This window comes from Diuraphis noxia, unplaced genomic scaffold (assembly GCF_037042655.1).
Source record: "Diuraphis noxia isolate RWA-SAM2 unplaced genomic scaffold, SU_Dnox_SAM2 contig0004, whole genome shotgun sequence".
In the NCBI taxonomy this organism is placed as follows: domain Eukaryota; kingdom Metazoa; phylum Arthropoda; class Insecta; order Hemiptera; family Aphididae; genus Diuraphis; species Diuraphis noxia.
The window spans coordinates 39817779-39961957 of NW_028301714.1; the positions used below are offsets into that span (position 1 = coordinate 39817779).

Genomic DNA, 144179 nt, shown 5'->3' on the forward strand with positions numbered 1-144179 from the left:
TTGTACCTAGAGCTAGAGTTTTATAATTACTAATCAGCGTATCAACTACGATAAATTAATATTAATAAAAAAGAGTGTGACAATTTCGGATTCAACATAGGTATATAAGAAGCTATATCACAAAATATATCTGTAATACGCCTCTAATTCTTGATTTTAAATGTTGTAATAATGAAATCAAAATGTCCAGACTCTATAGACAAGAATAAGAAATTAAAATCAACTTGTTATTCATTGCAGTTTTAAAAGCACCAACAACGTCGATTATTTAAACCAATAACAGTATTATTTGAACGAATCATTTAAATTTTTATTAAAAAACTACCTACGTGTCAATGGCGTATGTAGAAATTAATCTCGGGGAGGGGGGGTATTCAAAAACAAATTAATATTTCAAGCCTCCCTCTTTAATTCTAAAAAGTTCTACAATCATCGTCCGTGCCAACCATACATTTCCGGAGGGGGGTTGAACCCCAAACCACCCCCTCCCACGCTAAAAACGAAACTGCAATGGGTATACCACCTACGACCTAACTTTCGTGGACGGAAAAAAATTACCTTGTTACCTTGTTATGTGAAAACAATTACAATAATCACAAATCTAAAAACACTATACCTACGTAAATATAGGTATTAATTTATTCGTGAGCAAACCTATGATTAGGGTACATGTTCTGAAAAGATACTTAGATTATATCTTAGTTCCAAGTCCGTGATCAGAATATTGCATGTTACATAGATAGATTAGTAACTAATTACTGATAGTAATTAATACTAGGAATTACTAAGGAATACTAATATTATACTATAATTCCACACTGCTTTTACAATCCGTATCATCAGACATTTTTTTTCTTCTTAAGAATTTATCGATAATATTGTTCTTATCGTTCTATTACTTTGTAATCGATTGAATAAAAATAAAGTAAATCCTAATTGGTATTTTACCTATTTTGGTTATTTTTTAGACAAACTATACTTTTATTTGACTTTATAATTTTAAGCCATTTTCATACAGTATACCTACATAATATACATTATACTAAAATAGGATAAAGTAAATTCATATTTTCAATGTACCTAATGTTCAACCTCTGCAGTAACGATGTAGTAATTTCATTATATTTTATTTAAATTAACGTAATTGTAGCAAAATTTTTTTTTTAAGTTATTTTTATGGAGTAGATTACACAATATTTCTTACGTCATATAAACTAGAATATTCAAGAAAAATTAAAAATCAATAAAACGTACTTACGATTTCGAAAATTATGGATAATAAATAATAATTAACAAAATTATTAAAGATCCCATTGTTCGTGTATAACATAGTCATTAACAATGAAACTTTTACTTATTAGTTACTAGTCATTATGGACTAATTTTGTAATTCCTTTATAAAAGGAATGCTATTTGAAACAGTCTATTTTTGAATGAAAACGTAAAGTAACGTGATAAAAATAATGTTGGGTAATGCCAATATAATTTAAATAAAAATATTTAATGTAATGCTTAACGTAATTTTATTACTTTTTAAAAGTAATATACTCAACACTGTGAAAGTTTCACTAATCAGTAACATCTTTTTTCAAGTCTTCATATAACGTTTAAATTCTAACAAAAAATATGCTAAAAGTACAAAAAAATTATGCATATATTATTCTATGATATAACTATTTAAAATAATATAATATAACATAAAACTACTATTGTCTATTTATAATACATATTTAATGAGCTTTTAATAATTAATATATATATATATATATATATTTTTTGTGAACTATTTATTTTTCAAATTTAAACACACTTCAATGAAAATAAATTCTACATATTATGTTATAATATAATATAGTAACATAATATTATGTTACTACACATTTTAGGCTTTTATACTTTTTTATTTTACTAAGTATACAGAAATAATAAATTAATGGTATAATACTATCTACATGAATACAATTATTGCAACACACAATATACAATATATTATATACACAGTACACACATATATTAAAACATATTTTTCATTAGCAAATGATAGATTTATAAGTCAGATACAGGACCAACTTTTAAAATAATTGGTAGACAATGACGTCTTTTTTTAATAAAGGGGCCTAGCATTTCACCAGGTAAAGAAAATATATCTTTTTTTTTTAGACCATTGTTGGTTAACATTTCATAGACAGTTGAATATGGAAGAGTCGATCTCTCATACATTAACTTTTGTGGCATATCACAGTGATCTTTATTCTGAGTTAACAAAACAGAAAATTTAAATTGTTTTGCTTTAACAGCTGGTCCAACAAAATTTACTTGGCTGAAAACAATAATAAACATTATATTAAAAATTTAAATACAATAAATTTGTATTCACATATTTTTTCTTGTTTTACATTATTTTGATACACTTTTTTTTAGAAAAACTATTTTAATTATTTACTGAATAAACAAAATCCTTACAGTTTTACTCGTTTAGGTGATTTAGATGAATGAACGATCACAGCAAAACATTCATTGTGAGATAATAAAAACCACTGGTATGTTTGATTATTATTGGGCAACATAATATCAAGAGACTAAAAAATAAAATTGAAATTAGTAAAATATAAAATTTCAAAAAAATACATTTAAAATATAATAATAATAATTTTTTTCTCTAATAATTGTTTAATAAACTGTACCTGTTCTGATCCAGTTAGAACATAGTTACTGTGATAATTAATCGCATGGGTGCGCAATTCAGGATAATATCCTCTCCAAGAACAATTAGAGAAAAAACAATGGTAATGTCTATAACAACATTCTTTCTCATGAACTTCTTTTTGACCAACAAACATTTGCAGCTTACACCCAGTTGAAGCATTTATACAAGGAAACTTTACCAAATAACAAACCTAAAAACAAAGGAATTCTTAACATAAAGAATATTTTCTTTACAGTTAAAATATATAAAGTAATTCACTTTTTCCATATATAGGTTACGTTTTGAGTTGAAAGGATTTCTACATGTTGGGCAATTTTCACACATAAGTACACATTTATTACAAATTAAATGTCCAAGTAGGCATTGAAAAATAGGAGGGATAATATGTTCAAAACATACTGGACACTCAAATAAAAGTAGTAACTGAACGTTAAGATCCACATATGTTTCTGGATGTTCTTCAACATGTATTGGTGATGTTTCTTCTGTTGCTCTATATCAACATAATTTTAAATACAATTGATGTTTACAAATATTTTTAAAATACTAAATATTATATACTTAAAATTTATAAATTACCTACAATTAAAATGTTTAGTTTTTATAAATTTAAATAAATATTATAGTAAGTTATTCAATTATTAAATAGGTTATTCATAAATGTGTTAATGTGTTGTACAGTGGAATGCCCTAATATTGAACATCCACAACATTACTTTATTTTCTGTTTATTCACAGTAGAAAGAAATTTCTTAGAGTTGATATTATTATTTATTATTTTTTTATAGTTATTAAACATACAATTTAAATAAAAAACTTACTGGTCATTACTATGCATTGCACATGTTAATGTAGAATGAGGATTTGTCAAGATTGTTTCATTATTATCTTCATTAGCAGAATCGACTATTTCATCAATTCTTACTGAATTATTAACTGGCTCATTCTCTGTATTATTTAATTCTACATCAATTGTTCTACTAACTGAACCATTATCATTATTAAGTATGCCGGAACTTACAACACATCTGAACTGAGATGGACCAGGAATAGTGTAATCAGGAAGTGGTAATGCAAGGCCACTGGAAAAAAATAATAAAATAAAATAACTTATGTAACCAAGAAAATATTAAAATCCACAATAATTATTAATAATTATTATAATTTACTGAAAATTATGTTAGGAGTATTATATTTTAGCATTATATGAATAAAACACAAAAACTACAGTAATAAAGCATTTCAATTTTTTGAGTTTTGGGAAAAAATGAAAATATATTTAATGATCCAACTAAACAAGAAAGTATAATATACTCAAAAGAGTTAAGGCGTCTAAAAAATTATTAATGATCAGTTATAAGTTATAACTTACAACTTATAACAGACTAATCAGAGAGACTAAAAAAGAATTGGCTAAGATCATTAAAGGATAAAGAACATTCAATGACAAAAAATTCTTACTTGAAAAACTAAAATAATGTTATGAACAATGTTAAAAGTTATTGTTAGTTGAAAAAAATAAAAAGTTGAGCGTAAATCAACAGTATTTGTTGATGGGCAGCATTTGAAATTCAAATTTTTTCAACATCAAATATTTACACAGAGATAGCCGAGTTTTTATCAAATGATTTTCTTATTTAATTGTAATTCAAAAACGAATAATTGTAAATACATCAAATCTTTATTTTATCATTTTCTATACATGATTTTATATTTTCAAAATATTTTAACTTATTTCGAGCTATTTATAGCCATGACATTTTTTTATTAAATTTAGTTATTTATTCAGGTTTGCTAAAGTCTCTACTCAGAAACTATTTTTGTATACTTAGTTCATATACAATGGATAGAGCTACTGACTAAATATTTGAAGCCAAAATAACAAGGTGAATTGTGGTAAATTGAAATGTGCATGTGTGCAATGTATATCTCGCACAGTTACACACGGTGCACGGTTCACCCCTTAGATATATATATATATTTTTATTTAGTATTATAATGATTACGCATGCACAATAAATATCAGTCACCTTAATAGGACGTTATACCTGCATAGTGCATATGTTGTCAACATCTTACAAATGCACAACATACCAAATTTTACGCACAGCAAATCAAGTTTAGCTCCATGAGCTTAAAGTTTAGAGTGAACTGACCTCTTATAAAAATTAAAAGTAACATTATTATTGAGAGCTTCTTAAAGGCTTTTTATTATATTTTTATAATAGGTCAATTCACTCTAAGTTTTAAAGTCACAGAATTAAACGTGTTCTGCTGAGCATACAAAAAGCTACGTAATGCACTTGTAAGACGAATACAACACATGCATGTATAACATCCTCTTAATGTTGTCTTCAACACTTAGTACACGTTCATAATGCAGTTGCTCTATCCATAGTGTATGATCTTAGTTTATATACAATGATTTATCATTAAATACAAATTCATCACATCCACTAGTCATTACAATGACATACTCATCAACTTCAGTATATCAGTGATAACCACTTACCAATCTTTTTTGGATTTCATTTGTTCTTAAAAATTATTATAAGGTATATATAAGTTACTTACTGATTAAAAATCTCATCATTTTCTACTTCATCATTCATTATCAATGGTAATCTCCTTCTAGTACTCCTAGTCACATTCAGTAAGTCGTTATTTATTCTTGTCACCGGTATTTCTGGAGTATCAGGAGGAGATTCATGTGGCGGACTAAAAGGTGTTGGTGACATAATAAATGGTACAACTCTTGTTCTTGGAGTTTCATTAGATACATCTAAAGTACCATCTCTATTTTCTTCATCTGCATTTGTGTTATGGTTTTCAGAAACTGAAAAATGTGGAGATCCTCTATCATCACCAAAATCTGCATCATTATGAGATGAAACACTTGTCATACTATCTGGACTCTGACTATATTGTATAAAAATAAATTAGCATAATGTATTTCATGAATCATTATTACGATGAAGAATAAGAGAATAATATTTTTAACTAACTAGACTTCATCATATTGGTTATCAGGTTCCATTACATGTTCTAGTACTTCAGGAAGTTCTTGTTCTGGAGTTTGTGATCTATCAGGAAACTAAAAATAAAATTAATAGAAATATTAATATTTGAAGAAAAATATATACTTTATAGTTATATTATAGTGGTTCATAAAATGTCAGCTATTAAGAATACCATGCAATACTTTGTACACTTTAAATACATCTAAATACGGACACATCTTTAATTTTATGAATATAGCTTTTTTTTTCTGAAAATTTTTATACTTTAATCTTCAATTTTGGTTAATATTATTATTATTATTAATTATTCAGACTTAGCATTCAAAAGCGTTATAATAAATCTATGGTTCAAATTTCAAGAGCATACCACCAACAGAAGAACACCAAAAAACATATAATTTTTTTGTTACACATATATTTTATTTTACACACAAACATAAGGCATATTAATGACAATAATTGAGTACCATTCTCGGTACCATTATAATCTTATTCACATGATAAAGAATTCAAATGTATGCTAATTTAAGAAAAGTAACCGTAATTATTGATATAATTTTACAGATCTAGGTTTTTATATTTATTAGATATATGTAATTGAGCTATTGTAATCATAAACAGATCAAATATCTATTGGAATTTAAAAATGAAAAAACTTCTATATCAAAATTTAGGTTTTGGTTTTAATACATGAAAAAACTATTTAGGGTCCCAGTCCCAAGATTTTCAAAAAGTTTTGGTACCTGTCATTTTAGGTTTTAATCCTGGATTTAAAATTCAAACTACGTGTAAGTTACATAGCATAAAAGATAGGCTCAAATGTATTTCAATGATATCTAGTAATTCAATTATACTGTCAGTTTAAAGCAAATAAGATTATAAAACTAAAATTTTACATGATCATTATATCCTCGGTTTGTAGATGAAAAACGAACACGTCGATGGATTGTTCTGTTATTAGAGGGATTATTATCTAAATTATTTCTCATAAAATAAGGATGGTCTGTAAATCTCCTTGAGCGTCTTCCAGATCTAGAGTTCCTTAATTGGCGTATAGCATGTGACATTGAATTATTATAGCTAGATATTTGATCAATATTATTTCTCCAATAATAAAGGTTTAGAGCTTCATCATCACTTTCATCATGGATTGATCCATCACTTATATCATTAACTAAAAAAAAAAAAAAAAAAATGAACTTTAAAAAACTAAATTTATATATAATTATAACACATGCATTAATTATTTTTTTTTTTTTATTAAAAAATGAATAATATTAAGTAGTTATTTACACATTTAATTTATAATTTTTATAATGTGCGAGTTATATTAAAACTAGACACCTAATAATAATGTTATAAGTTACACTAAAATATGCATACCTATAAAAGGTCAGAATAAAAAATATATTTACCAGATGCTACAGAACTTGTTTGAGTATTAGGTGGTGTATTATTCAATGGAATTTGCCCAGCTACTGTTATTTGCTGAGTTTCTGGATCAGTTATGGTAAATCTTACAAAAGGTGATCGGTTTCTTGCAGCATCTCCATTTGCTATACCTAAGTGACAGTTGGAAAATACAATGTTTTTTAATGATAACTCTTTGTCTTGAGTTTATAATTATTATTTTTTTTGTTAATTCGGCGGTTTAATTAAAATTCTGTAATTCAAGAAAAGCACTTCAGTAGTTATATGTTTACAGATTACAGACTGAAATTAATAATTTTGAATTTCTGAATACAAGAAGATATGTATTACTTACAACACTAAAATTCATTTTAATTTGATGTGTTTATCTTAATGTTGAGTTACCTAATTTGAGTTTTACTTATCATGACCAAGCATATTGCACTACCGTATTAATATTGTGATTGGAATTGAATTCCATGGTAAAGATTATTAATATCATTACATATTTTTATAAGAGTAAACAATTTGGAAAATTTGTTCAACATAAAATTCAGACAAAGTTTTTTTCTTCTAATATTAGAGAATATTTAGTTTCATCAGCTTAGCACATTATAATGGAATATATTATGAAAACTATTTAATAAATATTTATCAAATTTAGTTAAAGAAATTTAAAAAAAAAAAATATTTAAATTTTTTTATATTGCAATGAATAGCACAAGGACCTGATTTTTCCTTTCTACTGGTTGCTTGACATGAGTGTGTAATGACAACGATCATTTATGGATTTGTACGGCTTAGACTTTGGACGATTTGTTAGTGGAGCATGTGCCCCTCCAGAGGAAAAATGGTCACTGTCTGATATAAACTCTTTTGGAACAAAGTATGTATATGATTTATACTCAAGACTATTGCAATTATAAGGAACTGTTTATATTTTATACATAATTATCCCTGATACAATTACATGATATTCAATAGGAAGAATTATTTTACATATTTACAAAAATCAAAAAAAAAAAAAAAAAATGATATGGGACAATAGATTTTAGCTATTGATTAAATGTCTAATATAAAATATATTTTTTGCGATTCTTCTAGTAAAACATTGTTTTTAAAGATTAATTTATTGATTTCAAGCACAAAAACAAAATAATTCAGGCAATTTTCTTTTTTGTTTTAGAAATATTGTATACCTATTTTATAATTTCGCTACTTCAAAATAACAATTTCTTTAAAAATTTCAATCTAAAATATGATTTGATGTTCATTGATAATTTTTTCATGAAAAACATATTTTTCACATATTGTGACTTATTTAGAACCAAAAAATTGCGATTCTAATGATTGGTTTCTATTAATTATTATAGTGATAGATATTGATCATAACTATATTTATATCGTTAGTTTAAAATTTAAAAGAAATATTTGGTAGAAATTAATAATTTAATGTTTAAATCTTTATTTACCTTGATTAAATATTAAACTAGTCTAAAATATATGAGAAAAAATTTAAAATAACTTACTTCCTCCAATTCGTGTTGAACTACTTGAATTTTCGAAATAGTTAGAATTAGAATGATCTCTTGATCTACGAAATTGCTCATTTTGTTCCATATTATTTGTTTCTAAAATAATTCAAGTATAACAGCAAATTACAGTTTAACTAAAAATGGTTAATTTAAATTAAATTAAAAATAAATAAATAAAACAAACCTGTTAACGCTGGAGGTATCGATAAATGGTGACGACTACTGAAAACTCGACTAGGTCTTTCCATACGATTAAGTTCTTCCAAATCAATCTATAATAACTAATATGTTATTATTCATATGAACTATATAACTTAATATAACCATTAGGCGTTTATTAAAAAATAAAATTTTTATTGCTTAAATGATTTTGAGTATTTCATAATATTGTTATACCGACCTATAAAATGTCCTATTTTTCTTTTATCAATATCCAGACCCACCTATTTTTAAGTAGTTGCGTGAGCAACACTTGAACCTTATGTTACAAGAACTGATGACTATAATATTATTCTAGAAACAAAGAATTAAGATAATTTTTTGACAAAATATTTTTCTACTTATCTACAATAATTAGACTTAGACATAATATTATAAAATTTAAATTATATACATTAGATACACAAAACATTCTTAAATAATTCAATATATATTTATTTGATCAGGTGTAGTTATTAGGGTTTGATAAACCAGAAAGTTAAAAACAAAACAACTACTTAGTAATTATAGAAATTGGAAATAGAAATAAACAATAGTATATATAAAATGTAGAATACAGTAGGGTCTTGATAATCCGAACGAGATTGGGAAAAGGGGTTCAGATTAGAGATTTGTTTGAATTACCTAGGGTTTAAAAAAAAAACATCAATTTTATTGTAATTTAAAATATGAAATTTTATTTTTATTTTTATTAATTGTGTAAAAACTAGTTATTTCAAAAGACAATGAATATATAAAAATATTGATTTTTTTTTTTTTTGTACATTGGTTCCCATATTATGGATTAGTATGCCTTGTCCCACATAATTGAAAAATTGTATAACTGGAAAATATTATTTATAAATACATACATATGTACATATTATGGCGATAAGATAATTCTCAAGCCCGTTCAAATTAGCTTGTGTTCGATTATCGAGACCCTACTGTATTAACAAAATTATATAAGTACACCTAAATATTTGTTCCAATAAGAATACATTTATTCAGACGATATTTTGAAATTATTTCTGACTTTAAAATAACACAAATTGAGCAAGTATGTTGCTGTGTGATTTCTTAACAAAAAAAACATATCAATGAAATTCTCATATAACGTAAAAAAATATAATCATCTTTAATTGTCTTATACAGAAAAAAATAATACATCAATAACAATATGGGATGATATTGAAATATTTAGAAGAATACGCATCAATATAAATTAAATAAAGATATAGATTCAACCAGGTAGTTTAAAATATATTTACAATAAAAATTCATCCAAAACTAATACATTAGGCGTCAGTACAGTACTGTTAGCACTCTTTATACCAGTTCAATATATACATAAAAAAGTATACAACTACATTGAAAAACAATCACTAAACAACTAATAAAATAGGCAATAAGTACCTACTATAAAAATATATAATTTTTACCAAATTAGATCGTCGATTCGCATTAAGTCGTATGTCCACAGATTCGTTTTCGTTGGCAGACATTTTCATACAACAGGACTCAAGAGTCAAAACTACATCACACCGATGTTGAGTAAATGTTATAGCTATGAGCTAGGTACTTTGTTGAAAAAACGGAAAATAGAACAAATGAATCTAGCAGATACGTACTCTATTTTCAAATTGCATTAGTTCATAGTGAAACAAAATTTAAAAAACATAGAATAATTATTATTCATAATATTCTTAAAACATTTACATTCACTGTACACAATATTTAGAAGTTAGAATAGGTACCTCTTTAACTAAAAACTTCAAAATATAAAATAGCTGAACCTATCACGCTATCATTATTTAATCATGTTCATCATACACTTGTCACTTTGTCCAACTTTATAAGTCATAGGAAATTAAGGAGATAGGGACGTAATCGTTAACGCAATAGATCTAATTTTCTAAAATGTAACGCGCAGTATGTACAATGGTGAAAAAGAAAAAAGGTATGTCAACAACAATACGAATTTGAATCTTGATTGCGCATCCCCACTTTTTCTGCTGCATTATAATTTATAAGCATGTACTACGTCGTGTTGAAGACATTAAGGTGACTGATATCTATTGCGCACGCGTAATCATTATATTTATAATACTAAATAAAAATATATAATATACAGAGTGTCCCGCGGGCCGCGAAGATTTACCCATTGCGATATCTCTTGAGATAATAAATATATCATAAATCTGTTTTTTTTATTAGACTTACCACTTTTTTTTTTTAATTAAAATTAAAATTTTGGTAAAAAAGTTAAAAAATTAAGATACCTATTTTATAGTTTATTTAGCTAAAAATATTTACCTTTCGACGTTTTATTTTCATTAATCACATGGCCCACTATATAAAAATTAAAAATGTTTCTATGAAAGATTCCACAACCACCTAAGTACTCATTCGAATCCACTTATCAAAAATTAGCCTGCACTACAGTTCCTGGTAATCTTCCAAGACGCCTAAAGCGCCAGTAATGTCGTGATTTTATACAAAAATTAATAAATAACAAAATATTAAAATAATGATAGTTAAATATAATAATCAATTAACCATAGGAAGTATCATCATTGGGTGGCTTCTTCCATCACAATAATGTTCTTATCAATTGCATACTCTTAGCATATATTCTTATTGTATAATGATACAGATTGTATAATATTACTTGTAAAAAATAAAAATTAAATTAAATCAGTTTAATCACATGATTTTTAATTATTTTTTTAGTTTATTCTGTTTATAGATGACACAGCAAAAAACTGGTTTTTATCCGGGCGGCGAGTCCTCCTCTACGGCTAATGTGGGTATCATCATGCGCGCCCTGTATACATCTAAGGCACTATCTGTTTAATGATTTAAGGGGTGAACCATGCGCCGTATGCGACTGCGCGAGATATACATTGCACGCAAGCGCATTTGCCACAATTCACTTACCTCTTGTTATGCTGGCTTCAAATATTTATTCAGTTTCCAGTATTCCAGTAGGTCCAGTGGCGTAGCCAGGATTTTTTTTAGGGGGGGGTTTTAATAACAGAATACATTTTACCACGACCAAATGATTGTATTCCTATATTATAAACATTATATTTTTGATATAAATACGGCTGAGGGGGAGGGTTATAACACCCAAAACCCCCCCCCCCTGGCTACGCCACTGAGTAGGTCTATCCAATATCCATTGAATATGATCTAAGGATTCGGCGCAGGCAACCATATTGCTTTTCTCCGTCATTGACATACAATTATATTATAATACATTTATGGTATAATATATTAAAAGAATATTATTATCAGTAGCGGCTGCCCCATGAAAAATTAGGGATGGGTGTCTCAATGACTTGCAGTCTTCAAGCCGGGTAAACGGACAATTGTTCCCGCATAAAAATGTCGTACGCGGACAATCGATCCACGTCATAATTTTATACACGGACAATTGGTCCCCGGTCAATATTTTACAATATTAGGTAGGTATACGAATAGCTGCTGGTATATTATAGCATAAAACATATGTATATTATATTATTATTATTTTAGATTCTGAACGAAGTGATGAATATATTGATTTTACAATGATGTGTTTTTTTGTTTTTTTTTTTTTTTGTGTGTCTGTGTACACTGTACAGCATAACTAGTCGAAATAATGCTTCGATTTCAAACTTTGGGGGTGGTTTCCAATGTAAAAGTGAATATCCTTGATCAGTAGCGTATATAGAAATAATTTTTGGGGTGGGCTATAATATATATAGCGACTAACAATAATTATCTAGCACCTAGAGACTACAATATAGTTAACAGTTAAGACTGTAATTTCGGGAGGGGCTGCAGCCCACTAGGCCCCCCCCTTATATACGCCACTGTCCTTGATGCATTATAGAGGTCAAAAGTAAACATTTTCCAACAGTTTTCAAAAAAATCGATATTTTTATATGGTTGTAATTCAAAAACTAATCACTGTAAATACTTGAAATTTTCACTAAATGTTAATGTTAGTTAAATCTATATACACTTTAATTTTCAAAAATTTTCGAACTTTTTTTGAATTATTTATAGACCACAGAAATTTTCAATTTTTTTGAGAATTTTTTTTTGAAGTGTCGGTAAAAAAATATTGGACAACCAAAAAAACATGAAAATTGAATACAAGGTTCCTTATGAGTTGTTCTAACTGTAGCTAAAAAAAATTAAAAATCGTTACTCACAATTTTTTTTTATAAGCGTTTATAGTTGAAAATTTTACGAAATCTGTCGAAAACGCGAATATTTGCAAGTAATTTTGAAGTTGAAAAATCATAAAAATGTTTGTGTTTATAACTAAGAATTAAAAATACAGCACTAAGTTTTCTATTAGTTTTTCTTCAAATAGCTATAGATAAAACTCGAAGCTTCATTATAGGAAAAATTTTAAGTACGTTTGAATTTTAAATTTTTTCGAAATAGCATAACCATAACGATTTATCCTCAAATGAATTTAAATATTTGTTATTATTCAAAAAGTATAAAGTCGTAGATACTTGAAAATTTTACCAGTTATTTAGATTGGCATTTTGTTTATATGGTTTACTTTTCAAAATATTTTGACTTTTTTTGAGATATTTGTAGACAATTGAAATTTTCAATTTTTCAGAAATTCTTTTTTTGAAGTGTCGATAAACATTTTTTGGCCCTATCAAAATACTTGAAAATTTAATACAGAGTTTGTTATAAGTTAGTCTTAAAGTGATTAAAAAATTATAAAAATACATAGGCACAATTTTTTTTTATAAGCATTTATATAAATCGATTTTGATTATTGATGTAACTTTAAAACAAATGACCATTGATACATGAAATTTTCACCGAATGTTTTTATAAGTATATTCTATCCGCCATGAAATTTCAAAAAATTTTGACTTATGTTGTACTATTCATAGGTATATGCAATTTTTGGTCATTATTAGTTTTTTTTAAAATTAATATCGATAAAAATTTATTTTTTGGGTAGAAAATATTGAAGATTTAATACAAGACTATTAATATATTGTTACAATAGCAGTTGAAAAATAAAATAAATTCATAGTCACAATTATTTTTATAAGCATTCAAATTTTGAATTTTGACATAGTACGTAATAATCACAAAAATTCGCAAATTGTTTTAAGCTAGAAATTCATAAAAAATTTTCTTTTTAAATCTAAGATTTGAAAATTTAATACAAGATTCCTTAAAAATTTGTCAATCTTTATCACAAAAAAAATGTCCAGCGGAAATTCAAATTAAATTTTTATTAGCATTTGAAATATTGACAAAAATTTGTCAAAACCATGAATATTTGCAAATTATTTTGTAGTTCAAAATTCAAAATATTGTTTTTATTTATATCTAAGGAAATTTAACACTAAGTTTTCCATAAGTTTTGCTTCAAATAGCTATAGAGAAAATTTGAAGCGTCATTATAGGTAAAATGTTTTGAGCGTTTGAGTTTTAAATTTTTATGAAACCGCGTAATGATAACGATTTATCCTCAAACCAGGTATATGTAAATCTATGATAATATAAGGTATTATGAATTATGATAACTACATGTAATGTTTTTGGAAAAATTGATTAACCATGCCTTATGCAAAATGAGTCTTAATTGAAAAATAAAATATTTGTTTCAAAATAGAATATATGACAATATTTAAATATAATATATCCTAGACTGACAAATCATCTCCGTTCAGAATCGTTTTTCGTATACAATGATACCTATCATTGCATTCAAATTTAACCCCGTCCATTACAGTAACCTACTGTACAGCAGAGCGACATCCACGACTTACCCGCTTTTTTTTTTTATTTCCTTTAACAAGAACTGTGTATTAATATTTCAAATTTTTTGATCGAGCGATACATGTTCATAGACAATAATTATATATAAATATAACTGAAATCTAATAAAACAGAAATGTATTATTGATCTAAAATGAAAAAAAAATACAAAATAATTTGATTGAGAGTAAATAATTAAGTTTTAAAAAAAAAAAATCAAATTTTCTTAAAAACAAATATTTTAATATATATAATTTAATAGCTATAACCTTAAAATCTAAATTTTTAGAATAATCAAAATCATAGACAATGAACCAATGTGTAGTTACTTCATACAAACGAATGCTAACCCACGTAGATTTGGGTGATCGCGGGGGAATCACAATTCACAATACTTACATTTAGCTAAATTTATGTTGTAATAACTATAGTATAAAAAAATAGCTATTGAACATTTCAGGAATGTACCTATTTTGCCTATACATTACGCCGGCGAAACATTATATTTCCAGCTTTAATTAATTTTTTTGCTTTTTAAAATGAGTTTACCTGTGGGTGCAGTGGCGTATTTTTTTTTTTTTTTTTTTTTTTGGGGGGGGGGGGGTGTCCTCCGTGTCTAGACACCCCCCGACATTTAAAAAAAAGTCCTAATATATTGGACATTAATGTTGTCATTTATTTTATAGTACCTATACTATTTTTATCAAATGTAAAACTTCTTTTCAATTCCTAACATATTAATTTGTTAAAAAATTAATTCAATGTCTTTTTAAATTAGTAAATAATACTAAAAATTTTGTTTGTGAGGTTCAATAAATGTTGACACCCCCCGATAAATCACCCAAAATACGCCACTGTGTGGGTGTAATTTAAAAAAAAGTTAATTATTTGCTTTAACTTCTCGATGTTTGGAAAATTAAAACTGCGGACAGTTTGTAGTATTTCAGGTAAAGAAAAATAAATCATGCATATGACAGGTTAGGTATGACAGACTTAAATAAAAATAATAATACTTATTATAATAAATTTGTGCTTTGTGAATTTTCTTCAAATTCGATTCAAGAGCTTTTCTAGTTACAGACAGAAGAATTTGATTTTTTGTTTTTCTACGATTAATAGCTCGGCTTTTCAAATTGGGTAGTGCTAAGGTTTTCAGTTTTTTTTACAAAATTAAACCATGTACCTACTAAAGAACTAGTCGTGAAGCACAACCGGGTCTTGTTATCTTAGAAAAAAATAGATTTTTGATACACAAGAAGATATATGTGTCCAGTCGTTATAGCTTATCAAGCATTAACGTATAATATATGCGCAATATAGGCTGACATACCATCTTCGATCAGAATCATTTTTTGTATAAATTATTTTATATCATTGAATTCAAATTTGAAACATCCAACAGTAACCCCCTTAGACACCTCATAATGTACAGCAGAGCAGTACATATATCTTGTCATATGTTTTACCATGTGTCCATGTAATCATGTATTATTAATTATTTTTTATTTTAAAAATTGTAATATTGAAATAATGATATAATATAATAATAATATTTTTTTTTTTTTATGTTTAAAATTGTATCACTTTATTATTATTATTATATCCGCGGCACCGAAATATCCGATTCCCCTTTAAAATATTTTATTTATACTTTTACAACTATCATTATTTTTCAAACACTATATATTTAAAAGAACTAGGAAGGCAATGTTACCCTTAGAGCATAAGTTCTTAACCGGGGGTCCATAGATGGTAATTCGGAGGTCTACGGAGTAGCTGTGAATTTTTTTTAATTAACCCAAAAATAAATTTGTTTTGATAACGTTTTTTTGGATAACAATAATAATGTCTTGCCCACATTCGGCCATTTGGAGGGGGGGGGGTCCGTAATTATATTTTATACTTCAAAGGTGTCCGTGGACCAGAAAAGATTAAGAATTTATGCTTTAGAGAATTAGTTTCAATGATTTGCCTAATAAATAACCCCGGAAAAAATATCCCCGAAAAAAAAACCCCCGAAAAAATAACCACGCGAAAAAATAACCACGGGAAAAATAACCCTATAATAAAAATGATTTGTAAGTAATAAAGTATAAATTTGTAAAACAATGTCAATAATATATAAATAAAAAATTCTCATTATAAACGTGGAATACAATACAATTTGTCAATTTGTCAATTTATATAATATAATAATTTGGTAGTAAAGTATAAATTTGTAAAACAATGTCAATAATATATAAATAAAAAATTCTCATTATAAACTTATATTATGGGGTTATTTTTTCCGTGGTTATTTTTTCGCGGTACCGTTTCAATAAATATTTTTAAAAAAAACTTGCGAAATGTAAAGTTAATGGAAAATATGCAATATTCAAAATATCTATAACCTTATTTCCTTAATATAGAATGATACTCTTTCACAGTAAAATAAAAACAAAATATTATATAAAATAGTTTTTAATATATTCTGGTTGCTATATATTGTGGTGTATAAAAATTCTAATTAACAACCATATTTTATTTCAATAATTGATATTGTATAAAAATTGTATAAAATATATTTTTAACTGTCTTAAATAAATTTTAATTTCACTAGAAAATGGATTCCAGTAAGAAAGTGAATGATTTTCAAAATTTAAGTGATATTTTATCGATTCAAAATACCAAAGGAAAAACATTGGTAACATTTGATATTTAACACAATATTTATGTCACAGAAATGTATTAATATAATTAATATATATCTGTGATAATAATACAAATTTGAATTATCTATGTAAAATATTTGAATTTTGTTCTTTTATTCTTCTGTTGAAGAATTATGACTGAGACAATAAAACACTCGGTAATAAGGTACTTACTGTTACTATAATTATAATATACTGCATTCTCTAACAATAGTTTTTCGTATGCAATGATTAATCATTGAATACAAATACATTTGACATACGTTGTGTCAATGAATTAGTTTCTCCCAAGTAAGGATACATTTTACCTTTATGTGTTTTTAATTTTTATTGATACCTACTTAATTCAATTATTTTACATACCAAGTATGTGTAGATTTGAATACTTTCTACATATTTTGAAGATAATATAATTTATAAACCAACAAATTGTAAACAATTATTATTATTATATAAGTATTAGGTATAATATTGTTTTTTTAATTAACTTTATTCATACATATTGCTATAATTTATGAATATCGATGAACTATTATATTATTTATAGGATGTGCAGAATGATCAAAAAGATACCGAAAATTGTTTGAAAAGTATGTACCTACTTAAATTATGTTATCGTATATTCGTTATAGTTATTAGCTAACAATTATTACTTAGAATTTATATAAGTATCAGTAAAGTTAACTTTGTTGTATTTAGTATTATTATAAGTATATACGTACCTTCTACCTGCTATTTTTCTTTATTTTTTTCTTTAATGAATACTACAAAATTAAATTAAGGGTAATGGGTATTAGCAGGTACCTCAACATTGTACCTATGTTTTTTAAAAAACAACACAGGGCTTTACAAAATATTATTTGAGGTACCCAAGCACTATTAGGCATATCATTATTTATTTTTGAGAGACTTTATTTCTAAATTATACTTATATAAAAGTATAAAATCTTAATTTTTAACTATTTTTTTATAATTCTTATACATACTAATTTAAATTATAAATATTTAAGAGACAATGCACACAAATTACTTGTCTACCTATTACTTATTTTTGTTGATTATAGGATTTAAACAAGAATATAATGAATTGATGAAACAAAAAAATGAAAATATTCAGTCCATTAAAAGTACAATAAAAAATAATAGTATAACATCAATATCATCAAAGATTTATAGCAAAATTATTGAATCAAGTAATATTAATTTAAATTCTTCGGATGAATTTTCGATGTCAAATTTAACTGAAATGAGTTCTAATAATACAATAGAACTAGCCGTAGAAATTGATAGTGACACATACACGATAAATGATTCAAACATTGATATCTGTAAGTATATATAGAAAAATAGGATACATTGCTTTTGTATACATCAACATGTAGACAATTTTCTTAACTGCCCATAATAATTACATAAGTAGGTAAGTATCGATATTTAATCGAGATATTAAAATTTTTTTCTAAAATAAATTGGTTGTACTATTCATAATGACTCTATTAACATAGTATGATATCTATTGCCTACCTATTTTTGATAAAAATTATTTTAATTTTATTTAAAGAAAAATGATGGAAAAAGTAAATCTTAAAAACAAAGTAGGTATAATAGCTTCTCACCTCATCTATAAAGTATAAATGTACTATTATTAGTATTATAAATTATTATCATAATGATTTATATTTTTTCAATATATTCTTATTGCTGTAAGATTGTAAGATCAAACAAAATTCAAAAATTTTAAGCGTTATTAAATATGTATTAAATAAATTCAAAATATTTTTTGAATTAGATTTACTATACCTACACAATGTTAATGAAAATGGTGATAATTGATAACAATATCGCGTACCTAGAGTTATACATTTTCTATCTACAATAAAACAAAATCGATATGGTTTTACATAATTATTACTATATATTTTTCCATAACTTTTGTTTGTTTTCCCCAATTGTTTTGAAAATTATATTATGTTTAATCGTAATCTGCTAGAGTACCAATTACATCCAATTTTCATCCAGAAACCTCCCAAAAGTGATAAAGCTCTAAATCGTGACTATAAAAAATAAAACCCATATTATTGTAAAACATAAAGATACTATTAACGCGTATTGCTAAGCTCTAAATTAAAAAGTTACGGTATATTTTATTAATAAAATATAAATTAATTTTCTACTTGTAGATCAAGATCTCAAAAAAAAGGAAAATTCATTTAGTACAAATTTATTGAAAAAAAAAAATAATAAAAAAATTTCAAGTAATTATAATAACTATAATGATCAATACTTCGATAAGCATGGACAGTGTAACAAAGAAAACCTAGGATGTCTTCATGCTGAAAGCATAATAAAAAATTCTCAGGAGAATCAAAAAAATGAAAATATCCAAAAGCACGAAGAAGGTAATGAATTAAAAATTGTATTAGAACATGTAATAGGTTTATGTAACTTATGAAATAAGTACTTCAGTAATAGCCAATAGGTACATAACTAAGTCATGTAGATTTTGAGTTGATTGACCAAACATATCGAAAAGCTGGTGCCAACATCACGTGATACTGGCACCCGTAGGTAATGTTAGGATTTGAGAACAAATTGAAAAAATCTCCAATTTTCTTCAGAATTCCTAAATTAAAAAAAAATTCTGAAAAGACGGGTTGGAAAATGTCTCAGTTTCCCCCGCTCTGCGATTCTATGGATATATTCCATAGTCTATTGTTACGTATTTCTCTTTATTCAATCATATCTATTATTATTTAATTAAACATTTAGTATCTTGGTAATATCAAAGTTATTTTAATATAATATAGATTTTCATAAAATGTGTAGGTACCATGTGTTATTATATAGTATAGTCAAGGTGGATCGATTAATCCATCTTGTGTATAGTAGTACCTACACTGTATAATATCCACAATGTTTAAATAGATAACATTTATTTTTACTTTATCAATCATAATATTTCATAATTATTTAAAGCTATATCTATAAATCTATTTCACTTATATAATTATATTGGTTTTGAGTTTTTGACCAAGCCTCAAAAATGTCCTATTAAAGTATCCATGCAATATTATTTTTACTGCAGGTATTTTAGATTGAGCAAAACAATATCATTCTTTAAGGTTATAAATATTAAATCATTTTAAGAATTAAAATTTTTATGCCTACTTACATATGGCTCAATTATTAATTATTATTAAAATACAAAATAAAAATACTGATACCTACTTAATACATATTTAAAGCTCTAGGTCCTACCTATTTTCTGTTTATATAGATTGCATCAAATTTTATGGAATGTTGGTTGAACTTAATAATGAAATCATAAAATTAAAAGAACTGTTTTCAAACAATACAGATTCTAATTCATTTTTAAATACTATTAACTTTAATAATTATAACACTAATCAGTCTACTGACATTATTGAAATGTCTGCTGGTGAAGATTTTATTGATCATAAAGAATATCGTTCATATCAACAAAATACATTTGTCGAGAAAATGGTGCACACAAATTTCACTGATCATGACTTGTATTCTGAAAGTGAATTTGATTCAAATCCAATTATATTTAATGGAGTTAATTACAATAATAAGGATTGTACAAATGCAAATTGTTCTATGTATTCTTACAATTCTTATTAGTATAATGCATGTAAAAATCCATATTATGGTTGTCAATGTGGAATGACTTATAATAAAAATTATTATATGTTTTTATGTTAGTGTACATTTCAATTAATTGTATTTTATAAGATAATTTTTTTCACTGCCTAAAAAATAATTGTGATTCAGAAAGGCTGCATACTAATTATTATGGATAAATTTTATTGTTCAAGTCAATATAAAAATTGCGAACACGGGTTTCATCATCATTATACTAATTGTGGACATACAATTTGAAATTAGGCCAACCTAATAATGCAAGTTGTGGACACAAATATTTCCTTTCGCCACTTTTCAGGTATTAGAACAAGCCACAAAAAAAAAAAAAAAGAGAAATCTAAATTACCTATTCTTAGATCAAACATGTTTTTTATAAAACATATATTGTCTTCATGGTGGAATATTGTGAATGTTTTTTTATGAATTTAACATCATCATTCAGTATTTGTGGCAAACAATTTTTTTTAAACAGCCCGTATAAAATAAAAATGTTAATCTATTAATTTCACCACTTGCTTGAATATTGTATCACTTGGTTGCAGTAGATGGATGCCTCATTTTTGGTTTTATTTTTTTGAATATTATGCATATATTTTATCATAGTAAAATTAGAAACGAAAATGTTTCGTAAGATTTAAAGACATAATATTCTGCTGAATTCAAATATTTTCCCGGGATCAAAATCAGACAACGTCAACTAATTTTTCTCGAGCTAAAATTAATGGCAGTAAGTTTAAAAATTTGTAAAGTGAATTTTATATTGCCATCGAGTTAAGGTGGTTTCACATGAAGCGATTGTTCACGGGATGAACGCGATTTTAAGTCACCACGAACATTCGTTCAAAATTAAACAAGACCGATTTTTCGCAACTTGTATAGTTGTATCCAAACGATTATTTCTATGTGAACACTGTAACTTAAATATAGGTGTTTAATTTTGAGCGAATGATCGCGGCAACTTAAAATCACGTTTGCCTCGTGACATTCGTTTCGTGTGAAACCACCTTTAAAAATATATTGTGCATGTGCATTGTGCATACTAAAGAAGTATTCGCATTAAATTTTGGTCACACTAATAAATAATAATTATTTACAATTAACACGTCATACATTCCGGACGGCTAAGACGAGATTAGAAAAATTGTCTAAATGCTGCCCCTTAAATAATAGCCGTAGCGAGGCCTCTTGTTAGCTTTTCTGTAATTAATTTTTAATAGATACATAATATACATAATAAATACTTATTAATTAATTTTATAACTTCTAATACTACTGGTATAGTGGTATACCTAATTTAAATTTAATGGTCTTATCTCAGTATGATTTATGATTTATCCATCTTGAATATTTGAATCTTAAATTACCACTGAAAAATAAATACGTTTATAAAACCCCTTATGCATAGGCAAAAGTATATGCAGTTATTGCGGTTATATATTCCTCATCAGAACTGATAAGTGATAAGTGGTAAAGCACGAGAGCTGCTGCTATCTTCTTAGCTTGTTCACTGTTCAGCTTGTTGTAGTTTGTTCTACATCTAAATTAAATTTATCAAATCATTCTAATAAATAATTTTAAATACATTTTTAGTTAAATGTAAGTGTGTTAACTGTTAAGTACTTATTTTGATGTTATTTTAGATAGTTTCATACTTATAAGTTGTAATGCAGTATAATACAACGTTTTCAAATATGCATCAAGAGAATTTTTCTACTCGAAACCAAGTAAATGAAAACAATTTTTCTCTTTTTGACAGAAACTTGAAAAGAATTAATAAAAATCTTATAGAAGTTAATGAGTATTACTCCTCTAAAAATGATTATTCAGATTCAGTTATAAATCATTCTCTTGTCACAAGTAGCAAACAATTTAATGAACCACTGGATGTAAATATTGATGAATCTTTACATTTTTATGACGAATTTAAGAAGATTAAAACAAATGAATTTGAAATAAGTAGAAAAATAGATTTACGGAATATATTAAACAAAAAATTTGATACTTTGGAACAGACAAAAAGAGAATCTTCTAAAATACCAAAAAATGTTGATGAAGATTCTAAGTGTACCATTCGTAAGAGACTCACTATTGACAGAAGTTATAATATTAAACAGCTTAATTGCAATAATGATCAATTTCAAACTAGATTACATGAAGAACAAAATACATTAGATAAAAAAAATATAAGTATGAAGTTTTACTCCTCTCTCAATAGTGCATTCAGTTTATTATCAGGCATAAAAAAATTATTAAATGAAACTCATATTATGACGCCACAATTACTTAGTAGTTATGGACACAACTGTATGCTTCTTGAAACAGCTTTAAATGAATTAAAAAATAAGTCTTCAAATATTAATGAACAAGATATCTCGATTATCAACCAACATCAACAAACTATTCAAATATTTTATGATCAGTTACTGAAGATACAAGTTGAACATGTTTCATTCAAAATTGATGGCCATAAAAATGAAGAGAATGATATACCAACTGAAAATATACTTAAAAACAATGAGAATAATAATTACCACGATCAGATATTAAAAAATAAATCTGAAGAAATTAAAAATGAAATAAACAATTTTTCTTTTGTTAAAAATGAAAATCCTGTAGTTAAATCAGACGAATTTTTCACATTTAAGTTTAACACAGATAAAAAAGTTGACTGTAATATTTCAGATTTTTCTTTTAAAACTAATAAACATTTAAAACATGAAGCTATTCAGAAAGATTTATCTTATAATTTTGAAGATGAATATAAACAATTTTTAGAAAATCATCTAATTATTCAGAAATATTTACAAGAAATTGAAAATAGTTATTTTTCTTTTCTCTGTAATGATAACCTAAAATCTTTAAGACAAGAATTAGTCAAAGCTATTAATACACCAGTTAATAGTATATCTTCAGTATCTTCATGGCATATGAGAGACAAATTTGAGAAACTTGATGCATTACTAAAGTGTAAAACAGTGAAAACTGGTAATTCTACTGTAACAGCAAGTAGTCATCAAGATGCATTAATATTTTGTAAAGATACATTGGCTAAAAAAATAATAAATATCGGTGAGCAAGTGGCTAGTGTTAAGACAGAAACTGCTTTTGAAGTTGCATCAGTTGTTACAGAACTTTGGAAAATTCATCCAGACTTTGGTATTTTGCTGTACGCTAGATTTAAACAAAAATGTCCATGTCTTATCCCATACAATGCTGAAAAAACAAATGAAGAAACTGATGAGGAATATTATAAATCATTATGTTATAACTATACAAATGGAGTTGTAGAAAAACAGGATAAGTATGTAAAAAGAATGACTGGTATTATAAGATTATTTGCAGCAATCATAGTAACTGAATCTAAGAGCGGTAAAGCATTAAGTATTGGACAAGCCTGGATGCTGATTGCAGCAACTGTAAATTTAATTCCTCAATTAGATGTAACAGCCATTTTTTTACATGAAATACTGATGATAACTGGTTATAGTCTTAAACAAACTTATGGAAGACAATTTATCAAAATGTTGGAATACATAAATACCAATTATATGAAAAAGATTGAAGAAGTAACACCAATTGGTTGTGGAGGTCCAGTACAAAGGCTAAAATCATTTATCAGTAAAGTTATTCAAGTTGGTTATATTGAAAAACCTAAAGGTATAATACCTCATAGTTTTTGGTAAATAAAAATTGACCATGTATGGTTTTTATTTTGTATAACCATATTTTAAATTTTTGATGAAAATAAAAATAAAATTATTGGAATCAAATGTATGTGAATTTATTTAAAGTGTTTTCATATTAAAATCTTTTAAATATGTTATATAAAAAGTTATATAAAAATATATTTAAGTAATATTTCAAGTTCCTATATATAAATATCTAATGTATACCTATTTTTATATACAATGTAATATAAGTATATAACTAGATAAAAAATAATTGTAATGCATAATATTTTGGAAAATGTAATAAATGTACCTATACACCTTGTACACTTGTGTCTTGCACTAACTCATGTAATGCTCTACAACATTGAAACATTTAAAATTACACGGCAGGAAAAAGTTGTTTATGAGTCATAACCGTTATCTGTTGAATTGTTTAATTAATATACAAATTTAAATGTTATTTACACTGATATTATGTCTCAGTAGACATTGATGACCTCTTTTACTTGTCATATTATACAACCATATGATCAAAGTATCACATTTACTAAAATATTTGTTGTACGTTTATTTTTCTCAAAGAGTATGAACACTTGCTTGTCCAGAAAATCGTTGCTTGAAAGTATTATTCTTGATAAATAATTATAATCAAAAATTAGAATATAACATAACAATGAAATTCTTAAGGATATATTATTATCTACGTTAATACTTTTAGCTTGTCAATTAATAAATTTAGTTGTATGTTTGATATGACGAATAATAAATAAATAAATAAAATTAATTCTGGAAATAGTGCAAACAAGAAAAAATCTTGAGGGGCTTCAGTCCTATGATATTTTGTTATATCATATTATTTACATATTATTTGTTGTATAATTTTGTAATATATACATAACATAAATATATTTATCTTATCGATGCAACAATGCTGTATATTAAACCCGGTAAAAGAGTTAGGCAAAATAAATGAAGTAAATTTTGTGTACTGTTAGAGGTTTTTTTTTAAGATTTCAACCCCATCTAAGCCCCTATTATGTAAACCACTGTTCGTAACACACTTTAATTTGTTATGCGATTTGGTAGTCATTAACTAAAAGTAACTAACAAGAACACAATTGATATAAGCAAATCAAGTAAAGCTAAAATATTAAGCATGGAAGAGGGCCTAATACTTACCTGCACTATAATATATTTTCTTATATCATAAAAAAATATATCAAATAAATAAAATAATAAAAAGAGAGCTTAATAGCATTTATAATGGTGTATTACATTAAATCAATGATACATATTGTCTAATAATGAATATAATATACGATACAGTTGGTACATAAACATTTATTTACATTTAAAATTAATTCTTATACAACTATTCTGACTGGTTTTAATTTTAATAAATACTTGATTAAATTATACAAATAAAACATAATAATATAATTATACTCAGTTTTAAGTAGTATTTTTTTTTTTACATTTATAATGCTATTATTAGAAATTACTATCAATCAATTTTTGATCTTGATATTTATACATGTTGAGAAATGTATATTGAATAGGGTACTTGTAAATTCAAATAGAATACAGTAATATACAATAGCTGCAATGTTATAACTCCTAATTATTTTTTTAACTGCAAATTGAAATTATAAAAATTAGGTAAAATCTCTAACTATAATTAATAAATATTCATATTTTGGTTATAGCTTACAGTATAAATATTAAAAGTGTGCAATAGTAATAAGTAATAACGACTGACTTAGCCAATAGCTGTATATAATACTGAGAAATATAAATAATTTTTCTGCATCTTCAAATATAAAATATAATTATTTAATATGAAATGTTCTTATCTTTAAGGTAATTTTACTGCACACTAAAAATGGAAATTTTTTATTTTTCATTTATACCAATAGGTTATCATCATATAATATTTATGTTGTAGAAGTAAAAAATGTTTGATTCTTAATGTTTTAATTATTATGTAGATAGCTCAATACAGTATAATATAATTTATTTGTATATTGTATAAATATTTATTTAAACATTTTTTAATTTTTTAACATATTTCAATTTGTAGTATTTTGTCGCTAAGTATTCCAAGCATCATTTAGATAAAAAAAAAATGCTGAATATAAAGAATATTAAATTTAAAAATGACTAATAGATTGGTAGAAATTTTATACAATCCAAAAATTAATACATTATTGCGAGTAATATATTCTATAATACAACGTTTTTGACCTCCATAAACTATAGGAATTATCAAATTTAAGTAAATAAACTCCTTCCCCAGGATATAAATGGCTTCCAGCATAAACTTCCTTGTGACAGTCTCTTCGGTATACTGGTATTATTATTGACAATGGTGGTCGATTCAACTGATTACTCTTTTTTAGGTCTTTAATTGTAACACCATTTTGTTCCAATTCATGAAGTAAATCTAATATAAATTATTATTTACTCACACACGCATATATACAGGGTGATTCTTTTATCAAACAACACTCATTATTCAAAAAAGTATAGACTTTTCAAATTTTTTTTTCAAAATTGTAGATTTACACTGTTCTTAAATTCTTTATTTTTTTTATATTTTTCATCCTTATATTTATTAGATAAACCACTATCAACTTTTGATTTTCAAATGGTAACCTATACTTAAAATTTCATAAATTAATAAAGCTATTTTTTTTTATTAATTATTACGTTAAAATTTTGAATTTAGTGCTAGTAGTTTATGAGTTATAGGTATTTAAAGTTTAGATTGGCAGAGTGGAGTGGTACGGGTTACCCCGCAAAATGTTTGTCCACTACTCCGCTTGTCAAAACTTAAAATACTTATAACTCATAAACTACTCGTCTTAAATTCGATTTTTATGTGTCAAAATTTTTAGAAAAATATTCTGCTTTGGAATATGAAATTAAAAAACTATGTTGCCATTCAAAAAAGTAAAAACTTAAAAAATGATAAGGATAAAAAATATTTAAAAATATAATTTTTAATAAAAACGTTGGTTTTTAACAACTTGAAACTATGTAAAAAAATATTTTGAAAAAAGTCAATACTTTTTTAAATAATGAGTGTTGTTTAATAAAAGAATCACCCTGAATATAATTGTATAACACATTATTTTAATTCTAAGTTGTATAACTAAATTCCCTATCGATAATAATTGATAATAGATCAATTATCAACATTTTTAATGTTAGGGAATTTTTTATACTTAGGGGACTGGAGCGTATCATATTTTAAGGAATACAATTTAGACAATTTATATGACATGTACACTTGTACTATGTTTATATTGGGAAAATGAACATTATTGTGTGTTTCTAAGAATCATTGTCATGCCTTAACTACTGCTGAATGGAACTCTTGCACATGACAATACAATAATATTATATTCTTGTTTGCATAACTAAAAAAACTACTAAAAACGGCAATAAATTAATCATATCTACTGAAGTCTGATTATTCAAAAAAAAACTTAGAATTTAAAAACATCTATACTATGTTCTTTAGGAATCACTTTTATTGATTTAAAATTGATTTCCTTAAAAGCCTAAAAATTTTGTCAAAAAATGCATATATATACAGGTGATTCTTTTATCAAAGAACACTCATTATTTAAATAGTATTGACTTTTTCAAAATATTTTTTTACATGGTTTCAAGTTGTTAAAACCCAACGTTTTTATTAAAAATTACATCTTTAAATATTTTTTAAGTTTTTTACTTTTTTGAATGATAACATAGAGTTTTAATTTCATATTCCAAAGCAGAATATTTTTTTAAGTATTTTTATACATAAAAATCGAATTTAGGGCTAGTAGTTTATGAGTTATAAGTATTTAAAGTTTAGATTGGCAGAGTAGAGTGGTACAGGGTTACCCCGCAAAATTTTTGTCCACTACTCCGCTTGTCTAATCTTTAAATACTTATAACTCATAAACTACTCGTCCTACATTCAATTTTTATGAATCAAAATACTTAGAAAAATATTCGGCTTTTTAATATGAAATTAAAATTCTATATTGTGATTCAAAGAAGTAAAAAACTTAAAAAATGATAAGGATAAAATATATTTAAAAATATAATTTTTTAGTAAAAATGTTGGTATTTTAAGAACTTGAAACCATGGAAAAAATATTTTGAAAAATCATTTTTAAATAATGAGTGTTCTTTGATAAAAGAATCACCCTGTATATATATTAAAATCGGACAATCCAAAGTATGTCCAATTTACTACTGTTTATTGGTCTAAAATGTACAAAAAATATGCGAACTTCAATCCCCTTAATAATATATATACCTTGATTGATATTACCATCATCATCATCTTCCAAGTCATCACAATCGTCATCTTCACTTTCAGATACATGCACTGAAACTTGACTAGTATTAGGTTTAACCCATTCAAAGTAAACACCAAAACCTATGTCATGACCATCAGTTGCAAACTCCCAAAATACACAGTTACCGCCTTCGGCTGTTGGAACTCTAACCTATAGGACCAAAAAATAAACAGGACAATCAGTTTTTAAAATAGTTACATATTTTTAAAAACAATTAATAATTTTATACAGTAAAATACCAAAATATAAATAGTAATTTAAATAATTACCGTAACAGTTTCTCCATGATTTACTTTAATAACGGCTTCTCCACCTTCTCGTAATAAATTAGTTTTAAATTCATCAATGTCTTTTCTTGTCCACATTGAAGCAGGAAACAATGTTTGAACAGAGCCTATTAGTTAAAAAAAAAAAAATTATTTAATGAAATGTGTAAGAAATTAATTCAAAATATACATTCTCCGGAAAGACATTGCCCATTTTCACATTGCTCATTACAGATGCTCTCGTGTTCAATAATTTTATCTCCAGGAACAGTTACAGAGTTAGTGGTGATTTCCAATTCTTTACCGGGCTCGTAGTTTTGTTGTAACTGTTGCATATACTGATGATAATGTTGTTCTTGTAATTGTCTTACAAGTACAGCTTGCTATTAATAACATGTTTGGACTGCTTAATCATTATACCTTTCTAATAACTATTAAAGTCAAATGTGTGGTAATTTTAATAGTATACTATTTACCAAAAACTGTTATGTCACATATTATACTACCTATTAATTAAATAGAGTTTCTTATACTTTATTTTTTGTTGATTATCATTAATATATGTAGATAAAGTATTTTAAGTGACCTAAAAAAACTTTTAATACATTTTAAAGAACAGCATTACTTATTACCACTATTCCTTTTGTAGAAAAATGTGTAGCAATTTGTGTTAATTCTAAACTTAGAATTAACAAGTATCCCATATGAATTCTAAAATGTGTTTGTGCAACCATTGTTAGGATCAACAAAAAGCACAAAATGGTTGATTATTCCATGAAGATAACGTAAATTTGTTAGATTATAATGTTAAATGCTTTCCACTTATCCAAAGAAGTTATTGTCTCCAATTAAGAGGACGCTACACCCGCATGTGTTGTCTCAGTCTTACAAGTACGTAACATTGCAATAACTATTTTGCGCGGGAAAGAACCGAGAAAGCTACAGTTATAACTAAGAAACTAAATTTTCACCACATAAAAAGGAAAATTTTGTCTGTGCAATATCGTTTTTATTTTTTCGATATCAGAACTACCAAAAAAGTTACTCATGTTTAAAAAAACACAAAATTAATATATTATAAAATAATAAGAATTTTTTTGTATAAATGATATCGAAAAAATAAAAACGATATTGCACAGACAAAATTCTCCCTTTTATGTGGTGAAAATTTCGTTTCTTAGTTATAACTGTATCTTTCTCGGTTCTTTCCCGCGCAAAACAGTTTTTGCAATGTTACGCACTTGTGAGACGGAGACAACAAATGTGGGTGTAGCGTCCTCTTAAGAGAACCAATAACGTTTATACCTATTCAATTTTAGTGGTCGTTAGTTCAATTATCAGTGGACAATTTAGGATTTTCTCATAAGGGAAGGTGACATTTTTTATGTATATAAAATTATTGCATAATTTAAGTTATTTTATTTTAATCATAAAACAAAATTTAATTTTCTTGATGAGCTTGCTTATTTTTTTTAGTACATAATGAGGTAAGAATGATCCCCATATCACCTAATACTATTCATATTGTTTAGTTTGATGATCAATTACATGCAAAATTACTTTCCCATACATAAATAAAAATATAAAACCAAATATGGAAAAACAATTAAATTATAGGTAGTATACGACACCATTGAAGTTACTGTAGATAGCATACACTAAAAGTACCAAATATGTATGCCCTATTAACAAATATAAATGAATAAATTAGTTAATGAAATATTACTTCATCCGGATTGTTTGGAAATTGATTCTGAGCATATGTTAAAAACTGGCTGTAGGTTTGTTTATTTAAAGCTTCTTGAATAAGTTGTCTAAAATAATAATAATAAATTACAATCAGTAACAAAAATGTATGATATCTTCAGTATAATTATTATAATTACTTGGTATTTTCCTGTCTATATCTATCTTCTTCATCTTTTTGTTTTAATTCCATTAATGCCAGTTGTTTTTCTAGTTCTTCCTGTTCTTTTTTCATATTTTCATCTCTGAAATATTATAAAAATTAAATTATATAAATATCATATTAATATCATAACTAAATAATAGTTACGTTATTCGTTTTTGTTCAATCAAATCAGCTTTATAAGCTTCAACAGTATGTTTGAATAAAGTACATTCTTTATTCACTAACTTAACAAAATTAACCATGGAGTTTTCTGTTGACATATCACCAAGTGCTTGCCATGCTAATCTAAAAATGTTTGATATTTTTAAATACAAATACTTAGAGTATCATCACATATTTTCTATACCTTCGATCTCTTCCAATAACATCAAATACACCTAAAGGTGGTAATTTTGATTCATCCAACTTTCCATGGCTAACTTGACGTGTATATGCAACAAGTTTTAATTTATCATCATAAGTAAAATGTATTGCTTTACCTTCTTTTTCTAAAACATAATAAATAATAAATTACCTAATTAATAATCATAATTTACTGAATACCTAAGTCACAATTATTATTTTTATAAAACATTTAATATTTAAATTTTAACATATTTTTTTTATAAGTACTTAGGTAATGTACATAATGTATTAAAAATGATAGTTACTACTAACACGTTGACTGCCATGCAGCCGCCGGCGACCTCAGGAATATTTATCATGGGTACGCCAAAGACATTTTTCAGTGTCATTATAAATTTGTATTTGTATATATACTATTGAATTTGAAAAAAAAATTAAAAATACAAAAAAAAATGTTAAAACTGTGTTTATTACACCAAAAAAATTGCAATTATTCCCACTACGCCACAGCATATTTTCAAGATCATTATTGTAGCCCCATGGAAAAGTTAATAATATAAATCCAAATTTATTTACGGCAGCCCGCGGCCGTATGGCCTCCTACGAATGATATGGTGCGGCAGCCGGCGGTCTAAAAATTATCAATACCTAATTATTATTATACGGACGTCGGCGGTCGCATGGCAGTCAACGTGATAAAAGTTAAAAATATATTTAATTTTAGAAATGTTTAGGTAAAATATAATAACTTATTCTCTTGGGCAGCAATATATTGGGATGAAAAAGATAAATATTGACAATTGATTAGAATGATTACCTGGCCAATCTAATAAAAAATAAAATATTTGAACAAATACAAAGCAATCTAATGAGTAGCAGGAACATAAGATTCTAAATATATTTCCAATGTTCCATATAATTTACAATATAACATAATATTTATATTTTAGAAAATAGAGAAGTACTCAACATTTAGGTATAAATAGTTTATAATAATACTAAAAGAATTAAAATAAATAATTCTTTTTACATAAGACTTTACCTACCCTTAAAAAACTTAAGGGCCAATGTATATAGTTCTTTCAATGGCAAGCCCCATTTTTCAACAATATCTTCTTCTTTGGTATTATTACACATTGTTTAAGTAAAATAAGATTATCAAAAGAGATATGATTGAATTGCAATTTTATATAATTAATAACGATTTGATGATATTATGAATTATTAATATGATTTGTTTTTCATACGACACACATTAAATAAACACAATTGCAGAAATACACAAATGTTGAAATGTCTAATAGGTACTCAATACGAATAATTTAATTTACATTTTATAATCGGCTAAAATAAATTGTATCATAGAACATTGTATTGGTGTAATGGATACCTAAATTGTATTGATATTAAATTACATTTGATAAAATATGATAATAATGTAAAATAATCACAAACGACAAACGAGACGTGTTGTTTTATATTACTATACGTCTATACCACGTACTTAAGATTTAATGAACTGGTAATGATATTATGATGTGTTGGTAGTTGGTGACGGGGGAGCGAGGACGGTCCGCAAAAGGTTCCTCTGTTATCATATACATCGTTCATTGAATATTTTTAGCGCTAAAGGTGGTTTATTTGGTGTCACATTTTGTGTCCATGTCAGACGTCCGTGTTTTATACAGATGGCGTTGTAAACTCTTAACGACCTTAGCGTTCCCTTCCCCCCAGCACGTCAATCATGTTGAAAATACATTCGGGGCTACAATAATTGATAAGATGCTTGTTTACACAGAATGCAGCAGCTGTGGTGACCACAGTCGGACAGTCCACAGATTAAAGAATTTTTTTATGGGTTCGTACCACGAATAAGATAAGATATATCTTAAATCGTGGTTCGTACCTTCGTGGGTGGAGGGTGTAATGGTTTTATCATAGAATTATAATATTGTGACGTCTATTATCCATAAACCAATGGGTGATGGCCGATGGGTGTGTTGGTTATTTACGTTATCAATAACAATGTGACGATAGGAAAATTCAAATCTGAAGTCAGTGAAATTATTTTGAGGTTAAGTAAATCGTTCATCAGTGGATAAAAAAATAATAAATATCATGATAAAGTATTATTTTCTCCTCGACGAGACGACGACTTGTTATTGTTCGTCATCTGGTATAAAATTTGTTGTGTAAAAAAAAAATAAAAAAAAGGAAATTATCATTTAATAATATTTTCCAAGCAAATTCCAAGTTCCAACTATATTAATTAATAGTTTGAGAGTATTTTCATCAAAATTTTAGGGTTTTGAGTTTTATTCGTCCATTAGACTTTAGTTATCCTAGTGTATAGTGATACAACGATTTTTCAAGGACGAAGAAATCCAAAACAACAAAGGTGGGTATGTTTGAAGCGTACTAGCGTAGTAGCGTGTACATTTGTGCGCGCGCGTATGCGTGTTTAGTGTGCGTATGTTTAATGTTTATCTCGCACAGCTGTTGAGGGTAAAAATGAAATAAATAAAAAAAGAATCAGGAATACAATATAATATAATATTATGTTTATTGATGCATTCGTTATTTTAGATTTGATGTGTCGTAGTCCAATAATAGATTTTTATAGAGGAGGGAAAAGCATTTAAATCTTGCCGTCGCGTAGCAAGACTGGCCTCGAGTGGCGATTCTGATGACGGTGGGCTTGTTCCACCACCGCGTAAGAAAAGGCACTTGGATACGGAAGATACCATGTTGCAGCCGAGCAATGGGTGTTTGCAACATAATGGATCGGTGGATCAGCCATCCTCCAGTTCGACCATTAATGGTACGGCCACTGGAAACGGTGATGATCAAGAACAAAGTAATAGCTGTAACATCAAGGGCAGGTCAAGCCAAGAGATTGTTCGGCTCATAGGTCAACATTTGAAGCTTATCGGGCTTAAGTGAGTTCTAATGAGACATTTTTTATTTATTGAATAATTAATTTTATACTACATGCAATATTTAAATTTAGTTTAAATCTTCAGCATAAGATAATATTATATAAAAAATAGTTAAATATATTCTTTTTATAAAATCATATGACATAAAACGATTGGCCTAATGTGTTTAAAATGTTCATTTTAGGGAGACATCTATCAATTAACAGTTTATCTTTGTAGTGTATAATTCAATGGTCCACTATAGGTGTAATATATAATGGACCGCTTATAATATTGAACTTTAATACTATGTTTACTAGTTTACTCTTGTATATTTATTCTTTTTAATGATCTTATTCATGAAATTCATGTATTTTTTTTTCTCTAAATTGCTATAATCTTCAGTATGTGTAAGATAAATAATAAATAATATTGTTGAAAATAAATATGTAGGTATACAGGGTGATTCTTTTAAGTGGGTACACTAATTATCTCAAAAAGGATTTACTATTTTCAAAATATTTTTTTACATGATCTCAAGTTGTTAAAAAACCAACGTTTTTATTAAAAAATTATATTTTTAAATATTTTTTATCCTTATCATTTTTAAAGTTTTTTACTTTTTCGAATGACAACATAGAGTTTTAGTTTCATATTCCATAGCAGAATATTTTTCTAAGTATTTTGATTCATAAAAATCGAATCTAGGACGAGTAGTTTTTGAGTTATAAGTATTTAAAGTTTAGATTGGCAGAGTGGAGTGGTACGGTGTTACCCCGCAAAATGTTTGTCCACTACTCCGCTTGTCTAAACTTTAAATACATATAACTCATAAACTACTCGTCCTAAATTCGATTATTATGAATCAAAATACTTAGAAAAATATTCTGCTTTGGAATATGAAATTAAAACTCTATGTTGTCATTCAAAAAAGTAAAAAACTTAAAAAATTATAAGGATAAAAAATATTTAAAAATATAATTTTTTAATAAAAACGTTGGTTTTTCAACAACTTGAAACCATGTGAAAAAAATATTTTGAAAAAAGTAAATACTTTTCGAAATAATTACCCACTTAAAAGAATCATCCTGTTTAAATACTCTTGTTATTTACTCTCAGACTTAAGTATAGGGTTGCCATTTATTTGAAATTATTAACCCATAACATGAAGTATTTAATAACATTAATATTCTTTTGTTTATTACATTGCACAATTGTACAATTGTTCACACCAACTTGATATCTTGTTTCTTTTATACCCTTTTTTGTCATCAATTCATTATAATAAGTTTTTTGAGAAATCCAAACTTGTACATTGTATTATCAGGGGTTAAAGTGGAGGGAGACGCAGGAGGACTCAGTTTCCTTACCTCTGACGGCGGTTAAAAAGCGTCCCCTTTAACAAATCAGGATTTTATACATTAGACATTATACCTAAAATTATATAAGGAACGCTTAAAACTTTATGGAGACATCAGTCCCCTCTGGAATTTTTCCCCACTTTAACCTCTGTGCATTATATAAACTATCACAGTGGTTGTTGTCATACAAATTAGTCCACAAATAATTGTCACACGTTTGATCTGAACTTCTATTTTCATATGTTAGTTGCTTAATAATTCCGAGTTTATCAGTTATTGAGTTCCCTTTTCAGAACCCACACTGGTAATTCTACATAACCTCTTTAGTCATTGGCTCTGGTTATCCTATAAGTATTTTGAATACCTAATACTTTATATTTTTATTAGTTACCTATTAATAGTTAACAGTTCATCTTGTCTCCTTTATTTTTGTAGGGGTTTAAATGGACTTTTAGAAGGAGTTTTTGATTGAATAATTTGTATTTTTAAATAATATTTGAATCTCAGGCTATTTTTATAGTTCTATGTTTATCCTGGGTGTGTGGGTGAGTGTTTTAACGTTTTGTCCATCATAATATCTAAGTATTATATATATATATAATATACTGGCAATATTGTGACCAAATTAAATAGGTAAGTATTTAATTTGGATGACTTAGATTATCCACTTGTTGAACTAAGTCATATAAAGATTTACTTTGGTTTGAATTTTTTGGCTGATGATAGTAGAATTGTTTTGCTAATAACCAGTATGATTGTATCAACTATAGTTAGGTATAATGAAAATTATAAAAATTAATCCCAATTTGTTAAAAAGTTTATGTATCAAATAAATATTATGAAAAATAATTAACCTCATAATTTACAGTGTTAAAATTTTTATTTTAGTCAAACTGCAGAAGTGTTAATGCAGGAATCTGGGTGCCGTTTAGAACATCCTGCTGCCACTCAATTTCGCCATCATGTAATGGATGGTGAATGGCACAAAGTAAGTATAAACATTAATTATTATCTAGTACCACTTCTTTGATTAAAAACTGTTTTTATCTACTTAAAATATATAACACTATAAAAAATATGCAATTATTATTTTATATATTTTAGTATTAATGTTGTGTTAATTACTACAAACAAAAAACTAGATTAAATGAGAAAATATTACCTATTAATTAAATTTTAAAACATTAGTTGATACTATTTTTATTTAAATTAAGTTAATATTATGTCTATATTGAAAATAATTATAACATTTTAGGTTAATGCAGATTTAAATGAACTTCAAGCTTTAGTAGGCAATTCATGCCAATATTTTTCAGTAAGTATTTTATTATTTATTTGTGTTATGCATTCCAGGCGCGTAGTCAGGGGGGGGGTGTTACAGGTGTAATAAAACCCCCCCCTCAGCCGTGGTATACTTAATATTTTTTTATCAAGATAAAGATGCATCATAAGCACGAATTATCTTAAATCGTGATTTACACTTATTTATCAAAATTAAGTATATTAGTTTATATTACGATATCAATTATGTAAAGCACTAAAGCCGGGATCTGGCATTAATAATTACTATTTTAGACCGTTCTGTGACGTTTTATCGATTACTCGTTTCATGCACGATTTAATATATCTTTTTATGCAGCGTGTAAGAAAACGTTTACAACTTCTTAATTATTGATTATTTGATTGTCATGGTGAAGTATCGTATATCTACGTGAAGTTATCAATTTTGTGTTTATAATTTTTTCAATTAATTTTTAATAACACCCCCCCCCCCCCCTTAGAAATTTCTAGCTATGCGCCTGATGCATTCAGCTTACGTTTTCAAAGAAAATAATTTTATTTTTAAAGACGTTATGTTATAAATTTATATTGTATAAGAATTATATACCATAAAAATCAAATAAATATATATTCAAATAATGTTTAACTTTTATATATGAGTATTTCATATATAACTTATTTACATTATTTATTTTCCATTCTCATTCTTTTTTTATTATTATTTAAAAATATTCCTTATGCCAGGTTTTCTGACCCTTTTAAGTTGATATCTAATACAATTACAGATATTACATCATATATATTACAGATCACACTCCATGCCATCAAATCTAAAATAATTACTCCTTGCAATTAGTACAGCTTATATTATAAAGTGTGCAGTAAACTGGTAGTCTTTTTGTGATAATATTGAACTGTCCCTTCCTATTCATTGCTCTTGATTGTATTTTAAATCTCTGTCATCCATAAAATCATCCAGATAATTTAATTATTTAAATGATTTAATTCTAATTTTACTTACGTGAAATATTTTTGTTTTGTTAAAATAGTAGATATATCTTAAACTTTATTACTTGTAGCTAATGATTTTAATAATATTCATTTTTTTAAGGACATGAAATTTTTGATATGTGAACAAAAGTATTTGGAATATTTAGAGGATGGTAAAGTTTTGGATGCATTACATGTGTTGCGTAATGAGTTGACACCTTTGCAACACAATATTGACAAAGTTCATATTCTTAGCAGGTTTGGACTATTTTAAATCTACAATTGTTTCATTGTTTGTATAATTAATTATTTTGTTTTATTTATTATGTATTCTTAAATGTCTGATCTTATTGTTTTAGCTATATGATGTGTAGTGGACGAGATGAATTAATGAAACGAGCAAATTGGGAAGGAAAAGGACATAAATCTAGAACTCTACTCATGGATATGATTCAACAATTTTTGCCTCCACATATTATGCTACCACCCAAAAGGTAAATATTTGCTTCAATATTATATAGTATGATTTCATTATTTATTGTTCACATGTTTGTGTATGTAAATTTAAAATCTATTTCTAGTGCTTTTTTATTAACCATTCAAAATAATGGTTTAAATGAATACACATGTTTTTAATAAAATATGAAATAAATTAATAAGTGTTTGAATTAAAACTATAAAAGTATACTACATTTCCAATTTCATAATTTCAGTTTACAATTTGAGCAAGGCATATTTTGGGTTTATAATTATTATATACGCATTAAAAAAAAAAATGTATCTGAATCTGTGATGAAATAGAACATATTTTCCAATCTTCAGCCTTGAGGGTTTTTCATTGTCTCTAGTAGTATTTTTGATCAAGTAAAATTTTCTTAAACGATTTGTCACTATATAATAGTATATTATATAACAATAATAACATAAACACAAATAATGGTCTCATTTTTATACTGTAGTATAACATTTTAGATTAAGAGGAGATTTAATATAAGATGATATTTTTATTTTATTTTTAAGGTGATTCATCACTATAAGATTAAATTTAAGGTTTACCTAAATATGTTTTTTTTTAAATTTTATTTATTTCATCAAAAAATGTTCTGTTATTACATTAAGAACAAATTAATTAACTTATACATGTGTATTTTATTACAATTTTGTTATATGCAATTGAATAATTTTCATTTATTTTAGGTTACATATGTTATTGACTCAGGCAGTAGAACTGCAGAGAAATCAATGCTTATTCCATAATACAACATTTGATGATTCCATTGAAACTGTTTCCTTACTTACTGACCATAAGTGTTCATTGTAAGTAATTCGTGTTTTAAAATTATATTATTATTTTGTAGTTGTATAAAGAAATTGTTTTTATTGCAGAGAACAAATTCCATGTGAAACCGTCCAAATACTGACTGAACATTGTGATGAAGTATGGTTCTGTCGGTTCTCGCCTAATGGAAAAAAATTAGCTACTGGTTCAAAAGATGCATCCATTATAATATATGACGTTGATCCAGTATGTTAATATAAAATAATTGCTTGTTACATCTTAACAATTTAATTTTTTCAGGAAACATTAACTGTAGAACAATCGATCACTTTAGATGGCCATTCATATGGAGTTAGTTACCTTTCATGGTCTCCAGATGGCGAACTTCTCATGGCTTGTGGCCCTGAAGACTGTCCCGACTTATGGGTGTGGAATGTTAGCACTGGTGTTTTGAGGTTAAAACTCTCACATTCATCAGATGATTCATTAACTGCCTGTTCTTGGCATAAAGATGGCCAAAAATTTGTCTGTGGGGGAATCCGAGGACAATTTTATCAATGTGTAACTATACATAAATAAATAATCAACGTACATGCATAATGTATTAAGAGTTTCAAAATAATTTCAACTAAATTATAAATAAATTTTAGGATTTGGAAGGTTCTGTATTAGATTCATGGGAAGGTGTTCGTGTAAATTGTCTTTGGTGTCGATCTGATGGAAAAACTGTTCTGGCAGCAGATACACGTCAACGAATTCGTTCATATAATTTTGATGAGCTAAGTGATCAAAATTTGTAAGTAAAGCAAAAAATTACATTTTGTTTGTCTGTTTAAATATGTATTATGTTTAAAATGTTTAAATAGAATACAAGAAGATCATCCTATAATGTCATTCACTGTTAATAAAACTGATCGTCTTGCACTCCTTAATGTTGTATCACAAGGTGTTCATTTATGGGATCTCCAAGATAAGTGTTTAGTTAGAAAATTTCAAGGAGTTACACAGGGCCATTTTTCTATACATAGTTGTTTTGGTGGTGTTAATCATGATTTTATCGCTAGTGGAAGTGAAGGTTTGATACTGTCATAAAATATCATTTATATGTGATAAAAATATAATTTTGTTATAGATAACAAAGTATATTTGTGGCATATTAAGCATGAACTACCAATAGCAACATTAACTGGTCATACACGAGCAGTTACATGTGTTAGTTGGAATCCTGTTTATCATCAAATGCTTGCATCAGTTTCGGATGATTGTACTGTTCGTATTTGGGGACCTGCTGCTAAATATCGTAAACAAAAACCTAATAAAAGTGGTAAGTTTTACATTGATGATTTACTTCGTAATTAAAATTGGTTTCATTTGTTAAAATAAATTAATAAACTAGTCAATGATATGTACAGGGTGATTATTTTATCATTGATCTTATAATATTTATGAATATTTAAATTATTTTAGAATTTTTTAAGGTAATATTAGATGGTATTCACTTGTAATTTTAAAATAACTGTACATTTATAATTTTGTGTTCAAAAAGATAATAGTTTTCATAAATTTATACATTGAACCATTATCCATAAATAAAAATTTTTAATTATAAAAGCTTAAGTAAATGAAGTAGAGAAATACCTCCACATTTTGATATACAATTCTGTTTTAGAGGAATAATCGACTAATGTCTTTGCTTAAAAACATGCAACATAGCTAATTTGTGGCACAAATATTGTGTTCTGCTGAACCTAAGGGGACTCACTGTCAAAAACCAGTTTTTTGCCTTTTTATCTAATCTAAAAAAATGATTAAAAATCATGAAATTAATGAAAGGTCAAAATTTTCAGCAAAAAACTATAGAATAGCTACATTAATTAAATATTACATTTTAAAAATATTCATTAGTCATAACCTATTTAATAATTCAAATCTTTTAATAAACCAAAGTACTAAGACGAATAATATTCTCAGCTTTCATTTCTAAGGCTATGTCAAACAGAATGCGTTATGATGCGTTTTAAAACGGTAAATGGCTCGTTGTAGTGGTGCTTTCACGTGCTTGAATAATGCGTCATTAAACGAATTACAAAATCACGCCATGTGAAAATAACGCTTTCTGTTTGACAGAGCCTTTATATTAAGCGTTTACTTAATTTAATATTGAAGTACCCACAAAATTGTTTCTGCTGAATGCTGCAATGTTGTAAGTTTGTGAGACAGATAACAAATACAGATACCTAATGTATCTTCTTATATTTTAGTCTTGGCACTTATAAATGTTATATTAGACTCTCAATAATAACAGACAACTGGTTAAATTCTAAAATAAGGTATTATTTTTAGCAGCAACGTGTAACTAACTTAATCAAAACAGTTTCTATTGAAAATATGAATACTCATTAAGAAACTCATACTAGCTGGATATTTATTAAGGTTATAAGCCATTTTTTATTATCTAGGCTCAGATTTTATAGTACAAATAATAATAACTAAAATTATGCTTTTAAAAAATAAAAGTTATTGATTTTAATAATTAATTTAAAATAAAAAATGGTTTTTATATTGTTTAACATATTTTGATAAAAAATAATTCATGTATATATTATAAATGTTACCGGAAATATTTACATTTAGGAAATGATAACAGTTCATAGGAAAGTTTAACAATTCCTAATAGCGTAAAAAAATGATATCATTGCCTAGTACATGTTATCATTTCCTAACGATATCAGGCAAAGATGCCATATATTTTTTTTAGATATTTTACTTTAATCTGCCTAATTTAAATATTACTTTTATCAAATATAATTATTAATTACCCTATTATTACCCTTATAAAGAATCAAACGTTGTCAAAAGTTTTTTTTTATCACTTTAAGTTGAGTAATTTAAGCTTTTTTGCATTTTTACAGATATGACTAGGTACACTTTTAATAAAATACATGAATGTTATGCATTATGCAAACATATTATGCGATACCCATGCAATAGCCATGACATTTTCCAATCAACCATTTTATTGATATCAGTAATTTACCACCTGATATTTTTAGAACCCGTACAATATTGATAGTAGTTGCAGTATAATGATTTTTAGCATGTCAGTATGTCACCATATCGTTCTAATAGTTATATTGTAAAGCCAGTCCACATGACTTGCAACATCATAACCACCAATGCTTTCGTGTAGAAAGCAATGCGTGATAACATTGCCTAATAAAATACAGAAATGATGACAATTCCTAGGCAATGATATCATTTTCTTCTACTACTAGGAATTATCATCATTTTCTAGGAATTGTCGTCATTTCCTAAGTTTTCAACATTTCTGGTAACATATACATTAAGCTATGTAAATTTTCTCCAACAAATATCAAGCTTAAGCACATTTACCAACAGTTAACAAACTCATCAATAAAAACAAAATATAAATACAAACATTAATTGAAACTAAGTAAACTGATAAAATAATCATTGATTAGATAGTGTACAGCCATAATTTTCTACTATTTAGGTGGTGCTCTTAAAAATAACTTGCTACTAAATTTGTCCAATCATTTAATAATCATTAATCAACATTTTAAACTAGATTAAAATTTTAACTCAGAAACACAACACCTAAAATAAGAGTAAAAAGTCAAAATATGCCCTTTAAACCCTAAATTGATGAAATATGTCAGATAAAATTTTATACTTACTTTTATTGTGTCATTAAACTTACTTTTAATTATTTTGAATATTCTAAATAATATGTATTTGCTATAAAATCCAAGAGTTGGTTATGATACATATTAAATTTGTGAGAATATAATATCCTAAAAAGGTTAAAGAGAAAATGCCATCGTTTCTATTCATAAATTGACTAACTGGAAACTATGTTGGTATCTTCAGCCAAATTAATAGCCAGCTTGAGAACTTTTTAGAAATCAGGATTTAATCAATACATGTCTGTCCTATACTCCTATTCAAATGAAACATTTGACATAGTAATACATTTATTATTTTAAAATATCCACTTAAGTTCAATTTGTGATATATTCAACATTCATGTTTATTCTTCAAGACTATGATAAGAACAGAATTTACTGTAACATAAATTATAAATTAACTATTTTTTATAGTTAGCAATGATCCATAGTAAACAATATTTTGTATGCCACATTTTATGATAAATATTTACTTATTAATTACTGATATAAACTTATAAAATATAATGTTATTTTACTGAATATTATATTGTGATTATCAACTATTAATTACTATCCGTAGAATATAGATTAATTTATTATTAATCATTATAATATCATATTATATGAAAATTAATTATTAATGGAGAATTATTTTCTTAATGAATTTATCCATTATTTTGTATATGTTAATAATAATTTATTATAATTAAGATAATAATATTATGTTCTTTTTTTAATAGTCCAAAATAAACATTTAATATGAATACTTTTCATAACTTTTACATATTAGAAATATTGTGAATTATAGTTTATAGTTTTCCTCATTTATATAAACCAAATAGATCTCAAATAAAAAAAATATTGTTTATTTTTAAAGAATATTTGGTTTTATATTTTCTCACTCTTAAATCAGTTGATAAAACCTGTTTTAAAATGTATACATTTTTTTTTTTCATGCAGATATAAACAACGATTCTGGGTCACCTTCCAAACATATGTAAAAAAAAAATTAATGAGACTATTTGAAAACAAATATTGTATAGTATATTTTGTTTTGCCATTAATAAACTTTATAATTTAAAATTCTTTTTATATATATTTATTTCATTTAACATCTGTTTTCTTCATATTCTTTTACTTCAAAAATAAGTTTATAGAACACAATGTTAAAAAAATGGTTGCATAATATTACATATAGTGTGTATGAATTGCTATAACAAATAAAGTATAATAAAATAGCAAAATTAAAAATTTGTAAATATTTTTATTTGCAAAATTTCTAGAGTTTAAGATGTGTATTTACAATACTTATTTCATATAATTTTAAATAGTTTGTTATACCAATAGTTTACTTTATTCATTTTTCTAATACATTTTAATGTTTAAGCAATTTGATTTACATTATAAAATATTATGTATTATGTATTTGCCTTTCGAGCTAGTATCGATTTTTAAAAATAATAAATTATGTATAAAAATTTTAACAATATGTGCATGTCTTTTTTTTACACCAATATTTTAGTGTTTTTATATCTCTCCTGTATTTTACAATACCTGCATTAATAAAATATTACTTTCTAAAGATGTTTAAAATCTTATACTAAATCCATTGAACTCCTTCCTCGCCAAATATTCAAAGTTCATTAGATCACATCGCTCAATTTTACTTCCAGGACTTCCTTCGTTTGACAACCATGCGATCCTATAATGAAATATTATTGTTTGTATATACATCTCTTAATGATATATAATTTTACTGATTTAACATAAGTATGTCTACTTAAAAATTATTTGGAATTTTCATATTATTTAGTTTGAGAGCATGTTTAATTTATAAGGCCCCAAAATATTATAAGACCAGGGCCCCATACAACCTTAAGACGGCTCTGCATATGGGCAAACATCACCATAGTACAGTGACATATTATTATAATAAAGCATACTGTAAAACTAATGGAACATGATCTATAATAAACCCCAAACTATTTTATCCAGGTTGCAGGTAGCAAGGTTGTTTAATGTGCACAAAGAAGAGGAGGCATATTTGTCACAATGTCGTGTCTAGTGAGCTCACAATTATATGACTGAAATGCATTCAAAAATAAAAATACCATATTCTTAAGAACATAATATGCTATCAGAAAAATGAACCCAATGTATGTTGAAAACAAAAAAAAAAAACACTCGTCAAAACAAGGACTGATTCTAGATTTTGGTGCATGGACGTTAACTATTTAGTAAATTTAAAATAATTGATTTGTATTATAAAGTATCAAAAAATAAAAACTGTTCTTATCTAATTATAATATTAAATTTGCTTTTCTAGTATACAATTTTTTTAATTTTGTTGCCTTGTTGGTAAATTGTTTTACAAAAAACTTGTTTAACATTTTTATTCTGAGTGGAGCTACGAATATATTGGTTTTATATAAAGAAAGAATTTGTTATGAATTTGAATTAGTGATTCCTAAAAAATCTATAAGATCCCTTTGTGAGCTCGATTTTGGAGTATGAAGCTATTGTGTGGTATCTAGATACCTCTTGCAGTATGAATCTAAAATTTAACCTGTTCAATGCAAGTTTCTTAAATTTTGTAACGTATAAATTAATAATTGATCATCTATCCCAAGACTGTTTTCTGGTTATACTTGGCTTAAAAAGTTAATTTAACTTTTCTGAGATACATTTGATATGTTTATATTGATTCTTCTACATTTTTAAGACAAATTAATTTATCTTAAAAGATCCAACCTTTCATGCCTTTCTCACGTATTTGTGTTTTACATATACCTTTATGGCTTTAAACTTTAAAGGCAACACTAACTATTAAAAAAAAAAAAACACAATAGATAACATAAATTAACTCTATTAGTTTAAATGTTTAGTATGTATTAACTTACAATCCTGTATTGGATATATCCCTTAATGTAATTAAATAAATTATAAATAATGATTTTTTTTTGTATGTAATGGTTGATTGATTCTGAATAAATTTATATTTTTGAAATTTTCAATGGGGTTTCTAGAAACAATTGTGATCTAGTTGAAGGATCAAAAATAAAAAATATTGTATACATTTTCAAAAATAATCAGGAAAACGAAAAAGCAGTTACTAAAAACAAATATTTACCCAAAACTAGTAATTTAAAAATGTATATTGTTTTTGTTTTAATCAAAAATAAGTAATTGTTGAGACTTGAAATTTTCACCATCTATTTATATAAGTATTTTTTAAACATGGTATTATTTCAAATTAATTTTTTAAAATAAAATTTACTGTAAAGCCTTATTAATAAATTTTTAATGTTGAAATTTTAGTCAAAAACTCAATTTATTATACAATTCAAATTTAACACATCTAAAAAGATCAGCTACTCGATGATACACACAACACATAAAACTTACTATAAAGTAGAGTTGCCTGTTAATTTCACTACTATCATATAAATATATATTAAAAATTAAAAAATTTAATTTGTTGGGTCTGATGTCTTAACTCAACGTCATACATTATTATAAATTAATAAATGCCAACAGCTACTCGCAAAATCTCGTAGATATAAATTTTCGAAAAAAAAATGTTTTTGGATGTACTGTGAATTTTGATATCAAAAATATCAATTTTTTTTACAAAAGTTGTATTTTTTACAATAACAAAAACTCATAACTATAAGATCAATGTCTATTTAAAATAGCATTTTGTTTCTCCTGTAAAATTTGGAAAAATCAACTACGAGATATTGCCATGTACCTAGCGGTGTATACATTATTCTATGATGTATAAAATTAAACTTTTTTAGCTTAAATTAATTTAATGTTTAAAAAGTAATGTTTTAGGTATTGCTATACAGGTGTGTTAGGTGTGCCCAGTATAAGTAAGCACGTGAAAATATCAACAATTCAATTTGTATTATTCAGATAGTAGTGACAGTATAACTTACATTTCTTCAACATTTGCTTTTGGTCCTTGCATTTTGCCCATTATAGTACCTCTTTTACTGTTTTTTACCCATCCAACAATATCGAGTTCAGCACTTCGGTCTCTGCAATATTTGGTGAAGTAAACGCCTAAATAACAAAAATAAAATAATAAACATGCATTTATTAAATTCAATCTTTTGTACTTTATTATTTTAACCATAAGAAACTCTACATATTAATTAATTTATATAAAATTAAATAGTAAATCATTGTATTATACTATTATTAAAATTAAATATGAACTTTTTGTAATAATAAATTATTGCTAATATGTTACATTTTTTTTTTATAAATATATTTGTGAAACAATTTATATTTCTACTAATTCTAATAGTAATATAATATGTAACCAACAGAAACTATTTAGATAAAGAAAAAAAAATTTTTTTTGTGAATTGAAAAAAAATCATTTTTAACTACCTTTTTGTTACCAGAAAAATAAGCTGAAACCCTCCATGTCTCAAGAAATCTATTGATATAATTACTACTTAAAATAGTTCAACTATTTAAAAAAAATTAAATTACTAATGAAAATAGATATTAGTTTGTATAAAATAACACTTACAGAAATATTCTGTTGCGTAGAAAGTGTCGTTTTGATCTGATTAACCAAATTGAAAAGATATGAAATTATAATAGTATCAATTTTACCACATGTACCTAAATCATTTTAGTTTTCAAAACATAAGTTAAATTACTAAATAATTCATATTTACTCTAATGATATTTGGCTATAGCTCCTAAAAATATCATGTGCCAACTTAGAAACATTGTTCTTTTTTCACATTTTGGAGATTTTCAGTTAGTTAATTATACATAATGAGAGAGAACGTTTATTTATAAGCTCAAGAATATAATAAAGTACCTATTAATAATAATATTTTTTTATTATTAGGTTGTACTGTTTGTATTGTTCTAAACTCTAGTCTCTATTCTCTTGGAATATTATTTATTGTCAGTTCTAAATTTATTTCAGTAGATAGGACCTAATTATATTATTCCTTAGATTTGTTGTTTTTAATATGTTTTGTATCTGTTATTTGTGGGCAATTTCTTAAAATCCCAATGTATAAATTATTTTTTTTATTTTTAAATTTTATAAGTTTTCAAAGTACAAGAGCGACATACATAATTTTATGTTTTTGGTATATAGCTCTATTTTATAACTTATTGTAAAGCACCTATGAAAAGTTATGTTATACTGTTATAGAGGTATAGTGTTAAGTTTTAAAGCAATTATAATTTCTTTATAATTATAATTGCATTCAAAAAACCTTTATATTGAGGAAAGGAATTTAATTTTGAATTGTTTGTAAAAATCAGCTTATTTGTTCCATGTTTTTTCAATCACGGAACAATAGATACCTAACTACAACTTAATTTTGAATATTTCACAATAATTCCATCAAAATAACATGAAATAAAGCACCATTAATATATCCATATTCTATATGAAACATGATTTTAAACTAAGCAACTATATTTTGCTTGTATGGTATTCAGCATAGTTTTTTCTGCCAATTTTTTTAAAAATTTATTGACATTAGACATTATTACAATTTCGGTTTCTAACATATTTAAGTAAAATAAAGGTAATATTATCACCAGTGCGGATTAATTTTCCAAAGATGGGTGTTAGGAACAATTTGGAGACCTATTATCTAATACTTCAATATAATTTTCTTCCATAAATAAAAGTTTCCAAAACATCCATCTATCTATGTTGGTATATTGATAAAGTTTATTAAGTATACCTGCCTAATTATTGTATAAAGTACTCTTTTTGCAAGTTGCTACATGTATATTATAAAACTAATGAGTATAATATAAACTATAAGTTATTAGTACGATTTAGAAATATTTACACCAAATTATTAATTTTTTAATTATAAAAGTGATTAATGAAATAATAAATTCAAATAACTTGATATTTATGAGATTACTATTACATTTATAATCATCCAATTTTTTAAACTATTTAAAGTTATAGAATTAATTTGTAATTATTTGTCTGATTACACTTAACAAGTTTTATTTAATTCAAATATTTAATAAGTGTAAATAATTAATAACAGATTGTTTTTTAAAATATTTTAGAGCCATTATGATTAGGTACGTATCTATAGTGTCCGTCAAGTTGTAAATTGTGCGGTTTTTTTTATAAATTACCTACGTGGATTAATTGAAGAGGTATAACGTCATATGAGTTTTTATAGTATTTTCCAATGCTGCCACGAGACCCAAATTTGATTCTCTGTGAATCTTTTTACATTATCACGAGAATCACTACCTATCTACCTATTATTATACCTACTTTTATTAAATGTTACTCAATATATTGGTTCTCATTTATCGGTTTCTTCTCATTTAAATGTATCATTTACATATTTTATACTACCGATATTTTTTTATATGAATAGTGAAAACCGAAAATTATTACTATTTCTAACACATACTTAAACATATCTAACCAAAATATTAAAAATATATTTCAATATTTTATACCTTAGCATGGAAAACAAAATTTTTAAATAATTGTTTACTGTCATCAAGATCTAGTTGAGATCAAAAACTGTTAAAAATAAGATAAAAAACTATTTACCTTGTACTTTTCCGTATACTTCAAATTCGACCGAGACGTATGAATGACCTGACTCTAGAAGTGCCATGGTGCATGCCAAAACACGAACTAAGTCTCTGTCAAACGTTTTCTCGATATATTTTCTCTTACCTACCACTTCTATTTTTGACAAGTGATCTATATTAAGCAACACAGATGTTTACCATGTCAATTTCAACTCACCTTGAGCTCCCGAAAATTTCTTAATACGCTTGAAATTCGGTGCCTAAAAATGTTGTACATATTTAAAAGTAGTAGATACATAAACATATATAACTTATAATGTAAACGTAATGCGGAACTAGAAACATTCCGTAAGCCAAGGGTTAAATAATATTACACAATAGTAGGTTAGGTACCTACATATGCACGTATATCAATGTCTTTATTCCAGATCCACTTGACATGGTTAACACTTGTTTAATTAATATAATAGGTACCTATGTTAGATAAATGGGTGTGTGAAGTATAGACATTGAGATTCACACTTACCAAATTTTTTGATTTTAAGAGAGGGATTTATAAATCAATTTAAATTACAAAACAAAAGTCAAATTAGTTATGTGATGTGGAAAAGGAAATTATTAATAAATAACATAGGTAGGCATGTCAGTATGTGTCATAATATGATCCTACTGTTACATTGAAATAACAACTATTCATACCTACATATATATTTTACCAATATTATGGTTTATAATTTATACAATAATTAAAATAGATTTACCTAATGATTTACTTGAAACATATTTTTGGCATTAAGTCAAACAATCAAAGCAGTAAATCTAAATTAAATCGTAAATTCATTGACAATTTCTTAAACAATTGTTTTCGAAACGATTATTTCTTTCGGTGCCAAATTTTCGATAAACTATCTAAAATATTAGTTATTTCCTTACTTGTTTGATTACAAGAGTTATATTAGAAACCATAAGTTGCTTACGGTTATCATTTTGAAGCTCCTAGTCCAATTGAAGACATCAGCAAAAATAATATTTTATTACTTAAGTACTTATATTAACATAATATATAAGTCAATCTAAGAAATGTTATGTACTCATTAATATTAATAATGTCGTAAACTAATAACCTTAATTGTTGATGCTATACCAATAAAAAAAAATTATTTTTATTATATTAATATAATAAATCAACTACAGATGTATTATCAGAAAATTAAAAAAATTCATAATAATTTAAGATTGTAACAATAAAATTTTTTTTAAATTTAATTTGTTTAAAATGTTTGTATAAACTTATTATACGAGAGAAAGCCTCCGATTTTTTAGTAGGGTAATTTCTAGAACTAAATGTCTAAATTGGATCTAATTGATTAATGGGAAGGGGTAGGGGGTCAAAAGTAGCGGCATTTTTAATTTGTGCCCAAAAAAACTCCCAAAAAATATGTGCATGTAATTTGCACCACATCTAAAAATTAATTTTGGTAATTTGTGTCACTTTAAAATAACCAAACAATTTGTTTTAACAGATTAACATAGGTATTGTATTTTTAATAATCGATCAATTGAGTAATTGAGTTAATTCGAATATAGTTACATTTCTATTAGAACGTTAGATATTTAAAATGTACACAAGTAAAATAAATAATTCTATAAGAATACAATATACTTTATGTATATTAAATAAATACAATATTGTTTATTAATGAAACATATAAAAATCAGTCATAAAAAATAGATTATGAAAATAATTTAAAAAAATATACGCCGATGTTTAATAGATAATAAAAAAAAAAAATAATAATAATAATAGTAAATTCCAACAATCGAAGAAAGTGCGGCACAAATAACATACTCCATTTCGTTTTCTGTTGTGACTCAAATTACTAAAGTTAATTTTAGATGTGGCGGGAAATAATAGTAAATACCATATACCAAAAGTACAATATTCTCTATACTTTTCAAAATTATTGAGAAAACAAAAAAATCTAGCAAAACCAATGATAATACCTATTGTCGACAAAATCAATTTCAGATTTTGAGTGGCGCGATAAATGTATTGATTTTACAATGATGTGTGTTTTTTATTTTTTTGTGTGTTTATACAATATAACTAGGTAGTCGAACTAATGTTTTGATTTTCTACTACAGTATCTTTTCTGGTGTGAAATTGAATCTATTTGGTGCATTGAGGAGGTAAAAATTTGAAATCCCCAGTAGTTTCCAGAAGCACCAGAAAAAATTAAGGTAAAACAGGAATTGTTAAGCAAAATCGGTTTTTGACAAAATCATTTTTGGTTTTTAGCGAAAATCTAAAAAATAACCATATAAATACATGCAATTTTCATTGACTGTTTGTATTAGTATTTTATATACAATATACAATTTTCAAAATATTTTGAATCCCGTTGAGATATTCTTAGACATATGAAATTTTCGTTTATTATTAGTTTTTTTTCGATTAATATCCACAAAAAAAGGTTCGTTTTGTAAAAATACTTGAAAATATAATACAAGATTCCTCAAGTTTTTATAATTGAAATTAAATTTGAGTATAAAACCGCAATAATTTTTTAAGTGTATTGTGCGTCTGAAGTTCGAACTTCGACAAAATACGCAGAAATCACAACAATTTAGAAATTATTTTAAATTTAAAATTCATAAAATTTTTTCTATTTATATCTAAAATTTTAAAATGTAAAATAAAATTATTCAACAATTTGTCTATATTTACATCAAACATAAAATGTATACCGAAAAGTCAAATACAATTTTTATGAACGTTTGAAGTTCAAATATATACAAAGTTGGATATTCAATCAATTTCTCATAGAACAATTTTCCTATTTAGTTTTAATTCAAAAACGAATAACTGTAAATACCTACTTTAAATTTGTACTAGATAATTATTTTATCATTTTCTATAGTCAAGAAAATTTTAAAAATCTTTATCTTTTAACGAAGTGATGAATGTATTGATTTTACAATGATGTGAGTGTTTTTTTTTTTTTGTGTGTGTCTGTTTACTGCATAGTCGAAATAATGCTTCAATTTCAAACTTTGGGGGTGGTTTCCTATGTAAAAGTGAATATCCTTGGTGCATTATAGAGGTCAAAAGTTAATATTTTTCAACAGTTTTCAAAAAAATTGAGAAATACAAAAAAAAAAAAAATGACAGAAAAACGGGAATTTTTACGCAAAACCGGTTTTCGACCAAATCGATTTTTTTATATGGTTGTAATTCAAAAACTAATCACTGTAAATACTTGAAATTTACACCAAATGTTTATGTTAGTGTTATCTATATACAGTTTAATTTTCAAAATTTTGACTTTTTTTGAGTTATTTATAGACCAATGAAATTTTCGATTTTTTTGAGAATTTTTTTTTTAAGTGTCGGTAAAAAAATGTTGGATGACCAAACGAAAATTTAACACAAGGTTCCTTATGAGTTGTTCTCATTGTAGCTAAAAAAAATTAAAAATCGTTAGTCACAATTTTTTTTTATAAGCGTTTATAGTTCATATTTTTACGAAATCTGTCGAAAACGCGAAAATTTGCAAGTAATTTTGAAGTTGAAAAATCATAAAATTTTTTGTGTTTATAACTAAGGATTAAAAATACAACACTAAGTTTTCCATTAGTTTTCCTTTGAGTAGCTATAGAGAAAACTCGATGCATCATTATAGGAAAAATGTAAGTGCGTTTGAATTTTAAATTTTTACGAAATAGCGTAACGATAACGATTTATCCAGAAACGATTTTAAATATTTGTTATTATTCTAAAAGTATAAGTCGTAGATACTTGAAAATTTTACCAGTTATTTAGATTGGCATTTTCTTTACATGATTTTACACAATATATTGACTTTTTTGGGATATTTATAGGCAACTGAAATTTTTGAAGTGTCGATAAAATTTTTTGGGCTCTATCAAAATACTTGAAAATTTAACACAAAGTTTCTCATAAGTTATTTTTATAGTGATTAAAAAATTATAAGAATACATAGGCATAATTTTTTTTATTAGCATTTGAAGTTGAAATATTGACTTAATACGTAAAAATTACGGCAATGTTCAAATTACCATAGATAGAAATTCATAAAAGTTTTTCTTTTTAAATCTAAGATTTGAAAATTTAATACAAGACTCCAATCATATTTTTACAATAGCAGTTGAAAATAAAAAAAAAAAATATATAAGCACAATTTTTTTTTTAAAGCATTCAAAGTTTGAATTTTGACAAAATACGTAAAAATCACGAAAGTTCGCTAATTATTTTAAACTAGAAATTCATAAAATATTTTCCTTTTATATCTAAGCTTTGAAAATTTAATACAAGGCTCCTAACACATTGTAACAATAGCAGTTGAAAAATATTTAAAAAATATAGCCACAATTTTTTTTTACAAGCATTCAAATTTTAATTTTGACAACATATGTAAAAATCACAAAAATTCGCAAATTATTTTAAACTAGAAATTCATAAAAAAAATTATTTTTAAATCTAAGATTTAAAAATTTTTAATAATCTATAATATATCCTAGACAGATAAACCGTCTCCGTTCAGAATCGTTTTTCGTATACAATGATACCTATCATTGCATTCAAATTTAACCTACCCTAGTCAGAGGTCCACCCCACTGCCTAATGCACAGCAGACCGATACCCACTTACCCGCTTTTTTTAGTATACGTTTTCGAAATATGTGACACACAAATTCACTTTAATTACATAATAGTTATTGACATAGAAAGAACAGCGAAATTGATTTTTTCTATCATTTTGGGAATTGGTGCTACCCTAATAATTGTTGGGTGGGGGAGGTGATCCCCCAAAAATCCAAAATTTTTGTATAAATGCTTTTTCTGAAAATGTATATTCTATAATTTGTATACTAACTTATAAAAATACACTATGTGGTCTTAATTTCTTAAATAATAGTTATGAGGTGGTTAATAGCAATAATTTATAATTTGTTATTACCTATACATCATATAATATTAGATAGTTACCTACTCCAAAATTAAGGTTACCATACTTCCGGATTTAGTCCAACCAGTTCGGATCGGATCTCCGGATTCAATTAATGCCCAGATTTTACAATAGTAAACGAAAAACACTATTATATATTGGTCCAAATATTATATCAGGTGTCAGATCTTTGAGTTACACTCTGTATAATTTCTATTCTTGTTCATATTTTTTCCCCAGAACGTCACGTTACAACCAATTATTATTGTTATTGACATAAATAATAAGCGATTTACTTTTAATCAACTCGTTAATTACTATAAATGCAGTATTACTATTATTATTTCTATTCGTGTAATAATTTTTTCACGTCATGTAATACCTAGCGCTGGATAACGGGGTTTCATCGATTCCGCAAGACCTTTTTATACTTGGAGAAAAGGTTTATCAATTCCGCCACCATCGATTATGCCAGTGCAGGTAGTCTAAAAACAACCTATCGATTCCGCCACGAAAATAATGTTCTTCCCGAACAACGATTTTAGTTTTATAATTTCATTTTACTTACGCATAGCTATATTATAAATATAAATATTATATAAAATACCTGTATAAAAATGTTATCGCTAATTGACGATAATCTAACATGTAAACGCGTAATGATGCGAAAAACGACTCGTAGAATTGTCCAACACTGATCTTAGTCTCGATTTATCCTCGTGTCATTATACTTCGTAATAATGAATTTCGAAATTGTAGCTGGTGAACGAGAAAATGATTTGGTTATTTATCAAAATGAAAAATTTTTTAAAACAAACTTCGTGAAATATTTATGTGCGTATAATAAGTGGAAATGTGTTAATAAAAAGTGTAATGCAAAAATATATATAAACGAATCATTAACGGACATTTAAAAATATGATGTTGACCATAAAAACCATGAAAAATAACCAATAAATGTATTTAAAAAAAACTATTTTCAAACCTACTAAAAAGAAAACTTACTGATGTCACAGAAAGTCCTTCAAAAATTATAAATCGTGAAATCTAAAAAATCCTCAAATTGAAAATATCATGGAAAATTACCATGTTGACAATATCAAACAATGTATACATCGAGAACGTAGAAAACACATACCTTCACTTCCAAACAATCACTGATTAAACGACGTTTGGCTATAGTTAAAAAAATGTTTGAGTCCAAATTTTCAGGACCTCGGACTGAAACGGAAGCAATTATTGTAAATATTATATCTCTTACATATTTAATGAATTACTTAAAGATCTCAAGATCTCAAGTACTGTGTTCCATGAAAAAATCAAAAATGACAAGTGTTTTCTAAAGAAAATTATTGAAATTACTTGAAGAAAAAAAATTATTATTTTTATAATATTAAAATATTTGTTCTTATTTTTATTTTTTGTTTAGATTGACATCATTAATTATAGTTTAAGTTAAAGTTATTATGCACATAGAGGCAGTGGCGTAATTATGAACTTGGTTTGGGGGGGGGGGATTATATGTTTTTAGAAGAATCTGTAAGTCTCATACAGTAACCTACCCGACAAAATATAAAATGTTGGCAGTAAAATAAATGTTTTTTTTTTTTTTTTGGGGGGGGGGGGGGTGGGGTTCTATCTTCCTCATCCCATCCTTGCATAGAGGTATGTTTACAATGAATAATAATGTTCATTTTATTATACGTATATTATTTGTTTTTATGATTAGCATTTATTTTCAAACTGACGTCTGGATTTGGTCTAAAAACATTATGGTACCTAACTCAACTCTATCCATAATATTGTATCTAATACATCTGAGCACTAAGGCGAATAATTGACTACAGACATACTTGAAATCTTATATCTGAACCTGATCTTTTACAAAACGGTAATTTATTTAATTTTTACAGTAGGCAGTAGGTACCACATTGTACATTTAAGAACTTTATATGACGATATAACGAGCTTCTAGCCTTTTAGGTCATAAATATCGTGCTTACTGCGATATCATTCATTGATGAATGGCACAAAACTAATTTATTAGAGTGCAATTTTTTTCATACATTGCTATTGTTCTTTAATTGTCCCTGTTGACAAGTATGTGGGACCTTCCGGAGAATTAAAAGATCAAAACGGACGTTGAGGAACAAACTGGCTGGAAGTATAATTTATGCAACATCCTATATTTATTTTAATTCCTATTTAAATAAAAGTCGCACAAAGTAAGATTGAAAACTTAGTATACGGCATTATTTTTATACTCCGGATGTCGATGTTTCAATAGAATTTATTTATATTTTAAAAAATGTGTTTAATATAATAAGTATTAGTGAGCCTATTTATCATTTTGCATTTTACCGATTCGAAATAAAATCGACAAAGTACAATTATTTTATAAAATATAAATGATTTGAATATTTTACATTTGAATTAAGTCACCCGGTGTCAATATCATCGCATTTTGTACACAAAAATAAACTCTACGTGATTTATTATTCTATCCTCTACAATTAATCTACTTTCAGAAAAAATTTAAAAAAATGTATTTAATATTATTAAAAACTAAAAGTAAAAAAAAAAATAATAATAATAGTATGGTTAGAAAATGTATGACCTTAAAAATATTTGCAAAAATGTATATTGTAACGATAGGAGAAAATAGAGTTTGAGAAGGAGAAGGGCTGAAGCCCTACTATAATAATAATATTGAATGAACTTAAAAAAATTAATTCAATGTTTGAGAGAAATTATCCCCTGAAGCCCCTTCCCTAAGAGTGCCAATTGTTTTAATACACTTTTTTTAAATTGTTTATACTGTAGATAATTTTCTTATATTTCAGATTTCAAATAACATTAATTCGATTTACCTAAAGTATAATATATTTTTTAAGCAATAAAAAATAAAACAATTTTCAATACATTTTATATTGATTAATATAGGTATGGTGTTTAATTGTTACACTATTGTTAAGACATATTTCAATATTTGCATACAGTTTTAGAGTTTTTGATGACATATAAACATTCTAACCTTAATCATTCCCTATTCAACACGTACCTTTTGTCCCTTCTTATAATTCCATTACTGATATTCCCTTCGGGCGTAACACGTTTCTATCAAAAGAAGACCTTCTCTTTTCCACCAATACCCGATTCCACCAAAGGTGTATCTTTCCCTTTTCCACCAATATCCGTTACCACCAAATGATATCTACCTTTAATATTAAACCATGGTTAATCTACCAAAATAATTTGTATACTACGCTTATATTAAAATCTTTAATACAGTAATAAGTTTATTTAAAATACTAAATCTGGATTTAAAAAATTATATATTAGTGTATTTAGTTATGTATAATATATTGTATCTATATGTATATATTATATCTATATGTATATTTCTATGTACTTATATACATAATTTGTTGATATTTTTTTTCAATCATAGAATATAGTAGTATACAATTGTTTTTGTAAAATCGGGGTAAATAATTTTGTTTGGTGGAAAAGGGAAAGATACACTTTTGGCGGAAACGGGTATTAGTGGAAAAGGGAATGGTACACTTTTGGTGGAAACGAGCATCGCCCTTCCCTTCAATACCCAAAATATTTTACCTACATATAACAAACAGTTATACATTTATCTTTTTCATTATTTATTTCCTTCTTTTAATTCATTAACTCTTCAGACTAATCATAGAATAAAGACTAAATACAAATTAAAAATTTAGTATGAATATATAAACGCATATAATTAAAATTAAATTTTATTTTTTTAATTGTATATTAGATTCTATATAAAATGAATAAGTAATAACTAACATAAAAATAAAATAATATCAAGACATTTGCGTAGATAATTACGCATTTTTGTATAATATAGTATAATTAAATACAATAGACTTCAAATAGTTATATCTTCTAATCAATTAGTTAATTTACTAGATAATTAATATTTTTGTAATATTGAAACAAAAGTAAAATATAATATACTTTCCTCATAACATTTGAAATCATAAAAAAAATAATAAGGGTACACATTTAACAAACTAATAGCATCTGTAAATTCAATACATTTTATTGAATTATCAACTACGAATATAATGTAATATACTAGTATTGTACTATTTACAAAACGTATAATTTAATGTCTGTGTGTAATATTAACACATTGGTTTACACGAAAACTAAATAATCTATGACATTTCACAACTAAAAAAAAAAACAATACAAATGAAACGAGATAAATGTATTTACATGATTATAAATAATAATTATTGTTTCAATACAAAAAAAAATATTTTAATTTGAACGAACACAATGGATTTGGTGTGTTTTGAAAACGATACCTTCTAAGATCCAAAAGTACAAACCTTAATGTTGGTTATTGTAATGTCAAACGATTTTACTACTGTTGTTAGGTGTTTCTTCTACTCCATTTAACATAGTTATGTCACCATTTTCACTAGTCAGTAATATTTTCTCATTTAAATCCTCTGATTTTTCTTCCTTGCCAATTTTAATTTGCGTCATTTCTTTACTTTCTTCGTTGTTGCGTATTTGTTTTTTCCGTTTTCTCTTCTATAATAGAGGGCCAATATAATTAATTAAGGCATTAGAGTAAATATAATTAATAATGTTAAGTTTTTGGCATGATATTGTATTATTTAACTGATTGTATACACGTTTATATAAAAATTAACTTTTAGTAATGTAAGATAGATCTATAAAGTAAGTGGGTACCTTTAGTACCTATTATAATTGTATAATTAATTAATTTAAAAAGACAATATCTGGTTGTTCTTTAATTAACTTTTTATACAAATCATCCTTGGCATAAATTTTATCAAAATTATGGGTTCCCCACGAACAGCATTTCGACGAGTGCAAGGGGCCCATTGTCTTTTTAAAGATTAAAAATAAAATAAAATTTGAGAAACTGTGTTTTATAGACAGATGTAAACTGGGCCTGTGATTACCTTTTTATTATTGAGCCGCCCCGAAATTTTAGGGCAGTGAAAAAAATCGATTGTAATTTTTATAATATGAAAATTAAAATAAAATAATTTTTGAGAAATAATAGATTGACCATTCGTGGTATCCTTCGATTACGCTAAATTGTTCTTTATATGTATAAATTAATAATTATAATCAGGTAATAGTTAATTTTTGTACAAAGAAATCTGGGAATTTTTTTCCCTGGTTAAGTTTACAATATCCTCTATACATTTTTATGATTATAATAAATGTGTGATATGAATATCTAATTTACTAATAGTATTAAGTGCTCTAGGTAGATATTATGAATGTGTTTATATAGTGGTAATTTATATTGCATTGCTCGGGACTTAGGATTATCAATAATGCATTATTATCAACTAGACTTTGTTGTATACATTTGAAGCCAATATTAATTTGTTATAAGTAAAAATAAAAAATAAAAAACACTTAAGCACATTATAATGTAATAAATGAATGAATACTAGGTATTAGTTTGTTTCTTACCTGAACTAAGAGCCGTACATAATAACACGGAAAATCAACACATTGTGTACCGTCTTCTTCAGCGTCTATGTAAACACCACGGACTAATATGGAGTTGGAAGAGTTTAATAATACTAGGAAGCCAAAACATGCAATATGAGATACCCAATAACTGGTAATAGGCGCATCTGAAAAGTTAATTATATGTTTTTATAGAATAAAACAAATACATTTAAAAAAAATATATTTTATTTAGAAGTTATTGGTTTATAATCCAATCACTGATGAGAGATCATTTATTTTTTTAGATTTAATATTCCAGATAATTTACTCATCAATAAATTTAATGTTATCAGCTAGATTTTTTAATTTTATAATTACATGATAATTATAACCACGATGTAGAGAAGATATCTTCTTTATATCGTGATCATAACTTATAATTTATATAATTAAAATAGTTATAAATATTTAAAATATTACAACTTAAAACGTCTAGTACTTTTTTTTTTAAACTAAAGCATAAAAAATTTGACTATAGAACACAGATAATGTGTTTCACTTTAAATTTGATATTTAGCTCAATTCCCAATAGTAATAAAAAACCACAGATATGTATGATAAAAACTAATTCAAAATAAATAATTTTTGATGAAAATATGTTTCGTGTTTGTAAGCTAAAGACAATAGATACAGGTGTAGCATATTAATATAGTCCTTTTAATCTTGTAATTCTAAAATAATCGAAAGCATTCATACTGACAATTGACATATACTATAAGTAGGTCCTACAAATACTAAATCTACGTAGATTTCGAGTGTCCTTTGTCATTGAATAAGTAACTGTAATGCGAATGTGTTAAATTTTAATTAAATAATAAATCATACTAATAAAAAACTATTTCAACATTACGCCAAATAACTTTTTGTAAAATCAATGATGAAAAATCTACGAGTCTTGTCTTTATAATTAATAAGGTTCTAGTATTAAAACTAAAACCTTAATACTACTAGCGTTTTTACGACGTACATTTTGAAAAGCTTACAAGACGGCTGCCATGTTGACTGATTATAGGTGTTTCAAGCTTTTGATATAGTTGATTTTAACCTAACGTACCTCATATTTCGAATATAATTCGTAACAGTTCATGGAGCTATTTAAAATCTATTTACATTACCTTCTGGTGTTTTCCTAAAAGGCATCTAATTTCTATTTCCATCAAGTTTCCATGTTCACTCAATAGTTATCTTTCCTATTACAAATAAAGTTAATTTATTTTTCGATAGTATTAAATTCTACATGAAAATCAACTTCCCGAATGACTATGTATTCATTTGCAGACATATTAATTCCATCATAAACATGGCCCTATGTGTTGGACTTATTAGTTATTACTAATCTTTAAAATATTAAAATGCCATATAATGACATTTTTCATGAGACACTTACCACATCACTAATCCTAATAATTAGGAATTATTCCTTAATGGCTCTTCACTTTAACGTCTGTTTTGCGTAAAAATCTCAGTGTGCGCCACTGGAATAAAGTTAGCGTCACAACCTTTAAATTAGCTTATAAAAAAGTATATTCAACCCATCACTTCCGTCAATGATCAAACAATTTGTTAGATTTTATTGAATTCTAATACAAGTGCACCCATATTGATTATTTTGTACATGTTTATTATGTTTAACATCAACTAATATAAAATATAATTAAGCTGTTAACAAGATTATATTCCTAGCTTTTGAGTAGTATCTATACATGGCAAATAACACAACATTCATTTTGTAAACGAAGTCTATAAAATAGTGGGAAGACATGCATTCAATTTATCAATATTAAGTGACAATAAGCCAACCCAATCACACAAAATAGGAATATAACCGTAAGTAATAAAACAAGTTTTTGACAAAAATGCATTTTTTTACTGTAATTAAATAATGTATAACTCTAGGTTCTAAAATATGTAATAACAAATAATACCACAATATCCTGGACATGATATAATTTTTAAAATATTTTGGTTTTTTTTTTAGATATGTACTATTATATTATTGTACTAGGTATTTTTTTTATATATTATGCAGATTTTTAATCAATAAGGTTCCTCATGAATTGTGTTTACACTAATTAAAAAGTATCAATAATAAAGATTTTTTTTATTGACTTGAATTTCAAGTCTTGGTGACAAATAATAACAATTATTACGTAGTGCATCAATATTTTCTATGTTTCATGAACCTTTTAAAATATTTTCACAAATGTGAAGCTAATTATAATATTAACTTATTCACGCCAATAATAAGTACTTATGTCATTATTGCCTTGTAAGTTAAAAGGTAGCAATACTATAAATGATGATATTATTATAATGTTTTATTAAATAAATAATAATAATATAATATCCATTACATTGACCTATTCAATGATAAGGCACAGTCAAACCTATTATACAGCAAAACGAATTCTCTAGTTTTTATGAAATATAAATCTATTTTTTATATATAGATAAAAAAATCGACAAAAAAAGTTATTAATTAAATTATACGTAAAAATAGTATTAATTTATCTCTAGTAAGTAAAACAAATTTCTATTTTACTTATCTTTTAAACTTTTTAGATAAATGGTATAATGTTTTACCATATTTTATATTCATGATGTAGGTACTATTATTAAAAAAAATATTTGATTTATTATTATTATTATATATTTAATCTATATACAAGATAATACAATGGGTAAATAGATTAGTATAGAATAGGTTCTAGACATGACAACGTGGTTGAAGAGAACGTCCATCGACACAATTTCCAATTTAGAATTTAGGGTAATAAGTTATGTTAGGTATATAGTATATAATGTTTTATAATATACATATACTATGGATTATTTAATTGATCACGTGATCACTTACGTTTGAGATGGAGGATAGAGTCAGGTAATGTGCGAGCAGAGAGTTTGAATATGAGGGGGGGTTAGTCATTCAAGAAGTTATTTTGAAATTTTTGTTGTAGTGATAGGAAGCACTTGTTGAAATTGTTGGTATGTTAAAGTCATAATGTGATAATAAGTATGTAAAGAGCTATTTCTGATGTACCAGGGGGCATTAGAATGGACACGTTGAGTATTTTGATTGGGACGCTTGGAGTTTAGTTAGATTTGAATTATTTGAGATTCCCCAAAGTTGAATATTCTATATGTCATCGCTAGACGTAATATTTATTCGTAAATAAGTGTTTTCTTATTTAAAGAGATTTTTGGCTCTTTTAAAAATATTCACAACTTCCTGTACTTTCATTTTAAATTTATATAAATCCTCAAGTATTAATTGTATATATTTTTATAAATTATATATACCTACTATGTTTATATTATGTTTATTCAATATCTAACCTGGTATGAAGTGAATGTCCAGCATAGTCCATACTCCTCTCCACACGTTTACAGCACCAAAAAATGAGAATAGTAGGTATACATCCACGTACAATATTCGTTTCAAACCGTTAACTTTGTTAACCAATTTTTTTACAGCCGGTTGTAATGCAAACGCAAGTAGTACAACACTATACCCTAAAACCTACAAATATAAATAATACAATTAGTAAAATTACAATCATATGTATAATCATATCCAATGAATGGTTTACAATTATAATTGTACCATATAACATGAAAAAAATTATTAACAATTTAATAATCTTGTAATTTATAAATATTTTAATCAAAGATAAGCCTGAGAGTAATTAAAAGGATTTCACGTAAGTAGATAAAGTAGTATAATAGTATAATATAGTACCTACTTTAGGAGTATTTTAAATTAACATAATATCTATATACCCAGGCGTGATTTCAATGGTGGAAAGACTAAAAGGCTTTTTCCCCTTTGGAAATGTAATAATATATTATGTAATTAGTTGTATAGTAAATAGTTCATAGATACGTCTTAAAAAACATTGATATAAAATAAAAATAATATTGTTATTAAATTTTACGTATCTAAAATGTTATCTATAATTTATTATGTTTTTGTAAGTACCTACTACAATTTATTATAATAGTATTTTTTCTGAAAAAAAAAAAAAATTTAGCACACCATTTCTCGACTTCAATTTCAGATTTATAAATCCGTGCCTAATTATAATCAGTAAAATATTGCTACAATCAACTATAGTGGTTTCTGGTTGTGTTTTTAGTACTGGAGTTTGTACCAAACATGCATTTTTTTTGGTAATCGTTTATTAAATTAATTAGTCGATCTCCGTTACTAATTACTATTAACATACTTTTTCATTTTTAATAATTTATCATCAAATTGAAGTACCCACTTCGTTGACATTCTAGTTCACCGAAAAATACACCGGTATTATACAATTATTAAAATATTTCAATACTGCAAATAAATATATGTGTTTATTTTAACAGTTTTTCTAGTTCATTATTTTAATATTAATTAAAGCTTAAAATACCTATATACTGAATTCAAAGGATAATTAAAATTTTACAAAATAATTAATTTGTGCATATAAATAATCATTTATAGTTAGTTATAGCCAGGTACTATGAATGAAATTAAATTTTTCTTCAGATTAAAATTAAAAGAAATAAGATATGTCATTGATTGATTAAATATATTATATAGATAGAATACCTTATAATATATCATTGTATAATTTGTATATGCATAATTCTTTATGACCTCTAATTATTTTTCTATTAGTATTTACTTCATTTTTAATTTATTTAATTTTAAATCTTAGGTTTAAAGAGATAATTTTTTATGAATTTCTAACTCAAAATAATTTGCAAATAGTGTGATGTTTAAGTATTTTTTCAAAATTCCCTTGTATTACATTTTCAAGTTTATTGACTGAGTGAAAATATTTTATCGTCTTTAATTTACAAAAAATAAATCTAATTATAATCGAACATTTCATAAGCCTATAAATAGTTCAACATAGTCAAAATATTTTTAAAATGTTATGGCGTGTAGAAAATGCTTTTATACATTTTATATATCTACTGGTTATTTTTCTGAAAACTACTGGGAATTTCATATTTAAACCTTTCCAAATGCACCTATTAGATTTACTTCCCCACCGCAAAAGATACTGAAGTTGAATACCGAAGTATTTACTTATCGTTACACAGACACAAATAATAACGCAAGTGATGTAGAAACCTACTGACTATGTAATTCAATCTTAATATTCATGATTTTTTTTTTTTTTTTTTGATTGTAGTTCCTCTACTTGGAGCCTTCTGCCCCCTATTAAATCTATTTGTTTAATTTTTATTTTTATTACTATCTATTATCTCTGTTATTCTTATTGTTTTTTTTTTGAAACAGATTGAATAAAACATTGAAAAAACAAACACGAATAAATTTAAAATCCGCACACATCATTGTAAAGTCAACACAATTATCGCTCTGCCCAGAATCTAAAATGTATTACCCTTATCAGTTATCACTCATAAATCACTGACACTTATAATAAGTTCCTTCTAGATTAATAAAAATAAAATAAGTATTTTTTTTTCTGTATTAATTTGGTATACAAGTATTTTAAAGGATTTAATAATATATACGTTTTTATACATAATGTAAACCTAATAACCGCCTAATAATTCGCCGACCTTGCATCCCAAAACATGTTGCATGACAATCAAAATAAACTGTTTAAAATGAGATATAGTAGTATTCTTATCAATGTATTGATAAAAAATAAAATAAAATATAATAAATAATAATTCATGTGAAAGATTTTACAATAAGAGAATTTTTAAATTCAGCGAACTTGTAATATTGTTCTACTTGTTCTGCATTCATAATGCATTGTAAACGTTGACTATTATTTTTTAAATAGATAGGTATTAAATTGTGAAAAAAAAATTACTATTGAATATTAAAATTTAATTCTATATAAAAAAAGAGAATGTTTGACAGGTATTTGAATATCTTATAAATTATTTTTAAGGACAGTAAATTTAATTAATGTTGTTTTATTTCATATTTGTATAATAGTTATTATAATATTATTATGTAGTATATAGCTCTAATATCAGCGTTTTTTAATTAAACTTCCTTAATGTTTTTCTGACATACCACTGTCACACAAGTAACGGTATACAAAGGTCAAAGATAACAAATCATGATGTAATATTTTCTCAAACATTTTTAATTATTTTAAGTTTCGAATTATTTAATTACTTAATGTACCTATAACCTATTTAATTAATACATCATACATTTTATAATTTTGATTTAATCTCTTCAGTTACTATTGTTGGTGTATACAAATATCCCAACAAGTGACATTATAGCATTATACGTAGTTATATTTGAGTTAAATATATATTTTCTATACAGTTTATACATATAATTCGTTTGATAGAGCAATGGTTGTTATATAGGTACTAAGGTACTATTATATAATATAATTTTGAATGGTTTTACACTACACAACTATACAACACTACATAATATGATTCTCTTTATTTTTAAACCATCTATGGTTGTAATATAGCAAAGTTAAGATGAAAGATTAGCGTGTGTGGCTTGAAAACATTTAATAAATTACAAACTCCGATTACGGTCAATCAAAATACGGAAAATACCAATTAACAAACGTTAAAATAAATTATTGTAGTTTTTTCATTAAGCAGTTATTGTTTTCAACAGGCATTTAACAATTTAAGTTCTTTGCGATCTTGTTCTTCATATTATACTTTCAGTTATTTGAAACAAATATTTAACATATAAGTAGGTTTAACCGTTTAACTTCATCTAAATTAGCATTATATGCAATACATTTGTCCTATAGTTAGCTATATAACAGGCTGAAATCCGATTGATCACAGTTTAATTTTTTCATTAACCAATAATTAAGACGGTTGCAATCAATAACAACATGAATCCAAAGATATACTAAAATGTGACACTGATACGCGTAACGTGGTTGTAATTTTTTAGTTTTTATTCATCGAAATAAATTATTATAAGTTTAAATAAATATTGAAGAAAAAAATAAAATTTCGAACATTTCAATATATCGTCGACGTTTCTATGCATTGCTTAACAATTACAATGTATGTAACCCACCTATAGATACACCATACACGATAATTACGGAATAAATACAAATAGTTATGAATTGCTCTGTTGAATAACAATAAAATAAATTCGATTTGACGTAATAACATTCTAGTTCATCTCAAAAATCAAAATAATAGAATTAGGTAGGTATATGCGCATATCTTATAGATAATAAATAAAAATATAATAAACGGCGGAGACGTATGATATTATATGCGTTAATACTCGAAATATAAAAGTATTTCATATGAAGCATACATGGCTAGGCTATGTTGTAGAAGTACTACCAAAAATTAGCAATGTTGCTTAAAATAATATTTGTTTATTTTTTTTTTTTGTAAGGAGATCCCGCGGCAACATAGGCCATTGGTTGTGGGGTGGTACGGTAGGGGTTATTTTTGTATGTTTGTTTGTAGGTTTTTAAGTGGGTAGGGTTGTAACACGTGTTTGTGTATGTGTGGCAAGGATATGTTGCTAAAAATCCCGGGTGGTCATCCATCCGGGAGCTAGCAACTGCGGCTGGTACGTACGCTCAGTGCGTTTCCGCAGATTGAGCGTACGACCGCGCCTCACCAAGCCACAAAAAAAATATTAGTTCTGTGCTCAATTGGAGATCGTTAAAAAAAAAATATACCGTTTTCAATCGGGTATCATCGTAGATATAAATCTTCGTTCTGTTACTATCTCATACTGGTTTATATCGTTTATTACAATTTACATGGTTTCTATTGTTTTTGATGAAAAAAAATATTAATCCATGCAGATATATAGTTCAGCTGATAAAAAACTTATCCATAAACGGAATAAACAATTTAATCAATACATATCTTTTTTTCAATTGCAGGAAACGATCGTTTTTAATGTTTCATAGTTTAAAATCAGTTTAGATGAAGATATTAAAAAATAAATTATAAGTTCCTAGTAGCTGAACTTTGAAAGTCTGAAATAATAATATTGATACTTTTTATGACAAAACTTTATTAATTTAACACGATTTCATTGAAATAATTTTATAACTTCATCCGTCTATAAAATAAATATTAAAAATGTATACTTACCAATGATAGGATTGCAGATGTGTTACCATCATCCGGGTATAAATAATCGTCCATTAGACTCCAAACACCTCGCCAAATGATAACTACCAATGATCCGATAATACAAACGCTGAAAAAGCTATCCAATACATACAGCCATGATCCAGTACCATCCTGTTATACAAAATAAGCATACATTATAAAATTAATTAATTCGCTCATAAATATAAATGAGTTATCAATAAACAAATATTCGACTTTTCTATAGAATTAGAGGTCTTAGAAGATTTTAGTTTAAATGAAATCGATAGATAGTAAAAACGGCTTTAATCAGATCTTTTAGAATTATGACTAGTCAGAAACTAATACAATATTCTATTTAAAGTTTTATTATATATATTACCATTTGTTCTTCCTTGTAATTAAAAATAATAAGTTATATAGTAAATTATAAAGCAGTACTTTAAATTATTTAAAAGATATTTTATTTTATTTCGTATAAACAACAAACACTATTTTCCTTTAGTAATTTATAGAAATAATTTTAAATACTTCCTAAAGAAATCAATATTCGTATCAATCAAAAATATAAAGTGATTTGGAAGTTACCTATTAACTATAAAGATATTTATAAACTTATAAGTTATAACTAACTACACAGTCTACACTAGTGGTTGGGGTAGTTCAACTCGAATAAACCTGTGGGACCGAAGTGTAGTTACGCTCTTGTAATTAATTATAAATAAAAAATAAAATTATATCTATATTTTATATACATATTTTTATATTTTTACTACTTTTTTTATTAATTACATACTTTACAGAAATTGTTAAAATTAAAAATTATAATTCATTTTTTATTTTTGTCTGTATACTTCCTGTACCTACTTCTGAAACTTTCTTAAAAAAAAATATGTAATCGGTTTGTCGTGATTGTTGATTTAATTGGTAGATTTTATATATAATTGGACATTATCGTGAAAAATAAATTATGATTGGAATACGTGTCGAATTATCACGTAGCCCTATTACTGAGACGGCAAAGACTGTACTTGAAAATTCATATATTTAGCAATAGAAGTGTTAAATATTCAAGTCGGAACATTTATAAAAAAAAAACACAAATTTTAATTCAGTTGGCCTTAATAATCTACGACGGTTAACCGTGTTTAAATTAGTATAATAAGACCATTAGTATTTTCTAAAATGACAATGACACTATGGAATCGGTTTTGAACTGGATCAAGATAAATAATTTCGCTTTCCGCAAACGGATGATAAATGATGGGATCTATATTCTAATACATATACCTACCTAACTAACATACAATAAAGACTTTTAATAGAATGAGGGATTCATACACTCTTATGAATGCCATATTACGAACCCAACGACCTTTAAATACTTTGCAGCAATTATTTTTTTACACATAGTTTAATCGTTAAATGGTATATATTTTTAAATTAATAATATATAAATATTATCGTGTATATTATTATTTATTAGTTATAGCCCTTAGGTAAGTTATTTTATTTTATCATACACATCTAATTATTCTATGTTAAAGTTACAAGTTAATGCTTGTTTTATAAATAAGACAGTAGTCATTAGTAGTTTTAAATACTAATAAAAAAATTTTAATCTAGAAATGGTATAATTTAAGAAAAAATAACTATTAAGAATGTTATATGTATTGTGTAATAGCCAATAAGTATTTATAAATATTATTTGTACTTTTCAAACACAAATATAATATAATGATAGCATTGCGTTAAATAATAAATGCCCAATGTATTCAAACTGCATTTTACTTATAATGCGTATTAAATTGTTTATGTGGCTTGGTAAAGTAAGAAATTAAATACTTTAAGAAAAATAAGATATATACTATAGTAAATCGAAAATCGAAAATCAAAAAGGTGGCTAATTTAATATGCAATGGTTAATCGTTGCATACGAAAAACGATTTTGAACGAAGTCGGTTTGTCAGCCTTTATGGTTAAGTATACTTTATGATATTATCGCTGTTAGAGTAGTTTATTTAACTTTTAGTAATAAAGATTAAAAAAAAGGTTAAATAATTTTTTGACGAGACCATTGCATTTAAATATGTCATTGTGTGTATAAAATAAAATAATATTTTAACATAATTATTTATTTTAAAAGTTTCAAGTACCTACATATGAATATAATATTTAAATTACAACAAAATAACTTAAATTGTTATTCTAGAGTTTAAATTTTGATTTATAATGCATATAAAAAATAATCGTGTCCATATATTTCTTATATTATTTGGTTACACTATAAACTACTTATGCAAAACATTTTTTTATAATTTAAATTTTTGTATAGGTAATATGTCAATTATACAAATTTACTTTTCATATATTTTCAACTACAAAATGAATTTCAAATTGTCGAAAGTTTGATGATTTTTTGTCAACATTTGAACTTAAAATACTGATAAAAAAATATTGTGCTCATATATCTTTAATAATTATAAATTAATAAACTTATGAGACCTTGTATTAATTTTTCAATTATTTTAACCCATCAAAAAATTTTATCAACATATTCCGAAAATAAAATTTAAATTTAAAAAAACGAGTCTAAATACTCGCATTTGTAATACAAAATATTACAGAATATATACTAATATCAAAATTTAGTAAAAATTCTTAGTGTTTACGGTTATTCGTTTTTTAATCAAAACAAAATAAATACCTAAATCATTATTTTACGTTTTTTACACGCAAACATTCAACATTTAAACTTTAAATGATCCTCAGAAATTAATGTGAATTTTTCGTCAACTTTTTTTGTTTAATGTAAGGTTACAGAAAAACTAATATTACATTTTAAAACTTTTTGACCGAGTGAAAAATGTTTTATCAATATTTAAGATGATTGAAGAATTCAAGATCATATGTGATCTATGTGATTATTGTCCCCGTCTTACAATCTTACAACAAGCCAAATTTTCGTTTACTAATTACACTATAATTACAATAGTATGCTGTTAGTTTTTAAATTAGAGTGAACTGACTTTTTATTACATTTTTTGGTAAGAACATTATCTGTGCTTAAGCGTTGGATTTTATTTTATATTTTAATTTTCAAACAAATATAAGTAAGTGAAATTAATATAAAAAATAAAAAATGTTCATATCTCGCTTAATCACAGATACTGTTTAAATATTTAGAGCATTCATTCCTAAATTCAATCTCCAAAATATTTGAATATCTGAAATTAATTTGCTGTATTAAAGTATTGGTGTTGAAAAATATACGAACGAAGAAACAGTTTGAGTTATTATTTATACACTTAAAAAGTAATTAAACTATAACCCGTTATTTTGATTTTAAACTTAAAAACTCGTTTATTAGATTTCATTGAACTTTTATGGCCTCGGTTTTACGATACCTCGCATGATCTGAAACTTTTTAGGTGCTTTTTAGGGTGGCTCAATTGTTTTACTTCAAAACTACTGCAACAATTATTATTCTCGATCATGTATAAAAAACACGAGTAGGGCTAATACCACGGCATTACTCTCGTCATTACATAACGTGACTAGGTGATGATGTGCAGATTATTATGAGGCAAGTCTCACTCGAACTCCAATGCGAAACAGCGTTGGCACCTCAAAATATCCATCGTAGTCGTCGGTCAGTATAGCTATTGGGGGAGCAATGATGTTACGCAGGGTCTTCATGAAGGCCATGCTGCATATGCTGATGGCAACGGATGTGGCAACCACTGGCGGTTGGGTGCCCGTCATCTCATCCATAATGTTCCAGATTCCACGCCATGAGTTAATGCAAGAGTATGCAAACGCAGCCGTGTAACTTCTGGACATAACATAATACATAACCGTGTGCTTCCTGGGCTTCAGATAGTTCATGAACCGGTGCTGGAAGAACGTAAATATAAACAAGCCAATGAACCCGATGGTCGCCGACGCGATGGAACTCCACAACTGGTGTCCGGGTAGTAAATATATATCCATCAGCTTCCAAGTTATCCTCCAGTAAGAGACCACTACGGGAGTTATCACTGCCGTGGACAATGCGGCATCAGCAGCCACCAGCGTGGCAGGCCCGTCACCGAGCTCACGTCGCAAAGACGTCATCGCGGCCGGTGTTTAAGATGTTACGATGTCACTTGGATCTCAGGACGGGTGATGGCAGAACAACAACGCTGAGTAATTCGGTAAATTTTTACCGCTGTCGGTTTAGCAGGTCAGATAGAAGCAGCAGCCGATCGGCCGGTTAGTCGTCGTCGGCCATACAGTCATCGTCGTAGAGTATGCCGTGAAAGGATGATACGATGTCGCCGTGATCGCTGCAACACGTGGTGGCGATTGAAGAGACGGTCAGAGGACACAAAGCGGCGCGCGCGCGCTGTTAACTGACGCTGACATGATTGTACACTACAATACTACTGCCGCGGGCGGATGGAACAATTTTACTACTTGCGGCTTTATATCTATCGACCGATAAAAAAATAAAAAAAAAATAAAAATACACTCATAACATTAGACGGTGGCCCATTGTACTGCCCTCCCCACTGACGACAAGTGCAAAATGCTTTTGTCTGGGACATCATTTATGTTGTGTTGACGTCGCCGACGTTCGGTTAATTATGTATGTACCATATATATCCATTATTCATCCATAGGGACAATTATGATTATTATTATTGTCTCTGTAGGTATAACACGTGTATCCGTTGTTTCTTATGGTTCGTGTCATCCTGCTGTCATAGGTGATTTAGAATTATTTCAGTCGAGTCATTAAGAGGTAAAGATCTGTCAATTTTATAATAATTCTGTGATAATGCGTGATAACTAGGTACTTGTACTTCAATTTTTAACGTATTTCATCTTATGAATCACGTGTTAATATATTATAAAGGAAATTATAAAAACAATAATTTTTAGAAGGATCGACATTTTCCTAGCTTAAAAAAATAGCGAAACATAAAAATAGTGGTAATGAAATTACTAAATTCAAATTGAAACTTTTAGACCAAACATATAGGTAGATAGCAACTTATTTATATTATTTTTTAAATTAAAATTATTTTATAAAAATAAAAATAGTGTTATATATAACACATACATATGTATTACACATATAATATTTGCATCCATTTAAGATATCGTTTTTTCATACCGTAAATAATCCATTTTCACGATATGAATGATAATCTTTGTCCTCATCATGAAACATGTATTAATTTTGTTTACTTAGTAACATAATATTATTTACGCAACATGGATAACTTTTAATGACATATATTTATATTTTTTTAATATTCTGAAGTGTTTTCACGATCTGAGCGTGTACCTAATGTGTGTATTGTATAAACCTATGTATGATATGTATTGCTTTTTAAAGTAGCTATATCAATGTATACAAATAATTTTTAAATATTATTATTGAAATTCTAATATGATATAATATGAACTAAGGTTTTAACTTAAAATTTAAAGTAATTTATTTTAAATAGGTATCCATATTGCAAAAAAATTGCTATTGTAATACTAGGTCTAATTAAAAAGTATTGAGACTGATAGTAATAACAGTACAACTTGTATTTTCAAACTATCATAACGTGTATGCTGCAAAAAGACAAACCATATTGATGTTGTTATATGCATATTAAAAAAAAAAAACTTCATAATCTATATTCTTCGCTGTTAAAGAAATACATGAGAAAAAGCCCCGGGATTAAAGAGTCACCAGTCAGGCAGCCAGAAAGATCTCAGGGCCTTACTTTTTTAAAATATAAATGAAATAAAACACAATGAGATGAAACAGCAATGGATAATTTCCGAAAATTACTTCAGAAGTGCTTCTAAAAGTAACAGGAACACTGTGGGAGCACTTCATTCAGGTAACGCGCTATTTTTTATGAGATTAAATGTAAATAATTTATAACTGTATATGCACTAAATATACACGGCGTTAAAAGTATATTTTTCGGTATATACAATGATTAGCATTTTTTTGCTTAACAGATACTTCCGTGTATTTATTTCATTCAAGACGATGGATACTTAAAACATGTATTAGATATATGCTTATCGATTAACAACATAAACAAATGTTGTGAAATTAGATTCTCTGAATTAAAATCATTACAAAATAAATAATAGATGAAACTGAGAACATAATAGAATTAAATCATTATTTCTTATAACTTTATTCATTTGATAAGTTAATAATAAGTAGTAAAATAATTGGATAATGAAACCACTAATACACAGTTATTATTATCATTGTACCTATATCGGGATATATCTACATAATTATTACATATTAAATTATTTCTTAGTACAAAATGCTTAAATATGGCGTAGGATCATTTTTGCATTCACTAAATAATCTAAAAGGAGGAAATAAAATATTGACTGATAGTGATATTGACGATATTGTTATAGCTCGATAGTAATTATTCAATAGGTAATATTATCTATAAATTATATATTTAGCCTTAGCGAATTTTCTCTAATTAGTTAGTTAGTCGAACACTGAAATAAATTTATAAAAGATGCTTAGATTATTACACTATTCCATGCGATGTGTATAAATGTATCACAATGAAACATTAAAGGTTATCAATACTATAAACTAATGTCTAAGATATAGTATAGGAAGGTACTAGTCAGTATACATTTTTTTCGGAGATTCAACATTGTTGACCTAAATGTTGTATCGGTGTCCGAAAAAATGTGATAAATTTAAAATACGGTAGGTACCTATTATAGGTGTCTAAGGCATAACCTACCTAACTCAAGTAAGCCATTTCAGGTTTTTAATTGCTGGTATCAAAATATATGCAGGCCATTTTGAAATCATTACCAACCACAATATACTTGATATAGTTTATATAGGTAATACTTAATCGATGAGATATTTAATAAGTAGGAAAGGCATTTTTAGACATTTACAGACTTATATTTTATTGTTTTTGTTGATTAATTATAAACATTATTGTCGTTTCTTTAGTTTCTTAATATTTCAATTCAACGATTAGATATTTTAGTTCATGTCTTGAGGTTGCAATGCGTTTATATACACATATGTTGTGATATTTGAACGTATACTTACGACACTACTATTTACCGTACGTGTGCCTAAGTGCGCAGACTTTGGTTGCAGAGTACCTAGCTATGTAGTTGATAACACATGTCTCCAAAAAATTAAAATATAAATGCTCATATTATTCTTAAAAATATAAATGATAACCATTTCAATTATTACTGATTCTAATATTACCTAGAAAATAATTGATTTCTCAATTTATTTTTTTTTTTTTTTATGTTAAACAATAAAAACATATTTTATATGCATACTGAATAGAATATGATTCCTTAATAATTGACATATTATGACATCTAAAAAATATATTGCTCCAGCATAATCCATGTACAGTACATACATAGAGTCAGTTTATCTAAAGTATACAGCTATAAGATTCAATGTAGTTCTTTTTTTAGTGTTAAAGTAGGTATAAAAGTCGTATAAAAATAATAACCATAATTATACAGGATGTCCCGCGAGGATTTACCCATTGCGATATCTCACGAAATAATGGAGATATTAAAATTCTGGTTTTATAATAAGATTCACAGGGATAAGAACTACAATTATTTCATTTTTTAATTTATTTTAATATTTTTGTAAAAAATATATTTTTTTATTTAATTATTCCCAAAAAAAATTAAAGATAGCCATTGTGTAGAGTTTATTTTCTGAAAATATTGACGTTTCAAAATTTTCATCAATTTCCTGATTTTCAATATTTTTTCTAGTTTTGAAGAAATAAAATATGATTATAACTAGGGATTAGGAACACGGAAAGTATTCGGTCGGCCGTATGGGGAATGCGCGTGGCGCGGCGGGTCACATGTTTGATAAAATTACGGTGTTAAATAATTCACAATTTTTCTCGAAACTAAAAAAAAAATTAAAAATCAGGAAATTAATGAAAATAAAATTTTGAAACGTCAATATTTTCAGAAAATTAAACTCTACAAAATTGGTATGGTCAATTTTTTTTGAAATAATTAAGTAAAATAATATATTTTTAACTTTTTTATCAAAACATTAAAATAAATTAAAATATGAAAGAATTGTAGTTCTTATCCCTGTGAGTCTTATTACAATACCAGAATTTCGATATCACCATTGTTTCGGGAGATATTGCAATGGGTAAATCCTCACAGGACCTCCTGTATAATTATGGTTATTATTTTTATACGACTTTTATACCTACTTTAACACTAAAAAAAGAACTACATTGAATCTTATAGCTGTATACTTTAGATAAACTGACTCAATATCAGATTAAAAACACAATCGGCATTTTTAGTTTTTCAGATTCTGAACGAAGTGATGAATGTATTGATTTTACAATGATGTGTGTGTGTTTTTTTTTTATGTTTGTTTTTGTGTCTGTGTACAGCATAACTAGTCGAAATAATGCTTCAATTTCAAACTTTGGGGGTGGTTTCCGATGTAAAAGTAAATATCCTTGGTGCATTATAGAGGTCAAAAGTTAAAATTTTCCAACAGTTTTCAAAAAAATATCTATATACAGTTTAATTTTCAAATTTTCGACTTTTTTTGAGTTATTTATAGACTACTGAAATTTTCGATTTTTTTGAGAATTTTTTTTTTGAAGTGTCGGTAAAAAAATGTTGGACAACCAAAAAAATATGAAAATGTAATACAAGGTTCCTTATGAGTTGTTCTAATTGTAGCTAAAAAAAAATTAAAAATCGTTGGTCACAATTTTTTTCTATAAGCGTTTATAGTTCAAAATTTTACGAAATCTGTCGAAAACGTGAATATTTGCAAGTAATTTTGAAGTTGAAAAATCATAAAATTTTTTGTGTTTATAACTAAGAATTAAAAATACAACACTAAGTTTTCCATAAGTTTTCCTTCAAGTAGCTATAGAGAAAATTTGAAGCATCATTATAGGAAAAATTTTAAGTGCGTTTGAATTTTAAATTTTTACGAAATAGCGTAACGATAACGATTCATCCTCAAACGATTTAAAATATTTGTTATTATTTAAAAAGTATATGTAGTAGATACTTAAAAATTTTACCAGTTATTAAGATTGGCATTTTCTTTACATGATTTAATTTTCAAAATCTTTAGACTTTTTTTGAGATATTTATAGACAACTAAAATTTTCAATTTTACTAAAATTTTTTTTTGAAGTGTCGATAAATTTTTTTGGCCCTATAAAAATACTTGAAATTTTAATAGAAAGTTTCTCATAAGTTATTCTTATAGTGATTAAAAAATTATAAGAATACATAGGCACAATTTTCTTTTATTAGCATTTGAAGTTCAAATATTGACAAAAATTCGTCAAAACCATGAATATATTTTTTTTAGTGTCTGTCATCTCGTTTTGGGGCAGTAAAAGTGCTTAGATTTTTGACTGCAGTACGTTATTCGATCAGAAAGTGAATCTAGTTGGTACTTTGGTGGTCAAAAGTATTCTTAATATTTTTGTAAATAATTGGGATAAACAAACAAAAAATTAAGGGAAAAACGGGAAATTTTACGCACAATCAGTTTTCGACAAAATCGATTTTGATTTTTGATGTAACTTTAAAACAAATGACCATTGATACATGAAATTTTCACCGAATGTTTACATAAGTATATTCTAGCCACCGTAAAATTTTCAAAAATGTTGACTTAAGTTGAACTATTCATAGGTATATGCAATTTTCGATCATTATTAGTTTTTTTTAAATTAATATCGATAAAAATTTATTTTTTGGTTAGAAAATCTTGAAAGTTTAATACAAGGCTCTTAACATATTGTTACAATAGCACTTGAAAAATAAAATAAATTCATAGTCACAATTATTTTTAAAAGCATTCAAATTTTGAATTTTGACCAAATACGTAAAAATCACAAAAATTCGCAAATTGTTTTAAGCTAGAAATTCATAAAAAATTTTCTTTTTAAATCTAAGATTTGAAAATTTAATACAAGATTCCTTAAAAATTTGTCAATCTTTATCACAAAAAAAATGTCCACCGGAAATTCAAATTAAATTTTTATTAGCATTTGAAATATTGACAAAAATTTGTCAAAACCATGAATATTTGCAAATTATTTTGTAGTTCAAAATTCAAAATATTGTTTTTATTTATATCTAAGGAAATTTAACACTAAGTTTTCCATAAGTTTTGTTTCAAATAGCTATAGAGAAAATTTGAAGCGTCATTATAGGAAAAATGTTTTGAGCGTTTGAGTTTTAAAACTTTATGAAATCGCGTAATGATAACGATTTATTCTCAAACCAGGTATATGTATATCTATGATAATATAAGGTATTATGAATTATGATAACTACATGCAATGTTTTTGGAAAAATTGATTAACCATGCCTTATGCAAAATGCGTCTTAATTTAAAAATAAAATATTTGTTTCAAAATAGAATATATGACAATATTTAAATATAATATATCCTAGACTGACAAATTATCTCCGTTCAGAATCGTTTTTCGTATACAATGATACCTATCATTGCATTCAAATTTAATTCCATCCATTACAGTAATCTACTGTACAGCAAAGCGTTATCTACGACTTACCCGCTTTTTTAAATTAAATTGTTTTTAAAAATTTTAATCGATGTTTTCTTTATGTATGAAACAGCCTTATTATGACTTATTATTAATATATTAATTATTAAAAAAATAAAATAATTAAAATCATAATTGAATTAATATTGGATAGATAGTTAAAAAATGTAAACAATTTTGAATTATAAAAGAAATCTGATTTTGATAAATTATTAAATTGATATATTATTTTCTATTTATATTAAAACCTTATAACTATGTTACACATAACAATATAATAGTGTACATTTTGTACATACTATTTAATACTACTAAAAGCAATAATTTTCATGTTTATTTGTACACACCTTTTAAACATATTCATATAAAATGCATACCTACCCAATACAAAAGTCTAATGTAGTTAAATTAACAATAACCACGTTCCTTTACACTTATAAACAAAATTAAAATTACTTTGGTATAAAATATAGAATACGTCATACTATTATTACAAGAGGATTGGTTGATAGGTCTCATTTCGATCATTTTGACGAATATAAAGTACTAAAATATGAAAAATATTTCCAATCGAAGCACTTTTTTTCTATATCTTCTGTCGTTTTTTGAATTAAAAGTGTATTTCTAAAAAATATTGTGAATAATTATTTTCTACAATTTTAAATAATTTAAATAATTAACCTTGAAATAAAATATAAAATGTATGTACTAAACAAAAACTTTAATAATGTGACGTTATAATTAAGGTTTGAATTAAATTGTGTAAATTGTGAAGCTTTTTATGAAATATATAATTTAATCGAAGTTTATTCATATTCTTATGTAATCTTGAATTTGTTTAGTTTTATATTATTTTGTAAGGGTTAACAACTTATGTCAATTGGATCTATCAAATTTATATTTATGCGTATTACAACATCTTATTATAAGTTATTCTAATTAATAAAAATAGGTAATTATGTTACTATCTTAGTATTATAATTTAATATATATTATCGTACATATATTTATGAGGATTTAACCTGTTTAAAGTGTATCCACGGATCCAAATAAAGATAAATATACCATATAATTTAATATACATTTTTTGTGCTGAGCAGATACTCAAAAATACCATCGGTTGACGAACAGTGCTCGAATTTGAATAAATATTAAGGACAGATGCTGATTTCAATAATCAGAAATCACCATTTCATTGCAGATATATTGTGAATTCACTTACAGGAGACCCCCTATACATGTAATAAATTAAAAAATGAACCCAACAACATTATACTATTTAGAAATTTAGTGCATTGGCCGTGAATCCGAAATTGGTTCCACGATATGTTGTTTAATAAAATTATGAAAACCAAATGATATTATTATAGTGTCTTATAACTTACAGGTATACATAGTAACATCGTAGATCGTCACCAACGATAATCCATTAAGTAAATATAGTATTAGTTAATTTTTATTATGATAAAATTATGAAAATGAAATATGTTTGACGAGTCAAAAACTATGAATGTAGCTATAATATTATTGGTAAGTAGGTAGTGAGTTGCGAGTAGGTACCGTAATATCAACTGTCTCTGACGATAACCGTTTCACAGGAAAAAATAACCATTACTTTGTTAAAAATGAATGAAAACAAAATCCAAATACTTTATTGTAAGTAGACATCCTCCAAGGGGGTGCATTTTTAGCGTTACTCGCTTAAATAAATGAAGGGAACAAAGAAATCTATGAAGGATGAAAGTTGCCTCATCCGAGGGAGACCTCAATTCGAGCACTGTCGACAAAGGGTTAATAATAAATAAATATAGGTATAAAAATAAAATAATAAATATTTATAATTCTTTCTGAAAATTATTTAAATTTGTATATTGTATATACATTTTAATGTTACAAATAAAAATATTACAATTAATTAATAATACCTAATGTTTGTAATTAATTTCTAAATTTTGCTTAAATATTTGTTATGACTTATGTATTAATATCAAAATGTTATATAAATAACCAAAAAGGTAAATAATATAGTAATATATTATACACATAGCAAGGCACAGAGAGTGACTTTGTAATACATTGTTGATTGAAGTTTCTAAAAAAGGCTTCTCGTAAATAAGGCAGACTCACAGTAGTCAGTATTAATACCTTGTGTAAGCCATCACTGGACAGTGACCTATATTTGAATGCCATAGGAGTATAGGACCAAACTGATCTGATAATGGATTTGTATTTGAGTATAGTTTATTACTAATTGTTGTATTAGAAATGGGTAGAGCAAATAGAGTCTAGAGTTGACTGTTTTTCTTATGTTTTTAAGGTGTTGAGCTCATGATAGGTGTAAGATGTCTGTCAAATGTCAGTCCTAGGTATTTTACTATCGGTATAATGAGAAAGAAGTTATTATTGAATGATACTGGGAGACAGTCTCTTGGTCTTAGAGAAATTTTAATAAAGGGTATTTGAATATTTAAAATAAAAATAACGATTTTAGTTATATCTGCAATTAGATTGAAGTACAGAGCATTGGGAGCGCGTTAACTGCAAGCAGTGTTATTGGAGCGCTATACATACGATGAACTGCAATTTTTTTATTTGTTTCAAAATATAGTTAATAGTTTAGAATCCTTTATTATTGTTATTATTGTGAATTTTTTTCGGATACATATGTATTAGGAAATTTTAAGTTTAAACAATAATGTCTACTTTTGTTTTGTCCAAAGATACGATTTGTACCATAAAAAATGGTCAATATTTAATTTTTTTTTTTTAAACTTCCAGTACAAACTATTACAGATATTTAACATTGGAAGGGGTTTTTTTTGTAGCAAATTAAGTTATACATTTGTATACAGGAATAGTGGATCAAAAGTAACGGAAAACGGGTATATTATGCAAATTAATTTTTGAAAAAATCATTTTTTTTAAATTTAAATTTAAAAAAATATATACGTTATTCTTTCATCAGAATCTTATAAACATGATACGATTTTTGAAAAATTGTAAACCTCAATTCTACAGTTACATTTTTCCCACTTTTTTTTAGTGTACTTTCATAGTGCAATGTAAGTGCAATGTAATGTACAGTCTCACTAACAATATATTATTTTTCAATTTATTATTTAAAATTTAATATTATTAGAATTTGATGTTTGTTACTCTAAATTACAGGAATTTTAACGTAATTTTATAGTTCGTGTGTTTCGAATTAACATTTTTTAACAATTACATCTATCACACATATACAGTCAGAATTTCAAAAAAAAAACGTTTCTGCCGTCTCCATAACTCATTTACTAATAGATTATAGTTAATTGTTATGCTATAAAGTGGATAAAAAATTAAAAATTACGTTTTAAAATATGTGACAAATATTTTACATATTATACGAAGATGTGGATAACTTAATGAAAAAATGTATGTATACAATATTATATTTCAATGATCATTTCATCAAAAAGCATTCATTTAGGTAATGCAAATTTTTCGTATCTGATAAAACAATTTAAAAATCATGAAAAAAATGATTTAGTGAATAGATTTTGTATGATTACATAGGTGATAGGTATTAATGTAGTTAATAAATAAATTATTACTTAAATAAGTTTATATAATTATGCACGACGTATTCTTCAAAATAAAAGCGAATTTATTTTGAGAATTTGTATAAATAATAATAAATGAATGTTTGTTCGAACATACATATAATGCGTAGGTTATAGGTATGAATAAGTATTCCTAATTTTTTTTTTAATCTTCTCATAACCTACATAATATTTAAAGAACTATAACATATTTATTTATTTGATGTTTAATTGCTTTAATAATTATCTGATAAAGAAGAAATAGAGTAGCTATAATAATATTAATATCATATTACTTCAATACAGAATTACAAAATTATAATTAGTATAGGCAATTATTAACAATTAATAAAATAAATATAAAAATTGATGACTGTTTATACAATAAAACATCATAATTTCTCAAAGTAATTATGTTATATTATCTAGAAATGCATAAAAATAAAGTGGACCCAAGAATTAAAATTGCATTATGATATACTTAAATGCAATAATCATTAATAAACAAATAATATGAAATATGATGTTTAAATTACTCATAGTAGGTATAATATCTACAGATATATTAAATTGGTACAATATAGGTACTTATAGTTTTATTCAAGTATTATATTTTTTTAATGTCAAAGGTCATATATCATTAATGTGATAATATTCTTTAATCAAATCCCTTCACTGTAGAATGAAGACTTGCTCAAATCTGCAAGTTTTTATGTTGCCTAAACTTTTGACACCAAAAAAATAGGTATTATATTTACTAATACCACTCTTAAATTATTATTATGTTTATATTTGTTTTTTGATAAGAAAAATAACGGTTTATTTAACCAATCTAATATTTATAGGGATTATTCTACTATTATTATTTTTTAACAATTTTATTTTAAATGAGGAGAGAAAAAAACTAATATAAAACTTATAGAAAACATGTTATGATAGCATTACACATATTACGTAATAGTAATAACTCCTAGGATTATAAATTAAAATATTAAATATAAAGATATCTTACCTCGGGCCAAAACATTCTTTCAAATTGAAATATTTCTTCGGGTTTGGGATCAAATTCGAGGCCACAGGTAGGTGGCCCCATGATTGTGGCCAACATGCGAACTGAGCATAATATACCAATGGCAATTGTAAGAACAATGCTAGGTTTTACAGCTATATGTACATGATTTAATGTTACCTCAAGCAACCACTCCTGGTATACATACATAATCATGCCAATCACGAATCTTGCGTATATATATATTCTAGAAATCACCCAAAATGCAATTTTTGAATGGTTTCTTCTTTTGAAATACTTTACTAAGGGATCACTCAATATTGATAGCAACTAGAAAAAAAAATATTATTAAAACATTAAAAACAAAAATGTTTACCACCTACTTATGTATTCATATGTATAAATGGTTCTTTAATATATTAGCTTAAATAATATATATGTAGCCAATAGCCATTATACTGCACATTGTATGATAAACTTCTTAATTCGAGAATCAATAGAAAATAGTAATCAAGTAAATATATTATTGGTTGAATTTGGTAAATAATAAATAATTTTACTAATGAGTAGACTATTTTTATCAAAAATATTAAACCATATAGCAAAATGTCCGATGTAATTATTTAGAACGGTGGTTTATTTTCAAATCAAAAAGTATAATTTATTCAATAGTGAAATATATCATATGAATTACTTTGATATTTTTGAGAGTTAATACACGTAGATTCAGCCAAGTACCGTCGAAAGTGCTAGGTATATATGTAAGCAGTACTTCTTAGGTAGAAACCGTGTTCAAATGTTTAAGCATCAGCTATTTAGCCATAATACTAGCTACATTGAATACTACTATAAAAACAAGCCAACTGTGAACAAGACTAATTTAACTACCTGTGTAAAAATAATAACAAAACACTGTTTTGTTTATATAAAAGCGTATAACTAAATGAAATCTATTATAATATAATAGGTAATATTGGTATCATGATATATGTATATGGTGTTAAACCAAAATATATATAACCGGTGATACTTACTATGTTTCTATTGTAGATCGTTAATTAGGCGACTAAAGTACGTAATATTTAGATATATATTTGTAAAAAGGGAAATATTTAACGCTGTCAAATAGTATAGCAGTCAGAACTCTGAGATTTTCTATTAACTTGCAAAAGTCATGTCACACTGCAGTGACCCTCTTAGGTTCTACAAGACTACAGCACTGTTGATATAATGCTCGACGATAAAAATACAATTTTACGAGTCAGTAATATTATACAAACCAATTGTACGGCAACGGATGCACTAGTGGCCAACCAAGGGTTCATCTCTTTGTGGTACAGTACGAACAGCTGGTACGAGGCGCGCCATATCCCTATGACAAAGGTGGATACGACGAACACATGGAGGAACACGTCAAGTAAGGTGAGCGCGCGGTATGTCCACGCGGGGTCTATACTGTATCGCGGTGGAGGCCGGCGCGGTTCTTGCTGCAGCTCCTCCAGCCGGCCATGGTGCTGCAATTTCAGTTGCTGTTCCACGTGCCCGTCGGTCGACATGAGACAGTGGAATTCGCGAACGTCGTGCAAGCTATGACGAAGACGTTAGACAACGACTTGCCTCGTTGCCGTCGCCTCCGCCTCCGACGCGTGCATTTTGTTTTAATCTTATCGGAGGCTTCGTCGCTGTCGCCGTCGCAAACACTCCCACCACTGACGAGCAATAAGCACCACACGTGCTCGTGATGCGCTAGAACGTTTTTATGTTTTTTCCTCTTAGAAATCATAATCTATCGAAAAACGCGAACCAAGTCGGCGGAGACACAATCGAATGGACTTTGCCGCGTGTTTGGTTGTTATTATTATACTAACATCTAATTATTATTATTATCGCTGTTCGAATACATACTGCGCCCATGCACTGCACCAAGAACACAAACGTGTGGAGGTGTTTAAAGCGTAATTATGATTATGACGAGGAGAAGGAGTAGCTGGAGGAGAATGAAGAGAAGGTGACGGCAGCGTCACGCGCTCTCGCCAATCGCAACACCGGCGATAGCGGTCTACGCCTAATTAATAGTACTTGAACCGTGCGGACAGTCAGCGTTCTTTTTTTTCGAAACGGTCACCTTTTCAACCGTCTGCGATACCGGACATTTACCATGTTTACTAATTAAGTACTTTGATCACCACACCTATACAGGGCGTGACATTTTATAACTCAATCACTTGTTGTGGTTTTTTATAATTGCCCGTAAAAGAAAAAAATGCCGTAAATATTTAGGTGTGAATTATTTCAAAAACAAACCTTTTCTACGTATCATTTTTGTTATCATATATAGTTACCTACGCGTTGTAATGAGAGCAAAACGTATTTTGAGTATTTTTTTTTACAAACATAGATTATGTTTCTATCTTATTCATTCGTTCTACGATTATATTTATCGATACATTTAATAAATATAATATGTTTGTTATGTAATATCACAATTAAATTGTGATTCAATTAAAGATTAAAAATTAAATATGACTTATTTTCAAACCCGTAAACTTGATCTTTCAAAAACCAGGTACTCTATAGGAAATTACAAAAAGAGACGTGGATAGTGAAAACTCAATTATAATATAAACCTAACGAATCCCAATGTCCATTTCCTTAAGCTGTTCTATAATTTATCAATAAACAACAACAACTTATTCTGTTTGGTAAATTAAAAATATAGAGACAAAATTAAGTGCACGCCTACGTATTAAAATTTTAAATAGCATATAAAATATTTTTAAAACACTTTAAAGGGGCGTGAATTTCCAATAAAAGCCTTGGCATTCACACTCAAGTTTATGAAATGTAATTTAAAGCACTTCCGTTTCTTACGCAGTGAAACAAATAATAATAATAATAATAATAATGATATAATAACGTAGAAAGAATTTTAAATTTTAATACTAAAAATATTATTCCTAGTTTCATTATTCTAGGGTCACTCTGTATATTTATGTAATAAATAAACCACATAGAAATCACATGATTTTTATGATAACGCGGATATATAAACGAACATACTTTTTTATTTAAAGTAATATGTAATACTAAATCATTTTAAATACTACTAATACTTAAAAAAAAAAAATAGATCAGAAATAGAGTTATTTTTGTTTTTGTTTATGTGATAATGTATTGGAGCAATAAAAATGTTTTAATCTTAAATTCCAAGGGTGGTTTTTGGAAGAAAAAGAAAAAAACGAGACATTTAAATAGTTCATAAGCAAATATTTACGGTAGATACTTGAAGTTTTCACAGACTTCTTAAATTAGAATTTTCCAGAAATGACCATTTTTGGATCTATTTTTATATACTCGTATGAACAAAATAAATTAGAATTTTTACTTTAAAAAATTGATACAATTTTTTTTTTTTCAAAATAAAGCTATAAAATGTAAATCAAGTTTCTTAATGCTTTTCATGCTAATATGAAAATATGAAAATGCATAGTCTGAAATTTAGATTTCATTTTCATATTAAACGTTTGAAGTTTAAATGTTTGCAAAATTCGTTAAGATTATTTCGTAATTAAATAAGGCGGGTAAGTCGTGGATGTCGCTCTGCTGTACAGTAGGTTAGAAGTGGGTTACTGTAATGGATGGAATTAAATTTGAATCCAATGATATTATATCATTGTAACGAAAAACGATTCTGAGCAAAGACGGTTTATCTGTCTAGGATATATTATAGATTATTAAAAATTTTCAAATCTTAGATTTAAAAAGAAAATTTTTTATGAATTTCTAGTTTAAAATAATTTGCGAATTTTTATGATTTTTACATATGTTGTCAAAATTAAAATTTGAATCCTTGTAAAAAGAAAATGTGGCTATGTATTTCTTTTATTTTTCAACTGTTAATGTAAAAATATTTTGGGAGCCTTCTATTTAAATTTCAAATCTTGGATATAAAAAGAAAATTTTTGATGAATTTCAATCTAAGATAATTTGGACATTGCCGTAATTTTTACGTATTTAGTACGTTAGAAAATTTGAACTATAAATGCTTATAAAAAAAAATCGTGCCTATGTATTTTTAATATTTTTTAACTGCTATTGTTACAATATGTTAGAACTGTTAGAAGCCTTGTATTAAATTTTCAAGCTTTTCTACCGAACAAATAAATTTTTATCGATATTTATAGAAAAAAAAACTAAAAAAGTTGAAAAATTAAAATGTCAGTAAACAGCTCAAAATTTTATCAAAATAAAGAAATTGCTAAAAGTGAAAATCCACTGTTGTAAAAATTTAAATTTCAAATGCTCATAAAAATTTAATTTGAATTTCCGGTGGACTTTTTGTTTGTGATAAAGGTTGAAAAACTTTTAAGGAATCTTGTATTAAATTTTCAAATCTTAGATTTAAAAAGAAAATTTTTTATGAATTTCTAGCTTAAAACAATTTGCGAATTTTTGTGATTATTACGTATTATGTCAAAATTCAAAATTTGAATGCTTTTAAAAATAATTGTGACTATGAATTTATTTTATTTTTCAACTGCTATTGTAACAATATATTAAGAGCCTTGTATTAATTTTTCAAGCTTTTCTGCCTAACAAATAAATTTTTATCGATATTAATTTTAAAAAACTAATAATGATCGAAAATTTCAAATGCCTATGAATAGTTCAACTTAAGTCGAAAGTTTTTGAAAATTGCATGGTGAATAGAATATACTTATATAAACATTAGGTGAAAATGTCATGTATCTATGGTAATTTGTTTTAAAGTTACATCAAAAACCAAAACCGATTTTGTCGAAAACTGATTGTGCGTAAAATTTCCCGTTTCCCCTTAATTTTTATTTTGTTTATATCGATTTTTTATAAAAATATTGAGAATTTTTTACTTTTGACCCCCCAAAGTACCAACTAGATTCACTTTCTGATCGAACGAGGTACTGAAGTCAAAAATCGAAGCATTTTTACTGCCCCAAAACGTGATGACAGACACAAAAAAAAAAAAAAAGTTCAAAAAATGTTCAAAAATGTTTTTTTTAATAGGTATGACACCAATATTTTGTAAGAATAATATTTTTATAAATAAAGAGTGTTGAAACCTAAATAGATTACCTTGTGTAGGTATACTAAAATTAATTTATTAAAATTTAATTTCTTCGAATGGAATCCTGTTCGAAGAAATAGTTGCTTCGTATCAAACGTTTACCTTACGGAAGGTTAGGTAAAAACAAATTTTATAATATTATATTACAAAATACAAATTATCACTATAGTAGAGTATAGTATAAATAACTCACTCTACGAGCGTACTATATTATATTACTGGTTTTAAACGTATTTTAGTACAACTGTCAATTACACAATAAACTATACTTTATAGATACATCTATATTATGCTATACCTACTACGCATAATAATATATTTATCAATTGTATCTATCAACAATCATAACTTTTTATGCATAGCTGATATAGGTAAGTACCTAACTGACAGACAGGCAGACGAACACAGTTATAGGATGTAAGGTGTTATAAACTATATAATATGTATAAATCTATATCCAACTATGTAAGTATATTATCACTATTTATTTGTGTTTTAAATACATAATAGCTAGTTATATGTATACATTATACAACTACCTACGAGCTATGAAACTATATCTTATCTATTATCTAATAAACTATTATACAACATAATATTTCAAATATTTTAGAAAAAATTATTATACTAGATAAAGCATAATTTATACAGGGTGAGGCATGAAGCGTAAAACACTCATTATTTATAAAAACTATTTACTTTTTTCATATTTTTTTTTTAATTTTAAATCTATGCTGTTCTAAAACTGTATACATTTTTAATATTTTTCACCCTTATATTTGTTAGGTAAACCACTATCAACTTTTGATTTTTAAATGAAAACCTATATTAACAATATCATAAATTAATAAAGCTATTTTTTTTAATGAATTTTCACGTTTAAATTTTCATTTTTCGTTAATCCGTTGACGAAATATAGTCTCCCAAAGTTGGATGGTTTTGGGCTGGTGTTTGTGTATAAATGTGTTATTATATCATGTCAGTACCGCGGCCGCAGCAATTGGGATTTTTGTACTCTAGCGTAAAACATAATACACTTTTCAAATAAATTCGAGTAGTACGATAATTAAGCCTAAGTTGTGCCCCAAAATAGGTAAACACATTTACACAGGATGACAAACACCACCCCAAAACCATCCAACTTTGGGAGACTATATCTCGTCAACGAATTAACGAAAAATGAAAATTTAAACGTGAACATTTATTTAAAAAATAGCCTTATTATTTTATGATATTTTTAATATAGGTTGCCATTTAAAAATCAAAAGTTGATAGTGGTTTACCTAATAAATATAAGGGTAAAAAATATTAAAAATTTATATAGTTTTAGAACAGCATAGATTTAAAATTAAAAAAAAAATATGAAAAAAGTAAATAGTTTTTATAAATAATGAGTGTTTTACACCTCATGAATCACCCTGTGTATATATATATATATAAATATTACTATTGAATTCGCTTTATAATTCCGTACTTTCTATTAAATATTTACACACAATTTAAAGATTGATTCTGCCATGGAGAGTTACTTTTGAATTTATTATAACGTTCTTTGACCACGTATGCAGCCATCTTTGGTTGTCGTTCTCTGGTAAATAATCCTTTTACACATAATCCTGGTCTTATATACTCTAATAAAGAAAAAAATTAATGTTTAGTGAGTAACAAGATTTTTTAAATTAGTTTACCTTGTGGTGTTTTAAAATCAGCAAAATTCCATATCATCTCTCCTAAAATTGGAATCCCGTTAGTTATTAATGAATCAAAAGTTTTGAAATGTTCTTGAAGCAGAGTGACATAATAATCTTCACTCCACATTGTTTCTGGTAGCTTAAATTATATAGAAATAATATATAGTAAATTCTATAATTTTTAAACATTTATTAAAAAATATTTATGGTTAATTTGAGTTGTATTTTCTAACACATTTTTGTTCATAAATTGTTTTTAACTATTTATTTTTGATTTACAATTCAACTATTTTTATCGATTTGAATTTTTTTTGTTTTTAGTACATAATTTAAATTTTTGTATTGTCACAAAAATATGAAATTGTAATAACAGTTTTACCATAAAATACTGTTAAAACGTTAAGACGATAAAAAAATATTGAACATTTATAGAGACAATAAATTATTTTTATTCCTAAGCTTTCAAATTTTGACAAAATTGATTAAACAAACATTTAAATAAAAATAAATAAATAAACATTTATAAAATATATTTAGAAATAGAGGGCAATAATTAAAAAATAATATTATTAATTTTATATTATAGCATAATATAGAGGGCGATACACCAAAATTTATTACTATATTATATTTTTTTATTTAAAACTAGTATTTTAGAAGATGAATATAAAGAATCCATACCGAATGTAACCCAGAAAGTGCTCCAGCACCATACTCAGTTAATAGTATAGGTTTCTTGTATTTTCTTGTAAAAGCTTCAAGTTCATTGTATATTTGATATTGAATAAGCTCTAAATGACCTGAATCACTATACCAGCTACTGTATCGGTTTAATGTTAGAACATCCATATATTCAATCTATAATTTTCAAAAGTCTATTAAAGTATTTTTAATAGATATAACTAAATTTATGAAACTAGGAAGTGTTAACAACGTATTATGCAACGTTTTAAAATAATATGTATTACATTTTTTTTTAAAACTAGGTATGTAGTTATTTATACATTTAAATTATTAAAACTACTAGGATATTAGCAAGTTCATATATGATTTATGCACAAATGATTATGATTTATATCTTATTTAATTTTAAGTATAATTTTTACCGCTTTAGCATTTTGAATTTGTTGGCTATTGACAAAAGTTATTGGTCTTGATGGATCGATTTTTCGTACGTGTTGGTAAAGTTCTCTTTCAAAATCAAACAAACCAAAAACATTTTTAAAAATTCATAAGACAAAACATTTGTTTGCAAAAGTATAATAGCACATAATTATGCAATATTATAACCTACATGCAAAGATTTTTAAAATAAATTAAAAATATACACAATGCAATATGAACTTAATTTCAATTCATTAAATACAATTCGAAACTCACTGGAAATATGGTACAGATAATTCTACATTGTTATACGGTTCGTTAGCCAATGACCACATAATAACACTAGGATGATTTTTGTCACGATTCACGTTTTCCGTCATTACACCTTTATGGAATCTTAATACATCTGGTCCAAATATTCTTTAAAATTTTTTAAAATTAGACAATTATTAATTTTCAATGGCACCAAACATTATTTTTAAAGTGTATAGTAAAGCTTAAAATTCACATTTATTTTATAACTCCGTCCGTTAAGAATGTTCATTTTCAATTGTGTCTATTACAATTTTGGATTATGAAGAACATTTTGATTGGGAAAACTTTAATTTTACCGGCCCAAAAAATAAAACTTTAGTGCAGCTTCTATAGCTTTATGGTATATAATTTTAATACAACCATCTTTTGGTAGTCTTTAGGACATGCGTTAACTCATTATTTCTTTTAAAAAATATTTTAACCAACATATAAATCAATTTTATTGTTAATTAATAAATAATGGATTCAACGTTAATGTTATTCAACACATTATTGTTCTCTATCTCTTAATCTCATGTATAATCATAAGCTTGAATGCCTCAAATTTGTACTTTCTAACTGTTAAAAAAATTTCTGAGTCAAGTTTATCGGTAGGATATTTATAATATAATTCAAGGGTCATCAATTAGATCATTAAGATTATAGTGCCAATATTTTATTCAACCAATTTTACAATATAATAATTTGGCTGACAAAAAAATTGAAATTTTCAAATTAAGAGAGAAGTTAGTGGGGGCACGAAAAAATGGGTATTTTGAATGTTATTAGTAGGGAGTGACATAGGTACACATTTCAAAAATAGCCCTATAATTAATCATAAATGGTATAATATAGTAATTTAATGATGACATATGTATGAGTATGGTAATAATAATATGTGTATTATTCAAACAGAATACGCCCTTCGTGTGAATTCACCCATGATATAATAAATAACGGATAATTTGTATTCGATCAACCTCGTTTCCTATCAATCTACCAATTAATTAATTATTTTATTTTATATTTAGGTAGAGATTAGCAATGGGTAGATATTTGTGTTTCCACTGATTAATTTATAATAGGTAAATATAGGTACTATAAAAATGCATTGGTACCTTAAGTTGCATGCAGCACTTTCCACAATTACCAATATACCTTCTGAATCGGCTTGCTGTAATGTTTCTTCTGCGTAAGGGTAATGTGATGTACGAAAAGAATTAGCACCTAACCATTTTATTAAATAAAAGTCTCTGGCACTTAATGCATCATCATAACCTCTTCCTCGTATCTATATATAAGTAAATATTAGTATAACTATAATCGTAAAATTAAATAAGTCTTGAGGTGGTTATTATAATTTATAATTTATATTGTTATAAAAGAATCATAGGAGTATAGGACCTGTACTTAAAATAAATCTTAAATGTAAATAATACCTATTTAAGGTTCTATTAATTGTATCCTTTATTAAAATCGAATCATCGATGAAGTTTCTGTATATAATATGTTTACATATTCTATAAGACTACGGTATTTAATTTTCTTTTTACCTAAATATTAACATGAAATTATGTTAGTATAATACAATTCATAATTGTTAACTATTTGTTTTTTTTTTCGATTTTAGCCTCCGAGTATTTTCCAACCTTCGCATTTTTTCTACGTAAGCAAGGTACCTACAGATTGTTTTAAATTTTTTAACAGTCTTAATTTTATTACTAACTTGAAATAATAAAAAAAAAAATGTTAGTTTAAAATAAAAATTAAGTTTTTAAATCATAACTCATTATGTCGTTTTAAATGGAAAATTGTGGTCCTTCATCAATATTGTTAAATTATAATATAAGGTAAGTTACAATGTGCTTATTGATTTTTTTAAAGTCTGCCGCTTAAAATGATCCAAGTTGATTAGAAAATATTTGTATTCATAAAAAAATAATAACTAACTATAGAATCTTCGTGTTTTCCAAATCCTCTTAAGTACATTGGTTCGTTATTTAGCAATAATTCTTTTGATGTCCATTGAAGTGTTCGAACACCAATTTTCATACGATAATAATCACCATTTTCATGGTTGGTCTTCACCTAAAAGACGCCATTGATTTACTGATTACTAGTTAAGTTTATGGAAATAGTATTTAGTCATTTAAGCATATCATAAGTATTACATAAATTATATTTAATAATATAATACCTGAAAAGTATATAAGTATGCTATGTGTTTTTTTCCAGACATATTTGGCCACCAAGGGATTACATTTGGTATTATTAACTGTCCAGAACATGTATTCGATTCAACTACTATACTTCGATTAGCATCCAAAAGTGTAATATTACATTCAGAAACACTATTCCCACAAATATCGACTTTGTAATCGACGACTCCTACAAAAGTTAAAATTAATTGTTTGCACTTTTAAAGATAGGTTTATTAATCTATAATAATATATGTAGACTACACAAACATAAATGTTGATGAGAGTAAAAGTTATCAATGACTTATTAAATATATAATAGATATTCAATTTGAAATATTTTACTAGTATTTCTTAAAATTAAAATTAACTAAATAATTAATATATTTTAGTTAGTTAATTATGACACAATTATTATGGTTTTTAACGTTCATAATATATGTATGTACATTATCCGATAGCCAGTACCAATTACCTTCTGAATTATTTCCAAAACTTGTTAATACGGTAATGTCACAAACGTAAACTTTTGGCGTCGTATATAAATAAACAGCTCTATTAATACCGGAATAATCAAAGTAGTCAAACTCATGAGAGTATATTCTATAATCTTTTGGATACCTGTAAATATTATTCGTAATTTTGTATAATCTAAAATTATTGTTATCAAATCTAACTAATTATTAAATTTTCTAGTTTTCTATTTAGATAATATTTTGTTAGTTTTTACTTGTATGTGTTATTCGGAAATTGCGTATATCCTTGTGGTATAGTGTCCGGTCGCAGAGTATTATTAACGGCAACGACAATTAAATTAAGTTCACCATATTTAAGAAAACTAGTAGCGTTACCAATAAATGGTAAATGGCCACCTTCGTGCTCCACACACAATTGACCATTTAACCACTGTAATCATACATTTAATTTTAGCCATATAATATTATTAATAAGTATAAATTTAAATTTAAATCGTGGTAAAAATAAGTAGGGGCGCATCGCACACCAAAAATTGTTTTATTGCAGTTTAAAGTTCAAAGAAAAAATTGGGATTTTTGAACATAGAACTATGATTTTAATTTTTTTTTTTTTTTTGTAGGCCAAAAATATTTATGGAGAATTGAAATTGTTTGTAAGTCATAAGATTTTACTATATATTGTAAAATAATATAATAATATGTATACGAAAATGTATACGTAATGCAATTTCCAAAATATTTAGATTCCAGTTCTAAGCTATTTCCTATTACTAGGACCCTGGACCTTACCTATATAATTTATATAAATATATTAATAGTTTAAAAATGCCAGTGTATATAAAAAGATTAAAAAGAGTAGAAATATTTCGAAAGTTGTATCATAAAAGTAAAAATGTATTATTATAAAATGCGAATATAAATACTTGGTTAAAAATTCAAATCCGATCATTCAATTTTTAGATTACACCAAAATAAGAAATTAGAAAAAATATCTAATATACATTTAAGTTTCTTTTAAAAATAGTCAATAATAATAATAATAATGATATAAGTTACAAAAACAAAATAATATACGAAAAAATGTTAAAATTATTATTTTTGATAATAAGAACATACAGATTTTAAAAAAGTTAGGGAATCTGTATACATTTACTTTAGGTAAACATAATTTTGACCAGGGAGAGTTTACACATTTACTTCAGGTAAACATAATAATAACCCGGAAGAGTTTACCATCGGGAGAGTTTACTATTTTAAAAAATCGGGAGAGTTCACCATAAAATCGGGAGAGTTTACCACCGCCCTTAAAAGTAATAATTATAGATTCACACAAAAACGATATCAATGTTGAAAATCGAAGAATTGTTTTCTTTTATATATAATATTGTGTATAAAGACAGAAAAAATAACAATCCTTATAAAATCAATACATTCATCACTACGCTGAAAATCTAAAATTAATGTACGTTTACTACGTTTGGATAAGATTTGAAAACTATACTAAACTAATTGGCACCAAACTGTTCAGACATATTTTTTTGAGATTAGGGGAGTATTTCGACCAATATACACTGCTATACCGTGGCTCACACATGTATTTAGTTTTTCTCATGAAAATCAAATATATTTTTGATTTCAAATATGATACGTGTAATAACAATGTGGCCATTGACTAATTTCTATATGTTTGTTTATGTATTTTTCTTAAAAATATCTGAAAAGTCTAGACTATAGCTTGAATCATGGTCAAACATATACTAATAAGTGCTATATCCAATCCAACAGTGGCAGATTGCCAATCTCTGTTTAATTAGTTCACAAAGCGATGTACCGATGCTGACTTGCCCGTGATCTGAGGTAGGAAGGTACACTAAAACCGAGATACGCCAATTTAATGCCGTAGTATTTCTTAATTGTTAATTTTTCGTCGTTTATTGATATCGAATTATACAATTATACTTTATACAGCTACTATGTATAATATTATGTGTATTGTAAAAAATACCTATTGAAGAGAATTTATTAATAAATATTATATAAGTTGTTTGAAATATTTGGGCTAAATATAAGATTTTTAAAATTCTTATTGATTTTCATATAATATAATTAGGTATCAAGATACCACAATTGACTTGAAATGCACACTGCCAAACCGCAAAAATACGTTCAGTTGATCATCAGTCCATCTTTTTGGTACATAAAACTCGTATTGATACCACGACCATCCGACGTAATCTCTTATGGTAGAGTTGGTAGAAACATCATTGTAACTCGATGGAACGGGCATTTTCCAATAATCACCAAGCTAAAAAGTATGGTACTATTATTTTATATATTTATAGGTAGTGTCGTATCTACTTAAATATTAATTTACGAAGCACGGAGCATTATAAAGTATTTTCCATGTTCTCTTAAACTTTATCATGTTAGATTTTATATTTTTATGTCAGTGTATATACCAGCTATATTCGAATCAAAGGCGGGTCAGGGTAGACTCAGTATAATTCTAAAACCACCTCCCCCGGTAATGTTTTTGATGATAAGAAAACTTAGTTATTAGTCATTTTATATGCGGGGTGATCCATTTAACGTAAAACACTCATTACCTAATCATTATTTTAAAAACAATAGAGTTTTTATTATAATTTTTATAATATATTTTTTACATAATTTTAAGTTGTTAAAAAACAACATTACAATAAATATTATTTATTTCATATTCATAAGCAGAATATTATTTGTAGTATTTTAGATTCTGAGCGGAGCGAGGAATGTGTAAGTTTTACAATAATGATGTTTATTTTCTTTTTCTTTTTTATTCTGTAAACACTTTTTCTCCCACTAAACTTGCTCAAAAGTATCAAGTGTAGCATCTTTTTTTGTAATGTTCTTGAGCTGGTATTTTAGAGAGGTATTTTTTCGATTTTCGTAACAGTACTCAAAATAAAAGCGGTTAAAGGAGAAAAACGTAACGATTGCACGATTGCACGATTTTATAATGTTAAATAATTACTGATAACGTTTTCTACCAGAAATATTGCTTCAAATGAAAAATGACAAGAGATTTTTTTTTGAATTTTGAATTTTTTCCTTGTGGTTTAAATTACGCAAAATTTTAGCCATTTTTGAGCTATTTATATAGACATTTTAATTTTGGGAGTTTTTAGTTGTAATTCGAAGCATTCGTAAAAACTTAGGGTTCTTACATTCTTAAAAATTTAGGTTGTTTACTTATATTAACTTTACCTGGATATGGTAAAATTTTCAAAACATTTGAGCGAATTTTTTCTTTTTAAATCTAAGATTTGAAAATTTTTAATAATCTATATAATACATAATATATCCTAGACAGATAAACCGTCTCCGCTCAGAATCATTTTTCGTATACAATGATTTAATATCATAAGATTCAAATTTAATTCCATCCATTACAGTAATCCACTTATAACCTACTGTACAGAAGAGCGACGTCCACGACTTACCCGCTTTTTGTATCTATAACATTTAAAATGTTGACGAGTAATTTTTATAAAATATCTAATAGGCAATAAGTAATATTTCTAACTAACTTAAACATTAAAACTAATTAATTACCTAGTCTTCCGAATATTTTAATTTATAGGTATTTTTATATTTTTATAGAGTTAAACTTCAACTAAATATATAATAATAATAATAATACATAATACTATCTATATTAGTATATTACTATATATAGTTTAATATCTTTAAACAAAACTTAAAAGTAATTATCAGAGACAAAATTACAAAAATAAAAAAGAGTATTACTTATTATAGTGCCATAAACAATGAATACCATGCTATTTATTCAATGTAAAAGCATAATCTTCATTAGACTATGTACTAAAATAATTCGATACTCTGGATAGATTGAACTTAAAATAGCTAAAATATACTTTCAATATAATTTTTTTGTGTATTTCAAAAATCTCATTAATAGGTTTTTATATTTTTAATAGCTCATTAATAATAACATAAAGAACAATATGAAGTAACTTGAGGATTTATTTTAATTATAAACCATTATGATAATATGATTTTAATAAGTAAATCAAATGGGTTATAGTGACCCATAGGGTTGACTATAGGGTATTTTTCTTCGAAAATAAATATAACATTAATATATATTAATATGCCTTATAGTATAATTATAGTAATTTTGCATTGACTTACTGTTTCGAATCTCTTTGCATACCATTTTTCATTAAAACCAATCAATTGATCAGACAGTGGAGATATTTTAAAGTTCCACAGGCCATGTAGAGTACGGAGTTCACGACTTTCACTTTCCACTGGATATAAAATATCTGCAGCTAAAGATGGCACAACAAAAGTCACTAAGAGCAAAAACATCGTCGTTTTCGATAGTCTATCCACAGCGAAGTTTGAATTGACCATATCTGAACATATCTGAAACGTTTATTGTGGTATATAGTTATAAGAGTGAACCATAAACATCTCAGTTGAGTACGATTGCGCGTGTTTAACCTTTTTGGGCATACGATTGCGCGCGATGCCGGGTGCCGGAATAACAAGTAAATGCTTTTGACTATACAAAAACGTACGATTGTGCGTGAAATTGGATGCGACGTTGCCAATTTATTATTAAAATTAAAAATAATTATTATTATAAAAAAAATTGTTATTTGTCGTAAATGTTGTTATTGTATTTATTTCTAATAACATTATAAGCGTGCTTTATACGACAACTAATCAGTCAAAAATAGTACAAAAAGTTACAAATAATACAAATAGTTACAACAAATAACAGATACTTTATATTCACACTCAGTCTACCTCATAAGTAAAAAGATATTCATTAAAAAAATCGATTTAATAAAATCATATAAATAAAATAATTTTAATTTTAATGCCCTGATACCTATTTCCAACTATGGCTAAATACTTAAATAAGTTTTCTGGTGTTTTATTTTTTAGATGAGGGAATTTACAATAAAGATAAAAGATCCAATATAAAAGTATATGATCTAAAATATAATTTCCTGCTTCTTAGTGATGGAAGGTTTGTCTGGTAACGGCAATAATAAGTAATGAATAACGTAAAGATCACCACAATCGGAACCTAACCGGATATTTACCTTGCACCTATAATCTGTATATTTGGCAACGTTGCTTAGAAACAAAAATAATTTAGGATGCGCAATCGTACACCTAAAAAGGTACTGTTGATAAGGACCACGCGCAATCGTATAGCAGCCAAACATCTGAGGTTCATTGGAGCAAAGTCTGTTTAACCGGTTTAAATGGCTGGAGGTTCAGCAATAAAGTACACAAGAAACGGGTATTGAAAGAAAAAAAATGATAGTTTTTTTTATACATTTACACACAATAATTAATGGTTGTAAATTGTAATGTGGTTGAAGTCCGAAGTCCAATCTGAATAATAAATACATTTGTATTTGTTCCGACAAATTGTTGATTTATGTAAATACTTTAATTTATACACCTACCATATTTTATAACAACATATTAAAGGATATTTTTATAAGGCATCATGTATTTTCATTTACTCTGAAGGTGCCTAACTATCTAACCCAGTGGCGTATTTTGGGGGGATGTCCTCCATGTCTTGACACCCCCCGAATTTAAAAAAAAAGTCCTAATATATTGGACATTAGTGTTGTCACTTATTTTATAGTACCTATACTATTTTTATCAAATGTAAAACTTCTTGTCAATTCCTAACATATTAATTTGTTAAAAAATTAATTCAATGTATTTTTACATTAGTATAAATAATACTAAAAATTTTGTTTTTGAGGTTCAATAAATGTTGACACCCCCCGAGAAATCAACCAAAATACGCCACTGATCTAACCTAATAGGTACAAAGGAATAAGATAACGATAAATTTTGTATTTTAGATTCTGAGCGGAGCAATGAATGAATTGATTTTACCATGATGTGTGTGTTTGTTTTTATTTTTTTTTTTGTGTGTGTCTGTCATCACGTTTTGGGGCAGTAAAAGTGCTTCAATTTTTGACTTCAGTACCTCCTTCGATCATAAAGTGAATCTAGTTGGTACCTTGGGGGGGTCAAAAGTAAAAAATATCTAAATAATCGGAAATTACAAACTAAAAATTAAAGGAAATTTCACGCACACTCATTTTACGACGAAATCGATTATGGTTTTTGATGTAACTTTGAAACAAATGACCATAGATACATGACATTTCCACCGAATGTTTATATAAGTATATTCTATCCACCATGCAATTTTCAAAAAATTTCGACTTAAGTTGAACTATTCATAGGCATTTGAAATTTTCGATCATTATTAGTTTTTTTAAAATTAATATCGATAAAAATTTATTTGTTAGGCAGAAAAGCTTGAAAAATTAATACAAGGCTCTTAATATATTGTTACAATAGCAGTTGAAAAATAAAAGAAATTCATAGTCACAAATGTTTTTTTTATAAGCATTAAAAGTTTGAATTTTGACCAAATACGTAAAAATCACAAAAATTCACAAATTATTTTAAGCTAGAAATTTATAAAAAATTTTCTTTTTAAATCTAAGATTTGAAAATTTAATACAAGATTCCTTAAAAGTTTTTCAACCTTTATCACAAATAAAAAGTCCACCGGAAATTCAAATTAAATTTTTATGAGCATTTGAAATTTAAATTTTTACAACACTGGATTTTCACTTTTAGTGATTTCTTTATTTTGGTGTAATTCTAAAACAAATGACCGCAGATACTTGAAATTTTCACTGAATGTTTATTTTAGCATTTTCTATATTTGATAAAATGTTCAAAATATTTAAATTTGTTTTGAGCTGTTTACTGACATTTTAATTTTTCAACTTTTTTAGTTTTTTTTCTATAAATATCGATAAAAACGTATTTTTTAGGTAGAAAAGCTTGAAAATTTAATTCAAGGATTCTAACACATTGTAACAATAGCAGTTGAAAAATGTTAAAAATACATATGCATGATTTTTTTTTATAAGCATTTAAAGTTCAAATTTTGACGAAAATTCGTCAAAACCATGAATATTTGCAAATTATTTTGTAGTTCAAAATTCATAAAATTGTTGGTATTTATATCTAAGGTTAAAAATCCAACACTAAGTTTTCCATAAGTTTTGCTTCAAATAGCAACCGTTCAAATACGTAATAATTACGGCAATGTTCAAATTATCTTAATTAAAAATTCATAAAAGTTTTTCTTTTTAAATTTAAGATTTTAAAATTAAATACAAAGCTCCTAACATATTTTTACAGTAGCAGTTGAAAAATTAAAGAAAGAAATTTTAATTTTGACAACATACGTAAGAATCACGAAAATTCGCAAATTATTTTAAGCTAGAAAATTCATAAAAATTTTTCTTTTTAAATATAAGATTTGGAAATTTTTAATAATCTATAATATTATATCCTAGACAGATAAACCGTTTCCGCTCAGAATCGTTTTTCGTATACAATGATATAATATCATTGAATTCAAATTTAATTCCATCCATTACAGTAACCCACTTGTAACTTACTGTACAGCAGAGCGACATCCACGAGTCACGACTTACCCGCTTTTTTTATTTCTGTATTAGCATAAAATACATGTTTCGTCATTGATGTACAAATTTAGGGGACGAGGAGCAAAACTTATGGAAAACTTAATGTTGAATTTCATAACCTTAGATATAAATACAAACAATTTTATGAATTTTGAACTACATAATAATTTGTAAATATTCATGGTTTTGACGAATTTTTGTCAATATTTGAACTTCAAATGCTAATAAAAAAAAATTGTGCCTAAGTATTCTTATAATTTTTTAATCACTATAAGAATAACTAATGAGGAACTTTGTATTAAATTTTCAAATATTTTGATAGGACCGAAAAAATTGTATCGATACTTCAAAAAGTTTTGCTTCAAATAGCTATAGAGAAAATTTGAAGCGTCATTATAGGTAAAATGATTTGAGCGTTTGAGTTTTAACTTTTTATGAAATTGCGTAATGATAACGATTTATCCTCAAACCAGGTATATGTATATCTATGATAATATAAGGTATTATGGATTATGATAACTACATGCAATGTTTTTGGAAAAATTGATTAACCATGCCTTATTATGCAAAATGCGTCCTAATTGAAAAATAAAATATTTGTTTCAAAATAGAATATATGACAATATTTAAATATAATATATCCTAGACTGACAAATCATCTCCGTTCAGAATCGTTTTTCGAACACAATGATACCTATCATTGCATTCAAATCTAACCTACCCTAGTCAGAGGTCCATCCCACCACCTAATGTACAGCAGAGCGACATCCACTTACCCGCTTTTTTTTTGTTTTTCTCGATTTTTTTGAAAACTGTTGGAAAATGTTGGAAAACCACCCCCAAAGTTTGAAATTGAAGCATTATTTCGACTAGTTATGCTGTACACGGGCACAAAAAAAAAAAACACATCATTGTAAAATCAATACATTCATCATTTCGTTCAGAATCTAAAAATAATTCCTTTCTTGGGCCGTAAAGACCGTAGTATATAATCTAGCTATTTCTATAATTTAGTATACCAGCTAATATATAGGCTCCACTTCGAGTTACAGTGTATCGTCGCCGCATGCCCGTATATCACAATAAGACATGACAATATTATTATTTAAATTAATTACTATTAATAGTACCTACTAAATACTATGGTGTATGATTATCCATATACAGACATACAGTATACACGTTTAGTAATCACTGATCTGGCAACTAAAGAAGTAAAGAGAAGCCATTTAGCCAATGTTATAACTTATTATAGTGGAGTTTTTTTTTGGGGGGAGGGTACCTACTACCTACAGTGGTTGAATTGGAAAAAAAAAATAAAGGTGGACTCTAAATGAAGTTGAATAATTAAGCAAATTAATTTAATAATAACCCTATTATTCTATTCTTTGATGATGAATATATTAAAGGGGTACGCTATAATTTGAAGTAAAATGAAGAGTAGTTCAGTCCCCCTGCGTCCTCCCCCAATTCAACCACTGGGTATACCTACTCAATTCCAATTTACCGAAAAAAGTGTCTATAAATATAATATTATAACGGAGGAGACATATAGAAATTGCATTCTATTTTACATAATGTTGTCATCTGTCACGGGATAATTGGGTAGGTATAGCCGGTATAGGTACTAGGTAATAAAATAATAAAATATTTTTGCACTTACGTAGTTATGTCTTACCGAATCCGTGTTGTCGTGTAGTTAAATTTTGTTCCATACTAGTTGCGCCGAGAGAGCGCAAGTCGGCGGCGACCAAAACTCGTCGTAGTTCGAGCATCGACGGCGTACGACCAGTCCACTTGGTGGGAGAAATATTAGACCTCGAAACCGCGGAGCGACTTAGGATGCGCGCCCGACTTGCACTCCTCGGCGCAATTAGTATAATCATTATTTTAGAAAACAATAGAGTTTTTAAAAATATATTTTTTACATAATTTTAAGTTGTTAAAAAATAACATTGCAATAAATATTATTTCTTTCATATTCATTAGCAGAATATTATAGAAAGATGCCACATCCACATGTGTTGTCTCAGTCTCACAAGTTACAATTTACCATTGACTATAAAATATATTAAAGATAGCTCACTGAGCGATTTTTGGTGGCGTTCAATAAAACTCTCGGTAGATGTCGATAAGAACCAACAACATTAATAAATTAGTATATTATTCCAGCTGCCTTATTAATTATAATTGAGTTCGGTCTGGGGATAACTGGTTTTCATCGTCAATACGATCAACACTAGTGGCGCCATTTCTCATTTTAAATATGGGTACCAAAATTAAAACAGGCCATATTTTTTTCATCAGCCCACTTTATCTTTATAATAGTAAATACATATTTCTTTTGTGTGTAAGATGCATGTATGGTGGCTGAACCGCCGAACTTTTGAAGGGTTGTATCAGGCCTTATTATTTGTAAAATATCGAACTGCGCATTTAATTTTACTGCTTTAAACGGAAATTGTATTCTTGCAACTGTCTTAAAAAAATCAATGTGTAATTCATAATTATTTATTTACATAATAATTTAACAATTCAATTAAATAAAACAACAAATTCAGGTGTTGAACATTTATAAACCATGATGTACAACATGTATTTTAGTTCCTATACCCATCACCCACCCTGCAGTAGCGCAAATATGTGGGAGGGCTTACCTTCCCCCCCTTCCCCGATAAAAACTTCTTGGAGCCACCTCAAAAAATTTGACTCCACTCCTTTCTCAAACTCCATTCATGAAATATTTTAAAAACAAATTAATGAAAACTATAAACTAATAATAATTTAAGCACCTATCTACAATCTACTTATACTTTTCCAATATCGTACATAGGAATAAAAGGATTATAAAATTATAAGAGGTTTTTTCCTATTTTGTTGTAATAACTAATTGACTCTTGATTTATTATAAAATTACATTATGACGATTTACCACGTATTTATTTAAGAGGTAAAAATAAACATTTTAGGAGTTGACACATTCAAATACCTATGTCAATATCTTTTTTTAAATTGAACCATACATTAAATATAATTAAACACAAAATAATTATAAAATTGGCAAAAAATTAAATTAAACTTAACAATACATGACAGACTACACATACACTACAGACATTACATACTACAGATTCATTAGCAACTGACTCAGCTACAAAATCATCCTCAGATATTGGAACTAAAATAATTAATATGCACATTATTAATTAAATCATATTTTAATAATATATATATATATATATTATAGATACCAACCTGACAACCTATAACCTCGAGCATAAATATATTAATATTTATACTTGACTCTTGTACATCCATTTCAGATGGTGAGTCTAAAAAAGTTAATACATAAAGTATATGTTAACATAAACATAAAAATTTAAAACAAAGTACCTAATGTAGTAAATTTATTATTTTTGTCATTTAAATGATATATTGTCTGGTATAATTCAGTTAAATAGAAATTTTAATTTGTTTAATAATCAAAAATTATGAATATAATAATTCAGAAACTATGTTTTTGACCTCCATTAACAATCGTAGGTTTCAATAGTTTCAACATCAATAAAAATTAAAGAACATTACCAGGTATTTCAGACTTCAGTTGTATAGATGAAATCACTTCCCTCATTACTATCAACAATTAGTTCATTAACATTTTGTTGAATAGCTAATATGGGAAATAATTTTAAAACATTACAAATAAAAAAAAAATCGATTTAATGTTATTGATTTCAATCATTATAATTGCCGTTTAAAATTTTGGTGTTTTTTGCAAAATTCTATCCAATTTTTGTTTTTATATTATGCCTTTGTTTTTTTTTTTTACAAGCTGTTGTGTGTCTGTTCCAATTAGTATCATTTTGTGTGACACGCTTTTGATCACAAAACTCACGTTAATTATTCATTTTTTTTTCACAACACAATTTACATTATAACAAAAATAAAACAATAACTATACAATTAAATGCAACAAGCAGTAATAACTAAAAATTAGTAATAAATTAATAACTGTATGAGTACAAGTAGTACAACTGTATAATTCAGTGCAAAATGAAGTTGACGATTGACCCAGGCAATAAGCATCAACAGCTCGACACGACGACACGACCACTAATAAAATAGTAAATTAAAAAAAAACCAATATATTGTTGAATGTTGGTCATTATCTATATCGACTATATATTTAGATGTTATAACCACAGAATAAATAATAACTGCCGTTAAGAGTACGTATGTAGGTAACAGGTAAATACCTACGGCAGAGACGGATTTACACAATTGCCGCCGCTAGACAAATTTTTTTTGCCGCCCCATTACGACTTAGTAAAAAAACAAAATAACGAAATATGTAATCTATGGTTAGTATTTAGATAATAGATAATATACGTTCCGGCAGTCGTTCGATTATTTACTTGGACGTTTATTGTTATGTATTAGTATTATAAAATAATGAAGAAATCTTATTAACAAGAATATTATGTTATACAAAAAATATTAAACATTTTCATTTTCCATCCTTCAAAGTAATCACCGTACATAAAAAAATCAAAAAGAAACCTAGAGTATATTTTCAATAAAATATTGGCCTAAAATTTGCCGCCCTAGGCAACTGCCTACTTTGCCTGACGCTAAATCCGCCACTGACCAACGGTATTTGTTGTCTCCGTCTTACCAGTGCGTATAATATAGCAAATTTACGCTCAGCAGAACATTTGTAGCTCCTTTAGTTTAAAAATTACAGTGAATCGACCTATTATGAAACTTGATGATAAGTACATTATCTGTGTTTGTACTTTGGTTTTTTACGATAATTCAATTTTTAAGTGAGTTATGAGCATTTTTAAATTTTTAATGTACTGTTTATTACCTATATGCTCATAACTCACTTAAAAATTGAATTATCGTAAAAAACCAACGTACAAACACAGATAATGTTCTTACCATCAAGTTTCATAATAGGTCGATTCACTGTAATTTTTAAACTAAAGGAGCTACAGCCTACAAGTGTTCTTCTGAGCGTAAATTTGCTATATTACGCACTGGTAAGACGGAGACAACAAATACCACTGTTACGCACTCTTAACATCAAATTGCACAGACGGGTATCTACGGTAATGCCGTCGATTAGGAATTCTGTATTTTTGCAACTATTTCTATAACCTTCACCACGCCACTGGCTGGCATTTAATTTAATTTTTAGTTTGTAGACCATATAGGTGCCTGGTGCACATACGACATAAGTCAAATCGTAGCACAAACCTTAGATCATATACGATGTGATATACGATATGATCTAAGGCACAAACTTGTACATTCATTCGTGGTGCACATTGTGCGTGTCATGGTGCACATTAAAATAGGGCCTGGGTTGTATATCATATCTACAATATTTTAATTAACTCAAATATTATTAATTATCAACCATTTTTGCCTTTTGGTATAAATATAAAAATATTTATTAGGCAGCTACATTTAATCAATGCAAGCACATGTTAGTGCTCTATATTTTATTTACTAATATAATCATAACTTATAATAATACATTAATTTTTTAACTAATCATTTATTAAGCTGCTTCGGCTTATCGGCTTATAAGGTACCTTCTACTTTTTAATTTTAAAAATCTATTAATTGCTTTGTCTAAGTCGATTTTGTTAACGTCTTTATTTATACCGCTATAATCATTAAATCACTTAATCGGTAATTATAATGCTCATTGAATATCTCAGTAAAGCTTTTACTCTTTTGAGTGAAGAAAAAAACCTTTCGTTAGAGGCAGTACTCACTGAAACAGTGTTAACAATTTGATGTACCTATCTTGATTTTTCTGAAAATGTTGTTGGTAGATAGTTGTTTGAATGTATGAATAATTGAGTTAAATTTCTGTTGTCGGTAAAATAACTGGAATGTATTGGCTACAAATATTATAGTATTTTTATTTGTAATTAGGCTTTTAACATATTTTATTCATATCATATCAATATTGTTTTAAGTCAAATAGATTAACTTGAGTAGTTGAGTATATGCCTAAATAGTAATTTGTAAGCCAACTATATTTTACTATTTTACTACCTACTAAAAACTTTATATTAGGATTTAATAAAAAGTAGAAGTTGTCTAAGCGGTTATCATTGTTGGTAATTACCAGCTAATAGATACTATAACTAATTTATTGTTATTTTAAAATGTACTTACTATAATTGACGAGTGACGACTAATTTTGATCTATACTGACTATACTGTAGGTCAGTATAGCATTAAGATGATGTTTCATTCATTTTTTTAGCTTGCACAAACAAGCAACTTCACCTTCTCTCTTCTTTTCAATTTAACATTCGTGATTAATTGTAATCAATTGTAAAAAATAATTTGGTTCAATAAATGTAATACTTACATAAATATTAAATAATAATCAATAAATCATTGACGTAATATGCGCGTACTGCGTATTGTACATTTAGAGTTTTATAGGCAGATACCAACAGGCAACAATTAAATATCAGCATTCCGCAATTTACGTAAATTACGTTAGATGTGGAAACTACGAACAGAATCTTTTATTGATATATTTACATTTCATTAAAGTGATTATTTAATTAATATTTTTTCAAAATAATTTTTCTATGACTAGAAGAAGACGTATATTTCAGTAAGATAGGTTTTCAGATTTGACTGATTTGTGTATGTTTTAAAATAATAGATAGCATATAAAAAAGGCGAAGCACGGAATTGAGTAGGTATAATAATATACGATTATAATAATATTATTGTTCTATAGGTAGTTATTGTTTTAAAATAGAACATAATACATACATCACCAAGTGCTTCACCATTTTTTAAATCTTTTATACAAAATAATACTTCATTATTAGGGGAAGTGGATTTGACAGAAATAATGGAGACTAGAAGTGGACTATTTATAGAAACGCAAACACGTAAGTAGAGTGCTGCATCATGGTTTGGTTATTGTTTGGCCTAATATGGTGTACAACCTTATTGTTTATCGCACTGAAGTTTAAATTTCAACATAATTCATCGAAATTCATGAAAATAATTATACAGTGTGTTTCTGAAGTGTGTGAGGTAATTAGTATACGCATACTCTCTGTGATGTCACAATGAAGATTTTTTTGGAATTTTTTTTCTAACTCCAAAATCTGGGTTTTTTTATGTTATTTTTAGAATTTTATCTTGAATTTAAAAATTAACACTAGTCGTATTTTTTGCAAAATTCTCATACGAATCGAGATATCGCATCATTTTTGTGCTTGTCGCGCGTTTTTCGCGCTCGAATCGCTAACTAAAAAAAAAGTCGTGTGACACATCGATTTGTATGAGAATACTGCAAGATAACCAGCGGTGATAATTATTTGTTGTCATTGATAATACACAATTAATTAATACATTGTTTTACATTGTCGACTAATAAAAAATATGAAATAATAACAAAATTAGGGTGAACAGAGTTTTAAACGATCAAATTTATTTTAATACATTTATGTAATACCTTTATTAAATAACTTTTAACTTTATAAATTTATAATAGTTAGAGAGTATATTTTTAAATATCATCTTTTTATTTACTATAATTTCTATGGTGGGTGGGTAATTCATAATCGTAAGATTAATTATTTAATTATCCTACGATTACGGCCGTTATCGGCAACGACTCGCGAGTTGTATTGAGGACGGTGGCGGGAGGGGTTACCCATACAAGTGCAAAAAAATATAAGATTTTTAGTATTAGGATATTACGGCCGGTGACCGTACGGTTTATATATTAAGTCTTAAATGATAATAATATAAAGTTTATAACACTTAATTATTATAAAACGCGGGCGCCCATGACATTAACATATAAAATATGGTATAATAATAATTGTAGGTACGTATAATAATCAGTATATATAGGCATTTATAATATAATATAAATAAGATTGAGTACAATGACCTCAAATGCCGCAGTTTATAACAAATATATAATAATAATGAAACACTAATAATTGGGCATTAAGGTCGTAATATACAAACAATAATTTTAAATGGCCACTGAACACGAGTGGACACAGTATGAGTTGTATGATAATATATGACCTGATTGCAACAGCACTGGACAATCTGGTCCCTTGATGCAGAACGACAACTGCAGCTAATGGGGACTAGCTCTTCGTTGACGAATTCAAACGAGAATTAAACTTAGCTTGGTACAAGCTTGACACACCCGATTATAAGTTCGAAGTGGAAAAATGACACCACGTGATCACACGAGATTTTTTGCAACACACAAAGACGGTGAACGAGCACGACGTTGTGCTCAGTTCGACCGTTGGAAAAAGACAAAAACTCGCAGACGCCAGGTTGGCTGGCGGCTCGGTCATCGGCTGACGAACTGTCACCGGACAGTGGAGAGGGGAGCTTTGCCGGACCTGTGTTATCGAGCAAACATAAATAGGTGGCCAAAAAAACAGTTCCGCGATCGAACAAATTACATACATTACATAGAAAAAAAAGTATGATGCTGCGCGTGGGTCGCATATATCGACACATATTCGACTGGACGTATTTTGGCGCAGCGATACGGGAAAGGTTAGCGGAGCTGTATATAAGTCAACACATATAATTTTGATTACTGATTTCTTAGAGTCTTACATACATTACATTAAATTAGAGGCACTATAAGTAATTTAAGTGTTCCAAATAGAATTAATTATGGAAAAATTAAATATAATAAATCAAATAATTGAAAAATTATAATAAAATCAATTAATTAAAAAATTGACATTTTAGCTATTAAATATTTGTATACAAATATAGAATATCATGAATAATAAGTATATTATAAGTTATAATAATAATAGAAACAAAAACTTCATTTATGGTGTGGTGAACAAATATGCACGTTAAAATAATTTATTTCATTACATACACAATAATTCTGATGAGATATTATCTCGGTAGTTGGTGGAATAATGGAATGTTGATTACACAAAAACAAAATAAAAATATTTAAACATTTACCATCTATAACAGACAAACTATTATCTAATATAAACCAATAAAATTAATATGTCTAATAATTAATAACACACCTATCTATTTAATATCTCTAAAAATACATTCATTTTCACCTTAACAATTGAACCATTGAGTCTTTACTTTTAGGTAAATCTTTATGTATCACATATAAACAAAAATAATTACTTTGCATCAAATATAGTTTATTTACCTAAGTTTGATGAGGATGAGAGGGCATATTACATGGTAACTGAAAATAATTATTTGATATTGTGAAAAATGTAAACAGTAATTTGATTTTATATTAATACTATAAGAGTATGAAGTACAGTTTTTTTACAAATTAAATAATTACTCAATATTCTTGTAGAGAACCTAAATCATATTATATATTAGAAGCAAGATATCTTTAATATTACTTCAATTAAAACAACAAATCCTCATCTCCTTCATCCAACATGTTACCATATTTAGCATTAGCTTCTTTCATGTCTTTCTTAAGTTGTTCTTTCTTTTTGTTAGAAATCTTCTTCTTATCTTGAATCTTCTTTAACCTTAATAACATAATTACATAACAAAATCATCTAGTAAAAGATAAAAATAAATAATTTATCTAATATATTATACAGGTTGATTCTTTTGTCATAAGCCATATAATATCAGAAAATACAAATAATAGTTAACATTTTTAAGATATTAATTTGTTCATTTTAAAATAACTGTACTCTATTCAAGTTAAGAACTATACTTGGCGGCCAACAAGTGTGCTGAGGTGTAATATTACTACATGCCAGATGGCTGATCTTGTGGAAGTAACAAATGGGTCGACTATTTAAAAAAAAATAATAGCTACTAAGTACAGTTTTTAACTTGAATACAGTAAATATAATCATACTGGATCTATAAATATACCTGTAAAATTCTTCTCTCTCTAATTCGTCAAGCTCAGAAATAATATATGCAAGTGTTTTTTCAATTCTGGGTATAATAACTAGAAAAGTAATTACCACAAGATTAGATTTATAATATATATACATATATATACCGTGTGTCCCAAAAAGCAGGGGCCACTTTACCACTCATTACCATGTAAATATTATAATTCTGTTTGCGGGACATTAAACTAGACTAATGGATAACGCGTGCGCAATAAAACTTACATTTTTTTAAATTGCAACCCGTAATTTAAATATCATATTCGGGTTCATCCATTTTTTTCAAGCCATTTTGAGGTATCAACTTGCAACTTGTGTCCTAAACCCAAAATTGACTAAACTAGAGCTAAGTTGAATTTAAAAAATTAAAAAATTTAATTTAATTAAGTTTTTTTCTAACTGTAAGTACATACTTATGTTTTTCTTCTAAACACTATTGAACAAACAATCAATATTATTATTATTAAACTAATTAACTATTTACTATTTATGAATTATTTTCTTATTTTCTTATTACACATTATGAAATAACATAGTTAAAACATGTGTTTCAAGAAACAACATTTCTATTTTATTTTTTTAACATTACTATACATTTTTATTTACAATTTAATTTACAGAAATTACAAACATAAATTATTCAATAAACTGTTCGAAAGTTCCTCCGTTGTGTAAAGTGCATGCCTCAAATCGACGTAAACATTCACTATAGTAGTTGCTGCCAGTATTTGGTTTTTATTTAGGAGGTAACATGCGTGTATAATTTTATTCTTTAAGTAATCGCAAGTCATTATGCAAAAAATCTAAGTATCTTCTTCCCGTTAACGTTCCGTCATAAAAATGGGGCCCAAGTAACTTACCACCAATCAAACCAACCCATACATTTGTACCCCAACATGTTTGGAAATTTGTTTGCCCAGTGAGGATTTTAATTCAACCAATAACGATTATTTTGCTAATTTAATATTCCATTATTAGTAAATTTACTTTTATCAGTCCACAAAATATGATTAATTAATAATGGATTATCATCGGATGTCACCATAAACCAAGAAATAAAATTTAATAATAATAATAATAATTTTGATTGTTTGTTTTATGGTGTTTAGAATAAAAATATAAGTACGTACATTAGAATAAAACTTTAATTTAATTTAATCTTCAATTTTTTTAATTCTACTTAGCTCTAGTTTTGTAAATTTTGGGTTTAGAACACAAGTTGATACGACAAAATGGCTTGAAAAAAATCGATGAACCCGAATATTATATTTAAATTATGGGTTGTCATTTAAAAAAATATAAGTTTTATTGCACATGTGCAAGATACATGAGTTAAAACATTGTATGTCATAGAAAACTACGATCCATTAATCTAGTTTAATGTCCCGCAAACAGAATTGAAAAATATTTACATGGTAATGAGTGGTAAAGTGGCCCCCGCTTTTTGGGACACACGGTATATACAAAATAATACAATAAAGTTACAAGATAATATACTTAAAATTAAATGCATACCATGTTCAATAGCATTGACTCTTCTATTTGTTATTTTAATAACATCATCTAGAGTAACAAATGATGTCTGCAATGATGCTAATTCAACCAAAAGTTTAATTGCAGTTTGATAATTTTTTTTAAGCTTGGCCAATTGTTGACCCCCTCTAGCTAAACCTGCTAATTCATAAGTGTCTGTACCATCCTGGTAACTTTCAAAAACAGGCAATGTTACACCTACATTTAATAAATTTATTAGTATATTGTTATAATATAATACAAATACTTGTTATTACCAGCAACATTATCCTTTTTAGTGCGTATTTTTATCTGAGCTTTTGTAACATTTTGCAAGACAACTTGATTAAAATCACCAGTAGTAAATTTAGCTTCGGCCAAAGAAAATGCTGCTTCTTTCATTACTTCGCCCATCAATGTCTTTGTCTGCACATAATATAGTTACTTATTATTAACAGATTTTTAATTCAGTAAAGGAACAGATACTAAATAAAAATATTCAATTGTACCTGAATAATTTTACCAAGAATCAAACGAAATCTCATTTGTAAAGCATCAGCTTTTTTTTTTAGTAAACTATGACCTTTTTGTGCTCCCATGAGACGCCCTTTCATCATTGTTTGAGCACTAAAACATAATTAAGATCATAACTACAAATTTTAGAACACCTATATAACAAGTCTGAATAAGACTATGAATTTTAAAATCAGTTTTTTTTACACATAATGTTGTAGTGTATCAATAAACAATCAACATAGTTAATGCGCTACAATAAATTAAATCTATAATTTTGATTAAATTAGTTTAGTTTAGGAAAAGTCATTGCATTTTGCCTCCATTGTTCAATACAAATTGTATTTAAGCAATTCCTCAACAGACAACGCCCAATTTCAATACCTTATCAGTTGATTTACTCACCCACGAGATGGAAATATTGGCAATTTGTCCTTTCCCGACATGATTAATAGGTAACTTACTGTTTTGAAACTAATGAAACAATAGATAGGTAAGATATTGAAACTGTTAAATTGAGTGATTGTTAAATAACATAACGAAAATATAAAATTAACTTATCCTTAGCGAGTAGCGACCTCACTAATATTTTAGAAATCTACTGCCGAGGAGTGAGTGCTGACTTTTAGTGATAGTGATAGTATATTGCAGTGTGCACTAAACACTGGTGTGAAGGTGTGTAGTGTGTACACAAACACAATCACATTCACTACAATATGTAATTCACCAATTTACACTGTGCAGTGTACAGCATAAACTAAAATAATACTATATACACGTATATAATATATATTACTATAGTATTTTATTGTATAGGTGGGGCTAAAACTGAATTGTTTGATGTAAGTAAAACAGCTGACTAATGATAACAGAATTTAAAATCTTTTGTGTTGATTACATGGCATATAAAACAATAATTATGTCTATGGTTGATTATCGGTGATAGTTAATTGATAAGAGACAACACGGATATAGATACCATGGTTGGACTGGTTGGAGTGGTTGGACTGTCCGTCGTCCGACTTGGACACAGCTGCTTGTTCAGATTGCTGGACCGGCGCTCTCACAAATACAATATGTCAAAGTTTTAAATTTTTAATAAATACTTAAGTAGCATGATTAAAGAATAAAGATATAGGTATCTAAATTAAATTTTTGTAGTTCACTAGTTCCTTAGTTTGTCATAATGCCACAACCACGGTATACAAGTATATTTATTATTATTCCATTTAAAAGTTAATAAGTTTAACTTATTGTCTGGTTAGTCGTTATTAAATTAATAGTTAAGACATGTGACAAGGATTTCTAATTTGGCCTGCAATATTAAATGACATAATATCTAATATGAGCAATCAAAGCTTGAAAGCTCTCAAACACGGCCATTATGAGGTTGTGCCAGAAAAACTATATTTTATGACAATAGGTCAATAGTAAATCGCGGGAATTCGAAAAAACGAGGGCTAACATTTGATAACAAATATGATAATCACGGAATATTTTAAATTTCAGAAAGTACTTAAGTTTTAATTTTAATTATTATTTTTGGTTGATCATTGATCCATATTCCATAGGCACTATAGGTAACTGCATTTCGGCTATTTCGATATTTTATATCAATATAGACAATATAAGACAGTATTATTTCATTATATTGTATATTTTGTTAACATAATTCCAAAATGATTTATAACATTTAGATTAAACTATATAATAATGAAGTTTCGTGGTAAAATTATTGATCCTCATTGCATGAAGCAGTTCTACAGTAAATATGAAATATGATGGTTTATTATTTTTATATTAATACATTTTTTTATACAGGTATTGTGATTATTTTATCCAAACTATGTAGAAATGTTGTTTTGAGGCTGAGTTCTACTAAATTATACTTAATCGCTTCAAATGAGTCTAACAGTAATCAAATTAGTGTTTGGTCTGTATTAGACCAACAGTCATTTTTCAAAGACTATGACATGATTGGTGAAACAGAATATAATGAAATTTTATTCAGTTTGCCAATTGGTAAGTATTATGTAATTGTCATTGCAAACAATATTGTACTACTTTTACCATTTAAAAGAGTATTAAAATGTTACTCTGTATCTATTCTTATATTCCATATATTTTATTTAATCTGTCTTATAAAGAAAATTATTATGGATGAATTAAATGAAGCTCATATTGATATATTAATTAATAATTTTTTAATGTATCTATATCTAATCAATAATCATCTTTGACGAGAGTAAAATTCATTCAAAAGATTTCCAACAAATTGAGCTTACATTTGTTTTATATATATGTATACCAAGGATTGGCGCTCCAAAAAATGTTGAAGACATATTAATAATTAATTTTTTTAATTAATCTCTCAATAAATATATTTCAATTCAAATTTTTCTAGTCACAATAATAGCCATAATCTCGTATAACAAGGAAGTACTAAAAAAATTGGTCATCCCTGATGTATACATACATACATATTATAAATGTTTTTATTTAAATTTGATACTTAACTTTGTTAATTTCAAATTAAATAAATACATATTTAAGTGTTTGTCGTTCAGTCTTTAATATTAGACATGAGGATATCTACAGTGGTCATTAATTTTATTTTGTTCATAGATGATTCACTAGATGAAGTTCATGTCCCTTTTAGTATAAGAACTTTATTTTCTATTGTGGATAAATTAATCGTTGAAGTAAAAAATCATTTTTAAAAGCTTCCAATCATGTTCAAAAGTTTTAAAAAAAATGGATCTAAATTTGAATCTTCCAACTGAACCAATAATTCTTAGATAGGATAAATTAAGGAGAAGTGTATTAAAATACTATTGAAAATATTTAAAAAATAAAAATAAAAATGGAAGCGTTAATGCAATGTTTGATCCAAATTCAGCAGTTTTTATTTAAACAAAGCTAAGATGATTAAAATAAATTAAATTAACTTTATATATATGTTACGGGCTAAGTGGAAAATTTGGACAATGTATACAATGCCCGGGCATTGTATACAGTGACCGGGCATTGTATACAATGTCCGAGGTATATTGGGCAATGTAAATTGTTAAGTATTTATACAAAATAATCTGCATAATAAATTATGTTTAATCATCAAATGATAAATTAGCTTAAATTATACATTTAAAATATTGTGAAGTACGTTTTATTCTAACTTCTAACTTATTAATTTGTCGTGTTTTAATTTGGTTAAATACACATAATTATTCACATTTTTTTCATTTAACACAATATTCAATTTTGCATTAAATTTTTCCATTTTAAATAAAATGTAGAAAATAAATAAATGTTTGTTTAAGCACTATCGGGATGTATAGTGCATTCACAAAATGTCATTAGTGTTTAACCAAAGGATAGACGTTGTAGCATATAACTATTCATACTTTATAAGAAAAAAAAAATGGTATATAAAAATGATTTGATAAAACATAATATATTATTATATTATGCAGTAATAAATAGGTAGAAGAATTAGTAAAAAAAAAAAATTAAAATTATTTGAAATAAATAAAAATAATAATAATATAAAAATAAATTAATTATGATATATATGATAATTATTGATTATATAGTGTGTTTAATTAGAGAATAGACATAGGTAGCATTTATAATGATTATTAATTATGTAGGTAGTTGTTAGAATAAAACGTACTTCACAATATTTTAAATGTATAATTTAAGCTAATTTATCATTTGATGATTAAACATAATATATTATGCAGATTATTTTGTATAAATACTTAACAATTTACATTGCCCAATATACCTCGGACATTGTATACAATGCCCGGTCACTGTATACAATGCCCGGGCATTATATACATTGTCCGAATTTTCCACTTTGCCCGTCACATATATATATCAACTTTGGATTGATAATGTCATTGTTAAGGAATATTTAAAACTATTGAATGATAGATAATTATTAGTTTGGCACAAATTAATAGGTTTTATTATTTTCAGATATGCTTGCATCTTCACTGAGTTCAGCAAAACAAACAAATTTAAAAACCCTCAAAATGAAACTTACTGATAAACTATCACCATGTCTGACTATTGAATTAGATCTGGTTATATTATTTATAAATAATTTGGTCATAGATTAAATATACTATGTATACTTAATATATGAAATTGCATTAAATACTTATATAGTTTGATTAAAATTAATAATATATTATTCACATTTTAGGAATCTCAAGTATCTAGTAAACAGTTATGTACTCATGACATTCCAGTTTCTGTAATACTACCAAAAGATTGGTCAGCATATAAGGAACCAACCATACCTGCACATAATGTAATTGTATTTACAAGTTTTAAATTTTTCTCCTTATCATTAAATATGATCAATTAATGTTTTAATTTGGGAGGGTGGGCTGTAACCCATCCTGATATCAGGCACATTAAAAGTAACCCATGGATGCTTTTCCCTCACACCCACCATATATGTATATTCACTTGAAAATATAAAAAAAATTTAAAAAAAAAATACAAGTATTTATCTGCTCAATTTTCATTTTTCATAATATTAATATTCTGTATATATGTTTTCAGTGCTTTTACTTTAAGGTCGCCACATACTGCAGCGGTAGCGGTGGCGGTGGCGGTTACGGCAAAATGAAGCCGGACTCAATTTTACCGGCACCGCCAAGACAAAAGAATTTTACCGCCACCGCTGCAGTGTGTGGCGACCTTTATACTGTAAAATTATACGTGATAATCTTATCAGTGTACCAAAATAAATACAGGCTTACATACAGCTAATTATATTTATCATAGGCATAATAAAATAATTATAAACTTTAATTAAAAATTAAATGATGACATTTTTTTTTTCCAAAAAAAAAAAATAAGAATTACAGTTGAATTTTAAATGGTTTATTAATATCTTAGGAAACAATTAAATAATTTAATAAGTTTCTCCATACCTCACTAGTTACACTAATGATTAAATATTGTATATTTAAAACAATCAAGACATTATTAATAATATTTTTGGTGTACCATTTTGAATTAAAACTTCTATACTCAATACTCATACAAAATTATTAATTTTTTGATTTAATTTAGATTAGTGTCGTCATGCCATCGATACGAGTTGTACGGCACATTGTTGACAAGATGAAACGCATAGGTCCCAGGTTAATGGTATCATTGGATTCTTCTGGGAAAATGGTTTTAGGAGTATCAAATTTATCAGCCACAGTCGACACACATTTTATAGGTCTTGAGATTGTTAATGTACAAAATTCAACTGGTGAGTTGTTACATTAAAATTACATTTTAAAAAAAAATTATATACCTATCAACATTTTAGAAGTAATTTTTTTTCAGTCAATTTACCATATAAAACTTGAATTTAAATTTTTACTAAATAGCTTACTATTAGTTTTAGGTTCTGAGCTGGGATTTTTATTGATTTTACAATGTGTGTTTTTTTTTAAATATTGTATATATCATCCCTATGGAACGGGTTTAAATGCTCTATAAAACAAGGAAAATGGGTTATTGATTTAATGCTCTCATTACAGACATTTTTATTTAAAAATGCACTAAAAAAATAATCTAATATTAAAAAAAATTGTGTTGTCATTACATAATTTCTTGATCGTATGATTTTATTATTCGTCTTCTATTTTATTTTCACTCTTAAATTTGTACTTTTAATAATATAATAACTTATAAAAATAGAAGTACCTAAACAACGCATATTTTATTTTAGTATGTTGAATGAATTCTAACTAAATTTTTATTAAATTTTATCTTTTCTAATATAAAAATGACTTAAAACATAAAAATGTAAAAAAAAATTATTTTAATTTCAAATAATTCCCTAATCATCATCCTTATTGAATGTATAATTGCTTATATATATATTCAGTGTATGGAAAGAATGTCATTCTTGAACCCTGGAACCCACATTCAGACGTTCACATTCATAGTTAGTGAACGAAACGCAATTGTCACTCTTTTTTTTCAAATGGAACGTGAACAACGTTTATATTTTTAATGAATTTGAACGATTTTTAAGATGCTCAATTTATTTACTATTTAATAAATGTATATGCTCTAAAATTTATAATATGTTTTTATTTTTGAGTCCATATTATGTTTATGAGTTTTTATATAAAATGCTAGTAAACTGTTGATAAACAAAATATTAGATGAACAACCAATGAACGCATTCATTTTTTTTAAAAAATTGAATGTGAATGTGTTAATTTGAAAAAAAGCGTGAAAATGAACCAGTTTCTTTTTTTAGTGATTGAACGTGAATTAATTTTATGAATTAATTTTTTTAGTGAATGTTGAAAACACTGTATATATTTGCTGTATAATTGATATTATAAGTATTTGTATTGTGTTAATTTTTCGTGATTGCAATTTTATCATTAGGTTTTTTTTTTAACATTAATATAGAATAGTTTTGTATAATTTATGCTTTAAATATTTAGACTTTCTATTCTTGTCAAGTATTTTTGTAACTTTTAAGTTAATTCATTATTAAACTTTAGTACATATAAACTGGTTTCAGATAAGGAAAACAAATATTCTACGGTAGTTGATATCAAAAAATTTTCACAATTTTTAAATTGTGAAACACTAAATTTATCAAAAATATTATGTCATGTAGTTGAGGGAATGCTGTTACATTGCTCAATAGAAGAAGATGAATATGTATTACATTATTTTTTGAGTGGAATTGATGATTAACATTTATATATCAAATCTGTAAATAAATATATAATTTAAATAAATATTTAAATGCATTAATTTATTGTGAACTAAGATCCATATAAACATAAAGGAATGTAAGCTAACAGCTTACTATTATTATTAAACTATATACTTATAAAAAAATTAAAATTAAGGATTGCACTATATCAAAATTGAAAGTTAAGGCCAAATACATTTTTTTTGTGTGCTGCTCTACCAGCAATATAGATTCTTAGCTGTATATCCTGTATGTAGACTGATTTGATTAATTATGATAACATGTCCAAATGTTGAAATGTAATACTACAAAAGTTGTATGCGTGAAGATATTTGGCACTGAATGGCAAATTTGAATATATTGTTCTACTGAACAGGGATACTGAGTTTTCAAAATTGCTTGTGGTGCAAGGATATTTATTACTTTTAAGCAATATGTTTCTGAATATATTATGTTATACTACCTTTTCCTTTAATTATACATAATAACAAAATAATAATGTAATACAATTTTGATGTTCTTATAAAATACAACTTTAAATTTTCAAATAAAACAATCACATACATTCTAACGTAAAAGTCTATATTTAAATATAAAATAGTAATCAGAATTGTAGAATATAATAGTTAAAATTAATAATAGTAATAATTTTAATTAATAAGTCATAGATATATTTTTCCTAACCTTAGCTAAATTAATAATTTGCTGATATATTGGTTACCAATTTCATTCATGTCCATTAATTCTTTATGTAAGTTAATTATTGATAAATCGTTAATTGTTATTTGTTAATTTATGTCATTGTTAACCGAAGGAAAGAAAATAAGTCCTCTGCTGTACAAAACATCATTGATACAGTTAACTATATTTTAATCTTTCAAATATGTTTCTCTTCTTATAAATTGTATGATATCAAAAATTAACAATAAATTAATATTTTTTGTTTTAAAGTATCTAATAATAAATTATAGCAATATTATAAAACTATAAAAGTGATTCTAGTTTATTTTTATCAAAATGTGATCCATAAAATCCTATATTAGATTATTATATTTAATTTTCACCAATATGTTTCTCAAATACAGCTAGCTGTCCAATAACTTTTTTCAAAAGAAAATCTTGAAATTATGATGAAAAAACTAACTTTTGTATTTATTTTTAAACTTCATTAAATTTTGCACTAACTTGGTAGTAAATTGTTAAAATGAAAGAAAGATATTAATAGTTTTTAGTCGTTTACATTTTTTTTTTTTTTACTCAACATTAACAATCATAGCTAAGCTATAATTGATGAAAATAAGTAATAACTAATTTTTTTTTTCGTAATTTCATATGGTACTTTTACCACATGAATAATTCCGTGTGATTCAATTGTGTCACTCCTCATCGTTACTTCGCACTCATGCTACGAACTTCTTTATATACCTAATATATATGTCCTCGTCTCCGTGTCCATATTGGTATGGACCACAAATTTCCAATGAATGTGTGAATTGTGGATTTTTAAATCAAAAGTTTAAATTTAGATAGGTCCTGGATTTCCATTCTACGGTCAACCACTACATAAAATCATACTCTAAAACCACATGAAGTTTACATTTACATCTTACATTTTTACCTAAGTATAATCCTTGTATGTCATTTTAATTGTAATAAGTTGTATTATGAAATAAAGACACTTAAATTTTTAGTCATAAGTTAAGAGGACGCCACACTCGCATGTGTTGTCTCCGTCTTACAAACTTATAACATAGCAAGTATAGAGGAGAATATTATCTGTGCAATAGCGTCGTTATTTTTTTGATAATATAAGTACACTTTAAGTTATCAGTTTGAGAACATAAGTTTTTTCATTTAATTATTGAAAATTATTGGTTAATGCTATCAAAAAAATAACGATGCTGTTGCACAAATAATATTCTTTCCTATACGTTGTGGAATTTTGGTAATTCTACTATAAATACAAAATGAGTAAAGTTGTCCCGCGCTAAACAGATTTCGCCATGTTATACGTTTGTAAGACGGAGACAACATATTATGCGGGTGTGGCGTTCTCTTAAGTTAAATCTATGAGTTTATAGGTACCTATAGGCACTTTAATATGCCTATACAAGTAAATCTTAAGAATAGGCGTAATTTGCAATACTTGCTCAATTATTTAATCACTTTAAATAGTGAGGGTCCTTTCTACTTAAGTTTTTTTGGACCTGTTGATCATAATAATAATCTAAATATGCCTATTATTATTGACTTATAAGAATACTTTTATTAATTAAAATTATTTCAGTTTATAAAATTCTTTTAACTCAAATGTATGGTTTCTTCAAAATTCAAATTAATTTATTTATCATTCTATAATAAGTTGTTGTCTTATTTTGTTTTTGTAATAATTTAGCTGGAATTATAGTACGTACCAAGGTACCTATATAAAGAATAAGTTGAAATGAGATAATATTAACGTTGGCAGAAAATAAATGGGCAATTAGAAGAATATATTGATATATATATATATATATATATTTTAATTATCCCGCGGCAACTAAGGCCATTGGAAAGGGGGTAGTACTGTAGGTTCTTATGGAACTGTAGGTTGGTTTTACACGTGGATGATAGTTTTTGCATAATTTCTATTGGGGCACCCGTAGGTTTCTGCCATGCTCCGGAGTGGGGGATGGCGGCACTTGTTCTCCGGACACCGTGACTTGCCCGGAGAAAAATGCCACCCGATGGTCGAGGATTGAACCCGGTCCGGCTGAGCCACAGCCGACGCGGTAGACCACTCGGCTTGCGGCCACCTCGTCCCCCTGATATATATTATTTTGATATATAAGGATATATCGCAGGTCTTAATTTACACTCAGCTTTTTTTTAGATTCTGAACGAAGTGATGAATGTATTGATTTTAAAATGATGTGTGTTTTTTTTTTTTGTGTGTCTGTGTACAGTAAGGTATCTATAAAATAAATTTCAAATAATTTATATCAGATTCATTATATGTACCCAATTCACTCGGACTTGTCATAATATAGGTACATAGTACATACAATACACTATAAAGTATTAATTTAAGTCATTAACGACATTAACTATTACAATTAGAATATAAAGTATAGTCTATAGAAACATTAGGAACTCAAGTATTCATGAATAATGTTTTTAAACTACAACAGTTCAACTAAAATTGTTATTCTTGGTTATTTAATATGTAAATTTAAACTTAAAATAACTATAAAAAAAACTGTGGTTGTAAAGTTGTAAGATTTTTTTTATTGGAGAATTAAATACTTACGCGGAACCTTGTTTTAAATTTTTAATCCTTAGCTATAAAAGTTAAATGTTTGATACATTTTTAACAACTAAATAATTGATAAATGTTCAATTAATTAATTTTGTCAAAATTTGAATTTTAAATAATGGTTATAAAAAAAAACTTGCCTATATGTATTTTAATATTTTCCAACTGCTATTAGGTACATCAACTTATGATAGGGAATATTGTATCGAATTTTCAATTTTTTTTTACCAATCGAATAAAATTTTATTGACATTTATAGAATAAAAAAACTAAAAAAACGGAAAATTTTAATTGTCAATAAATATTGATATAAGAATTGATAAAATAAATATATGGAGTTCATTTTAAGTTCCTAGAGTTATTTGTATTTGAATAACAACAAAATAAGAATATTGGTACAAAAAAAAAAATTAAGTGATTGTCCAATGTTGTAACAATATGAAATTTAAATGTTCAAAAAAAATGTAATTTGACTTTCTGGTAGAAATTTTTTATTTGATAAAATTAGATAAACTTATGAAGAATATTGAATTAAATTTTCAAATCTTGGATTTAAAAGGATACATTTTTTTGAATTTCTAACTCAAAATAATTGAAAATTTTTGTGATTTTTACGTATTTATATCAAAATTCAAGTTTTAAAAGCTTATATAAAAACTTACAATTGAAATTTTCTATAAATTTTACATATTTTAAATATTTTAAAAGTTTGTCAAGTATAGAAAATGTCAGTTTAAACAATCAGTGAAAATTGCATGTGTCTGCTATAATTTGTTTTAGAACACCACAATATCTACAATCGATTTTCTCAAAAACTGGTTTTGCGTTAAAATTTCCGTTTTGTTTTTACCGGCACATTTAAAAACTACTGAGATTTCAATTTTTGATCTCCATCCCCAATGTACCAACTAGATTCACTTTCCCATCGGACAAGACACTGTTGAAGAAAATCAAAATATTATTTCGACTGAATTTCGACCTTTCCAAATGTACCAACTTATTTATTCACAAACCCATCAGAAAAGATATTGAAGTTGAAAATCGAAGAATTTTGAATAGGTAATCAACGTGTAGATAAACGGATATAAAAAAAACACATTATTATAAAATCAATAATCAATTGCTTCGCTCAGAATCTAAAATAATGGTAGGTAGGTATCTAGAGTTGGTTATGCATTACCTAAGTAGTAATAAAGATTATATTTTAAAACTGGCATCCCATTAGATATATAAGTTTTCTTTAATTTTTCCTTTTATATTTTTATTTTGAAATTAAAAAAATGCAGAAGTGTAACTTTGTGTCACTTTGGGGTGAATAATTTTTACACCAAATTTTTAAATTGAATGACGAATGTATATAATGTCATTCATAACATACGCTTATATAATATAGTACCCAAATTATATGTATACTTAATACCTATACTACGATGGATACAAATGTTGCCATCCCTATTAACATTTAAAAACTAAATTGTTTGTATTCAGCATATAATAAATTAATATTTTAATAAAATTAGGTAGCTAAACATTTTGTACAAGTAAAAAATTGGCAACGATAAGTTGTGGTGTTGTAGTATTGTTGCAGCAAAATAATTATCAACAAAAACAAAGTTTAACAAAATTGGAGAGTGCCCCAACGACGGCCAACATATTTGTTGGATCCTTGGATACATTTCAAATGCGTAAGTCATGATTGTGCATTTGTGCTACAGACTTTAATTCACAGTTAGATTCCTAATTTAATATACTTATGCAATAAGTATTAGTGGTTAGTACTTTAGAAGTTAGGTAGTAACTAGTAATGTCGTATATAAATAAATAATATGTACCTATGGTTTAAAACATTTCAAAAATTGTCGCAGAATAGTAATAATATATTATATAATTATTAGTACCTACGAGTATAATTGAGTACCTATCTAATTAAGTTGTTAGTTATTTAATATTTACATGGCCTGTGTATTATTTGGGATACATTATACTACGTGAGATAGATACGTTAGTTAGGACATTGGTAGTTAGTATATACCTCTATCGCTCTATCATATAGAATTATGGAAGGTAGTTACAGCTACTATAGGTATCTATAGGCTATAACCTGTTGATTATTACGACGGTGACGCAGCTGCGTGCGATTAGATTACGTGCTATTTTTTTTTATAGCAATAGGTTTCGATATATTCTAATAAATATATTATATAATGGGTACCAACTTACTGTACTAACTATATTCGTTCATGCATAGTTTGTTATATACAGCTATTATATTAGTATTATATATCGAAATGCCCTTTTGTTGTATGGCATACAAAGTGTGAAATTATTAATTATTATTATACCTTATAATAATAATAGAATCTGTTCTTGTTAATCTTAAATTCCTTGTATATGCCAATGGCCATAGACGCCGAGGCTTATTTATTTAAATAAAAAATAACAATAATAATATAGTACCTAACTATGTAATACGTAATAGAGCAATAATTTATATAATAATATTATTTTATCACACTATCACAATTAAACATAGATCAACTTATACTTGTAGCCCCTCCGCGTATTCAAAATACGGCTTATCGGTATATCGAGTGTTCAGTACACACTCCATGTTTATACAACTGATAGGTATATAACCGTACCATCAGAAAGCTACCATTTTCCTACCTACCGTTGTAGAGTCGATCCGTCGATCGTGCACGTGCATCTTACCTATGCATAACAGCCGCGCGGTAGGTATATTTGCCACGGCCATCACCCATTGCCGTATTTTATGACATTCGACACATCACACATGTGTATTAGATAGGTACTATTGGCGTAAATGCAATTATTTTATAATATTTTCGTCGTTTTACCATCGTGTTTTTATAGACAATAATTCTCGCTGCAGTGTTCGTGTGCGGTATACGAAACAATCAGATTGCAGTGGCCTATTCTCGTATATTACGTAATATATAATTATTATTATTCGCAATCATGTTTAATGGGTACTATGGGTCAACGTCGGAGAGCAGCGACAGCGACGCGCCGATCGACGACGGATCATCCGTTAAGACGATGGACCTCAACTACCTGTTGCTGGACGGCGACACTATCCAGAAGCATTTGGACGACATGTGCAAGCGCAGCCGGCCAGATGGTATTGACACGATGCTGCTCAACCATAACGCTATGCTATCATTGCCACCTGCAATCAATCGGTTCCAGCACCTCCGCGTGCTCGACATTAGCAACAACCGGTTGACGCATGTGCCCTACTTCGTGGCACGGTTACCACTCACCACGCTTGTCGCCAAGAATAATCTTATCGACGATGACGGGTTCCCTAAGGAGTTCGGCTGTGCTGCTCACCTCAAGGTGCTTAACATTAGTGGTAACCGGCTGTCACACTTTCCCCAACAACTACTGTCGGTCACCACTCTCGAGTACCTGTACATGGGCAGCAACAATCTAGTCGAGATACCCAAAGATATCAACAAACTCATCAGGTATAATATATTAATATACGATAACTTAAAAGTTAAGAATATATTACATATATTATACCTAATTATTGTTATTTAAGTTTTTTGGTTGTGCCATATGTTTTTGTGTGCGTTTTGGTCACGTGTTGGTCATGATGCTCAAGATTTCCGATAAAAAACGAATTGCGTATCTAAAATTGTGCAAGACGTGCGATTACCTACAATAATATGATATTTGGTGTTAATCGTTGTGGATATAGTACATCACTGCCTCATTTAGCTTGGATTGAATAAATATCAATTCATACCTATATGTACCTACTATATACTCGATAGTCGTATGCATATTCTTACACAGCTAAGTTTAAAGCAGATTTCAAAAATAATATCTTTAATTTTACATGCAGCTTCTGAGCTTCACATACCTATCTGAAACATGTTTAGGGCAGGTATTTAATATTTACAGTTAAAATCATTCACCAAGTAAAATTTAATACATTTATAGAGAAGTTAAAGTATATGTGTAGGTATAAATAGACAATGCGCAAACGATGATTGGCTACTGATACGCAAACAATGTACGGTATTTTGGCTAAAATAAACAGATGATGCGCAAATGATATACATCCATAGAAAGGGCCAATTCAATTTAATGTATTTTAACTAGCTTGTAATTAATAAATGTATATAGTTTAGTGTTTAGTTATGTATGCCGTTTGGGTAAGAGTGTGTACCTTACGATATCGTCAACGAAACCAGAGACAAACTTTTAAATTTAATAACGTCATTGACCTTGGCCTTTTGTCAGATCAAAGTTCTTCAGTTGTTGTTCTCGTATATAGTCCTATCTACACATAAGTTAAATGCAGTTGTAATTTGTTAGTACAACAATATTATTATTATAATTATCATTATTATTATGATCTGTCTATTTTTATGAATATATATGTATTATGTATAGTATGTACACACAAAATAATAATGTAGGTATGTATTATGTCGAACAAAAACATGGTTCAATCATCATTAATATAAAAAATTAAATATTCATTTTAATTTTAATTTTAGTTAGGAAGACAAATAATTAAGGTATTAATGTGGTCTATGGTTGTATAGTAGCTAATCTAAGTGGTAGTTGTAGAACTGTAGAAGAATACAAAAAAATAAAACTAGATCGTTTGCGTCGAGTGGACTGGCGTGTAGCCGTGTAGGTATCATATTTATTAAAATACAAAATTAAATAATGCACTGGTTTAGTAGGAATGACGTAAGTGAAATTACATCCAGCTCATTAATTTGTGTAAAATATACCTATACATACATTCTTATTACCTACTTAATATATAAAGGTAGTTTGTAGAATACAAAAACTTTTTGCATGGGTCATGAGTGTGGATTAGAAGTGGTTCCAGAGTATATTTTATTTGGGAGTTAGATTGTGGTTCTTAGGTATATCCGGTGTAGGAGCATTAATTAATTATTAAATATTAAATAATATATAGTGTCGGTGTAATATAAAAACATATAATAACTGGATATACATACTATTCATTTATGCTCTATAAATCAGTTTAAGCCAATCATTTAAAAAAAGGCAGCGTAGGTATTAAAAAACGATTTTTGTATTGTAATAAATATATATTATGATATATTTACCTAATATTTTATGTGTATAAATAATATTATCGGGTATTTATTGGGTAACATTTCATTGTTAAAGCGGTTATACGTCACAGATTCATCACTCTGCATTATTTCATACTTATAAATTTTTTTTTCTGTATAGTTTTAATTCATTATATAGAAATATCCACACAGATTATTAAGGAGAAAATAAGAGACTACAGCCTCCCCCCCTAATGAGTTTGGTCCTAATTTAATCTATGTGATACTGTTCAATCGCACTTGTAGTATGTAGAATGTAATTGTAGTCACTATACCTAAATATCCAATAAGGTTGTAATATTTTGTTTTAGATTGAAGTTCTTGTGTTTGGGTGGAAATCATCTGTCAGATGTGCCTGTGACTTTAGGTATGTTGGATAATTTGAAAGCGCTAAACTTGAGTGATAACTCACTGGAGAGTTTGCCACCGGCCATTGCCAATCTCAAACATCTAAAATCGTTGATGTTGCACAAAAACAGACTTCGTACACTTCCTGTAGAAATCATATCATTGAAGTGCCTCACAGAGGTAAATACCATAAAAAAAGTTGATTTATTCATATTAATTTATGTTTAAATACATTGGATATGGCCTTCTTTGGCCTATTATCTATTAACGTGGGCTGTCGAGCAATGTCACGGACCACGGTCTTTATGAAGACATATGCATGTGTACTTTTCTTCGTTATAACTGATTGAGTGAGTACTCAAACTTTATAACTTTTAAGAGGACGCTACACCCACATGTGTTGTCTTACAAATGTACAAGGTACAACGGCAAGGCAAAAGCTATTTGCTCAGGACAACTAGTATACTCCTAGCTTATGTATTAAAAGTAGAATTACTAATTAAAACTCCACAACGCATATGGAAGAACTTTATCTGTGTTATAGCGTTTTTATTATTTGTATAACATTAAACAATTAAAGTTATTATTGCTATATAAAAAAAAAGGTTTCGATATAGAAAATGTTCTTCCCTATGCAATGTGGAATTTTGATAATTCTTCTAAAAATACAGAGTATAGTTGCCTCTCATAAAATAGTTTTTGCTATGTTGTACATTTTTAAGATAGATATTATCAAAGATGGGCAAGTTAATGAAAATAATTAACTCGAGTTAAGTTAAAAAGACACATGATCGTTTAGTTAAAAGTAAATAATTAACAAATCATAAATTTAACCCGACAAGTTAAAAGTTAATATGGAAAAATATGTTAACTTAACTCTGCTTAAAAAAGTTAATCTTTTTTTTCTTAAATTAGTAGGTACCTATGTAAATAACATAAAGAGTGACTGTGCGTGTCTATCTAATTTAATAGAATATAATATCAATATACAAAATTTTTTTATTAAAAAAGAACAGAAATATTTAAGGTATCCGGCAGTGGCGCCAAAGTCCAAAATTTTATCTATGACATCAGATACCTCCACATGAAATTTTGACACCCACCTATTTCTTATAATTACCTTACCCCTAACCTTATAGTTTTTATGAAATATTATCAACTTTTAGTTTACAATTGACAGTAATGTCTAATACATGCAATTATCCATATCGTAATATATTTAGAATGACAAACGTAACCCTCCAATACCTACTAAAATCACCTATGACAACACTGTCATAGGTTAATATATATTTTGGCGCCACTGGTATCCGGTAGGCATTGGATTATTTTTATTTTATATTAATATTTACGTATAAAAACAAAAATTTTAAAATGTTTTTAACTTGATGGATTATTTTTAAATCAACTGAGAAAAGCTAAGTTATTTCAACTGTCAATTTAACTAGTTAATTTCATAAGTTCATTATTAGAACCTAAATTAACTAGTTAAGTCAAAAAGTTAAAAATATTTAACTTTTTAACTTAATTTTAAATTTTCGACTTATTAATGCCCACCTTTGGAGATAATACATGCTGGTGTAGCGTGCTCACAAGCAGTGAAATTATATATAGATACTTATCGGTACATAATTTTCATACGAAATAAGTTGAAATCAATAGCAAGTTTTATACTGGGATTTTTTAATAAAATGTATAAAATTAATAACAACAAAATGATTACCTACTTGTTTAGTGACGGAGAAGACAACTAAATTGTGTATTTGGAATAATTTTGTGGTTGTTTATTAAATAGAGCTTATTTTTTTAGAGATTTATTTTTGTAAGAAAGGTAGAAGGCTTATTAGTTATTGATCTGATTATATGATGATGAAATATCGTGAGATTGACTAGGTTTTTACTAATAAAATTAAAAACTTCCATTGTAACAGAAAATATGTAAGAAATAGATATTGCATACAAATACAAGTGCGAATGATTACAAATTTTCTTGAAAAGTAATCTTCGAGTACGAATTTAAATGTCATGAAGTTGAACACAAGTAATTTTTATTGATAGATAAATGCAGGAATACAATTTTTAATTTTAATAGCTAAGTGTTGAAATGTAGTACGAGGTTACTCATGTTCAGTAGTTCATATAGTTTATTCACGCCTAACCAAAAAATAAATCTAAAATAAATTGTACACACACAATTTTTTTGTATAGACATTTTGAAGTTCAAATGTTAATGCAATTTTATATTTAAACGAAGAATTACGATTTTAGCCATTTTTTTTGTAATTCAAAGATATTTTTTATGAGTGTTTGGCAACTTTTACATATATTTAATATAGACACTTATAATAATTTTACAATGTCATGGTGAAAATTTCATAACATTTAGATAAATTTAACTATTTTGCCAATTTATACCAACGAATCTACTCGCGTTGTTCTTCGGAAGTTGGTATTCAATCAAAAGTTGATTTCAATAACGATACTAATAGTATATACCCTAGCTGTTATAAATTAATAAATATTTTTTATTAATAACATACCTAATAAGTGTGATGCTTTAATGTTTTGAACAATAAGTAATTCAACCTACAGTATTACTGATATCAAAATGAAATAAAAACAAATTAGCATAAACTTTCAATATAAGTAATAATACAAAAAATACATAATAAAATATACTCAGAAATAACCGTATATCTGTTCTGAATCATCTTTCGTAAGCAATGAATTATGATTTCAAATGATACATATATTATATTACTATATGAGCATAACCACAGATACAAAAAAATATTTTGTAATTTTGGCATTTTTTTTGAAGGAATAAACAAGAGGTAGGTACCTAGCTATAACTTGTAACTATACATAATACCATCAACTGCATTATCAGTTGAAAGTTATACATTTTTATGTTACAGTACTTTGTAACTTTTGCTTATTCCAGATTGTATATTAAAAATATAGGTATATATAAAAAAGTTATACATCTGAATATCTGATGAAATAAATATAATATATTATAGCACATATTATGCAGGTAGATTATGTACTTATTTGGTGTCTTACCTATTTATATTAACAATATGATTTGTATAAGGAGATCAACAAGCACCTAATAGCTATTTAAAATTAAATCACCTTAATAAATTGTGCTTTATTTCTAGTTAAGCCTGAGGGACAATCCATTGGTTGTGAGATTCGTAAGTGATATGACGCATAATCCACCATCTTTACTCGAACTGTCTGCTAGATCAGTGAAAATTAACAATGTACAATACGGAGAACGCGATTTGCCATACAATTTGATTGAATATTTATCAAGCGCACATCATTGTGTCAATCCTAAGTGTAAAGGTTAGTAGTTTAATATTAATATTTTGGATTAGGTATATAATAAACGCTAATAACATTTTGAATTGTATTGTGGTACGTATTTTAGTAATCAATAATATATATTTATGAGCAATAATCACTAATTATACAATATGAGACAGGGATAACTAACTATAGGTAGGCTGTAGGCGTTACTCTGTGGTACTCTGTCATCGAGACCTTCCTCTTAGGTAGGGTATTAGGTAATGATTCGCATATAAGAATGGATTTTAGTGTTTTACTTTTAGGTAAGAATTAAAAAAAAATGAAGCTTTACTGTCAAATTCATTGTCGGCTAGGATTTTTTTTTTTATTAGTTTATAAACAGCTAGGACCCCACGGAGCGGATTTAGTTAAAAAGCGTCACATGTACAGTAATACCAACAATTAATCGTAGAATTTGGTTTTATACGATTTCTCAAACAATAACCTACCTAATGTAGGTATTACATATCTATGCAGGTAGACATCTTATGGTTGTATAACGTGTAATCGTGTAAACTATGAGATCTACAATAGGATCTATTTTATCAACGGTGTAGAGCAGAGGTTCCCAAGCTTTTTTGACTCACGACACCCTAAGTTATTTCCTAAAAATCTGGAGGCATTCTATGACCTTATATTCTATACTGAACACGCAATGGTATAGCAATACCCCGGTCGGGGACCTCATATTATTAATATGGTACAGTAGCAGTCGACTCGTGTAGACGCGTAGACGTGTTGTAGTCAGGTACAACTGTACAAGTGTAGGTATTACGACTATAACGTACACAAGTGGAATATAACAAGTACTTGAACATGGATAACATTTGTTTAATTCATGATACAATGGAGTTAGCCATATAGGTACTTATACAATACCTATAACGTATGTGGGCCCAGTGGGCATCCATACTTCGACAGCTAGCTATTTCTATTTTTAGTACATAATACCAATCGCCGATATTATCTTCATTGATATTATTGTCTTGTCTCCATTATAATTATATTATATTAGAAAATTTATTTTTCGTTAATTTTGTTTAGTAACTTTTATAGATTACAAATACAGTTATTTAATTTTAAATTCTGTCATAATATACCATTATAGTTGAGTTACAAAATATCCAAAAGCGTTAACATTTCGGCTGGTGGTAGGTTGGAGGAGATAGAGGATATTCAGTGGTAGTCAGTAATCCACTACTCTATAGCCATATAGGCAATGAAGAAAAAATGAAGCTCCAGAGGAAAATTGCGGCTAAGGCCTTTCATATGCAAGGCTATTACTCAGATTAGTTTTATATTAAATAATTAGAATTTATTTTTTTGGCTTCCATGACGTATTACCATCAATGGTATTACATCGTTTGAGCTATTCAATTTTGAAAACAGTACAGGATATAATATATTCTGTTCAGCGAGAGAACTCACCGATTCTGCTTATCTACCCTCGTCGCCATATGCTTCTGAAACCGATTTCCCTAAGGCAAGGTGTCGGATGCGTATGAAGAACTGATTTTGAACGATCCTCGGTGTGTTCTCTTGCTGAACAGTGTAGATAGTAGATATCTATCTAGGAATATTAATCACTATGCACTGAGTTATTAAAATTTGGGTAGGGACCTACCTAGTTTACAAAATGAGTAGGTGCATCAATTATTTTTTCATAAAGAACATATTAATATATTATTTAATGTCGTTTTTGCGATATTTATCCCATAACATTAAAAGAGAGGATTGATATTTGATAACAAGGAATTAGTAGGAGGTTTATTTGTTAATTTTTCTAAAAAACGTTTTGAGGACTGTAGTCTGTAGTTAACAAGGTAGTTAGGTAGTTATAATAAAGGGGTTTGTTTGGTTTTTTAAGAACATTGGGATTGAAACTTATTGACTTCTACATAATATGTATAATATTTATTATTTTATAGCATTATTATATTAGGTGTATTATATAATTTACTCAGAGAAGTGTTTTAATATAAGTCCTAAGAATGAACATTAAATAAATATAATTCATCAACATAAATAGATGTGTTTATCTAACTATAGGAGCACGTCACATACCTACTACTTGTTAGAGAATATAAAATTAAAATTACAGAAAAATGCTTTAAAAGAAGTAGGCAGGTACTTGGTTAAAACTATGGGGTTAAAAACATGGGGAAGCGGTATGTACAATGTAGGTACCTACATGGAAATATGTCCAAGTAATATTCATTATTATTGAAAATACTGAAATCTACCAAATCAGCCTTTTTTGTTGTTAAACTCTATGTTAATTTCACAAATTTATATCTTAGAATTTTAGATGGTGGGTTGGTAACTACACAGAATATTCTATAGCCTCCACAAATAAACATGCAAATGTAAGAAGTTCCAAACTTGGTTATGTACCTACCTACCAAAAAATCACAAAGTCCCTATGTTATTATTTTTATTGTGCTCCTAAAGTTTAATTTTGGTAATTTTTATAGAGAAGATAGATGTTTTTGGAAAATTTATAAATTTTTCATAATTTAATTGTGCTATATAGAAGAACATTATTTTCTAAATATACCTATTAAAACCGTGATTTTTATTTATGGTGTACATTATACCTACCTACCTTTACAACTGTGATATTAACATTTCTAATTACTTTGGCAGGTGTATTTTTTGATGACAGAGTAGAACACATTAAGTTTGTGGACTTTTGTGGCAAATACCGAATTCCACTGCTACAGTACCTATGTTCATCAAAATGCATAGTCAACCACAGAAACATACTTGGAGATAGCACGGACAGCAATATGATGAGAAAAGTTTTACTCGGATAAATCTGTGAACATTTATTTTTAAAGAGATAGGTTACCTACCTACTTACTACACAATTTATTTGATTTATATGTAAATACCTATTTTCATACATACAAGCCCCTATTAAGTCTATTCAAGACAACTAAGGGTTGAATTCATCAATACAGTCATGGTACACTAAATAAATACTATAAGTACCTCTGACATTTTTTTGAGTTTTATATTGATGAAAGTAATTAGCAGGAAAATTATTAAAAATAAAATATTACTTATTAGTTATTACTAATAGGTAACCATCAATTTATAAATTATAAGTATTATGTTAATCATAAATGTTGATGAATAGTAATAATAAACCATTCACTGATATTCCTAGACATATATAATTTATAAATATGAAATTAATAAGATATTAACATTTATTAGAAGTGTTAAAATATTTAATTAAAAAATTCTACATATCAATAATTATTTTATAATTTTAAATGACAAAAATTATAGATTTATAAATGAAAATAGTAACTTTCCATCAACTTGGGCGTATTTACATATGTGCAATCAAAATGAAAATTATCCTATAAAAATCCATTCAATAAGATTTTTGTTATAAATCTATAACTTTAACAATAGTTTTATAACTATAAGTATACCATCTGTTTTTATTTTTATAATTGTATATTTTTATTGACATATTACATGAAAGTGTATTGAATAAAATATCAATTGATACAAGTTGTTTGGCAAATAAAAACCATTCCAATTTAATTCTGAGATTGTTATTGTATACCTAACCAATAACCCTATGGTGAAATTGACATTTAGAGAAAAGTCTAGAATTACCTATGATTAAGCAATTTACTATCTTATTTAATTCTAAATTATTACTTTGGCCATTAAAATCATAATCCATCAACACCCCCTTAACAATTTTGATTACCCCTTAGTAAAACCGATTTCACTATATATGAATTATGAATAGTGTTCTCATCTAAAATATGTATACATATTATATTTATATATGTAGATAACAATTTTTTGCAATTGTTTAATTAATATTAACCTATTTGTTTGAATAGTTATTAAATGTATACCTATTAAATTAACAAAGTATGGTTTTAAAATAAGAACAAATAAAAAACTGATTAGTACATCTATTATTAAGTATTAAATAGTTAGGTAAACTTAGTGCTCTTTAAATAAGTAAATAATACCTTACAGTAGACATGCTTAACTGTGGAGTGGAGTGTAATGTATCTAATTACAATAAAAACAAAAAATTACATCATTTTAAGCCGATTACTACCTATATCAAAAGAACTTACTAAAAAATTATGTTTTATCTGTATTCTATTTGCACATAGCTGAATGTGATAGTAGTAAGTACCTGGTATACATTCATTATTAATTAGACATTTAGACCTTTTTTATATAATTTTTATTAAGAAAATATATTTTTGTTACCTATCTGAAGTTTCTATAAAATATTTAATATTACAAAAATGATAAAGTATTAAATCAACATAATACATGAAATCTAATTGTTAATAGGTAAATCAGTAATCAATTTTATAATTGTGCAATTATCGCTATTTGAGTAAAATAATATACAGAAACAGATTTATTATATAATAGATCTAACATTCTAACATGTATATTTAACAAAAAAAATAAATACACATTATATTTAGAAGAAAAGTCTTAAATTAAATCAAGCATTCATGTTTATTTACTTTTTGATTGTTGAATATGAGCTGGATAATGTGCATCAATTAAAATTTTAAAGCTTAGATTAGAATTGTATCCACCTTTAAGCATTAACTGCATGTTACATGGTACAGTACCATAATATTTGTGTTAAGCAATAACATTCATTATTGAAATTATGTTCATCAAAACATAACCTTAATTATAAGGGAATTTAAAATTTTAACACATATTGAAAACAATTAAATCAGTAAGTTTGGGAAATTTGCAAAATGGTTACAATTCCAGAAACTTACAACTTAAATTAACTTTATAAAGTTCTACTAAAAGACATATTAATATATTATATTAACCTTCATAAAGATAATTACCAACAGCTAATTGATTACTTAATAATACGTAATAGAAGATTTAAGTCATATCTCAAATGCGTTTTAATTTAATAGATAATGAAGTACAGTACAGACACAATTATTGTAGTGGATAACCTTGATTTCTGCTAAACATACATTATTTTAATCAGAGGCAGTTTGAGTATACTATTTTTGGTGCACTGCACCGACAATGTTAGGGGGATGGGTGGTGTTGGTTGAGCATGTGCTGACCGCAATATTTAATTTTAATGTTCAATAAATGCAAAAAGTAATAAAGTACCTAATCAATGACATATGATAAATGATAATCGTGGCTGAAACTATTGAAAGCGTCGAGTTAAGAATATAAGGGCCTTATAATTATAAACTATAAACTTATTAAAAAATATTTATTTGTAATTTCTATTATGATGGGGGGGGGGGGGGGTTGTCTATATGTTGTCTTGCACCACTAAGTATAATACATTCAAACCGCCTCTGATTTTAATTACTTACTGTAAAATTATGTTTTTTCTCTAATACCTAACTGCAGAAACTAATTTCTATACTGTTTAAAAGAAAAAAAAACTGTAAAATTGTATACTTCATTTGAAAACCCATAGCTACATTTTATTTAAAACTGTTGAATTTTTGTAACAATTTATATTAATATTTTAAGAAAGTTAGTACACATTTAACTCTTAATAGATACATTTTGCCTTAAAACAAGTACAAACGATATACATTTTAGTGAGAAAAATTATTTTTCAAGAATTTAAGGTTAAGCAATTAACTACATAAAAAAAAATTAGAGCTTCATTTTATTTCTGTAAATAAAAATTAATTTCAATAAACTAGTGGTTTTGAATAAAAAGATATTCTAAAGATAATAACTTATAAAAATTAAACTGATATTTTATTATTCTAAATTCCAGATTTTAATAAATACAGTTTAAAATCAAATAACAATTATCTATGACACAGATATATACAATAAAATATTGTTTATTGCACACATCTGTGATTTATGATATGTTTTTAGTTAAACCATTTTTTCTTAACTTCCTATATCAGAAGCGTTAATTATGTGACATGCATAGAACTTTCATAAAATAATACATTATACAAATAACAGAGCTAGGCTATAACCTAGGCTCTCTAATATAAGCTATATATCATTGCATTCATGTAGTAAGTATTCGTAAAAAATATTTAAATAGATTATGTTATATTTAGCTAAGATAATTATAAAAGTAAAATAATGGTATCTAGTATTTATACCATAACAATATGTTAGTTCAAATTATTTTTATAATAGAACCAAGTATAAAATATTAATAATAAAAAAGAAGTAGAGCACATAAAATTACTATTTAAAAGTATGCTTTAAATTCCATTATTGCCATCAATACATAATAGTATATTTTTTTTGAGTGTTTTAACTTTTAACCAGGCATGAAAATTAATTTTTCTACATTTCAAATTTTAATCTTATAATAACTTTAAACATTTTAAAATATAAAAAAATGATTATAGTAGAAAATAAAAAATAATGCACACTGGATTAAAAATGTTTGAGAAACTCTTCTGAACAAATTCTCGCTCTTGCATTAATTGCCAACTTCATTTCACTGATCTCTTTGTCAATTTCTTCCATAAATCGAATAATGAAATCAATAAGTTTATTCCTGTACATCTGTTCCACATGCATGTTAGTGATTAAGAATGTTATGTCATATCCAGCTATTGGTTTCCTTCTTAGAATGAAAAAATTTTCTGCTCGTTTCATCATGAATCGCGTGAACTTATCACACAATAATCGCTCAATCTCATCACATTGTTTAATTGCTATACTCACCCTTATTGAATTTATAGAGCTCTCAATAAAAACACGTTCTCGCTCATTACGACTGATCAACATTGGAGTCAATATTAACTCCCTGTTGGTTTGCATTTCTATTTCTGGTTTGCTGTGACGTTCAACCACCTGCGAGTAAAATTGGCTAATGCAAATGGCAGCATCCAACGAATGCTTTACAACTGAAAGGTAAGGTTTTAGTGTAGTGGTCATTGTTGAAATCTAAAAAATATCAAAAATATAAACAACATATGAGAATAGTAATAAGTTTGAAAATTCAACGAGAATAATTCTATTTAAATTTTATATAATTTTTAACAATACTTAAAGTATAATAAGAAAATGTTTTCAAAATCATGATCAGAATTTGATAAATTTATTTGGAGAGGCTGAAGTCCTGGCTCTAGTTTCAATATGCTTTATTATTATTATAATATACCTAATTATTATTGAAATTATAATTTACAATATTGCGTAAGCAAATGTATCCAAAATTAAGTCTTAATATTATATTAACAATATAGATACAATTATAAAAACACTAATCAGATTAAATTCAAAACATTTACTTAGATTTTTTATATCAAAGTATTGACTTAAAATAATAATTCAAGGACACAATGTGGATAATATCCACTGGATTTTCAAATAGAAATTATAAATGGTCCTAAAAGCAACTTCAATTTGGTTATAAATGAATACCTATATTTTTTATTATATATACAATAATTATAAATACAAGAACACAGATAAATTTTTACAATCTATTATTAATTTGGTAAGTATTGGCAATAACCAAAATAGAACACTTTGGCTGGATCTAAAATATGGATACAACCAATTTTAAATGTGCAGCGGAGTAGCCAGGGGATTTTGGATATTTACCCCTTCTCTCCAGCTGGGTACTATTACCTTCCCAACTACATCTAACCTACTTATTATTAACATGGGGGAGGGGGGTGATTTTTTTCTCAAAGACAATATCATATAACATCACAATATCTATACGTATTACTTTAACACAAGTGATGGGAATAATCGAAATGTTATCGTAATTCATAATCAAGTTTCTATTCAATTAAAATAATTGAGATATTATATAGAATGAAATTAATTTTTGAATCAATTTAAATCGGAATGAAAAAAATTTGTTGTCAAAAAAAGATGATTTTTTTTAAAACCAATTCTAAAAATATTGAAGTTAGGTAAATAATTAATAAACAATGTATTTAACACTAACATTGTAGTTCTATGAAAATGTTTAATTTAGTTAAAAATATGTTAGTTAATTAATGTTTAATTACCACATAGGTAGGGCTGAAATTGGTTAGACTATTTGAAAAAGTGACTAACATACACTTGTTTCATTTGTCTTTGAATCCCTATATTTATAATTTGATTGATTCAAACTTACTAATTTTTGCTGAAATTACAACAAATAATGATTATAGTTAACACAAATTTTAATATCAAATAATTATATCATATTACTTATTTAAATTAATAATGTTTATAAAGAATAATACACAAGATCATTTTTTAGGATATACTTTTATAATTATTTAAAATTCATATTTGATTTGAGATAATATGGTCCGTATTTGGATAATTATTTTTGTGTTATTTATGAAACTGTTAACTGTTAAGAGATTACTAGATTAGTAGAATAAAAGTACTCGAGTATAATATTATTAGTAATTATTTTATTATTTGTTACTTATTACAATTTGAGTGACTACTAAAGTACTAACAAAATTAGTAATTACTAGTTTTTTATTTGGTTACAAGAATTGAGACCAAGCAAATCATTTGATTATTTTTCCTAACAATCGAGTTACTCAATTATTCACATCACTATTTAACACTACTAAAGAATATTTAGTGAAATAATACAAAAAACTGAAAAACCCTAATTCCTGATACTAGCTGTAGGAACATAATTAATATAATATTACTGTATACTCTACCGCACAAATATATTACACAAACAACTAAGTATTGTGGTACAAAAATAAACTACTGGGCAGTCAAATATTATTTTATCAAAGGGAATGAGACACATCAGCTAAGCCTTAGAATGTATAACTATTTTAATTGTATGATAATATTTAAACAATGTGCGACTCATTTTTTCCAAGAGTACGTCCAATTAGGCATTCATGTTCTTATTATGGTATATTATAGGTAAGTAATTATCACAATGGGTATACTGAGAGGAGCTTAAAGTATATACAAATATTATTTTCTAATTAATAATTATATTAAATAATAATAAAAATCTCTCCCCCCCCCTCCCCCCATAACAGCACAAACTTGCCCAAATTATGTGACTGCTATCTAAGTAAAAATTAATGTTTTTATTAATAGTTTCATTTATGATGGACACATAAATAATTGATCGAAAAAAGGAGAATGTAGGTAAGATAAAGTAATATGTATAATAAATACAATGTTCATCTCAGTTTGAGTCAAAATTAAATGCCAACATTACCCCAACATTATGTAGATAATGATGTACAGTATGTGATGATTATGAGATGTTTTTACAATATATCGATAATATAAGCAGTAAAGGTACACTTCACTCACCTTTAAAAAAAATATTATACTCAATATTGTGAATATGCGTGTATATTTTTGTCGAATATATGTGTTGAGGGAAAAATTATGAGAAAATCCTTATGGGGTATTCCGTGTAGATAGCGAGTTAAACATCTATTGGAAAAATACTGAGTACTTATAAACGGACTATTGTAATTGTTATGTTTAAATTTTTAATTATTGTTCAACTAAAACTAATGAAAAAATAGTAATTTATAAACAAGAAACAGATTAAACAGAAGCCTGAAATGTTGAATTCGTGTATTATTATTTTTTAACCAACTGATAAGTTTTGACAGCATTGAATGCTGATAACACGACCACCACCTTCCCAATGGTTACCAGTCTACCACCACGATTAAAGATAGTATATACCCATAGATATTAAAGAATGGATAGGCCATTTGAGCTTATCATACGGGAATGAATATGAAATTATTTTGAGGTTATAGAGGTCTTAACACAAATAGATAACAGAATTTGGTTTAATCACACATAATAATTATTTATTTTATTTATTTCATTTTATTCAATTAGTTGTCAATATTTAATACTCAATATTATAAATTAGTGTAATATACTAATATGTAAGTTTATAAATTAATAAATAATAATAATACAATTAATACATTAATATTAAACCATAAAATGGAGTAAATTAGTCAAATTATGCAATAACTAGGTAACATCCAACAGGTTCAATTAATACAATTAAATTTATATTATAATAAAATATACATATTACATTTATAATAATTATTATTTTATTATAATTTATAAATTCAAATATCTATTATCAGTATTATCTATGCGTCCAGCAATGATAATAATCACAAAATATAATTTATGATAAGACCTCTGCCAGAAAGAGAGGTAATGATAAAAATCTGTCTTTCTCTCTTCCCCATTCCGGCACACTTCCCTCTATTCGATTAATATAGCAATGGCCTATCCATTCTTTAATATCTATGTATATACCACCATTGAAATTGAACTATTATAGTCAATGTATACCACATGACATTTCTTAATATAATCTATGATTAGGTATATCATCATAGATAATAAAGAATATAATGGATAGGACATTGTTCTAGGATAGGACATAACCACATAACGCGGGTCTTATCAGTGGGAATTAAGGAGAAGGCCACCGCCATCGACCTGTCCATGATAGTTATATCACTTATATCATGGACCTGTCCTAAACTCGATGTCTTCACTCTTCAGTCTTCATAGTTCATAGGAGCCAAGATTTTGATCTTTCACATTGTCTTAGTTTGGGTTTGAAAGACGGGATTTATGCATTTACACACAGACTAACAACTTCATATTCTCTAGTATAAATAGTATAATATTATTACCTATATTATAATTTAATTTTGTACAAACTTATTTGATTATCATCAGATATTAATTCCAACTATTCAATAATAATTATTTAATATTAGTAACTAACTAAAAATTCTTATTTTTGTATTCTTACTTATGGCTGTAAAAAACAGTAGCATTTTTCAGGCATATTTTCTTTTCATTAAATTGAACACAATTGTAAAAACTGCGCGATGATATGTTTTTTTTTTTAAATTCAACTTTATTTATATATAATTGCTTAACCCTGCATCAGTCGCGTTGTTTAATATCACACAAGAAGTCGCGCGTCTACATTTGTAGAACAATCACAATTTTATTGTTGTCATTAATAATTTGTTATTACAAAATAAATAAATGATTTGACCAAATTATTCAATAATCATATTAAATGTATATTTTTAATCAAATTGTTGTACAATATTAATTAATTTAATATACATATGTCGAAAGTCCTATTACAATTTAAAGGAGTTAAAATATTATGCATGAATGCTTATAATTATTTTGTTAGTCTTTTAATTTTAAGTTTTAATTAGTATCCATTTCATCTGAAGATGTACTGTATTGTTTTTTATTGAAACAACAATCGCATATATATTTGAGGTGATCGTTGCATATCCATTTATAGCAAGTTTCGCATGAATTACGTGTGCTTCTGTTACGTGCTCGTCCACATAGATGACATTTACCAACTCCACCTGGGCGGGTGTTTTTGTAAAACGGGTAATTATTTTGTA

General features: G+C 26.6%; 11 protein-coding genes, 1 long non-coding RNA gene and 1 pseudogene across 28 annotated transcripts in view; 6 read left to right on the forward strand and 7 right to left on the reverse strand.

The window, feature by feature from the left end:
- Positions 1 to 1770: 1770 nt before the first annotated feature.
- On the reverse strand, positions 1771 to 11459 carry LOC107169294 (uncharacterized). 5 transcript variants are annotated; one of them, XM_089226457.1, is made up of 12 exons: positions 11430 to 11459; positions 8857 to 8944; positions 8667 to 8768; positions 7143 to 7289; positions 6624 to 6901; positions 5713 to 5801; positions 5282 to 5626; positions 3529 to 3789; positions 2966 to 3200; positions 2685 to 2897; positions 2464 to 2579; positions 1771 to 2320 (listed from the first exon to the last, which is right to left on the reverse strand). In XM_089226457.1, the coding sequence occupies exons 1-12, from the start codon at positions 11445 to 11447 to the stop codon at positions 2047 to 2049; spliced, it is 2166 nt and encodes a 721-aa protein (XP_089082583.1). In that variant the 5' UTR covers positions 11448 to 11459; the 3' UTR covers positions 1771 to 2046. The 5 variants fall into 5 exon arrangements, with proteins under 5 accessions (XP_089082583.1, XP_089082582.1, XP_089082581.1 ...); XM_089226456.1 differs by lacking the exon at positions 11430 to 11459 and adding an exon at positions 11187 to 11222; XM_089226455.1 differs by lacking the exon at positions 11430 to 11459 and adding an exon at positions 10313 to 10909.
- A 5809-nt stretch (positions 11460 to 17268) lies between these two features.
- LOC149056038 (uncharacterized) lies at positions 17269 to 21001 on the forward strand (annotated as a pseudogene).
- A 1517-nt stretch (positions 21002 to 22518) lies between these two features.
- Positions 22519 to 25153, forward strand: LOC107169298 (uncharacterized). Its single transcript, XM_015518999.2, has one exon. It carries the CDS (start codon positions 22687 to 22689, stop codon positions 24703 to 24705), a length of 2019 nt encoding a protein of 672 aa, XP_015374485.2. The 5' UTR covers positions 22519 to 22686; the 3' UTR covers positions 24706 to 25153.
- Positions 25154 to 25941: 788 nt separating this feature from the next.
- Positions 25942 to 33130, reverse strand: LOC107172156 (Golgi resident protein GCP60). Of its 2 annotated transcripts, none has more exons than XM_089225416.1 (9): positions 32621 to 33130; positions 31576 to 31717; positions 31374 to 31514; positions 31204 to 31308; positions 31044 to 31131; positions 29508 to 29700; positions 29321 to 29445; positions 29009 to 29201; positions 25942 to 27136 (listed from the first exon to the last, which is right to left on the reverse strand). In XM_089225416.1, exons 1-9 carry the CDS (start codon positions 32709 to 32711, stop codon positions 26898 to 26900), a joined length of 1317 nt encoding a protein of 438 aa, XP_089081542.1. In that variant the 5' UTR covers positions 32712 to 33130; the 3' UTR covers positions 25942 to 26897. The 2 variants fall into 2 exon arrangements, with proteins under 2 accessions (XP_089081542.1, XP_089081543.1); XM_089225417.1 differs by having other exon boundaries at positions 29024 to 29201; positions 32621 to 33122.
- A 615-nt stretch (positions 33131 to 33745) lies between these two features.
- On the forward strand, positions 33746 to 45425 carry LOC107169293 (WD repeat-containing protein 26). 4 transcript variants are annotated; one of them, XM_089225415.1, is made up of 13 exons: positions 33746 to 33972; positions 34161 to 34513; positions 36742 to 36841; positions 37109 to 37168; positions 38246 to 38382; positions 38484 to 38618; positions 39322 to 39441; positions 39493 to 39649; positions 39704 to 39964; positions 40054 to 40199; positions 40270 to 40478; positions 40536 to 40727; positions 45088 to 45425. In XM_089225415.1, exons 2-13 carry the CDS (start codon positions 34320 to 34322, stop codon positions 45096 to 45098), a joined length of 1722 nt encoding a protein of 573 aa, XP_089081541.1. In that variant the 5' UTR covers positions 33746 to 33972; positions 34161 to 34319; the 3' UTR covers positions 45099 to 45425. The 4 variants fall into 4 exon arrangements, with proteins under 4 accessions (XP_089081541.1, XP_089081537.1, XP_089081539.1 ...); XM_089225411.1 differs by lacking the exon at positions 45088 to 45425 and adding an exon at positions 44053 to 44175 and having other exon boundaries at positions 33747 to 33972; XM_089225413.1 differs by lacking the exon at positions 45088 to 45425 and adding an exon at positions 44053 to 44175 and having other exon boundaries at positions 33750 to 33972; positions 39511 to 39649.
- On the reverse strand, positions 44337 to 49827 carry LOC107169299 (acylphosphatase-2). The gene is made up of 3 exons (XM_015519000.2): positions 49676 to 49827; positions 47034 to 47160; positions 44337 to 44794 (listed from the first exon to the last, which is right to left on the reverse strand). The coding sequence occupies exons 1-3, from the start codon at positions 49740 to 49742 to the stop codon at positions 44680 to 44682; spliced, it is 309 nt and encodes a 102-aa protein (XP_015374486.1). The 5' UTR covers positions 49743 to 49827; the 3' UTR covers positions 44337 to 44679.
- A 7661-nt stretch (positions 49828 to 57488) lies between these two features.
- fusl (transmembrane protein fuseless) lies at positions 57489 to 85332 on the reverse strand. Of its 2 annotated transcripts, XM_015519006.2 has the most exons (6): positions 84759 to 85332; positions 83482 to 83808; positions 68273 to 68425; positions 63515 to 63698; positions 60137 to 60303; positions 57489 to 59212 (listed from the first exon to the last, which is right to left on the reverse strand). In XM_015519006.2, exons 1-6 carry the CDS (start codon positions 85032 to 85034, stop codon positions 59027 to 59029), a joined length of 1293 nt encoding a protein of 430 aa, XP_015374492.1. In that variant the 5' UTR covers positions 85035 to 85332; the 3' UTR covers positions 57489 to 59026. The 2 variants fall into 2 exon arrangements, with proteins under 2 accessions (XP_015374492.1, XP_015374493.1); XM_015519007.2 differs by lacking the exons at positions 83482 to 83808; positions 84759 to 85332 and adding an exon at positions 71870 to 72689.
- A 3716-nt stretch (positions 85333 to 89048) lies between these two features.
- On the reverse strand, positions 89049 to 110628 carry LOC107169300 (beta-glucuronidase-like). Of its 3 annotated transcripts, none has more exons than XM_015519005.2 (13): positions 110005 to 110628; positions 98540 to 98776; positions 96468 to 96650; positions 94600 to 94775; positions 94345 to 94490; positions 93869 to 94059; positions 93622 to 93759; positions 92790 to 92962; positions 91654 to 91797; positions 91380 to 91464; positions 90955 to 91131; positions 90271 to 90412; positions 89049 to 90213 (listed from the first exon to the last, which is right to left on the reverse strand). In XM_015519005.2, exons 2-13 carry the CDS (start codon positions 98762 to 98764, stop codon positions 90071 to 90073), a joined length of 1923 nt encoding a protein of 640 aa, XP_015374491.1. In that variant the 5' UTR covers positions 98765 to 98776; positions 110005 to 110628; the 3' UTR covers positions 89049 to 90070. The 3 variants fall into 3 exon arrangements, with proteins under 3 accessions (XP_015374491.1, XP_015374490.1, XP_015374488.1); XM_015519004.2 differs by lacking the exon at positions 110005 to 110628 and adding an exon at positions 103571 to 103722; XM_015519002.2 differs by lacking the exon at positions 110005 to 110628 and adding an exon at positions 98855 to 99000.
- Positions 110629 to 110782: 154 nt separating this feature from the next.
- LOC107169296 (V-type proton ATPase subunit D-like) lies at positions 110783 to 114622 on the reverse strand. The gene is made up of 6 exons (XM_015518993.2): positions 114291 to 114622; positions 113882 to 113999; positions 113651 to 113798; positions 113376 to 113591; positions 111838 to 111916; positions 110783 to 111479 (listed from the first exon to the last, which is right to left on the reverse strand). Exons 1-6 carry the CDS (start codon positions 114329 to 114331, stop codon positions 111350 to 111352), a joined length of 732 nt encoding a protein of 243 aa, XP_015374479.1. The 5' UTR covers positions 114332 to 114622; the 3' UTR covers positions 110783 to 111349.
- A 224-nt stretch (positions 114623 to 114846) lies between these two features.
- On the forward strand, positions 114847 to 120669 carry Hus1-like (Hus1-like checkpoint clamp component). Of its 4 annotated transcripts, none has more exons than XM_089225419.1 (7): positions 114847 to 115085; positions 115583 to 115650; positions 115707 to 115907; positions 117870 to 117976; positions 118099 to 118206; positions 118980 to 119166; positions 119791 to 119984. In XM_089225419.1, the coding sequence occupies exons 1-7, from the start codon at positions 115072 to 115074 to the stop codon at positions 119853 to 119855; spliced, it is 750 nt and encodes a 249-aa protein (XP_089081545.1). In that variant the 5' UTR covers positions 114847 to 115071; the 3' UTR covers positions 119856 to 119984. The 4 variants fall into 4 exon arrangements, with proteins under 4 accessions (XP_089081545.1, XP_015374482.2, XP_089081544.1 ...); XM_015518996.2 differs by lacking the exon at positions 119791 to 119984 and adding an exon at positions 120445 to 120669 and having other exon boundaries at positions 114848 to 115465; XM_089225418.1 differs by lacking the exon at positions 119791 to 119984 and adding an exon at positions 120445 to 120669 and having other exon boundaries at positions 114848 to 115085.
- Positions 120670 to 126568: 5899 nt separating this feature from the next.
- On the forward strand, positions 126569 to 135756 carry LOC107169302 (leucine-rich repeat-containing protein 58). Of its 2 annotated transcripts, XM_015519009.2 has the most exons (5): positions 126569 to 126728; positions 126794 to 127410; positions 129363 to 129579; positions 132564 to 132753; positions 135403 to 135756. In XM_015519009.2, exons 2-5 carry the CDS (start codon positions 126899 to 126901, stop codon positions 135570 to 135572), a joined length of 1089 nt encoding a protein of 362 aa, XP_015374495.1. In that variant the 5' UTR covers positions 126569 to 126728; positions 126794 to 126898; the 3' UTR covers positions 135573 to 135756. The 2 variants fall into 2 exon arrangements, with proteins under 2 accessions (XP_015374495.1, XP_015374494.1); XM_015519008.2 differs by having other exon boundaries at positions 126570 to 127410.
- A 1916-nt stretch (positions 135757 to 137672) lies between these two features.
- On the reverse strand, positions 137673 to 142348 carry Arpc4 (Actin-related protein 2/3 complex, subunit 4). 2 transcript variants are annotated; one of them, XM_015518992.2, is made up of 2 exons: positions 142057 to 142348; positions 137673 to 139689 (listed from the first exon to the last, which is right to left on the reverse strand). In XM_015518992.2, exon 2 carries the CDS (start codon positions 139678 to 139680, stop codon positions 139174 to 139176), a length of 507 nt encoding a protein of 168 aa, XP_015374478.1. In that variant the 5' UTR covers positions 139681 to 139689; positions 142057 to 142348; the 3' UTR covers positions 137673 to 139173. The 2 variants fall into 2 exon arrangements, with proteins under 2 accessions (XP_015374478.1, XP_089081597.1); XM_089225471.1 differs by lacking the exon at positions 142057 to 142348 and adding an exon at positions 140772 to 140877.
- Positions 142349 to 143074: 726 nt separating this feature from the next.
- Positions 143075 to 144179, forward strand: part of LOC149056039 (uncharacterized) — a 2513-nt gene continuing 1408 nt past the window's right edge. Inside the window, exon 1 of the long non-coding RNA XR_016191353.1 lies at positions 143075 to 143408. This is a non-coding gene — a long non-coding RNA (uncharacterized LOC149056039). The remainder of the gene's footprint in view (positions 143409 to 144179) is intronic.

Bases quoted from the DNA above. Each gene is read 5' to 3' on its own strand.
- LOC107169296 (XM_015518993.2), bottom strand. From the start codon at position 114,331: ATGTCGGGAAAGGACAAATTGCCAATATTTCCATCTCGTGG. The intron at 114,000-114,290 runs GTGAGTAAATCA...ATTATGTTTTAG, and splicing joins CCAATATTTCCATCTCGTGG to TGCTCAAACAATGATGAAAG. The intron at 111,917-113,375 runs GTATGCATTTAA...TTACTTTTCTAG, and splicing joins AGTCAATGCTATTGAACATG to TTATTATACCCAGAATTGAA.
- LOC107169302 (XM_015519009.2), top strand. From the start codon at position 126,899: ATGTTTAATGGGTACTATGGGTCAACGTCGGAGAGCAGCGACAGCGAC. The intron at 127,411-129,362 runs GTATAATATATT...ATTTTGTTTTAG, and splicing joins GATATCAACAAACTCATCAG to ATTGAAGTTCTTGTGTTTGG. The intron at 132,754-135,402 runs GTTAGTAGTTTA...TTACTTTGGCAG, and splicing joins TGTCAATCCTAAGTGTAAAG to GTGTATTTTTTGATGACAGA.
- LOC107169294 (XM_089226455.1), bottom strand. From the start codon at position 10,381: ATGAAAATGTCTGCCAACGAAAACGAATCTGTGGACATACGACTTAAT. The intron at 5,627-5,712 runs GTTAGTTAAAAA...TATACAATATAG, and splicing joins AACCAATATGATGAAGTCTA to TCAGAGTCCAGATAGTATGA. The intron at 3,201-3,528 runs GTAAGTTTTTTA...ATGTTGATATAG, and splicing joins GCAATGCATAGTAATGACCA to AGCAACAGAAGAAACATCAC.
- LOC107169299 (XM_015519000.2), bottom strand. From the start codon at position 49,742: ATGGCACTTCTAGAGTCAGGTCATTCATACGTCTCGGTCGAATTTGAA. The intron at 47,161-49,675 runs GTAAATAGTTTT...TTTGTTATTTAG, and splicing joins AGTATACGGAAAAGTACAAG to GCGTTTACTTCACCAAATAT. The intron at 44,795-47,033 runs GTAAGTTATACT...ATTTCATTATAG, and splicing joins AAAGCAAATGTTGAAGAAAT to GATCGCATGGTTGTCAAACG.
- LOC107169300 (XM_015519002.2), bottom strand. The intron at 92,963-93,621 runs GTTAGTTATTAT...ACTTATATATAG, and splicing joins GAAAACACGAAGATTCTATA to ATACGAGGAAGAGGTTATGA. The intron at 91,465-91,653 runs GTGAGTTTCGAA...TGATTTTGAAAG, and splicing joins TTATCTGTACCATATTTCCA to AGAACTTTACCAACACGTAC.
- fusl (XM_015519006.2), bottom strand. From the start codon at position 85,034: ATGTCGACCGACGGGCACGTGGAACAGCAACTGAAATTGCAGCACCAT. The intron at 68,426-83,481 runs GTAAGATATCTT...TTTGTATAACAG, and splicing joins AAAGAATGTTTTGGCCCGAG to GATGGTACTGGATCATGGCT. The intron at 60,304-63,514 runs GTTAGATATTGA...TTAACTTTTCAG, and splicing joins GGACATTCACTTCATACCAG to ATGCGCCTATTACCAGTTAT.
- LOC107169293 (XM_089225411.1), top strand. From the start codon at position 34,320: ATGTTGCAGCCGAGCAATGGGTGTTTGCAACATAATGGATCGGTGGAT. The intron at 34,514-36,741 runs GTGAGTTCTAAT...TTTTTATTTTAG, and splicing joins TTGAAGCTTATCGGGCTTAA to TCAAACTGCAGAAGTGTTAA. The intron at 39,442-39,492 runs GTAAGTAATTCG...AGTTGTATAAAG, and splicing joins ACTGACCATAAGTGTTCATT to AAATTGTTTTTATTGCAGAG.
- LOC107172156 (XM_089225416.1), bottom strand. From the start codon at position 32,711: ATGTGTAATAATACCAAAGAAGAAGATATTGTTGAAAAATGGGGCTTG. The intron at 29,446-29,507 runs GTATATTTTGAA...TTTAACTAATAG, and splicing joins GCAATGTCTTTCCGGAGAAT to GCTCTGTTCAAACATTGTTT. The intron at 29,202-29,320 runs GTAATTATTTAA...TTGGTCCTATAG, and splicing joins ATCATGGAGAAACTGTTACG to GTTAGAGTTCCAACAGCCGA.
- Arpc4 (XM_089225471.1), bottom strand. From the start codon at position 140,822: ATGTTAGTCACTTTTTCAAATAGTCTAACCAATTTCAGCCCTACCTAT. The intron at 139,690-140,771 runs GTAATTAAACAT...GATATTTTTTAG, and splicing joins ATTTCAGCCCTACCTATGTG to ATTTCAACAATGACCACTAC.
- LOC107169298 (XM_015518999.2), top strand. From the start codon at position 22,687: ATGCAGTATAATACAACGTTTTCAAATATGCATCAAGAGAATTTTTCT.
- Hus1-like (XM_089225418.1), top strand. The intron at 115,651-115,706 runs GTAAATATGAAA...TTTTTTATACAG, and splicing joins TTGCATGAAGCAGTTCTACA to GTATTGTGATTATTTTATCC. The intron at 119,167-120,444 runs GTGAGTTGTTAC...AACTGGTTTCAG, and splicing joins TAATGTACAAAATTCAACTG to ATAAGGAAAACAAATATTCT.